Source organism: Cuculus canorus, chromosome 14 (genome assembly GCF_017976375.1).
Source record: "Cuculus canorus isolate bCucCan1 chromosome 14, bCucCan1.pri, whole genome shotgun sequence".
In the NCBI taxonomy this organism is placed as follows: Eukaryota; Metazoa; Chordata; class Aves; order Cuculiformes; family Cuculidae; genus Cuculus; species Cuculus canorus.
This window is the reverse complement of record NC_071414.1, coordinates 17,131,383-17,274,244: the sequence shown is the minus strand read 5'-3', so window position 1 is coordinate 17,274,244 and position 142,862 is coordinate 17,131,383. Positions and strand designations below refer to the sequence as shown.

At 45.7% G+C, this 142,862-nt stretch overlaps 3 protein-coding genes across 14 annotated transcripts; 1 reads left to right on the top strand and 2 right to left on the bottom strand.

Annotated features, from left to right (window-relative positions):
- Positions 1–36,393: 36,393 nt before the first annotated feature.
- On the bottom strand, positions 36,394–38,205 carry NEUROG1 (neurogenin 1). 2 transcript variants are annotated; one of them, XM_054079783.1, is made up of 2 exons: positions 38,093–38,205; positions 36,394–37,476 (listed from the first exon to the last, which is right to left on the bottom strand). In XM_054079783.1, coding segments are annotated over exons 1-2 (492 nt in total). In that variant the 5' UTR covers positions 38,095–38,205; the 3' UTR covers positions 36,394–36,986. The 2 variants fall into 2 exon arrangements, with proteins under 2 accessions (XP_053935758.1, XP_053935759.1); XM_054079784.1 differs by lacking the exon at positions 38,093–38,205 and adding an exon at positions 37,862–38,002.
- An 18,060-nt stretch (positions 38,206–56,265) lies between these two features.
- CXCL14 (C-X-C motif chemokine ligand 14) lies at positions 56,266–64,985 on the bottom strand. The gene is made up of 4 exons (XM_009560722.2): positions 64,726–64,985; positions 63,687–63,792; positions 58,985–59,095; positions 56,266–57,395 (listed from the first exon to the last, which is right to left on the bottom strand). The coding sequence occupies exons 1-4, from the start codon at positions 64,787–64,789 to the stop codon at positions 57,380–57,382; spliced, it is 297 nt and encodes a 98-aa protein (XP_009559017.1). The 5' UTR covers positions 64,790–64,985; the 3' UTR covers positions 56,266–57,379.
- On the top strand, positions 63,804–123,953 carry LOC128853645 (uncharacterized). Of its 11 annotated transcripts, XR_008452282.1 has the most exons (11): positions 63,804–64,790; positions 86,849–87,008; positions 112,489–112,682; positions 112,819–112,998; positions 114,059–114,241; positions 114,884–114,936; positions 115,032–115,111; positions 119,349–119,434; positions 121,240–121,387; positions 121,843–122,283; positions 123,166–123,953. XR_008452282.1 is itself a non-coding variant. In XM_054079862.1 (5 exons), exons 3-5 carry the CDS (start codon positions 121,355–121,357, stop codon positions 123,487–123,489), a joined length of 798 nt encoding a protein of 265 aa, XP_053935837.1. In that variant the 5' UTR covers positions 116,632–117,248; positions 119,349–119,434; positions 121,240–121,354; the 3' UTR covers positions 123,490–123,953. The 11 variants fall into 11 exon arrangements, 2 of the variants coding, with proteins under 2 accessions (XP_053935837.1, XP_053935836.1); XR_008452279.1 differs by lacking the exon at positions 114,884–114,936; XR_008452278.1 differs by having other exon boundaries at positions 114,059–114,936.
- Positions 123,954–142,862: the final 18,909 nt, after the last annotated feature.

The window sequence follows — 142,862 nt, the reverse complement described above, 5'->3', positions numbered from 1 at the left end:
ACATTCAGTCAGAATTTATAGGCAGTGTTAGAAGTATTCATATCCTTGCCTATTGTTCGTGCTGAAAGCCTCTGCCCCAGAAAAAGAATTGCAATTCCTAATGCTCATCCACAGTGCTGTAAATCAGGAGCCAGGATGAGTGCACACACATGCCCCCCCGCACTGACCATGTTCTGGGAGTTTTTTATGTTTTGAGTAAGAGTCACTTCTCTTATATTGATCCCTTGATCACCTGGAGAAAGGTCTGGTTTGGTCCCTAGGTGGAAGGATCTGCAGAGGTGAGCAGATGCCATGGGATGTTTCCAGAGCAGGGAGCATTCCTAGGCAGAAGCAGCAATCCCAAGGCATACTCCCAGCCATGTGGATGGATACGGATGGGTGGCTGCAGTCGCATCGTGGGCCTCCATACAGACAGCCTGCATGTGCCATGTGGTGCTGGGGGCTGGGAAGCAGCTGGGAACTTGCCCTTGGTGGGCATTGCAGCCCTCCTGGTATGGTGTAGGAGCATGGGGAGAAGGTCTCAGCACAGCCCATGGTCTCCTCTGCAGCCTGACCTCGCGCTTGCACTGCCTTTTCTTTATTTCCTACAATACCTCCCATCTCTGGGACGTGCAATGTAGCTGACAAGCTAAACAAAGACAATCACAGCTAATGAAGCAAAGCTCATAACGAGTGAGAAGAAGGAGAAGATCCAGTCTGTAAGGGAAACATCAAAGCTGTGGTTCCCATCATTTTTCATTTTCATTCGCTTGCACTGGGCAGAGAGACGGCAATCCTGCTCTTGGGGAAACTGAAACAGCTCTACTGAAGTCTGTTCATTCCAGATTTACCTTGAAGAGCAGAAACTGGCCCGAAGTATGTATAAAAATTTATTAAAGCTTTGGGACAGATTGTGCTTCGCTTGACTGTGTGCAGGGGGAAGGAGCTGGAATTTCCCTCTTCCTTCCCACAGGAAAGTGCTATAGTCTCTGGCATTAAAAAAATACAGGACTTAGTAAGTTTATTTGCCCAAAATGACATCATTGAGTGGCTCAGGGAAGGTCAGTTTGAGTGGGTTTGAAAAAGGAGAAGGCGGTCTTCAACCTCTGTTCCCCAGTCGCTGCTTCCATGTGTCCCAGCATCCTGAGGAGCTTCTCACCTGGGGCCAAAAGGTGCAGAGCCTTCCCACCTTCCCATGTGCAGGTGTCACATCTCTCCCAGGAAAGCCAACAGGTAGATGCCAAAAATGCATGTCTTGCTTATTTGAACATACTTTAGTATATCCAGGCTGTGATCCTGCCTCAGGCACAAGCACGGTTCTCCCAACTCCAACAAGAGCTACATTGGGTCTTTGGCCTTCTGTGGCCAGGAGGATAATAAAAACTTATGGTTTTATTATGGCCCATACTGGTCGTCCCATGAGGGGTCAGTGGGAGAATGCCACTTTTCCAAATATGTAGAAAGGAACATAATCATAGTACTGAAAAAAATAGAGAGAGAGAGAGAAGAAAATTATGGAGATGACAAATATTTTCCTGACATTGTGGCACCCAGACTTTTGGCCAATCCTTGTTTGCACCAATGCCCCCAGCATTAAAATCACAGCAGCTCTGCTGGCATTCTTGGTTCACTGACCACAGTGGAGGCACCTTAGATTCTGGCTTTCTCCCAACCTGTCCTTTGGGGTGCAGATGAGCCACGAAAGGGAGATCAAGTGGGCATCATGCCGGTCCTCTCCGTGCATACACAGGCTGTGACGGTGTTGTGGGTCCATGGGGAGCACCAGGGCTGTGCAACATCTGACACAGAAACAGGAACACAGTTGCTGGGTCTATCACCTGATGCAGCTGTGATGCTGTATTTAGTGTGTTAGATAATTTACTTCTCTGTATTGTGCTTGGAGGCTCTATCATGGGGAGATGGGGCAGGGGTCGGCCTGCAACAACCACAGGTGCTCAGTAGGGTGCTGCAACGGGATGCACTTGGCTCTGCAGGTGCTTCAGGCAGCAGGATCTCCAGTGCAGTGTGTTTTGAAAGCCCTGAGGACCAGCTGACTTGTAAGACTGCAAGAAAACTTTATCTGTCCACACAGGAAAGCTATCTGCATCCTCCCTGAGGGGCCTCCACACACCACTCGGTGCTGGGGTGTACTGTCTGGCTAAAAACAGCAACTGAGTTCGTTTTGCTAAGAAATTTAACATCTTCTTTACTTTGCTGATTTACTTCCTGAGGAGTAAGTAACATAACACATGCTACTCTCCTATTTCACGGTAATCCTTGCCCTTTGTTGTCAGCATACAAGCCAAAGGTGCACATTTTTCAAGGAATTGTTTGAATTACTTTCCTCATTCTGATGACTTTTCTTCACTTTTTCCTTCATCAACCATCCTTTGGGTATTAACCTTGTATTTATGCTCACATTAACCAGGGTCAGCATCAGAAAATGTTCTTGCTCTTGCTTTTTGCTCAGCCACCTGGAGAAACAGAGAAAGGAGACAGTACCAGACATACACTAATTTCTAACATGTGTTTCCTGCCAGCACCGGCTTCTCAGCTTAACCACATAAGTCATTGCGGGAATAATTGCTATTTGAGTACAGGCTTTGGATGTGCACGAGCCTGAGAAAGCTCTGCCATGGAGTTAAGTGTCCTGTTGAATATCAGCAAGCTGAGAGCGAGAAGGAAGCCAACCTTGGTAGAAACCGGTGGTTGATGACACTGAAAAGATGTGAAGTTTGGCTTCATCTGATCTACTTACATAAATTGGTTGCATAATAAAAAGAAGCAGCTGTAAATTTGGATGAATACTTAGATCTGTGATACCACCCCTTTCTGTTTGAATACTAGAAGAGAAGCTTGGGAATTTGGGCCTCCTGCTGGCCATGTATTTACAAAAACATCCATCAGGAACAGAAATGGTTTGAGTTACTTTGGGGGTTTCCTTTGCATGGAGAGGACACAGCAGGCTGGGCTTCTGGACTTTTGGCTCTTACTGTGCCCTGGGGTGGGCTCTGGTGTGACCCTGGCCCTGGGCAAACACGGCTTTTGGTGTAAATAGACTGGTTCAGCTCAAGTGATGAAGACATCTGACCCTTGGTAGTTGGCAGCCAGCGGTCAGGGGTTTGGTGGCCCGGAAAAGATGCTGTCAAGGAATGAGACAATTCTGCGACTATTTAGTTAGTCTTTGCCTGTGAAAGGACAAATGATACCTCATCTGAGAAAGCCAGAGATGTCTTTTCTGCACGTCTGTAATTTTCATTGCCATCTGCAACAATCCTAACACTTAGATGAAGTGGGATATTTCCAAAGTGTTTTACTTTGGCCCAGCTTTTCCCTCACTGGAGCAGTTGGGAGTTTTACGGTTGACTTCAGTGTGAACAGAGTTTGAGTCTGGAAAACGTAGCAGTCTCCCATGACCCATTAGGTCAGGGCGTGTGGTGGACGCTGGTTTCTGCCTCCTGAGGGAGGGACATATTTAAGGATATGCCCAGTTCAAATTCATTGGAAATCCTGATGACTTCAGGGATGAACCTAGCCAGAAACACTGCTCACAGATGAGACTGTATTCCTCATAATGTTGGACAGGACAATGCTGTGGAAAATTTCATGCCATTCAGAAATGAAGGTAGAGCAGCCCCAAGCCTGATTCTCATGGAAATGAGTTTCCTCTGCTTTCACCCTTCCCCATTTCTGCTCTCTCTCACCTCTCCTGCCCTGCAGTAACCCTTGATTTTATCAAAAATGGGCAACAATAAAAAAGCTCTGGTGTAAATTCTTAAAGGTGTGTGAGAGTAGGAAGCAATGCATGTCTGCACTGATTGAGACACATCACGCACCAGCTTACAGAGAGGATGCGCTGGAATCCTTGTGTGTGACCAGTCCCAGAAAAGACTGTTCCTGCTTGACCTTTAATATCAATCACAAGAAAAGAAGTCTGCAGAGATCCAGGCTTTATTAGTTTTCCTGTTCACAGACGAAATTGCTGTGTTAAAACTCACAAAGAAGTCAATACTCCCACTTCTACCTCCCCTTTTTTTTTTTTCTGTGGGGCAAGATTTTTACCAGTGAGAAGGTGGTTTCTTCTAAGGCTCTGCCAAGTCACTGGGGCTGTAACGCCAGAAACCTTTCTTGTCGCCAATCCACAAAGCCTCTGCCTTCAGATGCATCCTTTGCAGCAACAGCAAACCCCTAGGCAAGGGATGCAGGACCTGGCGAGCGCCCACCTGCCCCAACAGCTCCCCTCACTGATATCTCCTTTTGGAACTTTACTCTGTGGACCAGGAAAACCAAAGGCTCCATAGGGGGAACCAGCCTTGCCCAGTTTTCCGTTACGTTATATGCTACATTTCTCTAATTTCAGTAGAAGTGAAATCTTTTTCTAAAGGTAAAAGGGTACTCTTGGAAATGTGGTATTGGAGGGAAGCCCTTCCCCACTCAGGTCCCCACTCCCTGGGGCGGAGAGGATCACAAGTCACTTCTGATTCTATTTCTCCCATGCAGTAATTCCCAAAGAAGTGACTCTTCTTTAAGCTGCCTTCCTTGCTTTTGGAGTTTCACTCCTCCTTTCTTCACTGCAGGGACTATGAAGCCATTTTATGGTTTTGCTTTCTCCTAATTTAAGTTTTGGGCAGTGCTGCTTCTGTGGTTTTCCCAAGGCAGCTGAGGTTTGGTGTGAATTCTGCTGCAGCTCCATCCCAGCTGCCATAAACACCCCTCTTTTGCTTGTCACTCCCTTTTTCTGGGGTTACGTGTTTGGAGGACTGAAGGAATGAAGGACATGGATTGGGAGGCGACCTCGCCCAATGTATCTGCTCACTTTTTCCACCAGTTTGCTAGGCTTGCCCAGCCAGCGTGGCTTCCAGAACAGCTTTTTTCTTTCCCTGCTGGGAGCTGCAGCTGTTTCCTTCAGTTTCGTCACAACCATTTTAGATGCTGTGTCCCTCTCAGGTGTGTAACAATCCTAAAGGCTGATTCTTGTGCAGGGGTCTTCACCAGCAGATCTCCATGTGCTTTGCAAAAAGGTTTGACTCCTTTGCTCTGGTTCTGGAAAAGGAGGCACGGAGCAGGTCTGTGTGAAGCAGAGTCTGGAATGGGGACAGAAGTAAGGTCTTCTGCATGCTGATACCCTGCGTCTCTTAAGCCACACTGCCACAGTCCCTGCTCCAATGTAGGAACCTCCTCTGTAGGTGGACAGGGAACCGGCAGGGCTGCTATTATCTAAGGCTCGCTCTCTATTAACCTTGTGACCAAGGCTTGCTGCACACCGAAATCCTTGCCCATTTTTTAAATGCTGCCTGTCAGTTATTCTTTATGGGCCATGAAGCAGGGCTTTCCCATGTTGAGTCAGATCTTAATTAGTGAGGTTTAGTCTGACCTGATTTTATCAACCTGAAGGAAGTTTCTGCTTGCAGCAGCAGCAGCAGATGCCCCATCTGCGCCTGCTGCAACAGGACACGCGGGGCTAGCACAGGCAGCGACGCCTGGGGACGGGGAGGAGGCTGGGCCAAGGCAGCCGCATCAAATGCGCTCAAAATCCTTTCTCTTTTCACCTGCACGCCTATTATTATACAGCCTGAGCTAGGGTTGTGCTGGCTCACCGACCTGGGGAAGGGCTGGTAGAGCCAAACAGCTGCACATGCCCAGCATGGGTTTAAGCAGTTGCTGGTCAGGATTTTAAAGCCTTCATTTCAAGGCATATTCAAACCCACAGTTAGTCTTTTACGTCCCAGCATCTGCCCGTGATACAGAAACATCATTTATCACTTCCACAGTGCGCTGATGCTGCCATAAATCCCCAACACCTCAGCCAAGCTCTTCTCTGAAGAGCAGGTTGCCCAGCCTGGGGCAGCGATGGGCTCCGTGGGGCAGCCCCACACCCTGCGGGTCTCCACCTCTCTGAGGCTGTGGTTTTATTTCATTTGCATTCCTCCTATGACTGAACTTTAAAAATCTTCATTCTTACTGAGCAGCGAGTGGGTGAGATGACTGCTTTTCACTCCAGTTCTCTTTTCATTTCCCAGCTCTTTCTCATAATCAAATAAAATGGCGGCTGACATCCTGCTGCCGCGTCTTCTTTGGGAACACCGCCCTCACTTTCCCTGAGCGTGGACATACAGCTTTGTAGTCTTGGGTTTCGCCTCACCTTTTGAGGCTGAGCCCAGTAATAAGAAGTTAATTATTCCCGCTGGCAAAATATAGGGTCAAAAGCTGCGGCTCCTCCCAGGTGTGACGTGGACGTGCCTGTAGCCCCACTGCAGCTGTGCCTTCAGACAGGTCTGTGTAGGAGCTGCTGGTGCTATTTAGTCATTTGTTTCTCCTAAAACTAATATACATACACGTTCCTCAGTGTTTACCCGGGAGCAGGCAGGCTGCCGCTGCTGGGAATTCAGCCCATGGATTCCCAATGCAGCAATTCAGTGCCGGTCACAGAGGAGGTGGGAGAGGAATGCAGTTTGGCTAAAAATACAAGCTCAGGAAAGCCAGCTATCAAGACCCTTTCTGCCTTTCATTTCTAGCTCAAAAGGCACCTCCTCACACCATCGTTTCCCCTCCAGGCTCTGGCAGCTGAGGGCCGCTGCCCTCCCGCCCGCAGCCCTGGACAGGCCTCTGCTTGTGGTGCCATCCCTGTCACCTCCGGTGGTCTCCAACATCGAGCAGGGAGTCACTTCCATTGTGGCTAGTTGCATTTCTTGGGCAAACAGAGGCACGAGAGCGTATGCTTGTGCTTTTCTGCTGTGCTATATGGCTCTGAGACCAGGAGCGCTGAAGTGATGACACAAAACTGGCAGCCGAAACGTCCTCGCTCCAGAGGATCCAGGACCTCTGCACGGGTTTTCTGCACAGCCCAGGGATTTTCGTTTCATTTTTACTGTAACTACCTTCTATGGTCCATAAACTATATTGTTTTCATTTAATTCTGGGAACATAATGAATTTCTGTGGGCTTGTTTCCTGTTCAGTGCAATATCTTTGCTAGATGTGAGGTTTATTTCACAAGCTAGTTATAAATTTACTCAAACTCCCAATTGTTTCATCTTGGGAGCAATCAATAAAGAGAAACATGAGGGAGATTTTAGACCCTTCACATCCACTGAAAGTCAGGGATGTAAATCCGTCGTCTGACTTTTTTTTTTTTCCCTGAGTGCTGAGTAATGTTGGAAAAATGTTAAACCTCACACTAGTGCCTCAGTGTGCCTGTGTTATGGCTAAAAGGTGAATTTCTCCCTTCTTTCCCCCCAAAGAGTGTTCAGCATAAGAAAACACTTTGGGTGTTGTGAAGAGGCAATGAAAAACTGCTGAAGATGGAGGGTGTCTCGGTGTCAGAGTCCGTTCCTTACACAGCGAGGCCCTTGCCTCAGCCCCATCTTCTCTGCTTCCTCACAGCATCAAATGGGTGATATCTATTTTTCCCTCAGTCCCTTGAAAGCTTGATGAAGGCCATAGGATAAAAGTTAACCTTCCTGTAGCTAATCTGTAGCTGGCCCTTCTGTGCCTCCTCACTGAAATACTCAGGTTAAAGCTAACATCTGGCTATCAGCAAATAGATTTAAAGCAGCAGATATATATTAATTTTCCAGATTTATCCCCTTTATTTTTTTGCCAATAGCGAGAACCCTTGGAGCTGCCAAGCGCTCTTTTGAAAAGCTTGCCAAAAAAATGCCTAATTTCTCTTCTCACTTGTGCAGGCCAGTTGGAGATTGCTGGCGGTGTCATTCTGGCATAAATAAAAGGAAAATCAGGCTCAGGCTCCCCAGGTCACCGAGAGCTGTCTGGGAGACTCCCCGGCATCCTGGTGTCTTTACACTCAGCCTGGGGTTGCTGCTTGCACCATCACGTGCTGCTCAAGGGGGAGTAGAAAACATCATTATCCTTCCCAGTTCTCCTTTTACGGCCACGTCTCTTTGGTTTTCTCCTCAGTATTACGTTTCTATAGAAGTTCACAGCCCTTTTATCAGCGCGTGTGTCTGCTCATGTTGCAGTGAGCTGGGCTGATGCGCAGGTACCTGCGTTTGAAGGCAGGGCACACACAGAGGACACGAGCACAGGGCTGGGGTGCAGCAGAAGCCACCCCATAAAGCCTCTGCAGGGTTCCAACAGCCCCTCATTGCCTGCAGGACCCACTGTGGTGCTCAGAGCCAGCTGCTCACTGCACTTCTGTGTCATTTTTCGCATGCTGCATTCGCACAGAGCCTCTAATAAATAAGAATTGTATTGTGCCTGGGCTGAATTTTATTTTGCTTGAAGGCAGACCCTGAAAAGCATGTGTTTTTTTTCTTTTTTTTTTTTTTTTACAGAAGGTTATTTTATTCTGGCTGCTGTCGGCTTTGCTGACTTTGAGCACTTCTTTTTCCCTTATTGCTATGGGCTAAATGCAGAATCACAGGACCTGCTCCTGAGATGCAAGAGGCAAGCACTGGCTTATGAAACAGCAACAAAGGCTTGAAAAGTTCCTATTCCCATTCTATTGATTTGTCATGATGACTGTAAAGTGCTCTTCATCTGTTCCAGCACAAATTGAACTAAACTCACACAAACCATTTTTGAAGCAAACTATTGGGGAGGTGAGGAATTAATTTGCAATTAATTCTGCATCCAGGTGTGTTGCCAGCCCGGTGATGTTTTATTAATAAACCAGGTTTTGCCACTGAATTCAGGGATAATTTAGGACATGGAGTTAAAAGTAGAGAAGGCTTTTATTACATCACTACAAAACAGGTGAACTAATTTGTATTGATTTTGTACAGTTTTGCTGACTACTTCTCAGTTTAAACCTTAATGTTTTGTGATGGAGCAGCAGTTTGCAGCTGCAGGAGCTGGAGGAAATGTGGACATTCAGGGTCTGGTGTCTGTAAAATTTCCTACTGGAGTTGCATCAACAGCCATAGGGGGTTTAGCTGGAATACAAAAAGAAAGGCCAGGGATGTTAAGACGTAACAGTTACAAATGGCTTTTGACCTCTTCAAATGGTGTATCCTACATTCTCCCTCCCTCGGTGAGGTGCTGGCATGGGGGTGAGGCAGGACAAGGCAGAGCGTGACTCCAATGTTGAGCCTGGGGCTGTGAGAGGGTGAGCACCCAGAGCTGTGGGGTGGGCTGGCTGCTGGAGAGAGGATGAAGATGGTGCTTTAATAATGAGATTTAACTATTCTTTTGCCCCCTGCCCTCTGCTCCCATGTCCTGTGCTGCCCTCTGCTTGCTTGGCTTGGGGCTGCCCAGGGAGGGGATGAGGGATGTCAATGATGAAGCTTGTGTGCTTGCGAAGTCCAGCACGTGGATTTCCACACCATCTAAGGAGCTGCGGAGCAGACAGGCCCCTGAAATATAGATCCAGAATAACTGTGGAGTGAGCCTGAGTGGGAGCAGAAACGTGGGAGCATTTCACTCTTATTTTCTCTTTCAAATTTTGTTCGAAGCATTTGTTATCTCAAGGGTGTAGGGGAACCCAACAACAGGCTTGCTCCTTCTTATTTGAGTTGCATTTAGGAGATGTCCCCGAGCACAGGGGCTGTCATGGAAACACGGAGGAGCGTGAAGCAGAGCTGGGCTGCATCCTCAGCATCCTCCCTGTGGGCATGAGCAGCTCTCCCTGGGGGCCTCCCCTGTGATGCTGTGGCAAGAAAGGGGCTGCAGCTCCTCTCATCCCACCCACCCTCATACAGGTGCCCAGCTCTTCCCTCAGCACTGATCCTCCCAGAGAGGGGACAGAATTGTTCATTTGCTTAAAAAACTCCCATTACTCACATACTCTGAGGTGGTGTGAATCCTGCTTGCCAAGTCCAAGCAACCAGAATTTGTTCTGTAATAATTTGTGCTCTAATTAAAACCACCAGATACACAAACTAATTCCTTATGGTGAATCCAAAGAAACCAAAACCTTTAGGAAGAACATTTGGAGGATGATTTAAACCCACCTTTGTGCTCAGCTCTGACCATGCTGTCTCACCCTTGCTCAATCAGACAAAACGGGCTAGAAACACAATGTGGTTCCCAGGGCTTTGTTCTTCCCTGCAGTCGAGGAAACTCCATGGAAAAGCTTTTTACCCAATATTTTTGGTGCTTCTATTTTCAGTCCTGTTCAAGGCACGTGCAGGGAATGTACATGACAAAATGTTTTGTGGAAATTTGGAACTGAATCCTTTTTCCTGCTCCTATGTGAGCTTGTGTTTTGGTTGTTTTCTTCAGCTTTTGCTGACTTTTCTTTTTTTTTTTGGCCTTTTTTAGGGGGGGATTCTTTGTAACCCAAAATTCACACCCCAGCCTGCTGCTCTGCGGAGATGCTTATGCTTTGCATTCCAGGGGAACTGCTGCTCTGCATCATGTCTCCTTCCCAGGGCCACCCACAGGATGCTCCTCCACAACTATTTATAAAGAGCTTGCTCATGGAAAAAGTAATCGTTAAAAGGTCGATTAATGCCCAGAAGTGCAATGATGGACAGCATCCTTTCCTGCACATCAAGGTCACCTCCTGGCCCTACTGACTTCAGTGACAAAATGCTGATACCCTGGATACCCTTCACCCTGCTTTTATTTATTACTATTCCTTATCCAATCCATTACTTTCTTAATCTTTCTTATTCCCACTCAACTGCTTTCTCTCCTGATCCCCACTATGTTCGTTCTATGCATTTATGCTCCTGATTTGATTGCGCAAATACGTCTTCTGTTCATAGCCGGTCCACAGTAAATCAAGCCTCCAGCTGCGAACATGGAAAGCTTTGTGCGGCAGCGGGAAATTTGGGTCTTTTCTCCCTCCCCCAGCCCCTGCCTCATTTATATCTGCAAATCTGTGATCTTGCCTTGAAAGAATCTGTAATGACTCATTGCTTCTCCTGGACCTACTGCCAATAACGCAGTTAGTTACAAGCCGTTAATTAACTGGAAAGTCTAATTACTTAAAATTCAGCCTTTTCCTGGGATTTTGCTGTTGTAGGAGAATGCCAAATAATAACTGTGCTTTTCAATATACCCTCATTTTATTTTTCTTGGGGAGCATACAAAAGTTATGTGTAAATATTTCTTTCTCCAGTGAGCACACTTTATTATCCCTTTTCCTTTAGCTTTCATTAAAAACTGCTCCCACCCCTTCTTTAACTCGAACATATAAATAAATAACGCCTGATTCAAACAACCTCAGCCATAAAAACCTGCTTGAAAAGAATCTCAGGCAACTACCACATCTGGAATAATAGTCAACATATTTTAGAAAGAGACTTCATTTTTCTCACACAGGATACTAAATCATGATGGCTCCATGTGCCAAAAACAACACAGTGGGATATGACTATGGGAGGACGTGAACCTATAATGAGGTTCAATAAAGTACTAATCTTATGGAGTAATGCAATCTGGTTTGCTTTTGCTTAAAAAAAAAAAAAGCCTCTGTGTGTGTGTGCGTGTGTGCATTAAACACACTGGCTTGCTTTTTAAACAGGATTCTGGTATCTTCTTTCAAACTCATTGCTATTTTGCAATGCAAATAAATATTTCAAAGCTCATTAGTTTTGTCCCAAATTAGCCTCATTCCAGGAAGGATGAGGGATTTCACCTGCCCCATCATTTCAACTCAGGAAAATCTAGTGGGACAACCGACTGTTGTGAGAGACGAAGAGCTTTACCATTTACTGAGCATCTCCAGAGATGATCAGTGGCGCAGCGCAATTTTTTCAGGTTTGACATGATCCCTTCTGCTTCAGTTCATCTCCAGGTAGAAAATGAACCCCTAATTACAGAGCTGGGTATTATAATCATTCCTGAATGCTGGGAAATAAAAGATCAGTCCCTTCTTGCTCTTCATCACCATGGAGCTGGAGCGGAGGTGAACGTGACAATGAGAATGAGAAATATGGGACCAAATGAACCAAAGGACAATTCTGAATTACAGAAGACTGGATGTAATGCTGAAAACCCATAGTCTAGAGTTGCAAAACAGAAAGGGAAAGAAGTCTTACTCGTTTAGATATTTTTCTCTCTGTGTTGGAAGAAGACTGGAGGGGGTGGGTTTGTGCCCACTGAGGGGTGACACTTGCCCTCTTTCTTCTGGAAACCCATTTCCCTGGGAATATCCTCCACCACCCTGGATGAGGGTCTAGACATGCAGCAGGCAGGATCTCTGGCCCAAGAGGTCAATGCTGAGGTAGTTGCACACAAGTCTAGGATAGAGGATCCCACCTTCCTCTTCCTCCTCTTCCCTTATAGGTCTCACAGCCTCAACAGGGGAGGGCAGTTTGTTTCCAACTCATGTGAAAACAGCGGAATAGTTGGCGATGGCAGAAACAGGAATGAATCCCAAGTCTCTGGAGCTCCATCTAACGCATTATGGGACATTTGTAGCCTGCAGCATTCATCATTCCCCTCTCTGACTTTATCCCTGAGAGGCTGTTGCAAGCGTTATTCAGCACTTGGGTTTGTTGTGACACAAGAAGACATGACACACGGATCCTTTGGCTTGGAGAATACCGTCCCAGACGGCTTTTGTCAAACATAACTCAGCGTTTCCCCAGACACCTTGATTGCCAATATAGTGCCAACTCTTCTGAGCAGCCTACTACGCTGTAAATAAATCTAGCTTCAACCGATACATTTTTTGCCATGTAATCAGTCTGCTTTCATAAAAATTCACCTCTCTTGGCATTCATTCACATGTGCCTTACAAATGTGCAAGCTGTATTGAATCAGATGTGTGGGAAATATATATTTTTTCCATATGGATCCCAATATACCATAGAAGGTTTTTCCCCTGCCCCCCTTTCCCCTCCTTGCAGTCTCTTGAGGGCGTATATCGTAACAACTGAAATCTGATGAGAAAATGAAAAAATGCTTGGTGCTTATATCTTCCAAGTAGTTTTCCAGAGTCCTGCCACTGAAAGGGCATAAATCATTAGCAGCACTCAAGCAATGCTGTTACCTGAATCTACAAAACAAAACATGCTGAGTTTCTTGCTACTGGAGAGAGGAAAGTATTGCAGCTGCATAAATATCTTGAAACTGTTTGTCATTCAGGTTATATTTGTTGGGTGTGCTAGAGGAGACGATAGACAAAAAAAGGGGTGCAGCCCATTGTATGCATCTACCTGGCATGAGGAAGGAGAGCTGGACAATTTTGATGCTTTTCTACTGTTTGTCATGTTCAAGTTGGTGCTCATCCAACATGGAATAGACCAGTGCTGGATGTGCTTCCAGACATAGAATCATAGAATCATAGAATCATAGAATCATAGAATCATAGAATCATAGAATAGTTTGGGTTGGAAGGGAGTTCAAAGCCCCTCCAGTTCCCACCCCCCTGCCATGGGCAAAGACACCTCCCACTGGCTCAGGCTGCCCAAGGCCCCATCCAGCCTGGCCTTGAACACCTGCAGGGATGGGGCAGCCACAGCTTCCCTGGGCAACCTGCTCCTGTGCCTACTCAATGTGAAGGAATTCCTCCTTATGTCTAGTCTAAATCTGCCCCTCTCCAGTTTATACCCATTGCCCCTGGTCCTATCACTACAAACCTTTGTAAACAGTCCCTCCCCATCTTTCTTGTAACCCCCTTCAGGTACCCTTCAGGTATGCCAGTGCAGCAGCATCCCATGGCGTAAAGCAGGGATGAGACCCTGATAGCAGGTATAAAGGGTTTGTCTGCCTGCTGCTGTTGGACGCTTTCTCTGGCACCAAGGAGAAGGGAACAAAGAAGCCAACAAGAGCTTTCTTCAGCCTAGAAGAGCCTCCAACATCACAGCACAGAAGATTTCCTGCCAGCATCCTCCTAGCAGGTGGCCTGGTCTAACCTTTGACAAAGTAAAACTAGTAAACCCCAAAGAAGTCAAACAGTAAGAAGTCTTTCAGAAAAATGTCACCTTCTTTATTTTTTTTAGGTTATTTTTGTAAGTGAAACACCTAAAAATGATGGACACAAAGACCTCTGGATAGTTCTGCAGACAGTCAAAAAAATAGCTGTTAACTGTCATGAAAATATTCTCCAAATTAACACTTCCTGCCCTAAATTTTGAAGTTATACTATTGATCAAAAACCCTAAGTGCCTTGAACTTATCCATCAGGTTACGGTGTGTGATGAATACATTCCCACAAACGATGCTCTGCTCCAGGGTGTGCCGCAGTCTGAAAAAGAGGTTAAAACTTGGCACTGAAATATAAATAGTGAATGAGAGCAGTGCTCTCTGCTTTCCATCGCAGACAGGTTTAGCATCCCACACTCACGAGTCTGCTCCCTCCAGCAAACACAGGCACCCTGGCTGATTCAGAGACTTATTCTGGTCTGGAGGAAAACAGCAGCAGGACTGGGAATAAAAGCTATGCCTCATGATCCCATCCCGCTAATTAGCACATCCATCGTCTGACACAGTTCAGGGGATTGTGCAGCAGAAAAGAGGAAAACCAGCCTCCTTCCAGGAACCGTGGGGCACACACTGGTACCCCAGGGCATCTCCTCCCCACCTTTGTCACCGTAGGATGGCTCTTGAGAAGTAACAGGATTTATTCATGAGCAGGAGGATAAGGTGGCTCTCTCACGCTGCAGCAACTACTCCCGGCTTTCTGGCTCCATCTTCTGGAAGTGAGACAAAATATAGATTTATTGAAGCCTGAGCTTTTGTAATGAGTTTACGACAACACCTGCTGGTTCTGTGGGCTCTGTACTATGTCTGGAGCAAACGAATCCCTTTCATAACTTGGAATTAATCTCTGTGAAGTGCCTCTACAAGAAAAAAAAATATGTAAAGAAGACATTGCAGCAGTTAAATGGAGCCCAAAGTGTGGGCAAGGAGCAGGAGGTTAAGCATCTCAAAGATAGACCATGCAAGATGGCCATGGGCTTTTTGGATAGATCAGACAACATGCCCAACAAGGAAACAGCATTTTCTACCTCCTTTTTAAGTCACCCCGTATTCAGTGTGGGAGAACAGGTGGATCTGACCCTTTAAAAATATTCTGGCTATTCAGTGGCCTTTCTGTTAGAAAAACGAAGAATAGAAGTAGTTGAGAAAGGGTTTCAGAGCTTGGTTGAGTAGGTTTTAGCAGGATCAGTGTCAGCGATGCTGGGGCAGGACCTGCCCATCACCCACCCTCTCCAAACAAGCCAATTCAGCAGTCTTGGCTTTCACAATGGCTCTGGGCTGCTCAGCCTCAGCGTGCAAAGGATGGGGCATCCCAAGTGCACAATCATCAGCTCAGGCTTTTTGGTGGCGTTTCCCCATCCAGGGTCAAGATGCTGCCATTCTCACTAAGAGCAGGTGGTACTGGGGTGTGCACAACATAAAAGAGAGAGATTCTGGCCCTGAAATGCTGCTGTCAGTGTTGCTATAGGGGTTGGAGAGCAGTGAAGAGGCTTTTTCACCACTTTTAGGGTCCTTTTAGGCTGGTGGATATGGGACATCAGGGGAGCAGGGGGACATGGGGAGTGATAGGGCAGACAAGAGTCCGGCATCCATCCCAGCAGCAGCGCTGCCTGCAGAAAACCATTTAGGCTACAGAAGATTTTCCACTGCTTTATGCTCACTGTTTGCAAAGCAGAATCCCCCTTTGCCACTCATTTTCCCACCAAATTTAGGTTCCCATGCGCTGGGCTCCCTTTGGCCAGGGGTGCTGGTGCGGCTGTGCTGGGCAGATGCTGTCTGGAGGGCAGCCAAGCGTCAACCCCAGGAGCACAGGTTTAGAAGGTTCAGGTCCCTCCTTTGTTCTGGGGGTGCATCTTTCCTGAAAAATCTGAGCCCTTCCGATCCTCTGAGATGTGCTAATTAATTCCATACATCCTCTCTAACCGCACAAAGGCTTCTTTCCCCCTCCCAGGGCTGCAGTGCCATGCACAACCCACCTAGGGGCACTCACCAAAGAAGAGTTTTATTCATCTTCGTGGAGAAAAAACCCTTTCCCCATTTCCCCTCCACTTTAGCTTTATGCCAGAGGGTGGTGCTCAATACCTGCTTTCCAGACCTTCCTGCTGCTGCTGGGTTTGCGGATTCACACCTGGATACAGAGGGAGAGGACGGGGTGTTTGCGCCCCAGGGGGGGCACAAGCAGCTCCTGCCCGCCGAGTTTTCCTTCAGAAGCACCAACAACCGCTTGGGATGGAGCATTTTGGGGGATATTCAACCTGAACTACCTCTGAAGAAGCTGATTTTGAAAGACAACTGTGTGTCTGCAAAGGTAGAAGCCACTTAAAATTAAATCCACGTATAGGAGTCTCTTAATTTCCTTTATGTCACCTGCAATGGGTTATTTACCTTGAATGGAAATTGCTGGGTTTGGCCCATCTTTCTATTGCTTTTACTTACCTTTTTATAGTTTACTTGTCGTAATCATAGAATCATGGAACAATTTGGGTTGGAAGGACCTCAAAGCCCATCCAGTCCCACCCCCTGCCATGGGCAGGGACATCTCCCACTGGATGAGGAGCTCCAAGCCCCATCCAACTTGGCCTGGAACCCCTCCAGGGATGGAACAGCCACCACTGCTCTGGGCACCCTGGGCCAGGGACTCCCCACCCTCACAGTAAAAATTTTCTTCCTAAGAGCTCATGTCAATCTGCCCTCTTTCAGCTTAAAACTGTTCCCCCTCATCCTATCCCTTCACGCCCCGATCAAGAGCCCCTCACCAGCTTTCCTGTAGGCCCTCTTTGAGTACTGGAAGGCTGCTCTGAGTTCTCCTCAGATCTTCTGCCTCACATCAATCAAAAGTAAATTTAAGGATATATTACATGTTAAATATCTTTAGAATCATTATTTCAGGTTTGTAAACTCTTACGTGGCTAAAAACCTAAATATGAGACAAGTCAGGGGATGAGGCTGTTACATATTAGAAAGCTTTCTTGCCCCTCATGTAGGAAGGGCGATGCTGTTCCGTGACATGAACAGGAGCTACCACGAGCAGATGGGCTCCTTGGGGAGAGCAGGATCTTCTGGGTGCAAAGCTGCAGGGTGCGGATCCCCCCTGCATTCCCTGCCTCCTGCCAGCCTAGCAAACTGGAAAGCCTTGAGCAAACCGGAATAACTTCAAATGCAGAAGTACTTTTCCAAACTTCAGCTGAGACAAAGATGGGCAGAGGGTCTGAATTTTGGGGCAAGATGCCATTTATTTCCCTCAGCAGCAGCATTTTGTTGGCTCCAAGGACATCCTCATCACCCTGCAGCAGAGGCAGATGCTGCCACATGGCCATGCATCCTTATTATACCCGTTAGAGTAATTAAGTAGATTGTTAACAGTTCTCCTATTTAAAAAGTGATTCTTACAGTGAAATGACTGACACCTGGAGCAAGCAGCAGTAGAATTCCATGGCTACGCTACTGCTGCATTACCTAAATGTTGGTCCTGAGCCACCAGAAGAGACACGTGAGTGAAGTGAAGCACATGAGCACTGATGCTCACCGGAAAAGCTGCAGAATGAAATGCTGAAATTCCCAGAGATAGCCCAAAAATGTGCACACTGAATTCCCAAATGTTTTAAATGGCTGTGGAAATCTAATCCTGCAGACCCCTTGAGAGTCTCACCTCCTTTCCCCACTTCCTTGCCTCCCTACATATAAATCTTTGTCTCTGGGTTTCTGGTGTGTGACTTATGATTTTTAAATGCTTTTTTTGGCAGTGCGCAGTGGTGGGATGTTTCAGCTTTGCTCGGAGGCTGGGGTAAGATTCTTCCTTGGAGATAGGTTTAAATGTGAGGGACTAGGCCAAGAACTTCCTAGTAGAAATCGCTGTTCTCCAAAGCAAAACTCTTCAGGAAAAAGCCGGGAGGCCAGTTTGGACATCTGTATGGTTTTTGACTGAAATAATTGTAAACCATGGGATGGTAACCTGAGCAAACAGTGAAGCAAACCACAGATGATCTGATTAGTTTTCTGCTGCGGACATTTTATCTGTATGTTCAACACAGAGTGAAAGACCATTCTTAAAAGCCCTAAGTGTCTTTGGGGAAATCTTCTGTCATTAGTCCCCATGGTGATGTCAGTCAAGCCATACTTCTGCTCCTAGAAGAGAAATCCATACCCTATCCCAGCCAGCGTCTTCCAGAGGTGCGGATGAGCAGCCTTCTGCAGGATGCTCGCAGCAGATATGATTGTATTGCTGAGCAAACATCCACTCGCTGCTGGAAGGCACTTTGACAGCCTCTTTCTAGCTCTTTCCTTCCTTAGGGGTGGGAGACCTTCCTTCTTCTTCTTCTAATGACATACCTAGGCAGATTTGGGAGCCTTGTAGACTTGCAGGGAGAGATTACAATGTGAGTGTAATTAAACATTAAAACTGGTCACTGTGAATAATAAAATGAGACAGTGAAGTATGAATCCTGCCTGTCTTTTCCATCCTAAGAAAAAACTGGGCGAGAAATAAATTATAAACTCAAATTTCAGTGCCTTGAGAAGTCACTCGGTTCAAACCCAGCTCTAAACCTTGAGCCCACCTCCTTTGTATGTGAGGGCAGGCTAGAGTTTGGTGTGGCCCCAGGAAGATCCCATTCTGATGAGCGCCATGACAATAAACATGTTAATTAAATTAATTAATTTAAAGGGGCAAAGGTTCAGTGGGCGGGTGGTGCTTTTGTATTTCCAAACCAGTTAACTCAGCTCAAATTCGAACCCGACCAAGACAGATCTGCTTTGACTAGAAAGCCTAGCATACTGCAGAGACTTAGCCACGCTCTTTGTACGCCCCAAGCCTTGGTGGCTGGGATGAGGCATGGCCTTCGGTTAACAGAAACCCAATAAGATATCAAATTAGTTGGGGCTCTCTGTTCTTTTTGAAATCATCGGGAGAATTGTGATGCGCCAGGGCGCAGGGTGCTATTCTTCCTATCTCTTAGCTCCATTGTGTGAGGGTGAACAAAGCCAAGAGGTGTAATTTAAAGGTGCTGTGACCTCCCATGAGCAGCTCTCCCCATTGTGCTGCCCGTTTTGTTTTCTGTATGTGTTTTTTTTTTTCCTCCACTGGGATCTACTGATCATAAATATGCATGAATAAAAGAGCTAGGGGGGAAGAGGGGAGGGGGAGAAGGGGGCTCATAACCAGCTTGGATAAAGTCCTTTTCTGAATTTTCCACTCTCAGCTTCCTGACGTCGAATGAAATAAGGGACCACACTGCCGGATTAGCTCAGCCGGAGTTCCTATTTCCAATTGTAAAAGCAGAACCCTGGCATCATAACAATCATTGTAATTATCACTTACAGAGGGGTCTTATCATATAACACCTTCTTTTTATTCGGGATGCAGGGGGACCAAAGGGGACTGGGGGGAGATAATTCCAACCACAGGGGTTTGCATCTTCATTCATCACTTTCCAAACAAGCCACTGGAAAACTGAAGTCCCTGAGCAATTTAGAGATTACGGCTCTCTCCTGGTACAGGGGCACATGTGCACACACACACATACACGCTGGCTGCAGACATAGCACATAAACCAGGTACGCCTTGGGTGACCATCAGAAAGAAGAGAAAAGAAAAAAAAATCCCCCCCGCTTTGCTTTTCGGGAAGAAACGGACGTAACCTTCCCTTTTAAGCCTAGCAACTCCAGCCCGGCCGCACAGCTCCTCCTGGATTAATCTTTCTTTTTTTTGGCTCAGTGAATTGTGGTCAAGGCCATTGTAACGTGAGTGCTGCCGGGGCACGGATTGGCTGGAGGAGGCTCAGAGAGGCCCCTTTTCACAGGGGACTAATTGCTTTAGACCACCAGTATTTGGGAGCTACAGATGTCTTCCTTAATTTGCCTAGAGAGCACAATCGGCCCCATCTGTTGCATTTTTTTCCCCCCTCTGTCTCTCAAGTCGCCTTCTTCCCCCTGTCTGCAAAGGCCTAAATTGAAAACTCATCAAAAAGTAATACAAGAGCAGTTTGGCTGGGAAGCTGCTGCCGTGGGGCTTTGCTTTTAATAAAGGCCCCCCTGCTACTTTTACACATGGGCTGGGGAGCAGAGAAAGGAGGAGGAGGAAAGCAGAAACAACCTAGAAGAGGTGGGGGGGACCAAACTAAAAACTAACAGCCAGATGGGGTATTTGGAGGCAGGATAATTTGATGTGTCATGGCTGGAGGAGAACAAGGGGCAGCCCCTTGTTTTCTGTGTGTACACACAACAAAATAGATGACTTCTGGAGAGGGGAAAGAAGAGGAGCTGGGGGCCGGCTGGGGGTTGCTGATCTCTCCATCTCGGTGTCGATGGCGAGGGGAGCGGTCGCTGCCCTGCAGTCAATGACTCCCCCTGCGCAAACCTCTGGGCACAGAGGGCAATGGAGAGGAGTCAGAAGAAGGGAACGGAAAGAGAAAGAGAAAGAGGAGATGAGCTTTTGCCTTTCTGCAGGGCTGGGAAGTTGTCTTAGTGCAGAGCTGTCTTGGACCATACGTAGGGCCTGGTCTGGGATGCTGCTCTGCACCTACCCATACCCAAGAAATCAGAAGAGACTGTTGCTCTCTCCTTGCCAGATCAGTGCTTTCACTCCTGGGCTTTCATTCCAAAGCTACATCACCCATGGGCTCTTCTTCCTTCTGTGCTGGCTCCAGGCTGGTGGCGCCACTTCATCCCAAACTCAGCTCTGGGAAGAAAGAGAGGACAAGTCCAAAAAATCACTTAAAAAAATTAATTGGGAATGTTGTGAGGGAAAATGTGCTTCATCTTCATTTAAAATCCCCATCATGGCGAAGCCTCAGCACGCACAGCTGACAAGAGGGTCATTGAAACTCACATGGTTTAAGGCAAGTAGAAATGGTATTTCCTTATGGCAAACTTGGCACTCGTGCTGTGCGGGGACATGGTGAAGGCACCAGCCATCCCTGACCCCATGTGCCTGCTTGGTCTTTGCCACTGCAAAAAGCAGTGAACATGCTAACAGCCCATCTGGGAGAGAAAAAGTGTTCTCTCATCCCATGCAGCCCACAGGTCGCTTGAGCCCACTTTGAAAGCCACGAGTAAGATAAAAACGAAAATCTCCAAGTCCCAGCCCTGTGGTGAAGCCACAGGGATGTCTCTTTCCAACAATGGCCGCCTGGGCTGGGTTAGTGTGAAGAAACAGCTGCTTTCACCCCACCTGTGATTTATTTAACACTGGGTGTTTTTCCTTTACCATCAGTGTTTTGTGCAGAAAGTCGAAGGCAGTGTGGTGGGCTGGTTAGTTGCTCTCCTTTATGCTAAAAGATAAGAAAGCTCAAGTGATCATCCTTCTCCCACTCAGCTGGTGCCTGCATCAGCCACCCTGGCTCCTGCCCATCCAGGGATGGGTGCTACAGTGGCAGGAAACGTTTTGGTGGCCCACTGCAGAGAAAGGCAGGCAGCACGCTGTCTGGCAGCTGTTCAAGCAGCACAAATGAGGGGTGCTTCATTACCAGGCTCAGTCCTGCAACCTGAGCCCAGGTGACAGCACCACAGCACTTGATGGATCGTTCCTATTTCCTGGCTGTCCATCAGGCATCTCTGCCTGAGTCCTTGGAAAGGTTTTGTTTCAATGTTCAGTTACGGAGACAAAAAAAAAAGTCCATTTATCTTGAAGGACCCTCTAAACCAAATGCAAAAGAAACCACAGCAGTGATTTAGTGCTATTACTGCGAGTCTTGTAAGGACCAGTCTGAGAACTTGGGACCTGTGGGACTGAGCCAGCAGCTCCCGTGTCATAGAATCATAGAATCATAGAATCACCAGGTTGGAAAAGACCTCTTGGATCATCGAGTTCAACCATTCCTATCTGCCACTAAACCATGTCCCTGTGTCTGCTGTAGGACAGCTTCCAACCACTGCCACAGCTTGCTTACATTAGTAGCAGCTTCTTTTTAGCCAAAGTTTCCTAAAAAAGAACACAAAACAGTGCTAGGTTTGCACCTGTGCTGGCGTGGGACAAGGTGCTTTCACTGCTGGATAGATAACGGGGTCCACAGGTGCAGCCCACAGCCACGCAGCCCTCCAGGTGGGTAGAGGTGGGAATGGCAAGAGCTGCAAGGGCACTAACAGCTCATTTCCATGTTTCATGTCCTGCCATTCTGCTTGTAAGTGGGGAAATTCTCCTCCTGGGGACTACCAAAAGTTTATAAATCTCAGAGGGGCTAAATGAGGTCCTTGGTCCCCTCTGGTGCTGGGAAGATTTTTGACTAATCCCCACCTCAAACAGCCTTATTGCTGTCTTCGCTCTTTTGCTTATTACTTACTGCTTTGCTTACTAATTTTTACTTTTCCTTGGGTACTCCTGGTTAAAAAACATATAATTACTTCTTCTAGGGGAAAAAAGAGACGGTTTATCAACCTTAGAAGATTTCAAAAGTGTTGATGGGAGAACAAAGGCTGCAGGACCAGATCTTCACGGTCTGGGCTGTGTCCTGGGAGTGCTCTGGTGACCTGCTCAGATGGAAAGCCCACAAGCACGTCTCTGTGCAGGGGCCAGTTGCTTCCCAGAGCAGCCTTCTCCTTGGGGAGAGGATGTGAATGGCTTTCTTGAATAAGTCACTGGATAGCCTTGGCCAGGCGCAGGCAGGCTGCTGCTTCCCGTAGGTCTCTGTCTTGCTACTCAAAAACTGGATACTCTGTTGTGACATTTATTTTTCCTCCAATCGACTTTAGAACTAAACAGCTGTGTGCAGGCCAGCGGTGCCGATGGGGAACGGCGCTGCCTCAGTCCATGGGGTGAGAGGAGAGTGAGTTGGGGTGATGGGTACCCATCTCGGCTGCCCGTGTTTCCTGTAAAGGTTTGTTTAAAGATCAGCAGTTGAAAACTTTTAGAAGAATTTGGCAATCGAAAAAGGGCAGTTCAAGCTTCTGTTGTCGAGGCAGCCCAGAAGCTGTTGAAGAGCTGCTGGAAAAGTCATTGAGCTTTTGTCTAATAACTCCTGTGATAATAATTAGCTCAGCAAAGGCAGATTTTAAAGGGGCTTTAAAATTCTTGTTCAGTGGCTTGAAAGAAGAAAGACAACCAGAGACTCCTCTTATCTGAACATCAATGTGAATCCCACAAAATCCCATTATTCCTCTTTTAGATCAGCAGTTTGATCAGTTCAGCCTTTTCCCTCCCCAAGGCAACAACTTTCCCCCTTTGTGCATGTTTTCCCTTTGAGATCCGAGTGCCTTACCATGCACTCATGTGATGCCACAGAGCCTGATCCCCTTCTACCCTCAACCCTTGCAAGGGGCAGTGAGTTGGTGTCCCCACCATGCCAGCAGGTGTGACAGAAAAGGAACAGGTGGAGGGAGAGAAGAGAAATCTGATTGTAAGAATACTTACATTCACCAGACTTCATTTCTTAACGTAAGAAGAAAGAATCTGTTGCATTTCAAAGCCTGCTGATGCTCTCAGGTTTGCTTTAAAGATGCCAGTGAAGCTTTAGCACCTGAGAGTTAAAGGCAAAACTTGATGGGCTAAGACTCATGTCTTCATCCAGAGCTAGGTCTAGCTACAGCAGAAGGTAAAATTATCCTGAAAATTGGTGATTTTGATGATTTTTTGAGTAAGCTGACCACATAGGAGTGGAAGAAGACATACTGACACCAGCCCAGATCTTGGTCACAGACTTTGCTGTGCTTTGGCTCTGCTGGAGACTTTTCACGGGTTCACTGACATTCAAAGTAGCTCATGGGCAGCTCTAACTCATCCTCCACAGGATTAAGCAGGGAGCTGTGGCCACAGGACCCCTCCACTCTTGTAGTCAGCACATTGGAGAAGCCAGCTCACCAGGACATGTATCTACTGGGAACACCCCAAGTTGGATGCACTTATGAACAAGGACTTACAGGGAGCTGCTGCTCCTTTTGCTATTCCAGGGGATGCTAAGACACCTTTCTCAGGAGAAAAACCATACATCTGCAAAGATCCACAACCACCAAAGTCTCTGCCAGCATGGCCAGGTGCTCTGGTGTAATTCAGCAAGATCTGATGGAAGACAAGGCATGGGAAAAGAGGATGACTCATTTGGGAGAAGGAGACACAACCCTTCGGTAGCTGGTTTTCCTTTTGGCTGACCACCAGCTGAATACACCCTTCCCATACGGATTTTACACCAGAGCCTTATTCTAGTTCAACACAGCTTGGGGCAAGAATTATTGAGGCAAAACAGGTCGTGAAGTGGTTAGAGGAGGGGTGACACTATGCGCTGCTTGACAGCCCTACACGATGTGCCCGGAAAGTCTTTCCAGGCTGGGAACTTGTGCTCCAGATTCCCCAGTGTCTGTAGAGCCCCAGCCAAGCTGCGGTCCTGCTCGCCAAGGAGGCTTCCCGGGTTTAATATCAATGCAATGAACAACAGTTTGGAGCTTAGCAAAGATCCTCCCCCAGCAAGGAATACAAACCTTCCCACAGGCTGGAGCATCTTGCGTTGTAACACTGCAAGAAATGGAGAGTTCAAATACAAACAAACCCCATTTTTCTTTGCAAAATTTTCTCTTTGGAGGGGACTTGAAATGATGTTGAGCTAGAAGCAAGTTTTTCTGGTAAAATATACTAACAAGCTGCTTTGGAGTCTCATAAACTGTGTTGGGTTTTTTAATGGCAAATAATAAAGGAGTCCAATAAACTATTGTTTTTTTAATGGCAATTTTCAAGCGGCTGGAGTAGAGATCAGGAGTTCAGCCTCTTTCCTTGTTCTGTTTGTGGTATATTTGTCTTCATGAAGAGAATGGTAGCAGGGGGATTTATTTTTCTGAATGAATGTCTCTAAGCCCCCCATACCTCCAGGGTTTATAGTAAGGTTGGATCCAATGACAGGAGAGTCAACATTATAAGCCCTTAGAGAGGGCTGAGTGCCTTGTAGATAGTCTCAAGTGGATGCGCTTTCAGCGCGCGGTTACCCTGGCTTACATTAGTGGCTGAAGAGACTTTGTCTGTCCCCGATGCCCTCGGGTGACCCGCGACCCCTGCGACTTCGCTCTGCCGAGATCTGACGCTCGCGTGAGCCCCCGGCCGAGGAAATGGAGAGGCGCATTGTGCCGCGGAGAAAGAGCAACACAAACACGGGGTGTTCTCAAAGGAAACAAAAACCCAGTGGAAAAAAACCTTCCCCAAACTGGCAGTGAGGGACAGCCAGGGAGAAAGCCAGGCACACGTACTGCCAGGCAAAGCCACCCCAAAAAACTCACTGCTGGTGGGGTTTCTGGAGCTCCTTGGCTCCTACTGCTGTGCCGTCTGCTGGCTTTAGGTTTGGCTGAGAGAGCTGTGAGGGGGTGATGGAAAGGAGGCTTCGCTGTGGGCTTTGCATTTCTAACTATAAAAAGAAAAGAGGCTTGTTTCAGGGAGTTCTTAATGTTGTGGTAGCAGTGATCAGTGTGGAGGTTACATGCTGTATGTCCCAAAGGAAAAAAAACAGAGCCAAATCCTACTTGTGCCTCAGGCCAGAAAACGCTGAAACTTCATTTGGCTTTTCAAATGTCAAAAAGGGGCTGGAGCAGCCCAAGTCCCTGCGCCACGGAGGATGCCAAGCCCTGACCTAACCCTCCCCAGGGTGTGCAACCACAAAGGCATGGGTCGGATGGCCAGGCTGGTGCTGTCCCTTCGGCTGGCACTGTCCGGGGGGCTGGAACCCTCTGGGGCAGGGACCGGGAGTAGGGGCAGGTAGGATGGGGCAGGGGTCTACAAGCAAGCTGGGTCACTACCACTGTGGTCATGCACAGCCAGTGCTTCACTTTGAACAGTTCTTAATGCCCAAGAGAGGCCACCCGATCCCGGGGTGGTGGCTTCCTGCGAGGAGGAGCGCTTGTACAAACAGCCACGTCTCCCTGCCCCAGGAGCTTGGGGCTGACCTGGGGTGTTGAGGGTCACCACCCTTGCCCGGCCCTGCCAGTCCTCGAGCCTGTGCCCAGCTGCTGCTTTCCGCCTAACCGAAACAGCGACATCTCCGTACAGCCTGCGGCCGCTGCACAGAGAACCCCAAAGAGGGTGAGATAAATCACAAGCCAGCAGTGATGGCTTTGTGTTCCCACCCCCTCTCTTAAAACCTGGGCTCTCTCCACCTGTGCCCTCCATCCCGACTTGGTTTCAAGCCTTGCTGCTCAGTGTCAGGCTCTGATCTTGCACTTTGCAGCACCTCTGGGATGGCACAAGACACCTCCTCCCTCTTTAAATAGGTGCTACGGTGGGATGTGTGCAGCAGTGGCACTGACCAGGGCAGGGATGGGGAGGAGGTGGTGGCGCAGCGACTTTCCCATCACCTTGGAGAGGTGGGACGTGCCCCATCCCAGCCCACCCAGCGCATCCAAGCCTGGCGCATGCACTGGAACATTTTCCAGATGCCAGGGTGTGTTTAAAGGTTAAAAAGATGAGCGGAAAAGCCCATGTCATGGGTGCCTGAGCTAGCAGGAGAATTCCACCAGCGTGAGGGAGCGCATTGTCCCAAGAGCGGCAGAGTGGATTTGCACGCTTAATTCCCCGCTAAGCATTTTTGGTGGACTCTAATCTGATAAAATCTCCAACGTGCTGATAGCATAACTGTACAGGTAACGATAATGGTGTCTCCCTCATAAAAAGACGGTGGGACTTCCAGCTTCCAGACTGGTGGCCCAAAGGGTTGGGTTGGCCCACCTGGGTTGGTGGCCAGGGCAGAGGGCAGCGCTCGCCATGCGCCACTGGGGCAAGATCAGCCCCTCTGCAGCCCAGGACAGAAGGAGTAGAAGACAACTTTTATCCCACTGTTTTTCCCTGTGATTAATCCATCTAAAGTGCTCCTCTGAGCGTAGCCGAGGGCAATGTAAGAAAGAAGCAGTTTGAGCTTTGTGGTTTTTTTTTTTTTCTCCTGCTTTTTTCCCAACCCCCCCCCCTTCTCCCTTTCCAAGTGTGCTTTACAAACATCCTCTCCACTCGCCCTCTCTATTCGCAAAACCGTCTCCCTCTGCCCACGGCTCCTGATGAAGTCCTTGCAGAGCTCCTCGTCCACCTCCAGCCTTTTCAGCACGTATTCAAATTAACCCTTTTGTCCCATTCACACCCCCTTTTCTTTGGCGGATATTGTGGCTCTGCCAGCCGCGATCCAAGCAGCGCCTATTCTAATGTAATTGCATTCTGGCAGTGCCTTGAGAACCTGATCAAGATCATCCCGCAAATTTAATCCTTCCAAATTACAAAATGTTTACTATCAATCACCTTGATGCAGCTTTATTTCCTGGGCTTTCTTCGAGGAGCTAACGGGACTTGTGCCTTGCCAGAGATGCCCCTCCACGTCTCCAGCTGATCACCTCAATGGGACCAGAGTCAAATGGTCAAGGCCATATGCGTATGAAAGCCCGGGCTGCTCTGCCAGCTATTCTCTCTAGCTCTGCATGGATTTCACACTTTCTATCCTGTTAGACTGCCTACCATTTACTTTTTGAGCTGATTTTTTTCTTTCCTCCCCATTTCTGCATCCCGTGTCATCTGGATTTAATCTAGTTAGCAGATTTTATGCCTAAAATTGCATTGTTAAAGGGAATTGTTTAAATAGGGACCGGCCGAGAACCCTGAAACCCTTGAAACCGGGGTGTCCCCCCGCATACCTCGACTGCTGCAGCCCTGGGAGGGGCGGAGGGAGCCTCGGAGGTGGCTTTTGCTTTCTTGAAAGCATCCATTGCTATTTGGGGCGGAGGGAGGCTCGGAGGTGGCTTTGCTTTCTTGAAAGCATCCCGTGCTGTTTTCAGAAGCACAAACAGATGCAAATGTCTCTGCAAACATTGCACAATGAGATGCAGGGAGAGGACAGCCTTTCAAAATCTCTGAATAGCCCTTCAAAGCAAGTCTAATTAGGGTAAGTAGAGGTAATAGGCCCACTTGCGTTTTTTACACTCGCATTTTTTCCCCCCTCAAAGCCTGCAAGGCTCTTTTTCCCCTATAGCTGTGCTGGGGGGGGGGGGGGGGGGAGGTAGATACCCTCGTTTGTTTGCGCTAACAAATGTAGGGATGGAAAGGAGGGAGCTAAAAGGAGGGGGGGAGAAAAATCAATCATTTGAAAAGTCTTCTCTGCTATTTTTTTTTTGTGTGTGTGGCTTTTCCTGGTGAGATAGATAGCGGCGGGGACAGCAGCATCCCGGCTGGGGCGGGTGCGGGGCTGCAGCAAAGCAGGGGCTGCAGCTCGTGTCATGTGGAACTTCAGTAAGCGAAAAAGAAAAGCAGAAGGTATGGGCTGAATACTTGGGTAAATCAGTAATAGAGCTAAAGGGCATATGCCTGTAGGGAATATGTTGGCATAAAAGAGCTTTAAGAGGGGCCATTCATACTGACAAAGGGAGATTTGAATTGCTGCCTTCACAATAGCATGAAAGGATGGGCTTGGGGTGTTCTGAAACAAAGTGGAAATCATACTGCCCTGAACGGCTCTAATAAGCTTTTAACTATTTTACATTATGGCATTACCTCTTTTTTTTTTTTTTTTTCCCCCCCTTCTTGTGAGCAGAGTGCCAGGCCCACTTAAAAGTGTGATTTATACTTTTTTTTTTGCTTCATGGTAACTTTGGAGGAAAATAGATGGGGACTCAAAGGCAGTAATTCAGCTTTTTCAAGACGAGGAGGGGGAAATGCCATCATTTCTGAAGGTCCCAGAAAGCACACCCGGGCCACCTCGCACAAGCCTGGGCCAGGGATGCTGGCTCATTGCACCTTCCACCCATCCGACAGAACCCCTTTAATTGTGCTCATTAGCAGCCGTGCAATCAAGCAGATATCACTGTTCACTGCCACTTGGGTTACTTCACTGTGCAACTCAGGTGGGCTTCAACCTGTATTCCGAAATAAAATGTAGAAATTGCTTAGCAAAACCCTCACTTTTCACCATTCAGCATCTGCGCCCATGTTTGAGGGTATCTGGGGGGCTGTTGTTCCCACTGAAGCCTGGGAAGGAGGCAGTTGCCTGGCCTGTGTGTTGGGAAACGCACCCTGGCTTTGTGTGTGCTGGGGCTCCCTCCCCGAGCTCCCCCCAGATGGTGCGATCGCACGACTGCACTGTTAAAATAGAGCTCGTATAGACAATTAGCCAATTACTCACTCTGTCATTGCACTTTCTTCTTGTAACTGAGATGCAAACTGGACTATGTCTTCTTTGGTAGCTTCATTCATTGGCAGCATTATTTAATGACACTTTTGTCAGCTTTGGGTCTGCCCAAAGATTTCTGAACGTAGCTTTATGAACCTAGAAAGGGCGCCCCACGGAGTGAAAGCGGACTTTGAACCTACAGACGATGCTAAAGACAATGAATTTCCCAAAGTCAGGGAAAGAAACCCAGAGCATGGCTACTACAGGGCATGTGGCTCAGCCCATCATTGTCAGCAGCGGCGGCTATGGAGAGAATAGGCCGGTAGCCAAAAGGGGTCGAGCATATGGACGCATGGGCCGCTTTCTCTGCTTAAATGTCTCAGAAAAAAAATATTACTACAAGTGCTGCAGGGCCCTTTCTAAGACGGGAGGATTACGTGGTTGGAACAGCCGTCCTGGACCAGTATCTCATCCAAGATCCTTTCTGAGAGTGGCCAAAATGTGTTTCCTGTGCATCAATGGGTGTTTGCCTCAGCCACAGTTCAGCTTCCGTACAGCTGTGCGGAGCTGCAGCCAGCAGGGCTGATGAAGTAGAAACGGGGAGAGAGACAACTACGGTTTTGCTCCTGGCATTTTTCAGGGAAGAACAAAAACTCGCCTACTGCCTAATGAAGGAAACTCCATCCTTCCACATATGTTTCTGTGAAATGGGCTGATGCTTTTATTATCCATAACTTTTGGCACCAAGCATCATTAGCGTCTCTTATTCACCGCTGAAGTTCAGCCCTGTACAGGTGCAAGAACGGCTCCTGAGTTATTGATAAATACACCTTAGAAAGGAAAAGAAGGAGAGGGAGAGAGAGGGAGAGAGGGAGAAAGGAGGGAAGGAAGGAGGGAAGAGGGAAGGAGAGATGGAAGGAGGGAAGGAAGGAGAGAGGGAAGGAAGGAAGGAAGGAAGGAAGGAAGGAAGGAAGGAAGGAAGGAAGGAAGGAAGGAAGGAAGGAAGGAAGGAAGGAAGGAAGGAAGGAATCCAATCTGTCTCTTTCCAGGGGAAGAGTTTCTGTGAGATTTATCTCGTGGCTCCTCCAAACCAGGTTAACACAAAACATGTACTGGACACACGCATCTCAGTCTCGGGTGGGCACAGCTGTCACCACCTTCCCTCAGCTGACTATTCCCTTCCCTGCTTCCCATACAGCTCTGTGCATCTCCCAGCATCCCAACAAGTGCTTCCCGAGAGAGAGGCACAGGTGACAGCCGGGCTGGTGACAACCATAGGTCAGGTAGCCTGGGCCCTCCCTCCCAAGGACCACAGACCTCATTAGCTGCCACTTGATTTATCAAGAGGGCATTATGGCTTTGGAAGCTGACATCTTTTTGGATTGCAAATAGGAGAGGAGGAAACTGTACCCTGTGAAAAGATTGATTAAATACTAATTAACCTCTTTTCTTAGATAATGAAAGCACTTCAGTGAGCTGGATAAACACGATGCGCATCAGTTGCTTTCCTGGCAAAGCAATGGGTAATTGAGAGAGCAATATCCATTACTGATGTTGTGACAGGGAAGGTTTTCCTTTCAGGTTACAAAAGACTTGCTACAGGAGAGATGGTACTCAAATAGGAAGGGAAAAAAAAGCCATATTCTTTTATCTCAGGAATTAAAACCCTTTGGTTTGAATAGTCCTACCAGTGAACTAGAGAAACAATTTGTGCATTTATATCTAGGGAGAGCCAAGTAAAAACATAAAAAACAGATCAGGTTATTTAGGGAAGGGATTGACTCAGCTGCATAAAGTTGCTGCTCTTCAGTGGTGAGGTCTCTAGCTTTACTAGGTTCTGGGCAAAATAATCTATAAATATTGTCTGTTTTCTGTGAATCCCAGACACCAAACTGGAAAATCACATAGACAGAAGAGATGCTTTTCTGGTCCATGTTAAGATTTACGTCCTAAGGCCAAATGCCGTTCTTCCACAAGGAGAGCAGCCTTGCCAAGAAGGACATGCTGTCGCAAAAGGGAATGTTTTCAAAGAGGAGGACTGAAAAAAAAGGAGGAGTGTCTTGCCTAACCTTTACCTGCCACTAGTGATTTTATTCTTTCTGATCCTGCCTTTGAGACTCTCTTCAGTACGTTATCCTGAAGGCCAACAAGGGGAATTCAACATGAATATGACTGCACTGGGAATATTGTCTTCCTCCCTTCAGTTTTTAACATTTGCCTTCTCGGTTTGGCCTCATTCATGTAGATGGAAGTGTCCATAAAGAGCCCCTTAATCTCTTGGTCCCCATGGTAGGGACAGGGACAAACTACTGAGTCCCCTGGGCTATCTGTCCCATTTCCTGCCGCCTTCAAAAGTGGACTAACACCACCTTACCTATGGGATTTTGGGTTTGCATCTTTCATACTTGCAAATGTTGTGCTTCTTCAGGCTTCATCTCAATGGAAACCTGCAAGTTGGAGAATCACCATGATCTGCCAGGTTTGTGCTGAGCTACAGATGCCAAATGCTGCTGTAGACAGTCCTGCTGGAGATACTCCTGGGTATGAGCTTATAAAGATCACTGACATCTGCCATACAGAGAGGAGCAGAACAAGGTATTTGTTTGTAGAACTAAGTCAAATTAACTCCTACAGATGGAACTTAATCCGTTATTTGTGCAACAAACCATTACGGTCCATAATCGCCTTGGATTGCAATTAGACAGCTTTAAATGTTTTCCTAGAAGGCAAGTTTGTGAAATCTTCAGGTTTAAAAAAAGATTATCCTGGAATGTGCAGAATGTAATAATCCAAGAAAGAGACAGTGAAGTCCTGAGGACTCTGCCAAACCCCTGTTTGGGAAATAGAGGCATCGGTCTCCTCACATGTTTCAATTCGCAACTAAGCACATCTCATGGGCATAAAGCAAGAGTGGAAAGGAGGCCGTGCACTGGCACAGGCTGGTCTTTCCCTGAAGCACAACGATCTCCTTGGTGGAAAGCAAAGGATCAGGGGCTGAATAGTACAATTGAATGAATGAGCTTAGAGCAAGGGTGTTAGTGAAACACTCTAAGCAGTTTCTTTTTAGTTACAGCATCCGAAAATCCACTTTCTGAGCTCAGTGTCAATGCTTCCATTGGCACAGTGCACGCAGGACAGTGTATGTGGATCTTTATGCACTCAAAGAATTAAGCTAATGCCTCCTTTAGTAGTCTTGCTACAGCAAGCTGTCACTCTGTGCAGAAGCACGCTGTGCGCCCTGTCCTGCTGACCCTTGCCAAAGTCCTACTGAGAGTGAATGAGTTGTACAGGGAAGGAGCTGAGTGAGAACCATTTCTTGTACCTGCAGAGCTACACACGTGGCACGGAGAAGGGTGGCATCTCTAGCGCAGCATCTCTAGCCCGGCATCTCTAATGTGATAGTTCTCTTTCCTTTTTGAAACATTAGAGATTGTCCAACAGCGAGATGAGTGACACTAACAGATGCTGCTGCAGAGACAGTCAAATAGAGGCAAAAGAGGGAGCCCTGAATAACAACGAGTGCCATGCCATCAGCATTTCCATGCTAACAGAGAAGAGCATTATCCTTTGGGAAGAGTCTATTCGCTCTTGTCTACTGAATCTTAAACTGGACTACTGACAACGGGAAAAAAATCCCCTAATGATAATAGAGGAGCATTTCTCGGCATGCGGAGCCTTGATCTGGCACCAACGATGCCTCACGCGAACTGTTTGCCATCCCTCTTGACAGGACAGAACCCCCAGCAGGGAGGCAAGTAGGGAGGAAAACCCCATTTCCAGGGGGCTCAGCTATTTCACCCCCTCAGCTCAGCCTTACACTTCCCATTGCCCTCGTGATTCATACTGGGTTTGGGTCCCACAGGCCTTTTAAAAAGGATTTGCTACTTCGCGCGGCTCTATGATATCTGTGATATCTTCAGTAGTATCTTTTCATATTGACCATTATTGCCTTTTGGTCCAGGAGAAAGAGAACAAAGGGATTAGTTGATCATAGGCACTATTCCTGGGCTACTGGGCATAAAACTGGTTTTAACAAGTCAGTTAATTTTGAAGTCTATAAAAGTAAAAGTTCAGCAAAAGCATTATTTGGAAGTATTTTACGCAGTATTTTGCCATCTCCGTTCTGTAGCACTCACGTGAAGCATGGTCAGTAAATCTGCTTAGTCATTAACAGCTCTGCTTCTCCAGATGATTTCTTTTTATCGCATATGCCACCAATAAAAAAAAAGCTCCCGAAAATTAGTTCTCACCTGCTTCTGTTCTGGTAATCTCTTCCTACTATACAAATCAGTCTTAATGGAGCATTTGAGCCCCAGAGATCTATAATTATAGTCTTAAATTTCATGTGCTCACAAGTAGTAGAGCAGATTGTATTTTACAGATCATGTACAGAGTAAAATCAAAATTTACAACAGATTGACACCCAATAATGAAAATCCTCAGGATGCTCTTGTTAATAATGAAACCCCAAGCACTGCTTGAGTCTCACCCCAGCAGGGATGACAGCAAGCAGGGCACTGCGTAGCGTTGAAATCACTGAAAATACTTGTTGCCTAAAACCTGTGCAGAATTTTGGATTCACTTTTCAAGCACAGGCAACTCACAGAGACTCTCCAGAGTTTCAAATCAGTTGGGAAAGGCTGGGACAGAGTAGCTCCAGCCCTGTCAGGCTGTGATGGGCCCTGTCCCCAGAGCACATGAGCACCTTGTAGCTGGTAGCTGACTGTTTCCCCGCAGTAAAGCAGAGAGAAAGTAGGATAATCTCAGTTGTGCTTTGAAAAAGTCTGTGCTGGAAGCAGGTTTCGCAGTAAGCAAGGATGCCCTGTCCATGGGGCCATCTCAGACTTTCGCTCCTAACAAAAAAAGGATTTAAATGAGACCTAAGTATTTGCAGAACCTCCTGGCAGAGGGTCCCTAATACTTGCATGCCCCAGAGGTGTTTGTTTGGATCCAGCAAGGATAAAGGCATTCCCAACACCTGTCAGCAGACAAAAAAAATCATAGAATCATAGAGTGCCAGGTTGGAGGGGACCTCAGAGATCATCTGGTCCAACCTTTTAGGTGGTAAAATGCGTATACCTATGTGTAATGTGGTGCCAAAGTTCAAATGCATGTATTTCAGGTATTTCTGAAATTAATGGTCTTGCCACTGGTTTCAACGGGACTGAGATTGGTGCCTGTTTATGGAATTTATGTAGCATGTAACTAACTGATATTTCCAAAGAATTTACCACGGATTTCATCAGCCCTTTTTTTTCTTTCCTCCCCCTGTCCTACTTATGCAAGGAAGTGATTTTAGTGGAATTAGAAAAAGCCACCTGTTTGCAGTCGGGGAAGCCTGTTCCAGCTCCCTGTCACTTCACCAAACTATTCTTTTGATGAAAATAAATACAAACCCACGGTTGTAAATGGGGGTGCAAGTTGGTACTGCAGCCTCTGAATATAGGCATTCCATCTGTCCCGGCGGCAGATTTGTTCAACTATGTCTGAACCTATCACCGCTCGGGGGAAAAACTGTTCTCTGACTCATGTTAATGTATGAATCTAATTGTATCCTCACGCAGTTTGCAGCTTTCATTGCCCATTAGGAACGTTAACATCATACGCTGAGTCCTGGTAGATGTATGGTCTTTATATACTGCATAATGTCCACAGATCTCTGCTCGCAGCTCAGAAAACACAAAAGAATAGAGGATATTTTGAAGTTTTGTGAAGTTTTTTTTTTTTTTCTTTGAGATTGAAGTCCGGTGTCTTGGGACCCAGTGACTTTAGATGACCTTCCGTCTCCATGGACTGTACTAAATTTCAGCCCCTGGAGGCTACTCCATACAAAACCTCCTGGCTTTCAAGGGCAGGTGCAAGCAAAGCTTCACTGCGTCACAGATCAAGACCTGTTACTGCCAGAATTAGATTTCACAAATCTCTTTTATTTAACAGGACATCATTAAGGACCTTGCCTATACTGCTTGCTGGTGCCTTTAATTAATAGAAGTATTATGCTGCTATTAGGATTTCCAAGCAATAATATTTCCTTTTCAGCATTTACCCTTACTGAGAAAGAGCTGGATGTGTATGTGTATAGACAAGTGTATGAAAACTATGTTAGATATACAAAGATTACAGACTCAGGCACTGAAAAGAAGGAAATGCTAACACTGAGGTGTCTGGGTAGTCTTAATTCACCTCCTCTCCTTCTCATTTTTGTGGCAACTGTATGGCCCTATGTAATATTTTTGATCATATATCCACCTGCTTCATTACACAGGAGGGTTACTTTCAGGCACAGATTCTGCCTGTGTGTTGAGCAGCTTCTCAGTATTTTGCCGGATGCTCTCAATGTTTCCGCTCTGCCTTTTTCCCTGCACAGGCTATGGTCACATCCTGAAGACTGAATGCCACCTTGGGCTTTTACAGCAGTCCCGAGCACCTGAGTACTACAAAAGTTCTGCTTAATGAAATAATTAAATTCACTGATGATGCAGGGGGATGGTGGTACCCCAATTTTACAGATGGGAAACTGAGGCATGGGAAAATGGAAGCCAGTTCATTTCACTAACCTCGGGCTGTCCCATTCAAGACGTGTAGGAGCTGACTTATTTAGGTTTGTGCAACACCATGTATCCAAGCATCCTCCTCCTTTCCCCATAAACACTCCGTTAACCTCCCATACAGCTCTGATTCACCAGTGTTTTGGAGACGGCTGGAGAGATATGTCTGAGCTGCCCTGTTCCCTCCATAAAACAGGGCAAAGAGGATAAACCCATTACTTTTAAGCGTCTTTGTACCTAACGTGATATGGGAGTGTTGAGCAGTGCTGAGGACAGGGAGGATGGAGATATGAGGCATAGAAACCCTTCAGCAAGATCAGATTTTGGAGGGGGCAGAGGTCTCCCTCATTGTACACAAAAGCAAGAGGAAAGAAAGTTTGAGGTTTCACAGGAGATTTGGTGGAGGTGAGGGCCCCTCTTGACACCCCCAGTCTCTAGCTGAGAGCCACAGGTGGCCCAGGGCTGGCACCAAGCCTGTGCAATGCACCTCCAGCCACCCTTCCCTTCTCTTTGCATGGGACTAAGCAAGAGCAGCCTTCATCCCACTTTTTGACTTGGGGAAATAGAACAGCCCATGGCAGCCAGGTTGACCCAACACTAAAAGTTTAGGCAAAGAGATCCATACCCTATTCAGGGGTACACGATGCTCTCCTTATCCCAAATCTCCCTACACCTTCCAACTCCCATGGCCCTGAACACCAATGCTGCCGGTTTCGCTGCTCTCTGTCTGCGTATCCTGGATGGATCTCTAATCCCTTCTCTGAGAGCCAGGGGCCAGTCGATGTTTGCCGGTAGCTGCACGTGTCTGTGGCCAGTGTGGTGTGAGAAAACGTGGCTTGGCCTGTGCTTACTGTCTCCTTGGGGCAAAAGCTTCCCTTCCACTGCGGGCTCCTTCCGAGGAGCAAAACACCCTGAGCAGAAGAAACAAATCTCCAGAGCCGCTGCTGAAATTCAGTAAAAACGTTAAAAATTTTATTTACAGGGTAAAGTACAATTTCTTATTAAAAAAAAAAACAACCCCAACAACAACAACCCACTTTGATAAGAGGCATAATAATAGAATAAAGCTCTTTATGTACAAAAATACAATTTTCATATGAATGAACATCTTGAATAAATTAACCCGCTATCTGGCCCCCGTCGCTGAATGCGCCGTGTCTGCTCCTGCTCTAAAGCAAGACCGCCGCGCTGGGGGTCAGCATCTATAATGCATGAGCCCCTCCGCTTGTCCTCGGGGTCCCATCGGGGCGGGTGCTGGGGTCCCCCCCTCCGCCAGGGGCTGAGCAGGAGGGATGCGCTGAGCCCCGCGCTGCGCCCCGCGCCGCATCCGTCCCCCCTTAAGCCTTTTCATGGCATTGTCAGGGCGTTCAAACCAAATTTTCATGCTCGTTTCTCTTCGCTGGAGAGCTACAAATTGTAAAATTGACTTTTCACCTCGTCTGCGGCAGCAAATCTGTCGCTTTTCTTCCCCGTTTTCGGTGGCGGAGGGGAAGAGAGGAGGGGGGATGGGATGAGGGGGGGGGGAAAGTGCAACGGGAGGAGAAATCACCCCCTTTTCCCCTCCGAGGGGGGCGATGCCCTTAGCGGCAAGGAGCGCCGGGGGCCGGCAGCCCGCGGAAGATGCGCAGGGTGTCGGCGGGGGCGTAAGCGCAGTCCTCGGAGGTGGCGGGGCTGCTGGGGCCCGAGGGGGAGGCACAGAGGGAGGGGGCGGCCGGGGATGCGCTGGACAGCCAGGACCCCGCGTCGCTGCCGGGGCTGGGGGGCGGCGGGAGGCTCTGCTCGGCCAGGCGCAGGGTCTCGGACAGAGCCCAGATGTAGTTGTAAGCGAACCGCAGGGTCTCGATCTTGGTGAGCTTGGTGTCGTCGGGGAAGGTGGGCAGGACGCTGCGGAGCTCGTCCAAAGCGGCGTTGAGGTGGTGCATGCGGTTCCGTTCGCGATCGTTGGCTTTCACTCGCCGGCTCCGTTTCAAAGTGTGAAGAAGAGCTTCGGTGCGCGCCCGCGCCCGTCCGCGCCGTCTGCGCCGCTCCCGGGGCTCCGCGGGGCCGCCGCTGCTCGCCTCCCCGGGCATCCTGCGGAGAGAACGGGGACTCCGTCACCGCACAGCCCGGAGGGGGAGAGGGGAGAAGGGAGGGAACGGGGAAGGTGAGAAACGGAGGGGGAGGAACGGGGAGAAAGGGGAGAAAACACAGCTAAAGGAGGGGGGAGGTCCGCGGCATCCTGGGGAGGGAACGGGGACCCCCATCTCTGCACAGCCCGGAGGGGGAAAGGGGAGAGGGGAGGGAAGGGAGAGGGTGAGAAACGGATGGGGAATAACTAGGAGAGAGGGAATAAAACACGACTAAAGGAGGGGTGGAGGTCCGCTCCCATCACTGCGCATCCCGGGTTTGGAAAGGGCAGTGAAGGGGGAAGTTGCGAAACGGATGGGGAATAACGAGGAGAGAGGGAATAAAACACTACTGAAGGAGAGGTGGAGGTCCGCGGGCATCCTGGGGAGGGAACGCGGAGCTCCCATCACTGCGCAGCCCCGGCGGGGAAAGGAGGAGGAGGAGGAGGGAAGGTGCGAAGAAGCTGGGGAATAACGGGGAGGGAGAGGGAGTAAAACAGGAGTAAGGGAGGGGTGGAGGTGTGGGAGAGCTTGGCACGGCGGCACAGCGCCGCGCAGGTGCCGGCATCCCCCGTACTCACATGGAAAGGCACTCCCGGGGATGCAGTTAAGCAATAAACGATATAAAAATAACAGGCAGGAAAAAGCCAAGCTTCCCGCTGCACGGGGGGGAGGAAGGGCTGGCTCCGAGGAGGGATGAGGGGGAAAAAAAAAGGAGAAAAAAAAAAAAAGAAGGGAAAGAAACAAAAAATGAGGGGGTAAAAAAAAAGGAGGGGAAAAAAAAGAGGGGGGAATAAGGAAGGGGAAAAGTAAGGAGGGGAAAAAAAGGAGGGGGAAAAAGGGAGGGGGAAAAAGGGAGAAACAAGAAAAAGGAGGAAAAAATAAAGAGCAGGGGGAAAGGGAGAAAAAATAAAAAGGAGGAAAAATAAAAACGAGGGAAAAAGAGGAAAAAAGAAGAAAAAAGATGAAAAAGGAAGAAAAATGAAAGTAGGAAGAAAAGGAGAAAAAGAAAAAAGGATAAAAAAGGGAGGGAAAAAATGGAGGAAAAAAGGAGGAAAAAAAAGGAGGAAAAGAAAAAAAACGAGGACGGGAGCGTCGGGGAAAGGCGGGGCGGGGGGACACGCGCCCGCTCTTGTCTTTGAAGTGCTGCGGGCTGCGATCCGCTCGTGTGAGCGGCGGCTTTGGCACACGACGGCGCCGCGGCCGCTCTTATAGCGGCGGGCGGACAATGGCCCCGTGGCCGCCCCGCGGGGCCGCGCCGAGGCGGCAGGTCGGCCCCGTGCGCCGGAGCGTGCCCGCAATTACCGCGGGCAGCCGCGCATCTGCCGCGCCCCCGGGGGACGGGGGGGCTGCGGGCCGGCACGGGGGACAAAGCGGGGCGCCGGGCGGGGTGCGGGGGGCACCCGCGGGACCGCATCCCTGCCAGCAGCGGGCTGGAAGAAAGAGGGTATCCCCCACTTCTTTTTAACTTTTTACATCGTTTCTTCAAAGAAAACCTCCAAAACCTCCACTCCTCCTTTAGTTGCGTTTTATTCCCTTTCTCCTCGCTATTCCCCATCCATTTCGCACCTTCCCTTTCACTCCCCTCTCTGCTTTCCCGGGATGCGCAGTGATGGGGTTCCCGTTCTCTCCCCACGGTGCCCTCCTTTAGCTGTATTTTATTCCCTCTCTCCTCGTTATTCCCCATCAAAGTCAACGCAGTCTGAAACGATCAAACTTTAGCTCAAAGCAGGGGTTTCCCCTCCTGGGAAAGGAGGTTTTGCAGGTGCTCAGAAAATTAAACATTCCAAATGACACTTGTTTTGTAAACTTGGGTGGTTGTGAATCGACCTGGAACAACTCCGTCTCTGGATAAAGAATTAGAACGACACTGGTTTGATTGTAAAGTTCTGCTAATCCCCAGAAAGTGCCCAGGTATCACCCTTTAACACTTTGGGAAAGCCTCACTTTTGGAAGAGGCTAAAACATCTGTCATCAGGCTTTTTGCTGCTGCCTCTGTAAGGGAGACCCTTTGTCAGCCCTCAGGTACTCTCTGGAAGGTTTTCAGTTTCACCCCCCCTCAATCAATAGCCATTTTTAGACTTCCGTGCCTAAACTCACATTTATTTATAAGATTTCCCCATATATTAAATGTAGATTAATTCCCACTCTTGAGATTTTCTCCTATGCCTCTGATAAACAGGGAAAATTGACCGCGTAAGTCGTCTTTATCTCTGTACGTAAAGTTCACAGCAACTATTCTTTACTTGAACCTGAGAGAGCAGCTTGCTATCAGAGATATTCCTTCTGGTTTTCTCTCTCGTCGTTTTGAGATGATCCAACAAACTGCCACAACCAACCTTCTTTGTGCCAAAAAAGATCACGCACTGAAGTGAGCAATCCAAAAAGCCCTGGCTGATGAATATTAACGAGTCTCAAACTAGAAGCGGTTTTTCCAGTGGCCAAGCGTGCGGGATCAGCTAGCGTTCTGCTTTCAGTAAAGTCTTTCTATGGCCACAGACCTTCGATGTGCGATATAACCACGTTGGGCCAAGCGACAGGACCTGGCGGGAGGGTCCGAGCTCTCTCCATCACCCGACCTGCAATCAGGCTGATGGTTTTAGGGCCCGTGGATCTCTAAATGACTTTCTGTGCTAAGTAGTTCCACTTCATTGAGTTACTCGTGTCCTTAAGTGATGACACCACTAAAGGCCTCGGTTGGCAGGCAGAGATCGGTGGTATTTTCCAGCAGAAAGCAGGAGAAAGCCAGAAAAGACCGAAATTTAAAGATTAGGGAAGCATATGGCAAAAAAAAGTTAAACTTTAGTCAATGTGCATTTTGTATATAGTGATATAAACTCCGGTGTTGTCTGCAACACTTTTATTGTCTTTTGTTTAGGTGTCTTTGAGCAGTCAATAGTTTATTCATTAAAATGTTTATGATTCCCTAGAGTTTCACAGGCTTTGGCACCACCGATCACTTGTCTGAAAGTTTGCAGTGAAAGTGCATTATTCATTAGTCCTTATCCATCATTTGCAGTTTGTCATTTGTTATTCTCTTGTTTTAAAAGTTTGTGCTCCAATCAAGGAGGGGAGAGAGCACCATGTGTCTCTGTGATCAGTCACAGCCCTGAATAGCCAGAGCTGAAGTGAATGTTTCACAAACAACCCATAGGCTGAAATTTGTTTGCATAATCTATTCACTGCGTACTTATGAATAACGAATGCATTCACAGAACCAGAATTGTTTCAGGAAGCCTTCGCAAACAGAAAGAAGTGCTAAATATCTTGGATAATTTATTCCCGATGAATAATTCAACCAGTTCTATCGCAGGCAGTCTACTAATTTTGCAGATAAATTATTCAGCCGACACAGATAATAGCTCTTACACCTTATGGGCCTGCTCTGATGGAAGTGCCTGCTAAAGTTTTCTGAGGTTTTCTAGGATCGAGAAGGCAGAAAATCTCCAAATGAAACAGGATCTTGAATTTCAAGAAACACAGAGCTTGTTTCCAGCATCTTGCTGATGGTCTTACTCTGATTTTCAGCCTTGGATATTAACTTTTCTACCCTGATGTAAGTGCAGCCAGGCTCTTAGGGACTCGTCAATGTTATTAGTTTCACATTTTGAGGTCTAAGGAAGCTTCCCACAAATATTTTACCATTTGCTTTAAGACATCTTACAGCACTTTAGCAAAAAAAAAAAAGAGGGAAACAAAATTCAAATGGCATTTTTTTTTTATTGCAGAAACCATAAAACCACAGCTGGATTGGGCCCACATTCACTATAATGGATGGCAAATTGGTCATCCGGATTTGGAGCAAACTTATTTCCGTGCAGCACGTTTATCTCTTGGTGGGGCCTTGAGTATGAAGCTTGTTTCTCTGCCTTCGTGTTGAGATGTCGTGTGTTGGGTCCTGCTCACAGCTGGATGACGGAAAAAGTAGGAATTAGTAAATAAAGGCAGAGGAAAGGCTGGCAGTGCTTGCAGCGAAAGGTGTTGGTGCTCAGTACTGCTCTCTGAATGCACCGTTTCCAGCAAGGAAAAGCCCATCCATAAGACACCATTCCCTGGTGTTCATTGTACCTTGTAAAGGCAAATAAAGGTCCATATTAGAAATCAGCCTCGTATTTCAAAACTTACTGGAATTACCATCGTTAGAGCAGTTTTAACATCACTCTTCTCCCCAGGCATGGAAATGAGTGGTTCACAGCAGAACTGCTCCCACAACTGGAAGATGCCTCAGAGGAGTCAGAGGTGCTGCTTTCTTTTTTTTAAGGTTTAAGTTGCACACCAATACAACCCCGTGCTTTGTAGATAGTACATGAGGGCTTAAACTGATGTTGGGATGAGTGTCAGAACAATGCATCAGCCAGGAAAATCACAGAATCATTTAGGTTGGAAAAGACCTTTTAGATCATAGAGTCAAACTGTAAACACTGCCAAATCCACCACCAAACCACGTCTTTTAAGTGCCACATCCACATGTCTTTTAATGACCTCCAGTGATGTTGACTCCACCAGCTCTCTGGGCAGCCTGTTCCATTGCTGACAACCCTTTCAGGGAAGTAGTATCACCTAATATCTAGTTTAAACCTCCCACTACTTTTTCTCCCTCGTTGTTTGAAGGCACGGCTAGAGCAAGAAGGCAGAGCTCTCTGCAGAAGACGCTTTGAACTGAGTGTGGGGAGGAGATGTGGCTGGTGGCTATGCCATTACCCCAGGAGCAAAAACTTGACTCAGTGCCTTGCAGAAGTGAAGGGAGGATCATGCTAGCTCACCCCTGGCGATGCCCAAGCAGGAATATTGGATATCGAAAACCAGAAAAATGAGTCGATGGGGCTGCTTGTCCCCTTGTGCTTGTTGGCTTAGTGCAGAGTGTGGTGGCTGCTTGTCCAGCCCAAGACGGGGCCACAGGTGCGTTGCGGGCAGGTGCCATGGCTGGGCTGCAAGTGTAGGGATGGACATACTGTGCCGTGCCCTTGGGACCAATCCCCCGGGCTGGGGTCAGCTTACAGCTCCCAGCCCGAGGCTACTGGAGGGTTCAGAGGTTCATGCCTTGGCTGTAGACTAATGGACAGCTCTGGAAGTTCAATATTTGAAAGGGATCTCAGCCTGCATGGAGGTAGTGTTAACCCTTTCCGGAGCAAGAGCTAATTCTCCTGTGGGGAAAACACCTTGGGAGCAACTCAAGGGCTTCATCTTTGGATTTAGCCTCATCTCCATCTCCATCTCCATATCTCCATCTCCATCTCCATATCTCCATCTCCATCTCCCTGCTTGTGGCCGGCGCGAGGCCTGAGGCTGCACGCCAGGGACAGTCGGTGGGAGGGGAGCACGGGGGCATCACAGAGAGGGACCCTGAGCACTGCGGGAGTCCTGGCCTGGAGAAGCTGAAACCTCTCAAGGGGCTCAACCCTTCCCAGTCACTGTGCAGAAATAGCAGCAATGTTTTATTTTCAGGTTTTTAATGTGTGATGTAACATTTTCCTTCTTCTTGGAAGGAAGGGGGGCAAATAGGTAAAGGATTGTTCCTTGCAAGCACAAATGTATTTTGTTTGTTGTAATTAAAATGTTTTAATGAGACAACCATAAAATCAACCATTAATTATTTTTTTCCAAACACTTCTGCTTCCTTTTGAGCTAGGTCTATTTAGAAATAGTTTAGAGAGTAGCCTGCAGTTTTATTCTTTCTTCGGTATTATACACAGGAGTAGAGAAGTCATTTATAAATAATTACACAATGTTTTGGGTCTTTGGGTTTGTATAATATATCAAAGCGATTAGTACACGCATTGTTCCATTGTAAATGGGTTTTTTCCCTTCCTTTCAGTTTCACTTGCCTTGTCTTCTATCTAAACCTTTTTCTTGAAATCCTTTGTCTTCCTCATTCTTTTAGCTTGTTACAGTGCAGGGACATTCTTCTTATTCAAACACTCACAGCATGAGCAAAGAAAGCTACTTCTGTCGCATCTTAAGTTTTACCATAACTTTCTGGCATTTTCTTTTCTTCCAGTTTTCCCAGACTACTGATAGGGTAATGAAGAATTATAACATACATCAATTATTGGTGCTCACGGTGTATTATGCTCCTGAATTCAAGGGGAGATAAAGAGAAAAAGAAAAAAAAAAAAAGCGCCACTTTCTGTGGTTTTGAGGCACATGAGAGAGGACTCAGCGCAGATTATTTATAACATCTTTCTGAGCATCAATTATGTTTGACTCCTACAACCACTTCCTTGTCCCACTGGTTTTATGGCCAGAAGGAGTCATTTTTGTGTGTGGTAGCTGTGGCATTTAACTTGTTTCTTTTATGAGGAGCCCAAACAATGCATCTTCGGGCCAAACAATCTATCTCTCCGAATAATGGCCCGAGTGTCAGTCAAGTGCTCAGGGCTGGGAAATATATCATCATGGTAAAGGGCCACGGGAAGAAAGCGTCGACATGGAGGGGTTTGTGCAGGGTCCTTGTGCAGGTTCCCGGTGCAGCGATGCCATCTCCTCTTATTCCAGCACCTGGGAGTTGGGCTGGACCCGGTGCAGGGCACGGGTGCCCAGGGATGTGCCCAGTTGCCAGACAGCTCGACACTCCTAATCGACATTACCCAAAGGAAAGAGCCAAACCCTCTCGGTTTGGTCACGCTACCGGGGCACAGTTCCTGCCTGGCCCTTCCCCAGCCTCCCAACTACCACATTAACTGGGAAAAATGAGATTAGGATGTCACCTCTGAGAAACAAGCCCCTTTTTTTCCCCCGCACTTTATTGTGCAAGAGGTTTTTCTTCTCTTCCCCCCCCACTTCTCCCACCCACAATTCCCCCTCTTTTGTTGATTTCTATTTTATTAATGGAAGCTAAAACACTTATCCTAAAAGAAAGGAACAAAATTCATTTGACCGCTCTGTGGATGAAATCCCCACAGTGCTGTGTAAAGCAGAAAGCTTAACCATACGTTGAGATGCTCAGGTTTTGTTTTACATCTTCATTATCAATAATTCTGCTCAGGAGTGGCTTCTATTCTTCTGTTTTTATTTTCTTTTAACTGCAATAAAGATAACCTGGAAGAATTGAAGCGCCATAATGGTGGGATGAAATTAAGCCTGAGCTCTCAGGGGGGGCTCTCGAGGTCCTCCCCCAGCTCTGGAGTCTTGTGGCTGGGGGAGGATGCTCTGGGACCACCGGCAGCCCGCGGGTCCCCACCGCCCCGCTGCGGGGCCAGGGGGATTTGCTGCTATTTGCATAGCAGGTGTTGGATCCCGGGCCATTCTTCCATAAGGGACTTTTAATACGGGATAAATTACCGGGAATTAGGAGGAGGCAGGCGACAAGAAAAGTGCTCGTGGAGTCTTCTCCCCGGCGCAGCAGGGAAAAGGGAGAGAATGGCTAAAGAAAAGGAGAAAAATCCAAACGCAGCAGTCCCTGCCCCAAAGCGGGGTGTTTGGGGTGTGCAGAGGTTGGGGGGCAGCTCTCAGTGACTTGTCCTGAAATTCAGGTTTGAACTCAGGAACGTGGTAATCCCGGAGACAGTAATACGATTACTGGTTTGAGGATCTTTGAGTCAGTAGGTCTGGTAGGGGAGTTTAAAATGTTAATCCCTGGTATAATCCCTTCCCTGGCATTGTACATACAAGGGTTGCACCTACAAGAGTTTCCTTCCTCGGGCTTTTCTTTCCTTCCTGTTTCCTTCCTCGGGCTTCAGAACAGGAGGGTGAGGCTGGGGAGCAACCGCCACGCTGATGCACACGCGAACACGTGTGTGAACCATCAACCGTGTACCTACACGCCCGTGCGCACTTACGTGTGTGCGCACACATGCAGCCACATGTGATCGCAGACGTATGTGAACAAGTGCGCACACGCAGCTCCTGTGTGAAGCTTAACTGCTGTCCTAGAGATGTCTAATCTGTGTAAGAACTGCAGTGACAGCATCCAGAGAGATTTGGAAATACCCGTAGCTGTCATATTTCAGGTCATATGCTGGGTTGTTCGTAGGGTTTTTTGCAATGCCTGGCTCTGGCCGTAGCTAAGATGAATATAAATTGCTATAAATTATAGAAATTATCAACTTTTAATATATATTTGTATATTTTACATATATATAATGGCTTCAAATTGGAAGGTGGAAGATTTAGATTAGACATCAGGAAGAAATTCTTCACAGTGAGGGTGAGGAGGCTCTGGCCCATGTAATCCAGGGAAGATGTGGCTGCCCCATCCCTGCCCCATCCCATTCCAGGCCAGGTTGGATGGGAATCAGAGCCCCTGATCCAGTGGGAGGTGTCCCTGCCCATGGCAGGGGGTGGAACTGGATGATCTTTAAAGGTTCCTTACAGCCCAAACCATTCTATGGTTTTATGTATCTATGATTCTGTCATATTTATAGGTATATGTACCTCTGCACACAAAATGGAAAAGAAAGGCTGGATCACAGCTGTTCCGAGGTGGTTTTGATGCAAATTTCTTATCACGCTTCAGTCTCTGCTTTGCCCTCTCAGTTGGAGTACACATACATGAACGAAAAGTGAGATGTTTCACATGTTTTTAAGCAGAGAGTAATTTTAATAGAATCAGAATGGTTTGGGATGGAAGGGACCTTAAAGATCATCTATATCGTCATCATCATTTTGAAATGCATCCACCTGCAGGCTTTCGTTGCAGGCAGGAAAGTTTTGCCTGTAGTTCTTGTTTTCACCCTTTGGAAAGGGATATTGGTATGAAACCACCCAGATGCTGTTCATGTGAAAGGAGGCTTGACATTTTATATATAAATAGAGACCATCTATAATAAAAGAGCAGGTTAGTGAGGAAGAAACTGAAGTAGGTGAATTCACCCCAAAAGAGCTGTGAGAGTTGGGCAGGGACCTGCTGGTGCTCGTGGAAGCCTCAGTGCCCAGAAAATCAGGGAAAGGGAAAAAGGTGTCAAGGCAAAGGTCCTGGGTGGTGCTGGGCAGAAGCCCTTCATCCTTCCCCCAGGGCTGCATCCTTTGGGGTGCAGGTCCCCTGGCCATGAGAGGGCCGAGGGTGACACCCCAAGGCGCAGCACTGCAAACTCGGCCAAGGGTTTGCATCTCCCTGGACTCCAGAAATTATCTCTGGCACGGGCTTTATTTAGCAAAGCAAACCTGCTTTAGTGACATAAAATCCTTGCGCTTCCCTTTGGCTTATGCTGCAATTTTATTGGTTTTGTATAAAATAAATAATAAAACTATTATTAAAATAATAATAATAATAATTAAAAATTATTGTTGCAAAATTATTCTATGACCTTGGGTAAAATTGTAAAGATTTTTGAGTGAGGAAAAGTGCTACAAAGTGCTTTTCCTGGCTGAGGATGGTGGTTTGGGGCTGGTTTAGCTGCGGTGGGTGCTGAGATTTGGAGGTGGGCAGGGCTGGCTGGGCAGCGGACAGCTGGGTTCAAATGGACTTGGGATCTCAGAGGCCAGACAGTCAAACTGGGCTTTGTGCAGGGCAGAAAGAAGGACGAAGAGGTTTAGTTCGGCTTATACAGAACATGATTTTTAGAAAATGTCAGAAAGAAGCATCTGGTGGCTGCTGAATTGAGATGCTTCAGTGGAAATCCACCCTGACTCTTTTTAAAGTAACCCTCATTTTTTTCCCTGCACCAACTCAGCTTTTTGAGGGATGCCCTACTGTTTTTCAAACAAATTTCATTAAGCTTAGCTGAAAGCAAATGATAAATAACTTGTAGATCCGCTCTTCTTTCTGGCATTTAAAGGAGTGCTTTGCAGTGACTCAAATGGCCTCTGGCTATCCATTTAACTGGGCTGCTTTGCACTTCATTACCTTAATATTATAGGTGCAATGTTCTCTTTGAAAGTTCCCATTCTTCAAAGACAAAACCACAGGTCTGAACATCATAAATTCTGGCCTGAATCATTCCGCTGTTAGTGTAACTGAAGGTGAGGGACTCAGTCTTGTTCTCCATCACGCTGACAGCCAAGTATCACCTCTTCCAGTATCCCTTTACCATAGTGTCTCTGGGTATAACAAGAAAAATAGAATCATAGAATGGTTTGGGTTGGAAGGGACCTTCAAGATCATCCCGTTCCACCTCCCTGCCATGGGCAGGGACACCTCCCGCTGGAGCAGGTTACTCAAGCTGGTGCTAAAGTACAAGCGGAGCAGCCCTCAGGCTGCAACTGGGTCCAAAGTGCTGGGTTTGCTGGGACCAGTATCTACCAACGCAGCCCAACTGGGCAGAGAGCAAAGGAAATATTCTGCAGGAAGGCAGTGCAGGTGCTGTGTTTTATGCCTGGAGATGGACTGTAGAGGCTTGGGGTGTGCAGGTGAGCCTGACCCACGCTTTGGTGGCAGGAAGACTTTTCAAGTTGTAGATTAGCTGTCGTAATTAGTGAATATTTTTCTACTAAGTGAGCTTGACGTTTTCAGTCTGCTAATACATATTTTAGAACCGCTTAAATGTGTAAAATGCTAAATAAATACAAAGTACTAGTTCTAGCGATCAGGGAATTGGGAAGACAGTGGAGCTGCACGATCAGAGGAAAGTTAATGTTGGCCTACATGGGGTTTTTTTTCCCCTTGGGGCTGTGAGAGCTTCCTCAGGAGCAGCTCCTCTGAAACAAGTACTGGGCGAATGAGGGGAGACAGGTTTGGCTGATGTGTTTCAGCTGAGCCTCTGCTGTGGGGATGCTTTCTTTTCCAATTTAAGCATATATTAAATTGCAATAAATTCATTGTTCACAGATAAATAGTAAAATAAGTGCAACTGCTAATTATTAAGTGAATATACTACTTCTTCAGGCTATAGATGTCCCTTGTTTTTGACCCTGTTGGATAAAACCCAAGGTATTGTTTACTCTTTCCTCTCAGGTTTAATGCACTGCAGGTGTTGAACCTGTTTCCATTTACTCCAGTGGGAATTGGAGACAATTTCACTAGAGTCCACGCAGCTGCACCTCTCCAAAGCTGCTGTCGGAGTTCCACAGGGCTCCGAGCCCTCACCCCACTGTGCAAACAGCAGAGGGGATCCAACGGGGCTGCAAATTTGCAGAGAAACATCATCCACAAAGCTGCTTTTTTATTACTTGCAGCGTGGGCCTGCTGTACATACAGATGGCTCCTACCCCAAAGAATCATTTTATTAATTCATTTATTTATATATCCTAAGAAACAAATAGGTTTTTTTAATAGTTTTCAGTGTTTGGCGTTATTTATCTTCATTAACCTGTTAATGACCTCAGCCCCACACATGACATGCCAGGTGCTGCAGTTCAGCTCTTGATCTCTGAGCTCCACCCACAGCCCTCACTATAAAAAAAAAAAGAAAAAAAAAGAAAAATCCCATTTTCCTGACTTGTAAGTGGTGGAAACAGCCACAAGGTGTCAATCTTTACTAAGCTGCTACTCGGAGCCAGAGCTGCTCTACAGGCACAGGCTGGGATGGAGATCTCTGCGCAGAGGTTCTGCTGGATAACCCTGTTACCTGCTTCAAGTGAGTGGGGAAAAAAATCACCTGAGGCTTTTCAGAGTGTGGAAAATGGATTGGTTTACTGCCGTTCTTTGCTTTATAGCCCTTCTTTAGTTCTGTGGGATTTTCTTTGTTGTTTTCTATTGCAAGCGTGGGCCAAAATCAACATTCTCATCAGTATGTGTGGAAAAGGGAATAGGACTTACTACAAAGACTGTGTTATCCAAAAAAAGAAAGGTAAAAAATGGTGAAGGAAAAGATTATTATCATTTCCATGTTATATTTGTGTGTGTATATATATATATATTATATATAACTATATATATGTGAGAGTAGTGAGTCATGGCAGTGAGTTTCTGTGAATCTTGAGATCTCTGTTCAGTTACTGGAGCTGTTATAGCGTGGTTATAGCATGCTGTACTTGCCCTTAAAACCGAATAACTGGCATTTAATCAACTGTTTGGGTTATCATGACGCAGATGGCACAGAGCTGAAACCCTAGGAAAACAGGAAGGAAGCAGGTTTCCCTGTAGAAAACCCCATCTCTTATTTTGTGTTTCCACTCCAAATTTCAGAGCTTGCTGCTTACCACCTTCCACCCTCGGCTTTTATGCTAAAAGCAATCAAAGCCGCGAGCACTGGCCGTTCATGGCACGTGTGGCCGTGACTCCGTGCTGAGGCAGAGCCAGTGGGACCAGCAAGAGGTTTTGGGCTGGGACCCTGACATGCTTGCTCTGAGGTCTAAACCAAGCACCTGAGATCAGATAAGATGTCTCTGATCAGTATTGCTGCTGACCTTGTGTTTTCCCTTGCGTACGCTGTGCTGGTTTTGCCCTCTTCCAGCCTTTTTTCCTATCCTCCTCCATTTCCCAGGCATGATGAGCCCAAGAAGTTTTTGGTTCGTTGTTGTTTGTTTGTTTTTCTTTTAAAGCTTTAATTAACACTTCCCCTTTGTAGATTGGCATTTCCAGACATCGTTATCCAGTACGTTACTTTGTGCAGTTGAAGTAGTGTGTTTTTACCTTCTGGGCAACACCGCACCTCCTCTGCCCCCTTGCAGGCGCTCCCTCCTGGGATGCAGCGCGTGGTGGTCCCACTCCCAGGCTAAGGTGTGAAACTCCTTTCTTTCTGCAAAAACAGAAAGTGCCTTCAGATTCAAAGCAATCCCAAGGATTTCTTGCATATTTTTTTTTATCCCTTAGCTTCACGGAGCCCGTGCAGTCTGGGCTGAGCATTGTGGCTGTGGGAGCTGGTGGGCTGGTGGCATCGCTTGGAGCCAGGTGTGATGATTTGACACTGATTGCTATAATGAGGAACTGGATTGCCCTGGTTGAATGGTCTTAACTGTTGCACAGAATGGAGAGGGAACACCCTGCCAGTCACTTCCAGTTTGAATTTGAGAGGTAGTACTTGGTAAACTGGTTCTTGCTGGGGAGGAGTCGCACTTCACTGGGAATTAGTGGTCCAAGGAAGGAGCTCTGTGCTGGTTTGTTTTTGCTGATGTGCTTACAGAAGCGATAAGTCCTCTAGACTTAGAGAGGAAGCTGAAGCAAACTCCAAGGAAAAATGTAAATGGTGCAATTATGAAGGTAATGGGGATGGAAAATATTTTTATGCAGCACAATAGAATGGGCAGTAATGAGGCAAAAATGCTGAGGGATAGAGACAAGAGGCATTTCTTCCGGGATTAGAAGTGAGCTCAAAACTGCCAAAGCTTACTGGAAGGGGGGGGGGATAAATAAGGCTGTTGTAGCATTTCTTTTCCCTTAATAAGCTGGTTTTTTTTTTCCCTGGGAGTCCTGAGTGTTCAGATGTAGCACACTTAGTGCCTAGTAACCCAACAAAGCTGTGATTGGTGGCTCTGCAGAAAGATTTTTCTTTTCCTTGCAGGTTTCTAACCATGAAAAGACACAGGGATCAGTTGCTTCAGAATCCTTAATTAAACACAACAAAGAAGGGCAATTAGAGCTGTGTTTTGCTTCTGTCATCCAGCAAATCTTGCAAACCTCAAAAGCCTTTTCTTGCTCCAAGATTTATGATGGGAATCAATCATAATTATTCCTGTAATTATCAGCCTTAAGCGAACACCAGCAGGATTTTTTTCCCCTTTTTCATGAGGGAGGCTCTGAATCCCATCCAAGAGGAATTCACCAACCTCTTTTGTGCAGGAAGAGAAACAAAAACACAGGCGTGGTGATTTTCCCAGGCCTTGGCTGTCTGCCTCCCTGTCACTTCATGTCATGTCATTCCTCCCTCCCAGGTCCCACGTGCCCACTCGCAGCAGAGCAGCTCCTGTTGCGCTGGATGCCCTCCATGTGTGTGTCAGAGCAGTCTCTGCCCAAAGAGCTGATAAGAGACACAGGCAAAAGATAAGAGGAAAATAGGAGAGGATTGGAGTGCTTCATGGGTCGGTGAAAGGACCAGGAGTAAAGCCCGTGGCTCAGTGTTCAGGAAATAAATGCTCATGCATGTTGCATACCTACAAAACATTTTCTCCAGGGATCTTGGCTTTGTTCTAGTGGTTGAATGAAGTTGTGCTCCAACTCAGCACAAGTGAGTCAGGGACTAAGTTTTCTTCTCCAGGCATTGAAGACAACAGCGTGCATGTGTGGTTTTTGCCTTTGTGAAGTTGTCTGAGGATGGGACCTGAACACAACACCTGGGGAACGGCGGCTGCAGGTCCTGTGCTTGCTGAGGAGCTGGTGGAGAGCCACCCACGTGGCTTGGGATGTTGGGCAGGAACTCCTGTAAAGGGTTTTTTGCAGGTTGTTTGGGAATGAATCTTCCCAGGGTTGTGCTGCAATCCAGTTTTTCATGGTGGTGTGGTAGATGTGGCTCCTGTAGACACAGTGGCAGCCAAGTGTCCTCTTTGCCCATAGGGTGCACGTCCCACGTTAATAGTCTAATGTGACTCTTCAAACCTCTGAGCAGGTTTCCCAAAATATGGCTGTATTTTCTTTGCTTTGGGTGTTTCCCATACCTGAGTGAGGAAATGCAACAGTTGAAGCTGTTCTTGCAGAGCTGGGGAAGGGCCTTCCCAGCATGGCAATGCAATGGACAGGCACCCAGCTGGTTTATCATGCAGACAGCTGAAGGCCTCTAGAGGTGTTCTCAGGCTGAGAAGGCTTTTATTTGCCACTAGATGTCCCTTCAGACCTGCTTTCCCCTATCTCATCTGGGCTGATGAGACGTGCTGGCCATGGCCCAAGGGCTGCTGGACACCAAAGTGCTGTGGAGCTGACAGAGCAGGGAATGGGGCTGAACCTTGGCTTGTTGGGGCCTTCCAAGCATCCCTCTGATTTCACTCAGCTATGTCTCATGTAGAGCTAACAGAAATAAGGATGCTTTGGATGCTCAAACCCGAGCTTCTAGATCTGTGCTGGTTGCCATATACTTCACCGTCCCAGGCAGCGAGGAATACTAGAGGTATTAAAACAGATGATGACGACTCTATCTCACTTTCAAGTGAGATATGATGATGAAATTATGGCCCCGTTTTGTGCAGGTTTTCAGCTTTCTATGAAAAGGCACCCAAACCCCTTTGTGGACACAGTCTGTAGAGATGAGTCCATTTTTTCCAGAGTTATGTGGTTTCAGAAAGAATAACTAACGGTTTTGTGGAATTTTCCATGTTGCCTGGATGCCCAGAATTCAACAAACAATGAGGATTCCTTTAAGGTGTGTATCTATAGATACAAGCACCAAAGCTCACTGTAAATATCTGGAGCTTTATGCTTGCAAACACAGCTGCAGCCACTGTTCCTCAGCAATGGCAATCCAAGATGCTGTCGTGGGGTGGGTCATGTCAGGTAAAGGAATTACAGGAGATATGCTTTGCAGTACTTTGCCAGAAACACATGCTGGTTACAAGGATCTTTGGGGGCTTGTGGAGCGCAGCCTTTCAAGGCAATCCGAGCACCTTCCAGGGAGCACTTGGCTCTTTGCAGCATGGGATAAGAGGGAATCGATGAAATGGACACAAAGGGATTTTGATGGAGCAAACAGAGTTGGTGAGAGCCACAAGCAGCGATCCTCTAAAATACCTTTCTTTCTATTTGTGACCACATGCTCTCCAATGCTTTGAAGGGAACAAACTAAGAACAAATCCCAGCAGGAGTGCTATGCATGGCAGATCTACACAGTGCCAAAACCTAAACCCAATCTGGCATGAGATCAGCCTGGCCAGGGCTTTCAAGATGGGCCTCCCACCCTTCTGGTCCAAGCCATGACCTAAGCTAACAGCCAAAACCAGTTTGCCATTTTCCTAAGGTGCTGAGCTACATGGAATAAGTGAGGTCTTTGGATGCTGTGCACATCTGGATTTTGGTGCCTCAGTTTTGGAAGTTGGCTTTGAAAAAAAAAAAAGAAATAAAAATACCCCAAACGTGACTGATGTTTCGTTTGACCCAGTGGGAAACGTGTTTTGGAGGGTGCAAGCTCTGTCTGGGCTTATATAAAGCCTGTTAAGTGATGTCAGGTTGCATGGGAGGCTCTTTGCCCTCAGAGAGGTGCAGCTCCCTGGTTATGGATTTCATCAGGGTGGTGAGTCTTGGGGGACAGTGGATTTTTATTCATATATGTGGGCCCAGGAGAGCCCCAGCTCTGATGTTTAATTAGTTGAGAGAGCGTTTCTGTTGCTGTAATGTCGCCTCCCACTTGCCACCCGGGGCTCTGGGGTGACCGGTGCAAGCTCCCAGGCCCCTCTGACTTTAACATCGAACCCCACGTTTGCTCCCACAACCCTGGTGAAACCTCGTTAGCATAGAGCCAGCTCTCCCATAGCATGGATGTGGTCAGGAAAGGTCCCCTTGTGTGTAACAATCCGGTATGGCCTCATGCCTTGATTTAGGAAGCCTGGGGGGAGCTGGCGGGCAGCTGGACTCGCCGAGAGCACCGCGCGGTCTCATGCAGACCACCAAGCATCTATCACTTCTTAATAAACTTTTTGGCCATCGCTGACGTAGACCATATATGAACAAGTGAAAGGCAAGTGGTGAAAGGATCTGTATAACATTACTAATCCTGTGTAGCACTCTGGCTGAAAAGACAAGGCAGGTCTCCTGGCTATTGTGCCCTTTCACTGCAGCTGCTTGCTTCACCTTTGTGCTTTTATTAAACCCAAACCCGATAGAGCTGTTTCTGACTGGGCGCAGCTCCTGGATGCCCAGTGCCTGGGGCAGGGGTGGGAGTGCTCGTGGAGGTCTTTTCTACAGGGTTTGGTGCCTGAGTAGAGGAACTGGGGGGCAGTGGCATGCCTGCTGCACGGCTGCTTGTGCTGCTCCTGCACCCCAGGATGGAGCAAGGCTCCAGCTCACCCTGCAAATGTTCAAGCTTTTGAGAAGGTAAAGCTGTACCTGGTGAGTAGTCAGGGCTGGCTGGTGCGTGCTCAGACCACACTTCAGCAGCTTCATTTTACAGACCCTAAATTTGTGCTTTGGGATTGAACGTTAGGGACTGAATGGTCTTCCGTGGCTGTGCAGTCTGGTGGGGAAAACAAAAGCAAAGCCAAAGGCTGCTGCCAATCTGGGTGGAGGAGTTGCCTAAATATGTATTTTTTAAAATGTTTTAGCAAAGATGCTCCAGTCTGAAGGAAAGCATTTGATGTTTCGTGTGTAGGAGTTACCTTCTGATATTTCCCTTTACAGCTGCATTATCAGGGATGGCAGGGGATAGTCCTCCTGTTTCTGGGAACTTAAACCTGCCTGGAGCTGCAGTTTAAGAGGCTTGGGAAAACCAGCTTGGAGTCAGTTTTTTCTCTTTGTGGTTTCCATTCCCATTTCCAAGAGTTGTTTTGTTTGAAGCACAGATTTCAGGTTAAAAGGAACATGTGTGTTGAACCCAGTGGTTCTTTTCCTTCCGTCTCCCAGTCTAGCAAGTGGGGGAAATGAATCCTATGGTTAGCTTCCTCTGTGCCCAGTTTTTGCTGGTGGCTTTTGTTCTGGCAGATGACCCCAGAACTAAGAATCATTTGTGCAGGCTGTGCCCTGCGAGGTGTGAGTCACCGAGCACTGCATTTGGGCGATGCACAGCATTCCCAGCGGAGCGTTAACCACCGCTTGTGCAACCGTATCAATAATTTTCCAGTAAATGCATTGCCCAGTAGTTGCTAAATAAGCATAACCTTTTTCTTGAAGTCTTTTGGTGTGTTGAAATAGTCTCCTCAAGGGAAAATTACTGGTTTTGTTGAAATGTAACTCGAAGAAGGGCAGCTTGGCTAGCCCATGGTCTGGGTTTGCTGGGAGGTCAGGTTTAGCAGCTCAGCCTGAAGCAGCGCCTTGTTGTTGACATCCCCAGAAGTTTAATTTCTTAAATACTCTGGGATCTTTCTCAAGCTTTTTATTGATAGGCATCTGAATCTTGTGGCTCAATCCTTGTGCAGAATAGGAAAATACTTTGTAATCTAACAGCTTTTTTTCTCTTTCAGCTCTGCCAGGGTGTTATCACAATAAATAAGTATATAATGTGTAAGTGCATGTGTGCATATGTATTTATTTTCTGTCTGAATTGGAGGAAACCCTTGAGCTGAGGGCAGGCATTGCTTTGATTTATGTAGTTTAAGATCGCTGTTGCAGGAGTCGTGCTGATCTCAGCAGCAGCCCCCTGTGAAGCCACCTCTGCCCCGCTGGGAGCAGCCGGGAAGGGGACCGCTGCTGTTCAGGGAGCACCAAGAGGCTTTAATGCATTTTGGCTCTTCCTAGCTTTACCCTTTCTATCTGTTGCTTTCCTCTTTAGCTGAAGAGTGTGAGAAATTTCGTTCCGTTGTGGATTGAAACCCAGAGTTAACCACGAGGAGCCTTGGGATAACCAGGAGCGGTGTAGGAACTGGATAGGAGACTTGTTGGGTGCAATGTCTCTGCCTTTGGGTGAAGGCAGAAACTGCTCAGGGAGAGCAGGGAGTGGCTCACAGATGTTTGTTGCCCATCCCATCGTTGTACAGTCTCCTCTAATCTAAGAGAGCTTTTCTAAATCATTGTATTTTACTTGTTTTGCATCAGAAGTGGTTGATTTACATTTATTTAGCAGAACACTAGACTGATGGCTATGGGCGCCTGGCATGGCCCTTCTTTATGTAACAAGATTCCTCCATGTTTGGGTAAAATCCAAATCCCAAAATGAGAAAGGGAAGGAAATTGGACTGGAAAAACATTTTCTAATTCCAATGTCATCAAGATGCCGTATCTCTAAATCCGCTTCTCTGATTCAGTCTTTTCCCCCAAAACAATTCATCCACCAAAAAAGTTATTAGAAGCGGCTGGAGCTCCCCGATGGCCTTAAGGAAATTTAAGAGCAGCTGTCAGGGGTTTTTTTTAAATATATTTTTTATTACTTTTTTTCATTTGTCTTAGAAAGAAATATGAAATCTGCATGCAACCTTCTAAATATTTTGAACATTTAAATAGCATATGATAATTTAGCAGTACAGTACATCATACAGAAAGATAATATAGGGAGACTTCCTATAGTATATTTACAAATGAAAAGGTAGATTTTGTTATTTTAAAAAAGAGGAATGCACTGCTTAACATTGAAGTATTACATTCAAAATAATAAGTTGTATTGTGACTAAAACATATATAGGTATTTTTATGTTTGCCCTATCATATTTTTCATAAAAAGGTACCTTTTAAAGGCTTTTTTTCATTGCTACAAATCTAGGAAATCATACACAATAGTCTTGAAGCTTAAAATGTCTCAGTACTGAAGCCACGAACTTTCTGTAAGAACTTCAGGTGGAAAAAAAAAATAAACGTTTTCTTTAGTAATAAAAATGACCTAGAAACGCTTTCTAATGCATGAAACATCACATGGGAGATGTAGTGTGCTTCACCTTGCAGCAAGACCTCAAGTCCATGAAAGAAGGAGGTACACGAGTGATGCTCATACTCATTTGACGATGTGCTGAGGGACCTCACTTCTGCAGTTACAGCCACGACATTCCAGTGGCGTCTTCCCCAGCAAACTTATCTTTGGGCCCCGGTTTGCCTGACTGTGGTGGAGGCTCCAAACCTGCCAACCAACCACAGCATCGGAGCTTTCCCCCTGCGAGAGGGTGAGGGACACAGCTGTATAACGCCTTTACAAATACGTTTGTCTAATGAGCTTATAAAGCTCGATTGCCATCATAGTGAAGTATGAATGAATAACAATAAAAAAAAAAAAAACCTCGACCCCCAAACCCAACCTCTTTAAAATGAAAAGCATGAGTTTTCCCAGTCTTGGTACAGAGCAGATGGGTATGAAATCTGAAGTGCAACAGATGCTTGTGAAATCTGGAAGCCTTTTGTACACGGCTATAAAAAGTAAAAACTGACCCTTGGTAAAAAGTGCTTTATAATAATATAGTATTTGTGTCTTATGTCTGTGAGAGAAATAATCATCTGCAGAGCCCAGTCCTACAGCAGCCCAGGGAGTCTGCTCCATTCCTCATGCTGCTTCCTCTTATTCTTCATAAACCCTAAATGGAAGGAAAGCCAAGAGCAAGATGTTTAAAATCCAAATGAAAAAAAACCACAAACCCTGCCTTCCAAACACCACCAATAAAAATTATTAATGATAAACCCCCCTACAAACAACAAAAAACCAAGAAACCATATTTTTAGCCTTTGCTTAAGTAAATTGGGAGGTAAGTTATTGACTTCAGTGGTCACTGGGTTACCCTGCAAAGCATTTGCAGGGGGGAGTCAGACTGACACTGCAGCATCCTGCAGGCAGTCAGGGAATAATGTGCTCTAATATCATTATCAGGATACATAAAATGAAGAAATACAGGTCTGCTATTACACTCTAACCACTGGAAAATGCCTGTCCCATATACCAATGATGAAATATATCATGAAGCTTATGTAGATAATGAATTCCCAGTGTCTGTTGTGTTTGGAATGATACTACAGGCAGTGTTCTCTTCCTAGTTTCCACCGTGAAGAAAACCACCTGACAAGATTGTTTGCTGAAAACCCCTTGGCTCTTTGGGGAATGTGCCTGGAAGTGGTCTTCTGTGGCATGGGAAAAGTAAGGGCAATGTTGTTTTGGGGAAGAGATTAATGTTTGAACTTTAAATGGAATTTCCATTTAAATTCACTGGCTTTTCCTAGGGAGTAGTTCAGTGGGTTTGGTACAGCTGGTACTGAGGACACTGACAAATTGTTCGTTTATTATGAGGACATAGTTTAAATCAGGCTCTGTAAGTCTGAAATAATCGCTTGCTGATTATTGTTTGCTGCAGCTGGGCTGCCCTGCTTGCCTGGTTAGCAGTGTTGTGGACCTGCTTGGTGCCATGCAGGGGTGGCACACCGCAGTGGGGCGATGGCAGTGCTGGGAGAGGCAAAGCATGGTAAAATGCTGAGGGTTGTGCTGCATCCCTTCTGCACGCCCCATGCTGGCAGACAACGCCACGGGGAAGCTGGGCTTGCCATCCCTCCTCCTGTCCCTGGCAGCAGGGACAGTCCCCAGTCCCTGGCTGGACTGCAGGGAAGCCTCAAGCGGACCCTTCTTTTGGCTCGCAAGACGGCCCCAGTCCTCTTTGCAAAGGAAAAGGTGGCAGAGCTCTTTTCAGCAAGTTGCTGTTTTTCTGGGAATGATACAGTAGTTAAAATTGGCAACGATATGCGTCATCAGCAATTGAAGATTTTGAGGTTGTGTGATCAAAGAGTGTGACAGGGCATTCTCTTCCCAACTCTACTGACTGCTTCTGTGTGACTGTGTGGAAGTAATTTAGCTTTTAATCTTGGCTTTTTACCCGTAAAAGGGAGGTGAGTGTATGTAAATAACTGAGAACATCAGCTGATAAATAGTTTAGCAGAAAATAATTACTATTTATAGTCAGAACAGCCTAATCTAAATAGAAGTGAGGACAGCATGTGGCAGGAAAGGAATAACACCAAGAGCATCCATTTATAACCATAATTTTGGTAATGAAATACGCCCTCTGTGCTAGATAGAGGGTTTGCAGTGTGTGCGTTTTCCTAGGTGCTCTCTGAATGCTGCTGATTGCCCAGCTTGCCACCAAGATTTCTCCCCCTCACCCATAAGTAAACCCATACTCACCTGCCTTTCTCTTTCCATACTCTGTACCACTTCAGCAGCCTCACTGTGTTTTGGCGTTTGGGGTTTAAGCAGTGCTGCTGCTCCCCTCTCACCCGCGTCCACAGAGTCACGCTGCAAGGCAAGCGGGCAGAGGTTATGGGAGTCATGGGAAATGCCCATCCCCTGCTCCAGCTCAGGAGCCAAAGTCAGTCAGGGGGGCTCTTGCCCAGAAAGGGTTTTCCTGCTCTGTGTTTTATGGCAGACATTTGAGTTCATTATAATAAAATGGGAGCAGCTCTTTGGCTGTGATCAATCAATGTGCAATGCTGTCCACAGAGCCCGACCAGGTTGGACCAGATGAAGACTTTACCCACTGGTTTTAATCGGTGGGTTTGCTCTGCCTGTCTGTTAGATATTTTCTTTTGAGCTTAATAGCTGATTTAATTAGGGCTCATTTGGGCAGCCACAAGGTCTTTGCATAAGGAGACAGTTCCCTGACGTTCAGCAATGCTCCAAAAGATCAGACCTAGTTCATTAATGACTTTTTTCCTTTTTATTTTCTTTTAGTCTGCAATGTTTTAAATGCTTGCATGTGTCACAGTGCCTGTGTGCCCAGCAAACTAGCTCTGAACTCAGGCAGGCAGTCCTGGGGGCTCCAGCTTTCTCTGATCACAGGCTGATCCCTCTCTTCTTGCTGGCAGCAGTGGCTTTGTGTCCCATTATTGTTGGGAGAAGACATGCTGGGAGGGACAATATAGCAGAGATCTCCCTGTTGTTTTAGACTTTCACTTGGAGAGCTTAGTGAAGCCATTGCAGCTTGGTCTGCTACAACTGAGGGGACTTGAAAGACCTGAATAAGCTTCCAAAGAGGATGGCTTTTCAGAAACATCAAGACTGCTCTCACTTCTCAGGGCTCAAAATCAAGCAGTTTTCTGTTTTCTGTTTTTTGTTATTAACTTTGTGATTGAAAGAAACCAAACCCAAACTTACAACTTTTATTGAAATTATTCACTTTCTGGGCATACTATCCGTAAAAGGGGAACGTGGTTTTCAGTTTAACTAAAATCCTATTATGAAATTATTTAAGCATTGCTAGAGAGATAAGTAGAATGATGGTAGAAAACCAGAAATATCTCTGCATACTGATAAGCTGCTTTTATGGTTTGGCTCAGAAAGGAGATGTTTCATCTTCTAACACAAGAAAAGCTGCCTTGCAAACTTTCTCAGCTCACCTCCGGGTGCAGAGGGGACATGTCTGACTGGAAGTGAAACAGTTCAGGAACTCAGGCATGGGTCTCGCCACATTTCCCATTTCAGTGTAATGCAAAGTATTCAAATAGTTCTTTCCATTTGATTAACCTTCTTCCTTGCTCCCCTTCTCTCCTCCACCTTTACCATGTGTGAGTTAAAGTCACCAATAGGCAAGGTGTACCTTTTGGGTTGTTTTGGGGGAGGATGTGTCCCTTTCCCCAACATATGGGAAAGTGGTAGAAAGCTTCCAAGAACTTCTGTGGCTGCAAACATCAGAAAGGGAAGGGTCGCTGCTGAAACATATAGATTGTGTCTACTTCAAGGGTTTTCTCAGTCAACCTCGCTGTACTTGAGAAGCAGGTTTTTCCTATAGCTTTTGATGGGAGTGAAATCAAACTATCACTGGAGGCACAAGGCAGGCAAGTTTTAAGGGACTTGAGGTCAGCACAAAGTTTCTCCATCCAGCAGCCACCTTCTTGGCTGTGCCGTTTGCACTGGCTGATGCCAGACCTTGGCTTGGATTTATTTTCTGACAGACCATAGTGGGTACTTCCAGAAAGTGATGTACAAGCTGAATCGCAGGAGGGGTAGAGCTCTGAAAGCAGAAAACCCTAAATTTGCACCATGAGTGAAGAAGGACAATTCTGCAGTAAGTAGAGCCTACAGTCTAAGGAGGAGGAGATGCATGGCTCGCTCCTTAGGTGAAACAACCAGAGCTTTTCTCACATTGAGATGTGTTGCTTTGACACCACACGTAGGTTTATCAGTTAGATGCTGGAGGCTGGTCAGCAGAGGAGACGTTCCCAAGGCAGCCTTGTGGTCCCCTGAAGTTCCTGTGCAGTCCTGGGTGCTGCAGGCAGAGTTGGGTGGTATCATTTTTGGCACCCTGAGCTGACTTGGCCCTGCTCTTGGGGATGCCGGTCTGGTGGATGTGCCTAAGGGGTTGTGTGGGAGCTGGTACCCCGAGCGAGGAGTTGTCTGGACGGACTGCAAGAAGAGGTTGAGAGGGATGGAGAAGGGACCAAAGCACCAGCACTTATGCATCCAGTGAGATCCTTCCAGTGGGATTTGGGGCATGAGCTCACTCCAGGGCTATGTGCTGAGCTGTCTCTTAGCTGCAGAGGGCTTGGCTCAAGTCTTTATCCACAGTGTCTCAGGGTCCCTGTGCCAAACGCCTCCCAGGTATGTCCATGCTTCCAGGGCTGCTGTGAGCACCCGTGGGTCAGTCTGTGACCCCCAGTGCCTCATGCATCTTGTCTGCAGCGATGGGGGTGCACCTCTGCTTACAGACACCCAGTTCCCCAGGCCACATGGGTCCTGGCTCGGGTCCTTTCTGCCATCCACCTCGGCTGTCCCTCGAGGAAGGCTCCCAGTGGTGCCTGTTTCCCATCAGCTGTTCTCACCTGGACACATCCCTCTTTTTTGGGATAGGGCAATACATGGAGGAGGGGTGGATCCTTTCAGGCAGGAAGAGTTTAACCTCCCTCCTGTTTTCTGCTGCTTTTCCTCATTCTGGAAGGCAGATACGCACACAACAGCTGGTAGATGTACCATGAATCTTGATAGGTTTTGACTACACTGAGGACTTCTTTTAGCTGGCTCTTACCCTGTACTGCAGCTCTGCTGGGGGAGTTATGTCCAAAGACAAATTCCTTCCTAAACTGCACCCTCACACCTACTACTTCTCTGTCAAACATTTCATATAGCAGAAACGTGATATAAACAAAGATACGAGAACTTTGGAGGAGGGCAGGAGGAGACCCAGCTTTAACAACTCATTTCAGATGATCACTCCGCAATAAAAACTCATTTGCGTGAATTTAGCACTTTTGTGCCTTGTCCAGAGACTCTCAGTTCAATTGGTTCTTGGAATATTAATTTCAGTTTGCTTTCAATGCTGACTTCAGATGGCATTAGGGTAGCTGGAAAAGCAGGGATAGCAGCGGGTTAGCCCTGCAGGCAGCAGCAGCCGTGGGAGACTGATGGGACAGCTCTGTCCCTGCAGCTGCTGTGAGCCCAGGGCAACCCTCTGGGCATGAATAGCATTGCCCGGCATCTGCGGGGCTATCCAGCTGGGAGAGCAACCTGCTCGTGAATGGCATTCCAGCTTTCCCGACTTCCTGACTGAAAGTGAAATGTTGCATTAATGAGATTGATTTTATACTCTCTGACTGCCAGCTGCTTTCCGGCAAGTGCCTGGAGTGGGATGCAAAGGGTTAGCACTCCTCTACACCATCTTTTTGCTATTGAAAGGTCAAAGCAAACAAAGTAAAGCTGCAAGGAACCGTTTTAGGCAGTGATGCCCTTCAAGCTTTTCTCTCTTCGGGTCACCACTGGCTGATTTGGGCTTCATAGCGGTGGGTTTGATGTTTCTTGATGCTGGTGTAAATGTTTCTCGATGCTGGTATAAATCTGGAAGAAGCCTGAGAAAGCTTCTCCATTCCTTCCAGTCATTTCTGCACGGCGGGATCAGGCTTCCATGGTATCTCCTTGCTTGTGCCAGTCAGATGGGCAGGATTTGGCCCTGTGGGCACTGCAGAGCACCAGAGGTGGTACGTGGCTTGGCAGGAGAGGACTCTGATCCTGCTGTTAAATCACCTTTCCAAGATTAATCAAATTGCAAATGTTCAGTGAGGGAGCACAAATGCTGGAGTAAATCAGACGCTGGCATTCTGGGGGTGTAGCTGCTCTTGGGGCCCCTTTACCCCTCTGAGGTGGCAGAGGGGGTCAGTGTAGTCGTCTTGGCTAATCTGACCTTCTGGTCATTATCCAGCCATACGCAGTAGATGGCTGGAAGAATCTTAAGGTGTCCAAAATGGGACAGAAAAAACCTCTACAAACTACTCGTATTTAAAACCTAAAAATCCCCTCCTTTTGAGCCAGTCATTAGAGGTGTCAAAATTCTCTGTACCTGCCCCAGTTCAGAGAGTTGCTACATCACTTTGTTTCATGGCAGCACTGGTCACGGCTTGCAGTGAGACAGGGAATAAAGTGTTTTCTTATATGCCAGGTAATCCTGTCAAATGCAAGAGGATGGCTCTGGTACCAAGCAGGCAAAAATCTGACTCTGTTTGGGATAAATTTTGCTTGCAGAAACCACCACGGACCAACTCTGCTCGTGTTCTCATTTTGTAAGACCACAACAACTTGAGTAAATAGTTCTGTATTTTACATCAGGCAGCTCGGAGTAGGATTTGTTCCCGTCTTTGCCTGAACTAATGATTATTCTTTTAACACTACCTGTTCTCTAAGTATTTCTTTGAGCAACAAAAAATGGTGTTAAAAAAAAATCATAGCTGGATTTTTGATCAGAATTGCACATTTTATGGCATACGATATAGCAAATTGGCGTTCCCAGAATTTAGAATGTCAGAGCATGGGGAAAACAAAGAACAAAGAAGGAAATTGCAGTAGAAAGTAAAACAGTTCAGCTGATAAGGGAACAGAAAGCAATAAATGAAGGAAAACTTACATAATCATCTCTTCCACGCAAAATGGGTACCTCGGTTTTATTTCCAGCTTCCGTACATTAGAGAATCTTATTTTAGGACCTTTTCTTGAACACTTGCACTTTACGCCTACAAGAGAGAGCATTTTCTCATGTGCCTGCGAAGCCTCCTGCATACCAAGTGTCCCTTCCCCGCCAGCCTGTGTGCGCACACAAACTTTGCTGCAATCTTTCAAGCCTCAGTGGGAAAAGCTGAATTTTGTAATGCTGTTGAAGCTAAAAAGAGTAATATTTTTCTTTGCCATATCCCAGGAAAAGGTAATGACTCTCTGGGAAATATGTTTTAGAGCACCATATACATTCTGAGGCTTAGTAAATATGAGAGCTTTTTAAAGCGCACCTGCTGTGACTAAATGTAATTCTGTTTAACAAAAGGAAATGAAAGAGTCAGAACTCGCTTTAAACTGAGCAAGCAAACACACATCTTGGCTACTTTCTCATTCACTCGCGTCTCGCTTGGTCATTGTAGGACTTTGCTTTCTCCTTGCACGGATGCTGTGGTAAATTCACAGCCAGACAAAAGCTGAGCGCTTCTTAAGCATCACTTTTAGTGCACAGCAGAAACCTCACACTTGCAATTTGTGCTATCACCTCAAACCCAGCTCTGCTCTATTTTCCCTGTGAAAACCACCCTCGGTTTTGAAGGAGATATTTGGGCTGTATTCCGAACGTGACCTTCCCCCACGGTGAGCACTGAGGCTGTTTGCTTTGCAACCAAGACACACAATCACAGAATCACCAGGTTGGAAAGGACCCACTGGATCATCGAGTCCAACCATTCCTAACACTCCTTTAACCAACTTGGAGTGTCTTTTACCTCCGCTTTCACCTTTAAAAACCTCACAACTCCTCAACCCACAGATGTAATACATCACTCCCAACGTGCAAGGGGAAAGCTAAATCCAACTCGGGGCTATCGAGAGGCAAATAAAACCTGCTTGGAAAAGCAGTGCCTTGGAGAGAAAAAAAGGTTTAGATGGGAATAAGAATAAAACCACCTTACCTTCTGCGCTGGCCAAGCACATGGCGAGGAGCAGCAGAAGCAAAGCTGCTGTCAGGAGCTTCATGGTGAGCCGAGTGGGTACCTGGAAGGGCGCGGGGGGCGGCGGCTGCGCTCGGGGCCGGGGCGGAGGGGCGGAGGGCAGGCCCGGCTCCCGGCGGAGGGGCGGAGGGCAGGCCCGGCTCCCGGCGGAGGGGCGGAGGGCAGGCCCGGGCTCCCGGCGGTGCCGCTGCCGCCGCTCTGCGCTCTATCCTCCCCTCGGCCTCTTTTAAAACAGCTCCCGCTGCCCTCGCCGCCGGCTCATTAATATGCAGAGCGACTCCCTGCGCTCCCTCAGCCCCGGCGGGGAGGGAGGGGACCCCCCCACACTGCCCCCCCACTACCCCCCTCGGCATCCCTGCCCCGCGGGGGGGGGTGCTGAGGGGATCTGGGGGCACCTGGGTGGATGGGGGTGCTGGGGGGCAAAAAAACCCCCCATCCTGCCTGCGAGAGCTGAGGGGAGACTACACTTCACCTGAATTCCCTGCACCTTGGAAATAAGATTTGGGGAAAATCTCACCTGGGTGTCGTCTTTAATATTATTTTCCAGCTTTAACAGGATTCTGAATTGCTCAGGGATGTGGTTTAGTGGCAGATAGGAACGGTTGGAATGATTGGTGAGCTCTTTTCCAACCTGGTGATTCTATGATTCTAAATTCACTAATTATTCCTTTAGATTAAATGGGGGGGCTTGGAACGAAGGGATCTTTAAGGTCCCTTCCAACCTAAGCCATTCTATGAGTTATATAAGCCTTAAAAATATTCCTAAGAGCACCCTTAGGTGGGTTTAGCACGAGGAATGATTCAGGAAATAAGATCAAGTTGGGGTTGCTTTAGTGAACACACTAGCGATGCTCTGTTCTGTCAAGAACGGGGTACCAACACGCAGGAACGTCATGGATGTAAATACGTGTTCCTTCTCCCTTGCAAAGTCTCTTTCTGATTTCAGCAGCAGCTAAAGTAGCATCTTTAAAATCCCGATTCCGGATTTTTGTCTGTGTAACTGAAATGAGCGAAGATCGGAGTCGGGTTTCTAATCTGCTTCATAGTAATGTATTCCAAACCTATTGCAGATAAATGCCTCTGCCGATCCCTAGTTCATCCCAGCCCCTCTCCTGCTGCCCACGCTCCCCGCTCGCACACCCATCCGCGTTATTGAAACCAACCGAAACCAGCCATCCTGCCAGTTCAGGCAGCGCTTGGGAAGGACACGCCATGCTCTCCCAGCTCCGCTTGCTTTTTAAGTTTCCCACAGGGTTCCGTTCCGGCTGGCTCCCATTGGCAGCAGCCATCCCCTCCGTGCTCCCAGCCTGGGTGTTGGCAGGCTGCGAGTACAGCCCTACCACACACAGCCTGCACGTTGTGCGCAGGCAGCTGCCTTGTTCCTGGCCCTGGGGTTCATGCAAGACGTGCTGACACGCCGGGAACACTCTGCCTCTGCTTGGGATGGGGGAGCAGGGCTGGGCGGCATCTTGGGAACAAGGCGAGGGGTGGCAGCCAACGTGGCTGGAAGCTTTTGGGGTGAAAGCCCTGTTCGTGGAGAGTTTTGTCTAACAGTGTGGAGAGGATGGTGTGAGAATTTGTTAGGCTTTGGGCATTTGCAGTGCCCGGCTCTACGCCAGCTCCGAAGGCTCTCATTACACCCTGCTGGGGATGTTTTGGGGTGTGAATTATTAAGTACTAACGGGACTAAAGAGAGAGATTCTTCCACAGCCTGGTGAAAAACTGCATGTGAGGGATGGCAGATCTCAGTTCAAACCTTTGAAATTAATTGTCATTATCCAATTCCTTATATGAGGAGGAAAAAAAAAACCTGCAGGAGAGTACAAAAGACTCATTTCAGAGTCACTGTTGGCTGGGGGGTGAGGATGCTCACTGAGCATCGGGGAGAAATGGCTTAAACTGATCCACATCCCATCGAGGGCTGTAATCCTGCGCTGCTGCGGCTCAGGGTAATTCCCTCTGTGCAGCCTCCTTTCCGCTCTGCACAGGAACGGTCTTGAAGGAAACTGTGGGAAGGGAAAACCATTTTCCCTCCCCCTCTGTCAATAAAAATTTGGGTGCAGCTTTAGCTGACAGCAGTTTGAACTAGGAAAGTCGTGCTGGGGAAAAATTGAAGGATATTCTTAAGCTTTCCAAAAGCGAGTCCCCTCTTCTTGCATGACACACATTTGTATTGATAAAGCCAAGCTTATTAGCTATTAAATAAGCAAAGTGCTGCTTTAATTCCAATTTAGATGGACATATTTGGGGTGTGTAAGCAAAACTGCTTACAATGTGCCCGGGTGGTTTGGTGTCTTTATGCCAAGAGCTGTCTTGGATAGTAATTAGAACTCAAAGGTGTCTCTTGCCTGGTGTGACAGATTTTGGTGGCTTTGTATAACTGTCTCTGTCACCTGCCCTATCTCAAAATGATGATCACAGAAGAGGAAGAAGTTTTGGGAAAGGATTTGAGGGAAAGGAAATTCACCAATGTCTGTCTAAACGGAAACCCTCATAATCTAGATGCAGAATGCTAGTTTGGTTTTGAAGGGACCCTTAAAGGTCATCTAGTTTGACCCTTCTGCAGTAAGCCTTCAACTCATCAGGTTGCTCAGAGCCCCATCCAGCCTGGCCTTAAATGTTTCCAGGGATGGGGCATCCATGGCTTCTCTGGGCAATCTGGGCCAGTGTTTCACCACCTTCAGCTTAAAAAATTTCTTCCTTGTATCCTGTCTAAATCTACTTTCAAGTCCTTACTCCCTATCATATTGCGATAGCCCCTGCTAAAAAGTTTGTTCCCATCTTTCCTATAGTCCCCCAGGTAAGTACTGAAAGGCTGCAATAAGGTCTCCCTGGGGCCTTCTCTTCTCCAAGCTGAACAACCCCAGCTGTCTCAGCCTCTTCATAGGAGAGGTGCTCCAGCTCTTGGATAATTTCTGTGGTCCTCCCCTGGACCCACTCCAACAGGTCCATGTCTTTTCTGTGCTGAGGACCATAGGGCTGGACATGGGGCTCCAGGTGGGGTCTCACCAGGGTGGAGCGTAAGGGTAGAATCACCTCCCTCAACCTGCTGGCCATGCTGCTTGTGGTGCAGCCCAGGGCGTGGTTGGCTTTCTGGGCTGTCCCTCTGGAAGGCATTCTATCTCTCAGGCATGTCAACTGACCCACTCAGCTGGGTGTTGTCCACAAACTTGCTAAGGGTTCACTTGACCCTGCTGTCTATGCCATTGATGAAAATACTAAACACTACTGGTCCCAATACAGACTCCTGAGGGACACCACTTATCACTGGTTTCCATTGGGACCTCAAGCCATTGACAACTACCCTCTGCGTGTGAACAACCAACCAATTCCTTGTCCACTGAACAGACCACCCATCAAATCTGTGTCTGTCCAATTCAGAGAGAAGGATGCTTTGGGGGACCATGTCAAGGGCTTTAAAGAAGTTGAGATGTGCAAGCAAATGCCAAGCTGTTCAGCATATGCCGCTGCTTTCTGCACCAGTGGTATCTTTAGTAGATCTGCTAAGCTTCAGCGAATGTGTTTCGGCAAGCAGCCAGTATTTCATGCCACTGGGAAGGGCTGCAGTGGGTGAGCTGCAGATTGAGCACATGAAGCATCCATTTCAGCCCTCACAAAGCTGTCCAAGAACGTAGTAATTAATCAGGGCTTAGGTTTTGCCCCCCACAAAAGGAGCGTTTCAGGTCGGGCGTAGTCATGGAGGTCTAGCTGTTGTCCTCAGCTCTGCGGGTGGGAAGTGCTCACAGAGCCGTGCCTGTTCCCAGGGGAGCAGAACCATACCTGGTCACATAGCGTGTCACCTGCTTTGTCTGGCTAATTAGAGGGGCATTGTCACTGGTGAAAGGTTTGTCATTTCATCTCATTAACTATTCTTTTCAGGTCTCTGCCCCAGCGTAAGGGTCCTTGGCAAACCAAAGCCTGGCTTTGTCTCTGAGGGTTAGACCTGGTGGGAGCAGCGGTGTTTTGACACCCCTAGGAGGGCGGTTTGCAGCACAGAGGGCAGGGATGAGTGGTTGCCTCCTCTTAAAATAAGGAAGAAGAGGTTAGCTATGAGATTACCGTTTGAAGCAAGATCTTCATCAAATTTGTCCACTGCGAAGTAGAGATGTTTCATGCTGAGCACAATCTGTAGCTGAGCTGGAGCAAAACATTTGCACTCTTAAGACATGGAGACAAATCACCGAGACACGCTTGCCATCCTGGAGGCCCTTTGAAGCAGCAGCTATTGGAACAGAGCATCTCACCCCCAAATTAGTAGTGTTATTGTGAAAAAGGGAAGACTCCAGATGTGCTCTGGGGTCTGCCAGGGCACGGGCACTTGTGTCTTTGTGCTGAAACAGGATTTGAATGAGGTCTGTGGCCTGACCAGCCCTTGGGAGAGGATTTCCTCCCACTGAGGGTGCACAAAATGTCCTGATTTACCACACAGAAAGTGCCCCTTAGCTATTTCTTTGCATCCCAGGGAGCAGAAGAAATACTATTATAGCTGTTATCATGATTAGAAATATTTCAGTATTGCTGGTTTTGGTTATACCGAGTATTTTGAATGCAGGATGAACTACAATTTGTGTTCTCTCTCCTTCAAAATGCTGTAGCGTTTCATACAAGGGAGATGAAGATGCCAGTCATCGTGAGAAGTCTTTGTAAAATGGCCATGAAACTGAAGCTCGTTATTGCTGTTGAGGCAAACTGATGAGTACAGCTCATCTGAGTTTAACATATTAGAGTACCCCAATCAGCCTGTAAGGCGTTTGAACTGACGTGACATAATCCTTGCGTATCATGTCAGGAATTTAGGAGAAGAATTAGACATAAATGCTCACTAAAAAATTCAGCATTAAGGTGGGGGTGCACTGATGTGATGTATGTTGTATGCATCTTTAGTTTCTTGGGTGCCACACTTCAGTTTTAGTGCCTTTTTTGGTGGTGTAACCAGACATGGTGTTAGGGGGAGAGATGGTGGGAGCCTCCTGCAGCGCAGAGCCCTCAGCCGTTGCAACAGAACAAATATAAAACTCAATCTCAGGCTTGACATGAGGGGAGAATTGCCTCAGACTTCAGGAGGGTGTCGCAAGCTTCGTCCCGCGGTGTTGTCCTTAGTCAGCAGAGGATGTGCTACAGGCTGGGGTCAAGTCCGTATTTTCACCTTTGGTTTTAAATGGCCTTTTTCTTTCCTCAATAGCCCTGAACGGTAGTTGTGTCATCCTTGCGTGTGTTTGTCTATCACAAGTTTAAAGTCAAAGCTTTGGTCACTGGAAACATGAAACATATTTCAGGGAAAACAGCTGTGTTCTTTTCTGTGGAGTTTCATAATGGATGAATTCTGCAAAATAAGGCTTGTATTGTTGTGGCAGTCACTGCTTTCTTTTGATATTTTCTTTTTATTTTTATTTCCATGATGAGATTAGATTCTAGATGCTGCTCCTCCTCTTGGGAATAGTTTTAAGGCAGCGCTCTTCATAGACCTAAATTATTCACCAAAAAGGATTTTTTGATGAGTAGGTTGGATCCGGGACTGTGGTTGTGGCTTGGAGCTCTTTGAAGCTTTCTGTCATGAATCATTAAAAAGGGCTGCAACAACATGGCAAAAGGGAGAACTGGCTCTTTGTGTAGGTGATCTGAGAATCACCTTCAGAAATGCACAAAAGGATTAATCCTGCCTGTAGCTTTTTACATTGAGAAAGTAGTAAGTTGTGTTTAATTTCCTACTGACTCATTTCCTTGCGTGCTGCAACTTATCATTGGTTTTCATGTGTGAGTACAGTTTACACTTTATACAATTTTCTTAATAGGCATCTAAGATGAGAAGGGTTGTAGGTATTTATTTTGTGCTTAATCATATACAGCAGGTTGGATGGCTTTTTTTGCTGTCCACCCTGACGCTTGCTATAGCCTTGATGGAATAATGTGAAGGAAAGAAAGGCAATTTGTTTGATCTGACTCAGTCACATTCCTGACGGAACCGGCCAAGGCTCTGAGAAGTCTCCGTGGTGTTGAGTGGGGTGAGAGCTGCTTGGGACAGGGGTGGGGATGGCACCGACGCTGTCCTTCTCATTGTGTTCTCCGCTTCCTGATTGTTCTTTAATCCTTGATGTTGGACTAAGAGCACTTGGACATGGATGCTGCATTACTCTCCAGATGTACAGTTGGAACATTACGCTGGCTAAACAACATAGAGGAGGTTGGATGGATAACCTTCCTTATTGTCCCAGAATTGGAAACAAATTGTGCTGTCCTGATTTGCTCATCCCATCTCTTTTTCTGTGGGGGTATTTTTGGGTAATCTGTGGGTGCTATCTTTTCAGATGAAAGGCTTTTGGACTAGAATAGGGTGTTACTGTATGCACTAAACTACAGGCAGCCTCTCTCTCTGCTGTTAATGCCATTTCTCTGAAAAGAAGTGGCTCCACTGCCAACCCATCCACATTCAAAAGCCCAGGGAAATTGAAAAGCGAGCCACAAGGTGTTTTAGTTTTGCAAGAGAATGGGACTAAATGAAATCAGCATCCGAATAAGTTTCTAACCCAGTCTCAGATGAGCTCTTACTGAGCCAGAGGGCTGTGGAAGCAAGAACCACAGGCTTCTGTCTTCTTTGCTGAGGCTTGTGACTTCAAGTTTAAAAACCATCCACCCCAAAACTCTCTGGTTATGTGAAAGCAGCGCTCAATAGAAGGTCTTCTCTGCTGAGTTTGGGAGGTTTCTTTGTAAGCTTGCTCCAGGGTACCTGTGAGCTGTTTGCACTTGCCCAGTAACCACAGCAATGAAACTCCCCAGAACTGAGAATTAAAGCCATGAGATAAAAATGCCCATAATTTAGAGTGATTAAGTATGGAAGTCAATCATCTCACAGCATCTCCTGTCATGGCAGGTAGGCGAAGCATGCAGGAGTGCTCGTGGTGCGATTGCAAGTGGGTGCGTGCGGGCATGGGAGTGTCAGGACCAAGCATGTGGTGGCACCAGGACTGGCTTGGGCACAAAGCCACAGCATCTCTGGGGGCCTGTGTGGCTCTGCAGGGTTTCTCCCACCTCTTTAGTGCTTTCTGTAATGTGCAAAAAGCCCATGCATGCCTAATGAAATCCTATCTGCTGCAGACAGGATGGGTGCTCCCCATCTCTGTTCATTTCCTGCTGAGCTGTGTGTTAGTAACGATGGGATTTTTTTAATAAGCTGATTTTCCCCTCCCTTGGGATAGGAAACACATGTAACATCTTCAAAAGTAAATAAAATGAATGACCTAACAATGCAGACTTTGAATATTTGATGAAAGGTGAGTAAGCAGCAATCAGTCATAAAATGAGTTTGTTCTTTTGAGTAATAAATATGTTAATTATTTTATCTACTCAGATAAAAGCTTAATTACCACAGCGCTTGTGTCTGTAGATTATGGTTGTTATTCCTAGTTTCCCTAAGAAAATCAGTTCATTCTGCAGATAAAACAGGGGACGTTTGTGTGAGTAAATCAAGCAGCGTTCCTGCTGGTGGAGCCCAAGCCTGGCTGTAGTGAAGCTTCTTCTGTCTGTATCTTCCGCTTCCCCCAGTCTGGAGGGCTCTGCAGCCTGCCTCCTCCCAGCGTACCTGGGCTTTGCAGCTCTCCTGGCAGCTGTATGATTGGTAAGGGCTTGGTGGAGAGTGCCTCATTGCTCGGAGCCCTTCTTGGGTTGGATTTACTCACTTTCTGCAGGTTTTCCACCTGGCTGCATACTCAGGTGTGAATTCTCCACGTCATCCCGGTCTTCTTCATGTGTGGTCTGGGTGGACTGCAAAAAACCCAGGCCACGCACTCCACAGCCCAGTTTGCCAGTGAATACTCTGAAGTCCATCACTCCCTAAACGCATGGTGTTTTGGCCAGGATTGTGGATAATCACAGGAGTGAGGATAGGGAGGGAAATGGCAAGTGCCACGGTGTAGTATCCCCTTTCTCTCTGCACCCAGGGTTATCCCCTCCCGATGATGCCTGCAACAAGGATAGACAAAGCACACAAAACTCATGCTTTGCTTTACTGCCTTGTCACATTCTTGAATAGGTAGATGTGAGCTTTTTGGGGTTTTAGATAATAATCAGAAAAAATCATGTGGGAATGGCACATTGCCGTAGAACTGCTATTTTTTCTTGTTGGAATTAAATGAGACAATGGCTGGACAACAAGACAGGGCTGATAAAATCCGTAAACACCAAATACAACAATGTCATGGGGCTGTACGTCAGCTGCGGGACTGAGACCAGGACTGGCAAAGTGGTGGCACAGCAGTTCTGCTCTCTGCAAGCCACCTTAGGTGTCTCCCTCAAATTCAGGGCTTTGCTGCTTTCGCTCTCGGGAATGAAAATATGTCCGGCTTGTGATTCTTTCCAAAGGCCTTTGGCAGCCTCTCCTGGCAGTTGGCTGTTTCTGAAAAGGCAGGCAGTTGTTGCTAAAGTGATTTGGAAGCAGAAGTGGTGCTCTGGAGGCCCAATGCTGTGGGAGAGGGCTGGTGCTTGAGGTTGTCCCTGTTGTGGATGGAGCTGGCTTCGTGCCAGCAACTCACCGTTGAAAGAAGCTGGGAGGCTCGTGGGTATGCAGGACTTTTCCTCCTTCTGTTCATCCCTTGTGTCAGAGCATCACTCTGTCCACAGGACGATTTTGGAGAAACTCGGTGTAATTGGGTACCCCAGGCCTCAGCGGCTTGAAAGAGAAGTGGATTTTATAGAAGTAGATATGGCTTCATGGATGCTCTCTGAGATTAGGATACCTAAGAGTTAATGTGAATTTCAATCAAGAAGGCATTAAGAAGGGCAGAGGGAAAACAGATTAGCTGTCCTCTTGCTTTGCTCTATAAGATGAGACAATGAGAGAATGTGACGAGATCAATGGAAAAATAAAAAGAAACGAGAAATCAAAGGCAATGATTTTTACAGATTATTTCATATGGTGAATTAGGAAATTTTCCCTTCTCTTCAGAAACCAGGCAAAGCTGCGGCATCTGTCAGAGTGCAGCTTCCCGCAGGGTTCGAGGTTCGAGTTATCAGAGCTTAACTGCAGGCACATCATAAGAGCTACTTCAACGGATCCATATCAACATCTTGCAGAGGCTGAGCTGCGCACAATTCCTTTTCCAGGGCTGTTAACAAAGCAGCATTGCAGATACCCCCAGCCAAGATCGAAGAAAAGATCTCCATCCTTCCTTTTCAACGTTTCAGCAGTCACAGTCCTCGTGCCTTTAAAAGGACCTTTTCTGGGACTTCAGGTTTGTTGTGGGCTCTGGCATTTCGTGTCTTAATCGACTTGCCCTTAGAGAAAGCCTCATCATCAGCACTAGCTCTGCTCCCCACATTTCGCTGGAGGCCAGATGTGACTTTGTTCCTTCTCCTTTTAAAGTAGATCTCTGTGTCCGCTCCATAGCTCTGGGGTGTTGCTGTGCTGTGCACATCTCCTACAATCCCATGGCTGCCTCTGCAACCACCAAACCTGTCCCCAGCTGAAAATCAATGTGAAAAGTCTTGCACTGGGGACTCAAAAAATGAATCACCATATTTTTGTGTGAAGCGGTGGTTGCCTTATCCTTTTGACACCAGAAATCAATGGTTGGTGATCGGTTCCAGCCAGCACTGGCCTCCCATGAGTGAAGATTCAAGGTTTTGCAGCCATGTACTGCTGCTGAAGCCACCTCCTCTCTGTGTGAGAGGAGTCTGACTTTGCTCCTTCCCTGATGTACAAGCCCCTGGTCTGAAATCTCAGCCAGCTGCCAGGTAGTGGGAAGTGATGCCAGGGGCCAAGATGAATGATTTACCTTTGTGCTACTGTCATAGTTTCCGAAGACTGAGGCATCTCTGAGCAGCTCCTTCACCTTCACAAACTCTTCACTAAGAATTGTTTCTCTGGTGCTTTGCGTATGTTTGCTGTTGATATCAGCTGGATTAGGCAATGGTTTATCTTCCAGGCATCTTGGTAGGCTTTTCTTTCCTCTTCCCACTGACTTTGGCTGTGCCGTGCAGCACCTCTTAACCCTTGCCATAGTGACCTTTCCATAGATATGGCACTTTGTTGACACAGGAGCCACGGTGTGAGAATACCTCCACTTCAATATCAGGGAGTTAAAACTTCAAAACCAAAACTCCCCACAAATGCAGAGAACAACAGGAAAAAGCTTTAAAACAGCATTGCTCTCGGTGTCTGTGAGCGGTGGGTGCCAGCAGAAAGGAGGCCAGCTCCAAACAGTCCCGGCTTTGCCGCATGCTCAACTTCCAATGTCTGATGATGTTTTGTTTTGATATCTTATACTTGGGATAGTCTGTTCTCTCTAATTGCATTTGCTGCCTGGCTTGGGAAAGGCTGTTCCGCTGTGAATGCGGCTGTGCCCCCGCTCCCCGCACAGCCCACCCCTTCGCTCTGAAGCTGTCAGATGGGAGGACTGCCTTGCAGGGTCTGTTTTTGCCAGGGAGACGCTGAAATTATTGGCTGGTTCTTCAAAGATCTGCAGCGGCTCTTGATGTTCCTCACTGGAGCAGGGCAGCGGAAGAAAGTCGCCTGGGAAACACTCTCCGGAAGTGAAAATTGAATCCTGTAATGCTCCTGAATAGTAAATACAGTTTGTAAGTATGTGAAACGGCCCACGCAGACTTTAGACATATTTGTACCCAAACAAACCCACCTTGTACCCAGTGTGCTAATTTCTTTAGTATGAAAATATCCCCAGATAAGCTATTGGGTAAGGCTGGCTGCAGAAAGGTGAAAAAAAACCAGGATAGGTTTGCCTTTCCCACAACACTTGGCTGATCTTGTATCCACGGCCATGCTAGTTGGTCAGAAGCGTTATACGGAATCATAGAATCATGGAATGGTTTGGGTTGGAATGGACCTCAAAGCCCATCCAGTTCCATTCTCACAGCCACGGGCAGGGACACCTCCCAGTGGATCCTGTTGCTCCAAGCCCCATCCAACCCGGCCTTGAACCCCTCCAGGGATGGGGCAGCCACCACTGCTCTGGGCACCCTGGGCCAGGGCCTCCCCACCCTCACAGTAACAAATTTCTTCCTAAGATCTCATGTAAATCTCCACTCTTTCAGCTTAAAACTATTCCCCCTCATCCTACCGCTACACTCCCTGATAAAGAACCAAGAAGGTATAACAGCCGAGAATGTAATTACCGGTTTGACTTGTATGTCTAGGACAAGATAGCCTTCTATTTTCCTGGAAAAGCTCTTAAATTGGTCTAGTTCAAGCTAAGTGACCATTTCCCCCCTTCCCTTCACCCCCATAATTATATTCAAGGGTATTTCCAGTTATGCTTAGTTTCTCAGAAATTTCTCTTTTATTTCTTTTGTAAACTCTGGACGCAGCAGCAGCAGATATAACACACCAGTGTAACTTCAGAAGCTTCTTATATTAACTTTCACATGCCTCTGGGCTTGCCTCTGTCCACTGAGTATAACTAATGTCAGGGATTTCCATTTCAGCCCTTTACTTCTTCCCTGGCCTCCTGTGTAATTTGGTTTGGTGTTACACTTGGAGTTACAGAGATGGGAATCTGGCTGATGAGACCAGACAGAGAAAAAGGTGCTCTAATTGTTTTCTCAATGTCAACAACCCGTTGTTTTAAGGTATAATTTGTGCATATGTGCACAAATCCACCTGGAGCTAAAGCGTGATAAGACAAGTTGATCTTTACCATTCTTTATCTTCTGTTTTGTGCTGCTGGGAGACAATTTCTAGGGCAGGGCAGCTGAATTTTGCATTCACTCTTTCTCTAGCAAGTGTAGCCATGATGCATATTAGGTCCAAATTTAAAGGATTCCCTGTCATTTTGGGGAAGGAAAGAAGAAACCGGTAGAGGTTTAGCTTAATGCTCTTTGCTTTGTTTTCTTTAGCCTCAAAAGGAAAAGAGGAAATGTTTTCTGCAGTGCAGCCGTGTTTGCTGTGGTTCAAACCTGGATGGTATTTGTAACATTAAAAATAAAAGCAAGTCAGTAGGCGGCTGTAGTTCAAACATTTATAGAGAAAAGTCAAAACGGGAAGAGAAGCAAAGAGATGACCACGGTGCTAATTATAACAATCCTAGTGACTGAGGCAGAAATCAGTTCTGCTTCTGTGTGTGTGCAGTCCCTGGTGGGGAGTCCCTACCTCTTTAATCTCCCAGGGAGCCCAGCTCCTTGCTGCCACTCTGTATTTTAATGTATTTATGCTTCAAAAGCGTCCTCCAGGTGCTCTCGAGGCCAAGCTCTTGCTTTGCAGTGTTCAAGAGCTTTTCTGCTCTTGAATGCTTCAATATCCAAAACACACCACCTGAACTTCCAGCTATATTGGCTTGTGATGGGCATGGAGATCACTCGGTACCAGTCCTGATGAGGACTAAACCAAAAGATGCATTAAAACAAATTCCATTTTTAGATATAAATATCCACCTCTCCAATGTCACCGTGAGCAGTTCTGTTCGCTTGAAACCCAATGGAAACCGGCTAAGCAAAAATAGCAATTTCTCCTCTCATTTCCGTGGCAGATTTTGCTGAATGTGGGATTGACAAGATTGACAGAGTATAGCACATCATGTGTGGAATACCTTGAGCAGTATAAACCATGTATCAGGTGCTCAGGACTTACAAGTCAGCGTAACTCCATCAACTGAAGCTCTGCTACAGAATATTCTTGTTCTTTTCAGTGCATGGTTTTAACAAACTCAGTGGCCAAATCTTGTGTCTTTCCTTAATTTGTTCAAGACGCACGTTATAAATCACCCCTGACTTTGACCCATGAAAGAAAATTACCTTGACAAATCTCTTTCTTTATTTGTTTTTGTCACAACATTATTTATGACAATGGGTAGGTTGCTGATAGCTCTGGCTGTTGTTGCCCAGGACCCTGTGGGTTTGATATACATTCAGCCCGAGTCCGTGCAGATGCCTTTCCTTGTTTTTTTTTTTGTTTCTCATGTTAAGACTTGTGCCTTACAGTGAAGAATTTGATTTATTAAAAACCTCTTTATAATATAGTAAGACAGATGTCAGTGATGTTAAATACCTCCATAAATTTTGCCTTTCTTGAGCAGATTAAATGTGCAATTATGTGTGGCATGATGAAGGCGTGCTGCACCGAGGCAACGTGATCGTAATCTGATAAAGTGAGCAATTGTAGCCGTGTTGTTACAGAAACAAAGTTATGTGAGTACGCTATCTCTCTCTTCTCCCACAATAAATGTTTAAAGCTGATAGCTATTTCCAGCTGAATTTAACAGGGAGCTTACATCATACAGACCATTTCTGATGAGTTGCAAGTGGCAGCGCTGGGCACCTGTGTCTGGCTGATATTTTTTCCATGGCATGAGGGAGACAGGGAAGGTCTGAAATCACTGTTTGACACCACTGCGCTACGCATGCAGGTAGTCACCTTTGCAGGAGTTTGAAATACAGCCTGTGGCCCTGCCTGGAGCCTTCCTTTAGAGAGATGGGGGCTGCAAGGGCTAAAACCCCCCCATGGACTTTTTCTATGTTCATTTATGCTTTCTTGCCCCTACAGAAATATTTTCTCTTTCTATTTCCAGGGTGGTGTCCATGGCATCTTTGTTTGCTCGTCTCCATCCTGTCACTGTCAGGTTCCTGAAGCTCCCGGGGCTGTCTCCAGCCCACAGGATGCTCAAGAGCACAGAGCCCTGGGGCAAACCCAGCTCAGGGCACAGCCTGGGGCACAGCCTCGCATCCCCAGCTCCCGGCTCAGGCTCAGCATGGAAATCACATACCGTCCTCTTGTCTTGCTTTCTCTCGCTGTACATTAGCAGTGCAAATTACCTTCCAGAAAGAGATAGAGTGTTAATGACATTAAACAAAGACTGTAAACATACATATATATATATATATATATAAAATATTCAATTTAATTACTCAGAATTGAACCTTCCTGGTAGTAGAGCAACTAAACGTTTGTTTCACAAGACAGACTCTCAATACTTTAATATTAAACATACATATATGTATAGATGCAGGTGTCACAGCTCCTTTCCAGCCCACGTGCCTGGGTTTCTTTCCCAGTGGGAAAAAAGGTGCACAGGGACAGCGAGGCAAAGGTGACACATCCCCATCCAGGGCTGGGAAGTGTTCCTGGATCCTGTGCCATGGACTTGTGGGGACAAAAATCACATGACTGGTTCTTTTCAATATTCCATTGTGGATTTTTAAGGCTTTGAATAATTTGAGCAGGGTGAAATTTGCATAATTAATGCAATAGCCCCAATAAACATCCTTTTCGTCTCTTGGCATACAGGATTTCCGTGCACTGTGCGACTGCCCCATGAAACACAGCGGCTGCAGCTCTCGTTTGTGGGGCTGTGGGCAGGCATCGGCCCAAGGGAAAACCTACCGAGGGTCAGGGGGGATGTGCTGGTCCTCGGCCCTGGTGGATGCTGACAGGTGTAATTTATTGTCGCTCAGTTGCAAGTTGAGTGAAACTGGCCCCATGCTATTCTATTTTCATCTCTCTAACACAACCTCACCCGGCTTTTGTGTTTTGTCCCACTGCCAAGCGCTGTGTAAAGCATTGCAGAGCCCTCGTGCCATGAATCACCAGAGCCTTCTCCTGGGCTGTGTTGTCCTTCCTTACAAACTATAACCTCCTTATCATTCACACATAATCTTGTTATGGCTTTATACCTACTTGCACGATCCACTTATCAGCCAATAAATCTTAGCAAGGCAAAATAGAGGATAATAATGCAAATTCACTCGTTCCTGGTATTGATTTTTCAGGCACTGTCTTGGGCTGTGTCACTAAGGCAATTTCTGAACAATATATTTTTGCAGCTGTGTTTAAAGCAAACACACCTTGCCTCAGTTCTCCCCTCATGAACCTGATTTATTTTTATTCCCCAGCCATCACTACTTGCTGTTTTCACCTTGAGACGTTTCCTGTACAACCACCCTCCTTTCATAAATTGTTCTGTGGGCAATAAAACACTCTGCCCTCTCCCCAAGCGTCGTGGGCACAGGCAGAGCAGTCAGGACAATCTGAATTCCAGATCTGCACTTCTGAGTCTTCCCACTTTCCCTTGCCTTGATACGTTTACACTGAATTTCAGGACAAAGGTAGGATTTAGGAGAACAGTTGAGTTTTATTCTGTGATTAGGTGGTGCTCTCCATCACCTGGGTCAACGTGCTCATGCTGAGGGTTCAACTCCCCCTGCAAAAAAACCAATCAAGGTAGGAAACTTCAAGAATGACTATTTTCTGTGGGTTGCAGGTGAGCCAGGAGCTAAGATTTAAGTGGCAGATGAAGAAGTTCATTGCAATAGTTTTGAAATATGAACATATAAACCCTAAATATTCTACATGTCCATGCATTGGGATTTGGAGGTGGCTTTGTCTCCCCATTACCTGCTGAAGAAACCTGCAGGGAGACCTCAAACCACACCATGCTGTTGTTGAAAAAGGTTCCTCACAGAGCCAAAGCTCCCGCTGAACAAGAAGAAGTGGTAGATGAGATGTTCGGTGTGTGTAAACGGGTCAGAATCTCAGGGGTTTAGGTCACTTTGTGGAAAAAGAAAACCTGCTCACATTTAGCGACAAAAATATTTTCACAATTGCAATGAATCTGCCAAAGAAAATACATTTAATCTATTAGGGAGGAAACCAGAATGAAAGTTCACTGCTGAGATCAGAATAGCGAAGCGTGGAAACGTAAAGCGATTTGTCTCTCGCACGAGCTGTGCTCAGAATCAGCAGCAGTAAGTCTCCACTTAAGCAAACAGCGAATTTTTCTTGGTTCTTTTTCTGTTTCCATAGTTTTTGAGAGGAAAATGGAGTTTACACATAACCCCGACATTGTTAGTATTCTTCCAGCTGCTTTCTATTTGTGCAAGCGTGTGTGTCATTTTTATCTTGTTCTCTTTAAATAACCACGATTTTATTAGTACCTCCTTACAACCTCTCTAAACATAGTAGTATTTGGGGAGGAACACGAAATTTTGATAAGAAAATATAAAACATGAAAGGAAGGAAAAGCAATGATGATAAGTGGAGCTGAGCAGATTCTTTCTGGATAGAAAAGAAAGAAAATGTCCCTTTTGCAAAAGCAACATTTAGAATGGGAAAATTTCAGTGCTGGGAAGCACTTTTAAATTCTTTTGAGAGAAATTAAATTGATTTCCTAGTCTTACCAGAAAGGCATTTCTCAATTCTTTTTCTGCATACTGGCAGGAGTAAATCCGGATAAAGGTTCTTCTAAGCAAGTATGTAAAAATGGTTAAAAAAGTCACCCTCTGGGCTCCTAAAATTATATGGTTTTGGTCGTGGTTTACTTTAGATCCTAATGTAGGATGAACAAATTTTAAACATTATACATTTTTGTGCGAAAGGAGTTCCATGTTCTTGTGTCAAAACAAACAAATAAAGATGCATACTTATTTCCTGTTTTTAATAATACTTCTTCTATATGGTCACAGGGATGGGCTACACCCTGTCTATCTAAGCATTTAATTATCTGTACAGCTTCCAGCATCTGAATGAACTTAAAACTATTTCTCTGCTTAGAGAATCACAAAATGCTTACGTGGCTAATTTTGGCCCCAGTGCGGTTGTGGTTCAGATCAAAATGACCGACTTGGTGTATGGAAATTGCAGTTTGATTTTTGCCTCCTCCTAATGTTTGTAGGGATAGCAATGGGAGCATTGATGCTATTAATGTAACAGAAAGATTATTTTCCAGTTTGGGACTTCTCAGACTTTTTGTTCTTCGATTTCTGAAAGGTCTTCCAGGAAAACAGATCTACGTTGCTGAAGGTATTGCTGTGATTCATGACTCCTTCATATTTTCCAGTAAAAATGGGCTTAATCCATTTAAGTCCCTTCAAAATTAATTGGCATGTTTAGCAGTTTCCAGTAATAAATATTTTTACATCTGTTCTATTGTTTCCTGCTGAAAAGTTGTTTTGATTTTAATTTGTTTCTGACGATTCCCCCCAGCCTCTGTTTGGGGAAATCATTGCCTTTTAATTCATTTCATTTGGAAACCAGCTCCACCGCTGGCGTTTCCTTGTGCTCAGCTGCAGCTGCCTGCACGGCACCCGCGGGGACGGCAGCAAGCGCGATCGCAGAAAAGTGCACCTTGGTGCCTTAATATGACAGGATACGATGGGCAACAGTTGAGCTGAGAGTTGTCATCAAAAACTGGGGTTCTTGGAGCAGAGAAGTTGTGTTTACACACAGCGGTTTCCTGAACTTTCTTGTATATGGCTCTTTTCATCTCCCTGCATCCGTAATTGCTGGGCTTGTGACGGGAGCGGACACAGCATGGCCAACATCTACTACACTGCTTGCAAAAGGTTTCTTTTCTTTAAATGATAGCCTCAAGGTAGTGCTTGGTGTCTTTCTTGTTGAAGCATGGAGGAAAGTTGTGTGTGCCATCCCTCAGCTGGTGGCTGCGGGGTTTCTGACAGCGTGGAGGCATGTTCATAAATCCAGTAATTGATGGGCACATTTCTTGTGGCGAGGAGCACCACAAATCTCTTCCCAGAGAAAAACAAATCACTGGTTGGATGTCAGCTTTCAGTCCTGATGGCTGAGGTTTGATTACCTGAAGCTATTCTTGATTTATGTTTTTCTCATTCATACGAGTGCGTAGTAAATCACAAGGAGTGACTTTGTAAGCTGCTTCATCCGTATGAAAATGCTGCGGGAAACTTGAGTTATATATTGATTAACTGTTGGTGGTGATTGCTTCTGTATTAGTACTTAACTGCCCAAGGTTTTCCTAAGCTCACTCGTGGTGAATGTGGAACTGGAGTAAAACACACACTTTGTATGGAGGGCTTCCTCCTTTCTTGTGATGTGCTTTAGACATTGTGGGCTGGGAAGGTCCCCTCCACTTTGCTGGTGAGGATCACAGGGGGGTCCAAGAACCAAGATAGGCGAACACGTGTTCCCTGAACCTCAGAGGGATCAAACCTTTTCCCGCTGGCACTGGGCTCCCAGACGTAGCACTGATGATGGATTTTAGGTCAATTCCTGCTGGTGGTGACAAGCGACTTCGGGTGATCTGTGTGCTTAATATAACAAGCAGAATCCATAGGAAATGTTATTCCTCTTGAGTTACAGATTGGTTAGTGACTTCTGTGTCTTACAATGTACAACTGGTACATAGGTTTGAGCAAGACCACATACACAGGTATTGTCAGCAATCTGTTTCTAAGAACTTGGTCATATTATGTTTTTCCTTTACAAAGTGCAATACAGCTGCAATTATTGACACAGCTAAAAATTGAAGCCTCTGTTGAGGCTTTTTAGTTTCTTCTGCGATCCATAGAATAAATTAAAGATAGTTTATGGGAAGTTAAGTGAATTACAGACTTCTGATCACTGGTATGACTGTTCAGTCAAAGCAGAACGTTAAACATGCTGCCAGGGCTGTGCAGAAGATGTTTTGATTTTCATACAGGTTAGGGAACTATGCAGGAGACAGAAATGGGAGAAAAACACAATAGATAGAACTGGGAGCAAAACACTGCAGGTTTTTGTCTATAAAAAAAGGCCTTCCAACGGGCCTAAACACCCTGAAGGCTTGTGCTCCAGTGGGCTCTCTGGTCACAACACGCTGATACCCTCTACAAACTTAAACTCTGCGAGTGCATCTATACGCAGGCAAACCCACCCAAATCAAGTGAGTTATTTCTGCATTTTTGGAAGTAATTTCTGCCCCTGTGTATCTCTACCCCAGGATGAGATGCATCATCCCCACTGCTCTTCAGCTGCTCTGAAGCCTCGTGTGGTCCAGAGCTGAATGCTGTGTTAGAGGTGCATCATTAGCCTTTCTCACTGAACATCTGGTCCTGCTTGCTGCTCCTATTCTCCATCCAAATTTTGCAAATGTCCTTAGGTATTTTGGAGTGCTAGTCGCTGTGCAGAAGGGACAGGCACCTTGATGAATAACATCACATGCAGCGGAGCAGCGGAAATGGCCAGTAGATGAGTCGAGTTTCAGTGGGGAACACAGAAGCAATCTGGATGAGAAACTGGAGGGGTGGAGCCTGGGTAGTCTGTTGCCCATGGATGAACTGGGAGAAGTTTCTAGGACAACTGCTGGGCTTTGGGAGCAGGGAAAGAATGGAGCCAAATCTCAAAGTCAGATGAGGCGAAAATGAGTAACATCTGCTGAGACGTGTGAAAGAGCTGTTTGTGCTCGCTGCAACCCGAAGCGTTTCGAGCAGCCACCGCGAGCGTGGGCCAGGCTCGCTGTCCCCTCACACGTGCTGGCCGGCGGAGGGGGTTGTTAGGGATGATTTATGTGCTTGTTACAGACACAACTCTGGACAGTGCCCTGTGCTTCATCGGTGCACCCCCTAAGGCTTTGGAACCCACACTGGGACTTTGATTCATCTCTCTGTATTTGTAGAGAAAAACCTCTGTCCAGAGAGGCTGTGCAGAGGTGGGGTCCTGCGGGCGCCACTGCTGTACATTTATTTGTTATGTTCATGGGTCATAAATAACAGGTTTATGCCATTCTTTTGCTCCTGCCATCTGACACCCCTGGTGCACGGAGCTGCGTGTCCTCTGCATCTCCCTGGGGCAGCCCTCTCCCCGTGGATGCTAAGAGTGAATTTCCCCTTCACTTTGATGGGGCAAATAACTCCCCCGCTTCTCTTGCTGCCCCCCTTTGCTATTTTAACGAATCAGCTTTTTGTCTGTAATGAGGCTATTTTCTGTGATGCAGAATGTAGTTGGAAGTGTTTGAGTTGGAGGTAGCAAACAGTCCACAAGGATTGCACCTGTGGTAGCTAATCAGCGGCCGCTTCAGAGAGCTGAAATTAGGAAAGCACACAAAAGAGCGAGCAATTTCGAAAATGAGGATGAGCAGCCCTAAATTTCTAAGAGCAATTATGTTTTCACAGCTGTGCTGGTTGCCCCAAATGCATAGAAATCAAGTTAAAACCAAACTCCGTTAGCTCAAAGAAAATTAACCTTCATACTCAAATGCAATGAGAAGTAAACTTACTTTCCCTTCAAATGAATAATGTAGTCTTGAAAAAACTTAGTGGCCAGCCACGTTTTAATTACGTTCTTTGAATTAAAGTTTGCCAGTCCAAACAAAATAAATAGAAAAGCAGACAGGGCTATAGATATATTATACTTGGAATAAAATTTGGCCTTGGTATGTTGTTTTCATGCTGAAGTTATGCCAAAGTTAATCTACTGTAATTGCGTCTATCATCAGCCTCTAGTATAAATAAACGAGACAACCCAAGAAGTGTTAATATAATTCTTTCATTAACATCTTGTTGCCACCATGGAAGGACTTGGCCAGACTTTTTTTCTCATGGATCAGACCAAGAATTACCGAATTACTCAGAAACTGTAAATTTTGCTCTGAGGGCAAATGCCCCCCCGCTCTGTCACTGCTAATAAAGATTTGTGGGGAGGAGGAAGACCAGAGCAGTTCCTTTTTTATCTACAAGTGTGTGGGATGGGCAGTGGGTGCAGATGGGCCACAGCTGGCTGGGGTGGGGGTAAAGGTGCTCGTGCCCAGTGGCAGGGTTTGCTCAGGGGGGTCTGGGGTTATGCTGAGCAGAGGTGTACAGTGGATGCAGTTCTTCTGTAGCAGGGCTCAGCTGCCACTGGGAGCTGGGTTTAATTTGAGCTCTTCCTTGACCCAAACAGCATCCTCTTAGCTAGAAGATACTGAGGATTAAGTATTTGTGATAGAGAAAGCTCTCTACAGAATGATACAAAGGAGAGAGAGAGAGGAAGCTGTTTCTTACTAGGGTGGGATTAAATCCTATGTGCTTAATCTTTAGGCGTGCTTTTAAGAGACTCTCTTTCCATCTGGCTCTGCCTTGCCTGCCCCTTGCAGAAGGGAGGCAGCCCATGGCTTCCTCTCATCCTGCTCAGGACCCTTAGGTGCCTGGTGTGCCAGCATTAGTACCTCTGGGATACTTTCTGCCCCCTCCTTGAAGACAAGCTCTTTTGCTGTCTTTAAGAGGCACCAGATTTTTTTCTCTTTTGCTGCCTTCCTGCAAGTTCCCACTGCCTCTTTCCTTCATACGTGCTGCTCTTTGGATGCTCAAGGGCTTTCTCTGGACGAGGTATTAAATTACAATGGGCCAAACTCCACACCAGCCACTGAGTTAGGAAGGATGAGTGAGTGGTGATGCCTCAGATTTGTGGGATTCTTTTGGCTTGAGGGTCTCAAAAACCTTTTCAGCACATGACCTATTCCCATACCAGGCAGTATACAATGCTGTTTTCGGGGTGTCCCCAAAAAGCTTGCCTTAAGGTCATATAATTTAAAAAGATTCTGGGGAACATGGTGACTGGAGCTCTCTACAACCTCCATGTGTCACTAAGGTAACAGAAGTAGAGAAAGAAATAGTTTGACCCACATTCCTAAAGTTATTAAGCAGCAGAAGTGAAAAAAGATCCTCTCCTACGTTTGATACATTTTCCCCTAAGTGACTATTACTTCTTCGTTCGCATCCAAAATAGGAAATCATCAGGATTATGAAATCCAAAGGAATCAGAGAAACTGAGTAGGTAGGACAGGGTACTGAGGAAAGGTTAAATCCTTTAGCAAACCTTGTCTTCTTACATATAATGTGAAATATTCCAGGTTTGATCATCCACAGGTTATTTTTATGTTCTTTACAGTTCATTGTTTGCTCCATTGGAAAAAGATTTAATTTTTTAGCCTGTCCCTATATGAGATAGATGTTCATCAGTGTTCTCCCCTCTCTTTCCAAGGGGCTGAGTTCGCTTGGCTGTTTCTTGGGAACAGTATTGAGGGGACACCCATTCATGTGAAGGTACTCTGTGGGTATAAATGAAGAGTTAAAAAAAATATTCCCTTCCCCATTAATTTTATATGCATCGGTGTCTAAATTCTTGATTCAGCTCGTTCTCTAGGCTATTGCCCAGGCCACCCTGGCTATGACTGCAGGCACATCCGTGTCCCTCGAGGACTCACTGCTTCCCTCCTTGCCTTAGCATCCACCTATACCGATTACTTGGGGGAGTAAAGCTGGGATCTGCCGAAGTGCCTTGATGTAGGAAAGATCCTAGAGATGAAAAGAGAATCGTTGATGGTGGAGGGAAAAGTTGCCCGTCTGTGTGTTGACCTCTAACCTTCACTCTCCCTAGGTGTTTATTTGGTTGATGATGGATTATATCTGCCCCCAAAGTCTCTTGCACCTTCGGGATCCTGGAAATCAAACCCAAAACAACACAAATTTATGAAGTTCTGTGTCTTGCCATCAGGCTGAGAAACAAGGAGAGAAACCAACAAAGCCCACAGTAATCGGTAAGGATTTATTCGTGATTCTGTGTTGTTGGGCCAGTGCCCATCTCCTGCCATTCCACTGATCAATCTCCAGCTCCTTTCCAAAGCCAGAGTCAGGAGCTGGGTCCTCAGGCTTTTTCCTTGTGTCCTGTGGCAAGGGAGGGGAAAGTGGAGCTGGTACCTTCTCCCAGAATTCCTGGGTCAAGTGCAGGGTCCCTGGCCTGAGGGAGAGCTCATGGCACGAACCAGAGGGAACAGGATCCCAAGGAGCCATGTTCACCCCAGAAGCTTACTCCAGCAGCCAGGCCATGCCACGCACATGGAAAATAGGCAAGCTGGGAAGCGTCTCTTGGCTCCGACTCCCTTTGTGTTCTGAATCATTATTTGTGTCCACATTTAATTTTAATGCATAAGGACCTCATGAAAATATCAAAAGGATATGGTCCTGCCAATGAAGACCTTCTGGTCTGCTCTGAAGCAGTGTGGTGTAAACATAACGTAAAGCCAGTTAATGAGGTTGGGTAAAGCTGGCACTGTACAATCACATTTTGACTTAATACGTGTACAACTGGGAGCCTTTAGTGCATATACATGGCCAAGATTGGGAATGGCCCATAAGCTCCTCTTTGCTGCTAGCAAAGATGTAGAGTCCTTGAACTCAGTTCAGGAGAATCAAACTGTCTGTGTATAGGTAAACCCAGGATTTGTCACTTCAAGCACAGATTTCCAGCTAACAAATACACATTTAAATAATCCTTAATTTGGAGTGCTTTGCTGTGCAGTAAACACAGATTTTGTGCCTTTTTTTTTTCTATATAAATATTTGTAACAAAATTGGTGGCTACTGGTCAAATGCGAATGTTTGTTGTTCTCAGCATTTTTGGACATAATGTACCAAAGATTTACATGTGTTTTTAATACACAGTAATTTTCTGCTGCTGGAAGGTCTTGGATTAGGAACAGCTACAGGAATTGCTATTAGAAGAGTGTTAGAGTTTGACGTGTAGAAGGTTTTATGTTGTTGATCGGAGGCTCTTCGATAAAGAAATAGATTGCACATAGTAGGGACATGGCTGTCATGAGTTCAGATCGACAGGGGACTATTCCCTTAGTGGGTACAAGCGGAGATAAATGTAAGCACATCCAGTTTTCAAAAGATTTTGAGAGGGTTTGTGAGCTGGATGATCTTTGCTTTGGCTTTAAGGACTAAGGGTGTGCAGAGGCCAAAGGAATTATTTTAAAGATGTAAAGAACAGTTACCTGGCCAGCTCTCACCTAAACCGGGACAGATGGGATCCAGTTGGTCAGAAAACAGTACCGTTGTTTGCTCTTGGTGTTTTAAGCTCATTTTGTAATCAGGGAACAGGAACAGAGAGTTCTGTGTGTGATTTCAGTCTTCCTAAAGTAGATACCTAGGAAAGACAGGTAAATTGCTGCCCGACTCCCATTTATACCTCTCAGTGGGTGATCCTGGTGTGTGTAACATGCCCCAGGCATGTGTTGGTGTTGACTGAGGCTGCTGATTTCTTCCATACACACATTACCTGTGCTGTGGGTAAATAATCCCACCTGTAGCTGTCACCCCGCAGCTCCCCCTGCCCTGCACGCCAGAGCTTCACACATCAGCATTTTTCCTTGATGCAAACTGAATGACCATAAATTATAATTAAAATGAATCGAAGTCAGTAGTAACCAGCAGTGCGTGTGGACAGACCTACATGACAAAACACTGGATCCCACATGAGGTGATTTAGTGACTCGCCAGATCGTTCCCCTCAAGCAACGAGGAGAAGGGAAGATGCTGTCTTCCTTCAGGGATATGAGCAACCTCTCCCCATAAAACCAGTTTACTTGAAATGCGAACAATTCTAAATTGACAATCCATGTTGTGCCAGTAAACAAATCTTCTTGCTTTGCTAGTGGCAACATTGGTGGAATTTATTTTAATCTGAAACAGATTCTCCAAATCGTGGGAAGAAGAGAGTGGACTCTTGCAGACAAGCCAGTGGGGGAGTTCAGAGAGGTGATGGCATTGATGGCACGTCAGCAACTTGCTGCTTGCCCGGTGGTGCTGGCAGCCTGGCCAGTCCCCGTGCTGCTGCACGCAGGCAGAGATAAAGCGGGATGAGCCGTTTAAGCCAGGCTCAAGGACCGGCAGCAAACATAAAGTTCAGCTCTTCTTCCCCCCTCCTCCTTTAGTGGGAAAGTTACAGTCTCAGCTTTCTCACAGCATTAACCCTCCATGGGCATTTTGAAGGATGGCAATGTTGAAGAAGTTAGGTTTTAAAATTGTGCTGCCTCACTTGAGGCATTTGATGCCCGGCGGGTTTGGCAAAGCTATCTGGTTATGTCCTTAGCAAAGTCTGGAGAAGGGCAGAATTCTGCAGCATATGGAAGAAGCAGTATTGGTATCACCATCCAAAAAGGGATATAACTCAGTGCAAAATATAGCCTTGATCTCACTGCTGCCACGGAGAAAAATCCTCATGTTCACAGAAAGCAAATTAATGTCTTCTGCATTTGTTCCTCCTTCCCCTCACCCTCACTCAGGACAAGTTGCTTCTTAGAGCTGCAGCTTTAGGACACTCAGTAATGTGTGTGATATCCTACTCATGTGGCAGCTCCTTATTCCTCCTTTTAGGCAGTGTCAGATGTAATCCTGCCACTAGCAGAATGCAACAGGTAATAAATTATGCTGTGTATAAGAGCAGTTCTTGCAGTTTCCAGAACTTGTTTGGGCTTGTTATGATTGTCCACAGCCTCTCCACTACATTGGCATAATTGCAAAATACCTATTGCTTTTTAAAAACAGTCTCCAGAGTTGACAAACGAGCAGCATGGAGATGAGAATTAATACATCACGTGTGACCTGGCCTTTTTTGCTTTCTTTGTTTTGCTGTTTGTTAATGGACCAAAGAGGTACCCTTGACAACAGATGGAAAATTAGTCCCAGCATTGACCAGGGGCTCTAGTGAAGATCATGGCCCATTGCACAGGAAGGATGCGTTCACTCTCCAGAAGATCTTACAGTCTAATTTAAGCCAGGAAACAGAAGGGAGGTAGATGAGAAAGGAGAGTAGGGGGGAGAAGAGATGTAGCCTCCAGGAAAGTCATTAAGGAACACATGCCTTCCTGACTTCATGTCTTTTAAAATTATATTTTATCTCTCTCTGTTGGGCTTTGAACCTTTTGGAGTTTATTTAAGCTATTGCAAACTTGCTGACTTAGGGAGCAAATAAGCCTTTGGGATCAAAGCAGCTGGTATTGTCAGAGGTATTGAGGGTGAAAAAACACATTAGCAGAAGGGCAGCTGAGAATAAAAGTGGAAAGAAAATCCAACTTGATATTTTGTTCTCTTTTGCTTTTAACCTCCTTCCCAGCTTGATCCTTTTCATTTGAACACGTATTAATTTTCTTTGCATGTATCCCAACAGTATAAATATTTAATGGTTTGAGATTACAGAGTTGAAATATGAGATTAGTTCCAACGTTAAAGATTTGTGCAGGATCTCTTCCTCACATGTAGATGACTCGCACATTGCAGGGAGCTCTATTTTGAGTTCGTTTTCTTTTTCTGGTCTTGTTTGAGGCTCAGAAGACAGAAACACTTCACCTACTTCGAGTTTTTCTGTTGCTATTTTCTAGTGACATGCTATGACGAACTGAATGATAGCTGCAGGCTACTGGGGGGACTGGGGCATGCAGGTTTGTGAGCCTGAATGCTGTTTCCCGCATGTAGGAAGAAGGTTCGTGGCTTGAGAACTGTGCAGAGCCTTTGGCTTGGAAAAGTCCATGCAAATATGGTAAATATGGGTAAGGTGTGCAACCTGGCACGGTCCATGCAGATATGGGAAAGGCAATTGCACCAGTTTTTGTTACGCAAGCAGACAGAAGTTTTCCTTCTCTTTTGCTCTCACTCTTAAATAAGACAAGGGAGAAATACAGAGCAGAGGAACATCACCCACTGATTTTTTTCAGAGTTAATGTGGAACGTAATGGAGATTTCAGTACTCAGATCCTCTGAAAATCAGGCCAAGCCTTTACATGTCTATATATAAATTTAGATGCCTACTTTCAAGCCCACAACGTGGAAAAAAAGGTCCACTTAATTATGATGATGTAAAATGGTGTAACAGTTGGTAAAAGTCTGGGAAGTGAAGCCAAAGCCCATGGGATATCAAATGCAATTTCCCTTTTGGGGACAGTGGAGGTTTACCAAGGCAATTGGCAGTGCTGTGGGACAGACCATCTCCAACGTCCAGGTACAGCTCTCCTTCCTCTTGGTGTATCAATGGATTGAAGGAATAATGGAAACCAGTCAGAATTCGGATATCCAGATACCCTCATCCACTGCTCATGCACAGAGCAACACAGCTCAGCCATATCCAGCAACAAAAGAGCTCTACCTGATGGGAAGCTAACAGCACATAAGGTGATTAATGAAATAAATACATCAAGAAAGCACTACAGACAAAATGAAAAGTAGAGGGATGATCTGAAGAAGCGACTTGACTTAACTCCTAAGCTCCAACCCACGGGAACAGCAGGTTGTGCAGGACTTTGGCACTCGTGTAATTAGATGGTTTTGCGAAGCGTGACGGCTCAAGTGACATCAGACCTCACCAGGATCCTCAACTTGTCTTTTAAATCCATCTCTGCTCTGGGAATGAGTGCTGCGAATGTCAAAGGAGCTTAAAATATTCATTACCAAAACTCATCATTCCAGCCCTGAAATGTTCACGGTGATTTTCTCAGTTGGTTTCACTAGGGTTTGGAGAGTCGCCAGCCACGTTATGTCACAGCAAGACAGTATTGACCGAAGACTCAGTAATAAAAGTGTAAAGGACTGTCCGTTTTCCTCATCTTTCAGCCAAAAGCAAGTTTACAAGACTTATGCGCTCTGTTCTAAAATCCCTTTACCCAAGTGACATTGAAAATCTGCTGCTCACAAGTGTGACTTCACAGCATTAATATGACACTGCCAACAGCATGTAAAAGTGCACGTGACATTCCAGCGCGTGTATTTATAGCGAAAATGGGACAGATTCACAGCTTGTGTAAACCTCCGAGTTCTTTTTTATGGCCTTTGATTAAGGTAAATTTGGAGGTCTCCTCTTCAGCCCCTTTTTAAAATTAATGATATCAAAGTACATTCTCTGGTGAGAATCAGAGCAAAGCTATAGCAGATTTTCCAGTGAACTGAAAGATCTTAAACATTGCTGAAGAAATTGTTTCCAGGTATTTCAAATGATAAGGTCTTTTTTTTTTTTTTCAGTTTTGAACACTTTCAGAAAGAAAAAAGAAGTATTTTTGTCTCTTTAAAACTTAAGCTGTTTCAGCTGGAAAATGCTGAAGCAAAGTAAATAGGCAATTTTGGAATTACTTTTAATTCTTTTCAGAAATATTGGTAAATGAGCATGAATATTCATTCAATACAAACATATTCATCTATTTCCAAAAAACCTTTTTAGAAGAGTCTAAAACCTTCCCCTGCTGCTATGAGAAGGTATTTACTGACTGTTTCAGATTGCTTTGGGTTGTATTCTGCTCATGTTTGTGATTTGGATTTACTCAGTGTTTTAATTAATTCAGCTAGCCTGAAACAGACTTAAATTACAATTTTCAGCAAATTAATTTTATTGTGTCTGAACAGAGGGCATTAATTGCTTTTGTAATTAAAAAAAAAGGTGTATGGGGAACAAATATGCCTTCTGCTCTTTTCGATGCTTTAAAATACCTTCTTTTAAGAGGCGCTGGCAAAGCTCAGACCTGTTAGGAACACGGTTGAGATATGGTGCTGCTGCACTGCCCTGTGCAGACGGCGTCACTGTGGATGCGGCCTCAGCGCGTGGGAATTGCAATTGGTATTTAAAAAACCCAGGCATTTATGTCGATATTAAGAAATCCTTTGGGGGCAATATAGCCTGGATCCTGCTGGATCGATTTAGCCACGTGAGCATGGTTTGGAGATAAGTATTGGCCTTGGTCTGTAAATGAAAGCAGTAGGAACCGGTCATCCACAAGTTTCTTCTCTCTTGTCCTCTTAGCAAAAAAAACCCATAAATATTCAAAATCAAGGAGTCATGCACTCACTGTCATTAAGAACTATAACAATGAAAGGAGAGAGTGGTCGTCTTTTGATTTTGAGCCATCAGGCTAATGAAGTCTAGACTTCCACTGCTCAACTGAAATAGTTTGAGAACGCAAATCTCATTGCTCCAGATTGAGAAATTAAAGACAACTCTAATCGGTTGTAATAGGAGCAGGGTCCAGGGAAGCAACACGGCTTCCTGTGAGCAAGGAGCATCCACTGGGGCTGCGCAGAGTCCTCGTTGCTGGACTTCTTTCCTTCTGGGAGGGAGCTCACCTAAAGGGGCACTTATGAGAAACAAACAGATGTCACGAGTTTTCATTTCTGTAATTTAAGATAAAAACATTACAGCCACTTGCCGTGGCTTTGGTTGCAGCTTAAAACACTGTGTTCCTGAGAGGACATGCCTTCTAGGAGCTATCAGCAGAGGGGTGATGGACCAAAGAAGAGCTTGAACCTCTGCACTTAGACTGGACACCTTTCTAGACAAATGCATTTTGAGTAGAAATTTGACTTTCAATCAGTCTCATCCAAAGGGACTCTCTGTCCCGTGAAAGAAAAGGAATCTACCTAGCTCCCGGGTCCTTCCTGCCCCCAAGCACGGTCTGGGCTTGAAGAGAGGAGCTATAAGCAATTTTTATTCAGGTCATTTACTCCTTCTTGCAGAATCTGACTCTGCAGTACAGATGTTAAGACACAGCTGTATACCATTTTTTTTTCTGGTCAGTCATATGAATTGTCCCCTGGTAGGTTTATTTTTTTCTTTAAGTCTAACGTATACTGGCAAAATCTCTGATTTTTTTTTTTTTTTTAATTTGTGTAATTAGTCACAGTGCCTGAGAAATGACATGCAATGCTCCAGCAAAAAGATATATATGTCAGATGTGGATTCCTCTCTGTCACCTTCACAGCAAGGAGGTGTCTCAGCAGCTGTGCTAGAAATGTGGGCTTCTTGGCTGTGTGGTCCTGCTGCTGTGTCCCACATCCCAACTTGGATCTGCATGCGCATTTTTAGCAGAGCTCACTTCAAACAAAGCCCCCAGCCTGATTCCTCCCCTGGGCTCATCTTGGTCCTGGAAAGAGGTACTGGAGCTCAGCATCCCATGCTAACCAAGCTGAAGCCAGCGAGCTCTGTTGAACCATGCGAGGTGGGAGTGGGAGCTTCTCCAGGCATTTGAGACCATGTGGGAATCATCATTTTCCAAGAAATATGTTTCAAGTGCAGCTTTTCTGCTAATATGCCTCCTCCAACGGTCTGGGCTGCTGGCTCTCCAAAGTCATGAGGAGAACCTAGTAGCCTATAGATGGGACAAAGAAGCTGTTTTGTGGGTTATGTCCCAAACCATTAAACCTTGGTCATTTATGACACATTGTAGTCCTGGCAGGGACTCATGCTTGGGCTCCACTCATTTCTCAGATCCCTTTGATCTGGGCAGATTGCAGCGTTCTCCCTTCCCTCAGCTTTCCTTGCCTGCTTTTGGGATGTATTTCCTAGAAATGGAGCAACAGGAACAACGAGCAGCGCTGCCTCCACCAGCACCAGCATGTCTCCCACTGCTCACACCCTGCAGCCTCCTCCGTGTGAGTTAACTCTTTGGGTACAAAATAAATCAGCCACGGGTTTGACGAGGCTTCCAAACCACCCTGTACATCAGACAGCATCGGCTTACAGAGACTGAACTAGCTGGGAAGGAAACATGAAACAGGGGGCAGATGCCTCCAGCACATCAGGGCTCCCCCGGCACCGTCTGCTCCCATTTTCCCAGGGGATCTCACCCCTGCCTGGCTGCTGGGGGCACCGCGCTCCCCCGGGGCAGTTTCCTTTTTCTCAGTAAGCCTCTAACTGTAAAGTAGCAAAGGGCTTTGAAACAGGTTCTCTAAATTTTTGAAAAGCCAGGGTCCTCCAGGAAGCACCAAACCTTATGGATTCAAGCAACTCATGTTGGGCACCGTTCGGAGTTTTTTTCAGCCTTAGCTGTACCCATCCAGGCTCCCTGCAGCTCTTCAATAGCTGAACTATTTTGGTTGCTCCATAGGAATATTATACTCCAAACAGCATTGGTTTGGAATATTTCAAGTTGTTAAGAAAACATCAAATATTTCCACCTGACATTGTCTGTTCGGCCTCTTTTTGGCAGTGACTAATCGAGTTCCTGGCAATGATTAAAACTGCAGCAGCTCAACTAGAAAAGATTGTGATTATTGCCTCTTAAGCACTGTTCCTCACTCACAGGACACTGGGGTTAGGGTTTTCTTCTTCAACGTCAGGTCACAGACTAGTTAAGTGCAGGCAGCCTCTTCCCTCCAGGTCTGGGAATAAAGTCCATGAATGTAGGGAATTTCTCTTTCTCCTATAATTTAGTTGCATAAAATTAAATTGACAGCAGCTTGACAGAGAGTAGGAATTTCACTGCTGGGCTACATATAATCCACATGTGAGGGGTTTTTTTGTGTAGGCTGATGCCATTTTAGGTAACCCTGTAATATTAGAAGCATGCCTGAAGAGAGAGAGGTTTTGAAAGGCTTTTTCTGGGTCCTCTGCCAGTTTTCACTTTACGGGTGTAAGAGAAGAACATCCCTAAAATGAAACCTGGCAGATAAACTGAGACATATCATCTTTGCCAACTCTTCCTGAAGCCAGGAGTGGGTCTGGGCGGGGAAGATTATCTCCAGATCCACAACTGCTCTGACGACTTGCAGGGATGCTGGCCGTGGGAGCTGCTTCCGCGGCTGTGCAGAGAGCGGCTGACTTCAAAGCAGGGGTGGGAATTTGTTCCCATGCACTATAAATAAATCTCTGCCTTCGTGGTGTGGCTGTGTGCAAGCACAGGATGGCTGCACGCGTGAGGATTCCATACCGGGACACGGCAAGGCTTCGCTGATATGGATAAAAGGAGCCTAAGAACAAATTTCTGGATGATACTGGGACATGTGTTCACAATTCCTCATTTTCTACTGTTTTAGCAGGTTCTCATACATTTACTCATCCTTTATAGAGTGTTAATCTCCTGTTGCCCCTTTTCCAAGGGTTCGTAACTGCAATCTGTAAATGGCTGCTCTTAAGCAATAGTAGGCTTAGCCAAAATAACTGCTTAAAAAGAATTTCTTGATTAAAAAAATATTGCATCAGACAGATGATAAACAGTTGGTAACTGGAGGAAGTCTAGTTTGCAAATAACTAATACAATCATTCCAGCAATACAATGAAATCCTATTACAAAGGTGGAGTTGACCAGGGCACCAAGATAAGGTTAAAGATCCTTGATTTTTCTCTGTATCTGTGTTGAGCATCTCACAAACTAAACGGGAATGTCCTTTCTGTGCCAGGAGACAGGAGGGCAGGTTTCAGACAGAGTTGTCTTTACGGCAGCACTTAGGTTGGGCAGAGGTGTCTGAAATAGCCACAGCACTTTTGTGCAACTTTATTTCCAGAAGCTCTTGTGAACTACTTATTTATGAAAAGCACATAGATACAGCCTTTTATGTTGCTCACTTCTTGATTAAAAAAGGTACTTTTGTGCATCTTGAAATACATCCCTGAATAGAGAGGAGCTTACAGTAAAACATCTGTATGCGTGTGCTGTGCTTTGAGGTAGTAGAGCTGTGGTCCGTGCAATTAAAAAGAAGGTACCATTTGCTAAGGTGTTTGCTTCTGCTGAGCACAATGAAGACTCTGTGCTGTAATTAGAGTTGCAAAAGTAGCCATTAATATTATTCTGGTCCCACTACAAGAGTAAAAATCAACCCAGGTCTGTGTCATTAATCCAATAACTATGTCATCAGGATCAGTTTTTTTCCTATTCTACATGAATCTCTGAGTTTAATATTCAGGTACATTAGACTGTAAATTTCTATTGATTTTTAAGCTGGGAAGATGAAGAGATGTAATTTTAAGATGTGTTATCAGTTGATTAAATTAATTGCACCCCTTCGCTTACAGTAGTCACATAATATCCTTAATTTTACAGTAACATGCATATGTTATCCCTGTTTTTGAACTCTGGTTGCCTTCCTGGCGTGTCCTCATCCTTTCCCTCTCAGAAGTGTCTGGCAGTTGTTTTGTAGGAGGTGGTGGAGATGGGGGTGTCAGCTCTGGTTTAGGCTGTGAGGATTAAATGTTTACTCTCTGCAGAGGAATTAAGTGGCAAAATGAAATCCTGACACCAAAACAGGTCCTGTTCGTTTATAAGAACATCTTTCCATAAAATTTGTGTAGCCAGCTGGGTTCTGCCTCCAGTACTGCTGGTTTTACTGGCAGACCTGACTTATCGAGTAACTTGGTGCCCAGAGGACAGTGCTTTCCTGACCTGAGAAGATGCTGCTCCGCATCTCAGGGACATCTTCAGGAAAACAAAAAAGGCTAAATTCCCAGTTGGTGGCTCTTGCTGACAGTCCCAGGTGCAGCTCTTCCACTTCTCTCTCCACCCCTCCATGAGGATTTCTTAAGGCATTTGTTAATGTCAAATATCCTGAATATCAGGATTACTATAATGTGCTGAGAAGCCTGATGGAGTAACACTTATCCTATCTCTAATTAGCTCGTTTGGTTGTTTGGCTGAAAAATCATAGAGCGCTTTCTGTCTTCTGCAAATACATTAAAGTATTTTTCTGCAAAAGCAATCATGTAATTTTTTTTTAAAGTGCCTATTAAAAAGTAAGAGTAATAAAAGTAATAGAAAATATTTTTTATTGGAAACAGCTAGTGCTGCATAACTTAGCCTGAGCATTTTCATCTGTGCATTTTAAATGCTTTGAAAAAAAAATGAAAGAATATTATTATCCCTGTTTTATATGTAGGGGAAGACAATGAAATGAGTTGTTGAGTTGTTCTCAGGGCACTGATAGCACATGAGAGATTCTAAACACCATGAGGCTTTGTCCAAGTTCTTATTGACTGTTCCTGTCTGTAGTCCCATATTATATTGGAGACCTTTTGGAGACCTCTTTCACCGACAACACAGTATTTTGGTCATGTGTGAGCCTTCATCTCTTTATTTAACTCCATTAATAATATAGTTTCTCCCTTTAGTTCCTCCAGTGATTCTCTGTGCTGACAAGAGAGAGTCTGAGTTACCTCTGCTTATGAACCGCTTTGGTATATGGGCTCGCACTGAGCTCTTTGGAGTGAAATTCCCCTGGAAATTCCAGCTGTGGGGGCTGGCAGCACCCGCGCAGCCCCAGCCTCTGCAGACAACCATCCCGTGTCATCTGAAATGTAACGGAACCTCAGAAAGAAAAGTTTGGCCCCACTGATCAGGATCCAGATGGATAAACTCAAGCTGGGCCCCGGTTTTGACCCAGGTCTGATTTAAACGCAAAGTATTGTAAAGCATTTAAAGCCATTCCTGCATGTGTTTAAGCTTACCCATTGGAGCAGTCTCGTTGAAGTCAATTATGAACAATGGCATTTCTTTCTTCTTTATTCACTGCTCATTTCTGGTACAGGCTGTAAATGACTCTTTTACTGCCTTTGACACCGAAGTCCCTTAGCCAGCCACTAAAAAGGCATCGTACTAATTGATAAATGCTGCTTGACTGACGGTCTTTTCATTTTATAGTCTATTAAAAAGGACAGATATGTCAAATATTTGCGTCCAGTGGACAGAACATATTATACTGCTCTAAGGTTTCCAGTTTAATTTTTTTTTAGTAAGCAACTGGGCAGAACCACTGATGTAAGACAAACAGATGCTCTTCAGCTGTACTTTTCCACAAATGATTTTGTTCTGTTTTTTGTTCCCCTACCAGGCATATCAAGTTCAAAAGAATATGCTGCCTCTCACTAATGAGAAGATTAATCGCATTCACATATGCAGCAGACTTTGTCAATTCTGTTGAAAGTTTGATGACCTTTAAGAGACAAAGTTATACTGTGCCCAAAATAAATAATTCATCCTTCACAGATCTGCCCTCTGTATCCATCTGCTTAAATCTGAAGCATGCTGATTAAAGCGTCTGAGTGCAATTATCTCCATACCTCATTGAGACAAAAATCTCTGTTTTCCTATTGCACTTCAAAGCACAGTTGCTCTTTTAAAGATATCAGTGATCTGATATACATGAGGTCCATTTTTGCTCTGACTTATGTCCAGCTCGCCATAGCATTCTTCAAAATCTCACAAAACCCTCCACATTTCTGTCTTCCACACGAGTTCCTTTTCCAGCACTGAAAGCTGAAATGTGAAACTAATCCTCTCGCGAGGTCTCCAAAATTGTCATCTCCAAACGCAGCCAGAAAATTCATCTCTGTTCTCATGTACAGGGAGAAAAATGTCATCTAGGCAAGTGGCACGGCGTGATTTACATTGATTACTGCAATTAATTGACATTGCCAGGCTCCTTCCATCTAGGAAGGCTGCAGGCAGTCAACTGCCAAGAAACCCATTGCCCCCTTCTCTCCCCATTGCAATGTCCGCTTTGCCGAGTTCTTGCCCCACTTGTTGCCCTTTGGGGTGTCGGCCCAGCTCTTGCAAATAATAATGTGCACAAATAACATCATCTATGAGCTGATGGGACTACTCATGGGTTGGAAGATGCATGGGGGCAGATGCTGGTCCTCATCCCGAAAGAACATGCAGACATCGCAGCTTCCCTCCAGCCATTGGCTTCAGGGGACAAGTTTGAAGCCTCCTGCAGTGACCACATGCAGATAAATAAGCTGATTATAAAATAGCCAAGCAGATGGTCTCTTTGGTTGCTACCTGTGAAAATACAGTCCTCTTATTTCCCTGGGAGGAAGGAAACAACTCAGCAGACATCACGCAGCTCTTAGTTCATTTAGGACCCTTTCTACAAGAAATGCTGAATGAATATTGCAACCATTTAAATGAATCTTTCCTGGCCTCACGTGAAATTAGACTGAATTGGCACCGCGTTACTTTTTTACTAGAGAGAACAAATATTCCCTCTAGCAAAAATCAGTCTTCAGGCTTGAAAAAATGTTTGGGTTTTTTCATGCAGAAATTGAAATTGGTCTTAAATGCTCTCTGGACTTAAAATTGCTTGTTATAGATGAAACAATGAAAATGAAAGAGGAAATAATAAAGGATTGCTGGGTTTTTAAAGGTGATTTACCGATGAAAGGAAATCCTAGATATTAGGAAGTTGCTTAAATACTGGCAACAGTCAAATATGGAAAAATTCCAAAATCAGAGATTAGAAAAAAACAAAGATATGAACTGCAAAGAACAAAGCCATGACAGAAAGGAAGGGATAGTCAGAAAGAAAAACGTATCCAGGCAAAATAAAACAAAAAGCCTCTCACACCAGAAACAAGACACCTGCTTTTCTGGCAGTTACGAGCAGCGAGGAAGACTTCCACCTGCCAAACCCAATTTTTAACATCAGTAAATCACCATGTGGGTAAAATAACAGGATGTTGGAGAGGAAACAATTTTCACTAATTAGTGTATCAGATACCACTCTCACACACTCAGTGCTCGCAGTATTGAGCGAGAGCCCAGGGTTTGCTCTGACTTGGTAAGGATAACTTTTTTCCCCATCCAAATGGTGCACATGCCTTTGCCTGGAGGTTGCAAGGCAGGATCGGCTCCCACGGGGACGGAGTGCGATGCAGTTGCCCATGAACCAGTGTAATTCTCTGGGACCCCAAGTGCCAGCTGAGGAACCGGTGCTCAGCACTGTGTCACTGATGGGACAGGGAAAACTGGGTAGGAAAAAAGATCTTGAGATGCTGAAGGCAGGCTCTCCTTGCTGATGGAAGGGATTATTTAAATATTGGAGAAGGACTAATCAAATCTGTTGATAAAAGGTAGAGCAGTTTGGTTATGCAAAGATCACTTTATTAGCACGTTGTATATACTCGTGCTCTAAAATACTTAACAGCTCAGCCCAGAGCGCACGTGAAACAGAAACCCAGCAGCACATGAATGGAGTTACGGGATGCGGGAATATGTCATAAAATAAATCATCTAAATTGAAAGCTGAATTTTGAGCCTCTGGATCATCTTAAAGTTTGTGATGTACGTGGAGAGTCAATCTCATGGCTTTTGTTAAATTTAATTGGAGTTTTGTAGCTGAAATCACTTACATTGCCTTGGAAAAGTGCCGAATGGCATCAAGATTGCTCTTTGTGGAAACTGTCTATGGCCAGTGATTTTGGCTTTTTAACTTTATAAAAATACAAAAATGAACACTTTTTGCCTGTGATGTTTGCTTGACATAATGTGACTGATGTGGAGAAATAGCCCAGAGCCTGTGACAGTCCTAGGATTTCAGAAGGAGGGTAGGAGACCACGCAGTTTTGCAGTATTTGAGTATCTCAATTGTTTGCCAGCATTGAGCTCAAGTTTATTTGTGAAAAGCATGACTAGATGAGATAACATCCTAATCCCAGTCCAAATGTTATGTGGAGGCAAATTTGGTGAAGGTCCTTAAGGAGAATCATAACTGAAAATCTATGGTTAGGTTATCCTCCAAATAACTGTGTAAAAAATGAAGTAGAACTCGAAGGTAAGGGAATGTATACCATCAAAGTTCTTGTAAAGACCGTTATGAAAGCTACAGCCTGGTTAATACATATTAAATAGTGTGTCTTTAATCTATGGAAAACCATGAAGAGTTTCCTAAGACATGTAAACAAATTAAAGAGCATTTCCAGCTTTGACGTCTTAATAGAGTATGATGAATAGTCTGGCATCGTGACAATATCTCTGTCCAGACAGGGAGCACTGGGATGTAATTGCTCTTTGATAAGTAATTTAGTAGCTTTCCTGTTTGAGGCTGTATTATAAGGTTTATGGAGGGCAGTGGAAAATCTTGTTCGGTAAATTTATCTGACGTGGCTCTTGGGGCTTTATTCTGTCACCAAGATTATTACCATTGATACCTTTCATGTGAATCAGCTCTGTTCCTTTATTTTCATACAAACCCAATGTCTGACTCATATCCCACAAATAACATTAGGACAGCAGTAGAAGGGCTGAGATGTGTGTTGGAGGAAAGACCTATTGGACTCTTTTCTAAGGATTTTCTCTACTAACAATCTAACAAAATGTAGCTACCTAAAAAAGACCAAGACAGTTGTAATTGCCTACTATTCACCAATAATTTATTAGAATGAGTGTCAAGAATAAATCCTTGAAAATGGGACTTCACGTATGTATGGGATTACTCCTATGCCTGTTTGCAGACTGCAACTGATTCATCACAAATGAAGTTTGAATTAATTAGAGAATTCCTGGTCTGTGATGGCCACCCTGTTTTCTCTCAACATTCAGTGGTTTTGGAAAGATAATGGCTGTTGGCACATACAATGGTGCAATAGACCCATAACCAGTTTTTTCCACTTTTTCTAGCAATGAGCACTGTGTTGCAACACCACAGAGTGTCGTAATAAGGAGAAGCCCCAGGAATGTGGATGGGATGTTTTTCATAATGCAGTTTCCATCCTGCCATCTTTCAGTTATTAATTGCAATTTTCAGTGTAAACAGAGATGTATCTGGACCAAGGCTTTGGCACAGCTTGGCTGTTTACATCTTGCATCAGAGCAAACGAAAAAACATCAACCACAGTAATTTTGGTGGGTCCGCAGAGGGGGTTCGGTGTCCTTGCAGAGTCACCATATATGTGCCCATAGGGATGCTCAGGATCACCCCTAAGCACAGGCAGGTCAGTGGCCTTAATCAAACATGATCAGAGCTCAGAGCCTGTCCATACCTTGCTCCTCCACGTAACATCAAGCAGATACAACCTGTTCTGGGTAACAGAAAGCAGCAAGCAAGAAATAGTTGTGCAGCTCAGTCTTTAGGTCCCATTCTCCTGTGCACCCATAATAATCCTTGAAGATGCTGTCTTGGTAATAATCTAGCAATTAAAAGAAAATGCTGGTATTTAATTAAACTTGTCAATCAACCAGAAATGAGTTTTCCTTATCAAGAGGAGCTGGATTTGATTTTGCCACTTGGAAACAGAGGTTAAAGACTCTTGCAGAGTAAAACTTTAATTAAGAAAGAAGATTTGGATTAACATGTGAGGCAGGGAGAGAATGAAATGTCCCCAAAAATCATCTGAGTATGATTCACAGGAGGAGAGGAACCTAAATATGGGAACAGATTTATTTTTTTTTAAAAGGAAGAGAAAAGCTATACGGTGCAAAAGCTCATGGGTAGAAAAGTCACAGAAGGGATTTTTATGACGCTAGGATGTCTCTATTCAATCCACTCTCCTGCTCTTGATATGTGGTCTTTTCAGATATTCTAAGTCTGGTTGGAAAATGCATATGCTGAGGGGCATTAGCAAATCCTAGGGATTTGAGTTCTTGGCTCTCATAAATTCAGATGGCAGAGGAACAAATGGCTTTCTTGGAAGCTTTGGAAAATCCACTTTTTGTCACTTTGTGGCTGTGCTGGTGACACAGAGGATGCTGCCCACCTGCATCTCCTGCCCAAGCCTGCAGAACCCTTGTCCTGCCCCGTCACATCTGTGCCAGGATCTGCCCCAGGTCCCGAAGGTCCCCAGATATCAGCAGCTCTTGGGCAGATCCTATTCTACAGGCCCCTACCTGCTGCCTTCAGCTTGATTGAAGAATTCATCCCCTTCCTGCTCCCCAGTCACTGATTACATTTCTAGGTGAGAGACTGGAGAGGAAGCAGGTTCTGCTGGGAATAATCAGTTCATTTTAATCCTAAATGAAGTTTGAGAACAGTTATTTTTGTGCAGTTTTTAACTGCAGGTTTTTGTGCAGTTATAACCCCCACTGAGGAATTTTTGATGTTTCCCCTTAAAAAGACTGATTAATATGTGTAAGTTACTAAAGTCGAGTTAAGTGAAGACTTTACTCTCCACCAAACCCCACCTGTAGCTGCTCAAGTACTTTGGTATTTCATTACCTGTCTGTATAAACGCTGGGGAACGGAGGGAAAGGGAGGATGAAATTATTTTACTATGATACATCATTTCTGACAGCTGTAATCCAATTAAATGTAGACACCCGGGTTCCTCACTGGGCTCAGCCTTCGAGGAGAGAGTTTTATTTGACAAGGGATGGATGCCTGAGCAAGTGTCAGGAGCAAGGTGTTTGGATGAATGATGGGTGGCACTTAAAATCTTTCTGTGATAAATAAAGATAATTGCTTTCTCTTTAAGTCACTGCCAAAGTGGCTCTGGGGAATGTGGTGAATTAGGCACTGGAGGTCTAATGCTACCCAGGGCATGTTGGAGGAGCACGGGGTGCACTCGGTTGAAGAGGGAAATGTTTCCAAATGCTGGACAGCTGGGAATAGTCCACCTCTGATGCTGCTTCAGCCAACAGCCTTCTAACGACACCATTTGTTTGAGGAGAAATAGGAAAGTGTTGAAAATACACTAGAAGAAACACAAATTTTGTGGCAATTTGAGTTTGGCTCCTGGGCCATCATCTGTTCTGTGTGCATCAGACCTGATGCACGGAAATGTGGATTATACCTGGGCTACTTTGCAGCTCCTGTGTTTGATGGTGTATCAGGAAAAGGCTGACTGAGGGCAGTGTCTGCTGTAGGACAGTTATTCAGCTCGCGGTGTAGATTGGAAAACAGATCTGCTGCTGCTCCAAAATTCTTCCAACTGAGAGATGTTGAAATCTATGTTCTGAATTCCTGGGTATTTCTAAAGCCTGCCCCCAAAATACAGTTTTCCATGGAGAAAACTGGTAAATATGACAAGGCAAACTGAAATTTCAGAAAAACATACTGAATGGCCAACGTCGATGGAAAAGTACTTTATGTGTTGCCAGAGATATTTTGAGGCAGAAATAAAGAAAAAGAAGAAGAAGAAAAGTTCCCACCCTTCCAACCAAAACATTTCCTATCCACTTATAGTTCTTTAGTGCTTTTCTCTGAAAAACTACAGGAATCAAAACCAACAGATATAATTAAACCCATATTAGTAATAAAGGAGAGTGCTGCCAGAGCACACAGCTGTAGGTGTGCCACCCAGCGCGCTGAACAGCATGAAGCCAGGCTGGAAGGTTCCTGTCAGATTATGGCCTTTTTTACACTTTCTTTCTCCATTGAGTGACCTGTTAAAAGAATAATCAAGTCTTCTCCTCATCTCTCTGCTTGGACATGTTTGTGGATACTGCTCTCACCTGCAATCGGTACAAAATTGGCTTGTCGAAAAGCTACATGACACATTCAGGTTTGTAGCTGAGAAAAATGCTCATCATTTGTCATAATCTAACCTGGAAGAAAGAATTTTTCCCTGCAGAAGTTGCACCTTAAAGTCTCTCAAAATATTTTGATGATGTTTGTGAAAGCCTTAGCCCAGGGCTGTCCTCAACACGCTCAGTAGGAGAAATGGGCTGCTCTTTAATTCCCTCTAGACAAGACAGCTTTGGTTTGAGGAGCAGAGGCTTGATGGTTTTTCTTTTCTCCTTTTTGGTTGTGGTCCTCACAATTCATCTGTCTGCTGGGAATTTTTACAATGCACCGAGATAGAGGAGGGTTCTGGGGTTGCCTGTCCAAAGCCTGAGATTCACCAGGCAATGAAGCAGGGATGTGGGAAGCTCTCCCCAGCTAGAGAGGAGAGCAGCTCCTCTGTCTTCAGCAGCAGAAACACTCAACACTGCCTTCACGGCCACGCTTATGTTCAGCTCCTGTTCCTCTTGCTAGATGTTGCTTCTTCATACGCAAAGTCTGAAAGTTAATCCTAGTTGATCCTAGACCAGAGAGCCATTAGTCTACAGGCACATATAGGCTTTCATTCTCGAGTCACATGTTGTTTTTCTTTGATAGTTGTTTTAGATGCATCTGTGTTTGCTTTAGGACCCAGACCAGAGCTATGTACTCTTCAGCAGACACTGGGGCTTATCCTGAGGTCTACCATGTGTTGTTTTCATTAGCATCCTGGTTGTATCCTGGAGAAAAAAAAATATCCAGTGTTGGAAATACCATGTGGCCAACAGGACCATACATTTCTATTATACAACCCAGCAGCGGGGTTCCGCTTTTCTGGGAATTCTTTGTTCTGAAGAAGTAGCGCCAAGGCAGTGAGATTGATTTATGTCACCAATAGAAACCAAACACGCATCACAACATTTCACAAACCGAGAACGGCTCCAAAGGTCTTGGTACGGTGGTGATGGATGCTGCCGTTCCTGAGCCCTGCAGCTCCCTCCCTCTGCCACCAGACACAGGGAACAAAGTCTGGATGTGCTGTGCTGCTGTGCACGGTGTAAGTTACCAGCTCAGGCTGGTTATCCCACCCATGACTCTCCCTTTGAAGCACACTGGTGCATGAAGTCACCCCAAATTATTTTAGGCAGCAGAGGGGTGAAACAGAGCAAAAGGGGTGCTGCTTTTCAATAAAATGAAACAAAACCCCTGCCTGTAATCTGGGAAAATAACCAGGGATGCATACACTTGCCTTGCTCCTGCAGTCTGGTCCCTGTGGTCCTTAGATGTGGAGTGCTGGCTCCAGCTGACCATGGGCTCCTGGGATAGTTAAACCTTCGATCCGGTCCGCTGTAGCCTTTTCTACAGTTTTACATTAATCCATTTGTCTTACTGCCAGGATAAGATACATTTTCCCCATCCTGATTTTCCTTACCCTGGCTGTTCAGTCTTCAGAATCTTACTGCATTTATTTCCCTGTTAGTCTCTATTTTCTTTACCTACATGATGGGGCTCATGTAAGACTCCTGCTATCACCTCCTGCCATCTATTCCAAACCACACGTCTAAACCCCCTTACTTAGCAGGTCCAGTGTGTTTGGACACATTTTGCAGCAAACGGCTCTGCACCGTGAGAGAGGGTCATATCAAAGCTCACATCCCAGTCCAGGAGGCTCCATCCCAACTTGTTGCTTGGGAATTAACGGTCCATGTATAGACGCTGAGCCTTACCTAATATGATCAAGATATGGTGTCTGCATCATGAATCTCTGAGAACACCACCTGTGTTCTTTTTATTTACTATAATCCCCTCTTAGCTTATAATATGAGGGATCAAAATATTCTAGGTGATCATGAAGCAGTAAGAAGAAGCTGTTTACTCATGGGTTTCCGTTCCCTCTGCTGAGTGGTGACTGTTGTGCAGCCAGGTCTGATATTCGTTCTCAGAGCCTCGGCTCTGCAGATGAAAGGGGTGGGTGGGCAGGGCTGTCTGCAGCCCGGTATGGACCACATCAAAGCCCCGTGCACATCTGCTGGGGGGTCAGCACAGCCCTCCTCCATCAGGCAACAGGGCTGCCTGTGCTCAGCCAAGGCTCGAGCTCCGTCTGCCGCAGCGGAAGGCAACCAGCCACATGTTTCAGGCATCAGGAAGATATTCTTGAGATGAAAAACATAAGGATTAATTGAAAGGTGTTCACTGGGGAAGCATTATACAAGCGAAACCGCAGAACACAAAGAAGAACCTTTCTTCTGTCAGTACTTACATTTCAACTTGTCTTTTAAGATCTGAAATTCATGCAAAAGTTTCTACTTGGAACACAATGGTAGGAGAACAGCACCTAAACAGTCGTTTTTCTTTGCTGTCCTCATGCTGACATAGAAGTCGAGGAAGTGTCATAAGGTGATCCAACTCACTGGATGATGGGACTTCCACAGCTCTAATAAGTATCATATAATGCCAGAAGTGGATGTAAGTTATTGACAATGTTGAGGTTGGAAATGCAGGATCATGAGCTAAGTGACTGTAGCAAACCTTTCATTTGAAGTTCAGATGTTACATGGAAGAACCCCGAGCCTTGAAATGAGATCCGGACCATCTGATAACGCCAGTTTGCTGGTTCTGCTGCTGGAACCACACTGATTTGCACCAACAGGGAAATTGGCATTTTCAGATGTGGTTGCAGGAAAGGAAAATAGCTGTTGCAAGAGATGCATAATCAGCATTTCTGGTTGGAACATTGTGAAAAGAACAGATTTCTTCTCACACGCCAGCCTGAAAAGAATTAAGTGGCTTTTGCAGAATGCTCACCAAGAAGCCTGTAAAGAGAAATCCAGCTCAAGAGAAAACTGACAGAGGGAAACCATGACTCAGTACAGGTGAACAGTAAAAGGAAGGTCTGCTTGAGCACCACTCACTTCTAATGGGAGTGGCAGTGTTGCACACTCATATGCCAGAAGCCCTTCTTCACTTCTGAAGCAGCGAAAGGAGGTTTAGCATTCTCTGACACTAATAGAAAATGCATTAGTGGCTGAAAGCAACATTAGCTCTCGGTCTTGAGAAATTTCCCCTGCCACAAACATAATTGTAATAAAAACTGAAACACTGAAATAAATGTTAGAACATTTAAAAATCATAAAGCCTTCCCTATTTCTCCAATAAATTAAAAGCATGACAAATTTCACCCGAAGACACAAACATTAAGAAATCATTTGGCAAATGAATTCTTTTCAAGGCTGGCATTTCTAGCCTGGAGGAAGCGTTGAAAAGGTCACAGGAATTTGTCCCGTGAACAGCCTCCCTTCAAGCCCAAGGGGTAAATCTGTGGATCTGGGGCACCATGATATTAGCCTGAGGAGGACAAGATGCCAACTTGCAGGGAATTTGCCTGTTCTTTGCCAAGTGAGTGGTGCCACCTTCTCGCTATCACCGTGTGCATAGGTATCTTTGCTCGAGGAGGAAACTGAGCATGTGTTTCAGTCTCATTTTAAAGGAGTGTAAGTCCTTTCCTAGAGATGCTTTCCTGAACGGCAACCAGAAGCGGTGACATAAGTTGTTACACTGACTTGGGTAGAGACATGAGCACACCATGAGCTCCAGGAAGCCTGATGCTGCCAGCAAGTCTGGACCCTCAGGCTCTTGTGCTTTAAAGATGGACAGACTCTGCCCAGCAGGTCAGAAGGAGGTAGCAGGTTTTTCGCACTGCCTGCTTGGCGTACAACCCAGAGATCACAGCATCAGCCTTGGCAAGTTCCCCTTCAGGAGGAGAAATTGCGACATGCAGAACAGACAAGAACCAAAATGTTCCAACTCCACATTTGGCATGCTTTGTGGACATTTGCAGGACCTCACCCTTCTCACCAGCTGCTCAACTCTTTGAAAGGGTGAAAGAATGAGGGTGAAATATCTCCTCCCCGCATCTTTTGAAGCAGGGTCAGGAAGACAACGTTGATGCGTCTGGTGGCCTCTGACTCTGTATCCACGTCTCCTCTCAGCAGCAGACGTTTTAGATTCCTAGATGTCTATCTAGAAAATACATCTTCGTTAAAACTTCTAGAGTGTCCAGCAGTCAGCAGGGAAGATCTCTAGTTCCTAATGCCAGAGCGTAGGGAAATATGGGAACATGTCATCCCAAGCCACAAAATGTTTTAAGATCCCCTCAGAGACTGCAAAAAAGTAAAGCAGGAGAAGCGTGCGTCCCTGACCCTGCTGTGCTGGGAGCACTGGGGCTGTGGGGAAAGGATGATCCATGGTCCTTCCATAGAGGGATTACAGAGCACAGGGAAGGAAGTGATGTAACATCCCCAAAATCCCATCTACCCTGCTTAAACCCCTGCTTTTCACATACTTTTCTGAACATTTGCACCCCTTCATCTATTCATTATTTTTAGCAGCTAATGTTTTCTGAACACGAATGTCATCTCAGCTCTGTGCCCATAGTTCTTTCATTCTGGTCCCATAACCATTCTTTTATGGTTACGGCATATATTTTGATTTAGCTAAATTAGATTTCACTCTGTTGCCATCGACTGTCAGTCATGATGCTTTTGACTTTCCGTTGCAAAATGTGTGCAGGTTCGAGAGGCAGCAGAGTGAGATGATATCTGAAGCATGAATTAGACTTTTAATAGACAACAAAAATGCTGAGAAGATGGGGCAAATAAATTACTTCAGACATGTGGCCATAATTATTACATGCATTTAATTTCTATGTACATATACAGGGATTTTTAGGAGGCTGGTTGCTATGGTAACTTCTTTACTGCACGGTCCATATGTTGCTTCTGAAATTCTCCCTTAATGGAAAATTACACTCATGGACCCGGATGGCATTTGTAAATCTCCTGAAAAAGCAGCAATTTTCCTTTTCTTCCTAAATGTCATCAGCTGTGCAGTGGAAGGCTTTGAAGTTTGATTCTCCCCATTGTCAGTTCACCAAGGAAGAGACGTGAACTGCATCCAAAACTTCCCTTCTCTGCCTCGCCTTGCTGGAAGCCTGCCTCATAGCAAATGCCCTGACTTTTTCATGGGATGAGGTCAGAAAAAGTCATGTTAAAAAAAACCTCTCTCTCCAGGTGACAGCTGAAAGTTTAGGAAGTTAACAGAAGAGAAGATGTTGGGACTTCCAAGTCAATGTGAACTCAGTTCTCCGGATGTGAATGCATTTAGATTGAATCAAACCAGATGACTAAATGTGGGGTTTTTTTCCCTCTTCCTAGGGGGAAAAAAAAAAAAAAAAAAAGTTGTATTTTGCAGGTTGCAAAAGGTCTTTCATGAACACACATCAACACTGCAACTCTAGCACGGAAAGGCTGATGGTTTCAACAGTGCTTTCAGCAGGAGGTTTCATACCTCCCCTTTGGGACCAGGATGGAGAAGATGTGTTGAGTTCCTGACTGTGAAGCATACCTGGACCATGTCCACCCCCCAGTTTGCCAAAGCAAGTGACCTGCATTGCTCGCTCAGTTGTGCACATACCGTGATGTTGGAGCTCCTTGGAGCAGGCAGGTTGGCTGCAGCTCTCTGGCGTGGTGGTTCCATCCATTGATTTAGGAGGCCCCGCTTTCCCACGTTCTGCCTAAATAAGGGTGAAAGAAAAGCAGTAGTTCTGAATGCAGAATGCAAAGTGGTTCTAAAAATTGCTGTGGAGCAGAATTACTATCTTCCATGTAGCTTCATATGACACTGTTGTACAGAAATGAATGAAAGCTGGAAAGGAGAATAAGCTCAGGTCCAGGTGCATGCACAGCTGGAACAGTGTTCTTTCAGCTGCTGCACTGTGTTCTGCTCTTGGAGTGGACAGGGCAGCAAATTAAAGCCATCCATAGGCATAGTGGTACTTTCTGGTGTGGTTTTCATTGGTTTTTGAACGTTCAAACAGTTCTTTTAAGGTAGTGGCATCTACTCATCTACTGGGGTTGGGAAAAAAAAACAGGCAAACCCAACTACCGATACTGTTGCAATCAGTTGCGTTGCCTGGACTCTATTTGGATTGTAAGACAAGGGAAAAGAAATCCACAAAGAAAAACTTCAGCACTGGGGCTGATGAAGAAATTCCCTGAGCCAAAAGCCAGGCTGGACTGTCTGGTGTGTCTACTCATACTGTCCCTCGGTATTTCCTTGTTGCCATCATCATATGTGCACGTCCGTAAGATATGGATTTCTCTGAGGCGAGATTAAGGATGGATTTAACTCTGTGTATCTGAAGCTTACCAAAAACCCAAAGTCATTTAAATGTATCTTTTTAACCTTATTTTTCCCAGCAATTCTTATCAAAGGCTGTGGCTTGGAAGCAACTGCTTTTATAACTAAAGAGTCTGTGAATGCTGGCTTTTCAGAAACCTTTCTCTGCGTCTTACACAGCTGCACTTCTGTTTTACATTTGAAAGGTTTGACACCTTAGCGGTATAAAGTTATAGGTTTTATCCCTAAAACTTCCCGAATGCAGTTTCCATTATTAACACAATTGTGACAGCTATCGTTTGTTTATATTGCTTCACCTGGGGCACATAAACTTAAAGGACTGAAAATACCTCTATGCAATAAAAGAATTTTATATAATTGCTACCTCTTGCTGTAAGGGACAGCTGGCCTTTGAAAGTTGGGAACTCATTTACGTCATTGAAGTAAAATGTAAGCCTGGGGTTTAAATGACTGTAATTTATGTTTCTGAAGCTCAAAACACAAATACGGCTATCCAAAGGGCAAATACCTTTCCAAACAAACTCATACTCATAATTCAACTCCGAGAGGATGTATGGCCCCTTCCAGGAGGCCGTCCAACATTGCTGGTTTCTTTTGATACTTATTCTCTTGTCATCTCTGGTTTGTTATTCCCAATGTTAAATTTTCTATGGACAGCTGCCTAATTCAGTTTTAAATGTTTTTTTAATCTTCTGTGCTGTGCCATATCCATGTGCAGTCGTCGGGGATCCATCCCGAAGTGGCCACCTATTGTCACTGAGGGCTCTGACCGGTATAGGTATAATAGATGCAGCAGTGGCTCTGTGTCATCGAGGTCTCTCATCACAGAGAATGATTGCTTTCTTGTGGATGGACAAAAATCACCATCCTGAGAGCAGAGTAGCTAGAAATAACCCTGCAGTTCTTGCACTGAGCATTTTCTTCTCACTGTCTCTAAGCATTTGTCTGAACACCATTTATATACTTTGGGTTTAAGGCCCAGTTCCAAACAGCTGTGGCTTGTTTAGCTTTTTAAAATTTTTGTTGTTGCTGTTGGTTTTAATTTATATCATTGAAAATCTCTCTGGAATGGGCTGACACCAAAAATGTTTCTTCTAGCCCCTGGATGAAAACACCCACCCATGTCCATGCTTTTATGATTTGCAAATTTACCAACACTTATTATGGCATTGCAAAACAACAGTGACAAAAAGAAACTCAACCACAGCTCCCTCGGAGCAAATTCTGGGCTCAGAACTCTGCTGCAATCTTGCGAGCCCATCGTCACAGTGGAGCCTCCATCAATTCAGAAGGTATAGTTCGAAATCTCCATTCTGCTCTGATCACGCTCTGCCTTGGCTCCCTCCAACATTTGTCATTTGTTTTTAAAGTATATTCAGATGTATCTGTGACTTAAAAATAATTAATCTCATTTCCATATTCTTCAAGCATTCGGTTGTGCTGCCCAGGATAGCTCAGTGGAGAAGAGCAAATGGCAGATTTCCTTTCCTTAAAGCACCTCTTGGGCAAAAATGAACACAACTTTGAACACAGCTAAAAGGAAGGTGGATATTCAGGTCCTGCTGTACCTGCCCTCCTTGCAAGGATGACCACACGTGTGCCAAGAAGGTGAGGACACAGCCCAGTGGGTGTCCTGCTGATCCGCATCATGTGCTTTCCATCTCCTGGGGTCCAGGAGGGTGGTGAGGCTGCAGATGGGTACATCCTCCGTGCATATTATTGGAGTGTTGTTTAACGTCTTAGCCTGGTGTGTGGGAACGCGGCTCGCTGGGACCTGTGTTAGGTGCTGTGGGATAAAATATCCCTTTTCCATAGAGGTTTCCCCTCAACATGGGGAAACACGAGCGCGTACACGAGGAGGAGGTGAGGCAGGAGGGGATCCTGGCTGTGCCGTGAGCTCTCAGCAGTCTATAGGCTCACCCTTGCTTACAGCTTATTTTTCCCTGAGAATCTTAGAGTGGAAGTATTGTATAGGGAATTAAGGAAAAACACAGAAGTGGCTTTAGAAAATGTGTTTGGAGTACTGCTCCCGAGCGAGAAGAGGAACCTGAAAGCAAGCCCAGTCCTTCCTTCCCAGCACAAGTGCAGCCCCCCGGCCTCCGGGATGTGCTGTCATGTGCCGGGAATGTGCTTCCTGGACACGCTGCATCCACCTTGTCCACTTGCCCATCCTGCTGGGACTGCTTCCCTCGCTCCTCTGACCGAGCCCGCTCTGCAGGGAGGCACAGCCTCTCCTTGGGGACTGCGGAAGGCACAGAAGGACCAATCCCAAAGGATTACTCAGTTTTTGGAGGAGCACAGCTGTTTGCAGCTGCTGCTGCAGTAAATAGTGAGCATGGATGGGACACCGGTGTTAAAAACCCACAGCATGAGACAATCTCAGACTGCACTGAGGGCAGTTGTGGACCGGTTTTCCAGCTGTACTGACGAAAGTTTGCCAGAGGCAAATGAGCTGAAGCCTGAGTAAATGCAAAGCTGGAAGACTGCCGCACCCATGAATCACTCCCTGATAGGAAACAGTCAGAGACACCAAAATAAGAATATATTCCCTAAAATAAACTGCATGGTCAATCAGATGAGGGTATGAACCGTTTGCTGCCCTGTGTGCTTGGAGGTGGCGGTGGGAATGGCAACTAAACAGTGGTTTGTTTTCTTCCTTCTTTTTCAGCGCTGGACGTCACAGGAGGCAGTGGGAATTCACAATGTTTATAAGAGGACACTGTAATAAGAAGGTTTGCTGTCAAGCAGGGGCTCACCCGTTCCTGCGGACTAACTGATGGAGATGACTGCCGTGTTCAGAACTGCTCTCAGGGTCCAGGCAACTCTTTCCAGCCCTACCTCTGTGTCACAGGTACCTTTTCTTCTCCTCTACCTACTCAGAAACAGCTGCAGATACTGAGATTTTAAAGCCTAGTCCTCAAGATCTGTCATGGCTGAAATGTCTATAAACACCTTGAGTCTCTTTAGAGATCGCTGTGCTTGCCAAACTCTGCAGCTTTCTAGTATGTCTCATTATACGTGGTGCTTTCCTCCCTCCTGCAGACTGTGATTATGTGAGAACTGCAGGAAAAGTAAGTTTAAAGACTTCAGTACATCCTCAATGCCTACATTGAAAGAGTAGATGAAGAAACTCTAATTAAAAAGCTGAAATAGTATTTAAGATAGCCTCAAGATGTGGAGCCTGTCTGCAGCTTTTTTTTTTTCCAGCACTGGCAGTTATCAATACTTAAATATTATCAGAAAAGGGGTATTTTTCCTTATTTTTAATATTACTAACAGATTACAGATCACTAAGTTGGAATCTGCTATTACTTACCATAGTCTGTTTTATGGCTGAAATAAATCTGACTTAGAAAACAGAAAAAAAAATCAGAAAAACTAGTGGCATGGTTTGCCAAAGCCTTGTTGGCTGAAATAGTTTGCTTATAGAAGTCAAATTTTGTTTTCAAATATCGCACAGCTGACTGAAGTGTGTCTGTGTCCACTAAAATAGATCCAGGCTATCGATCAGCAGATATCTTCTGTGTGTTTTAACAGGATGACAAGGTATGTGATCTTGAAGAGCTCCGAGGATATACAGGACACAAAGCTTTCCTGGATGCTGACTATAACAGACATTGTGTTTTCTCTTCCTTTTCCAGGCTGGGTCTCACACAGCGTGGTTTGGGGTTGCAGAGCTGCATAGCGTCATCCCTCACAGGAACGTTCTCCTAACCGATAGGTACTACATCCAGGTGTATCTACGTAAGGGTTGCCATTAGGATTAGGAATTTTGAAGCAATATTCCAGTCATCTCCACTGAGAGCAGTTCAGATTGCAGCACCTGAACTGGATGGCTTTTGGAGAACACAAGACCCGATGATGTGCTCCAGCTCACCTACATGCATGGGCCAGTGATGATCACAAAGTACCAGGACCGATCTCCCCTAGAAACACCTAGTGTGGACATCCAGTTCTCCGATCTGCTTGCTGAAGCTAATGCAGATGTAGTCACCCTCTGCCCACAAATACGCTCATACAGCCGTAGCCGTGGTGATCCAGTTCACCTTTCTAGAGTGAGGTTATTACAGTCAATACCAAACAAGAAGAGGCACTTATCATTTTAGGGACTTTCCACCATTTCTCTTCCCATGTCCTCTCTCCTCCCCACAGGTGTATACTTGAGAGAGTCACTTTTCTCCAGGGAAAGAACCCGATCGCATGGCAGACAGGAATGCTGACCCACTTGCCTTCTGCTGCGAGCATCCATCAAACCCTGCCTTTGCGTCCCCTGGAGTCTTAATTTTCCTCTTGACAGCAAAGACAAATGACTCCCCCAGGGCTGTTTGCTCATGTCTACTCAAGGTTTCAGTGATGTTTCTTGAAGATGACCCATTTTTTAAACACACAATGCGTTCTCTTTCTGCTGCCACGTACCAGTGTGAAGGCAGAGATGCGTTTGTTTCAAGAAAACCTTATGGTGCCAATCCCCCACACATCCTCCCTCTCTGCTTTAGGTTTCATCTGTTTCCTCGATGTTTCAAGCTGTACTTTTACCCCCATCTGGGCTTGCCTGACACAGATATGGTGATACCTCATTTGAGATGGAATAACAAAACCCAAATATATTTTCCAGTATTTTTCCAATCAACCACAAGTTTTTTTCCAATTCACTGTGAAATCTGTTTTATTTTTTTTTCTGTAAGGCTTCCCCAACACCATGCCACCAAATTCCAAATGGTGAGATTATTTCCCACAGGAAGAAATTCCCATTTCTCTAGGATTATTCTACTCTCTTTCACCACTGCTGAGACTTTGGGAGTCCACAATTTAAGAGGATTGGAGCCTCTTAAATGCTGATGTTTGAATCATCAGCCTGAAAGAAAGGAGTAGGTCTTGTGTTATTTAGGACAATGGTTTCACAAGTTCATCTCTCTCAAATTAATTGGTTTTATTTTTTTAATAGATTTTAAGATCTCTTTGTTTGTTTGTTTCCTTATTTCTAAGATATTTATGGGAACCACAGCCACATTTATGTGTCTTGAAGACACTTTCTTTCCCAGCAACGTCACCCAGGAGCAGAGTGAAGCAATGGGCACCCACTGGCCACACACTCAGCTGCTCGCGGGTCTGTCCTCTGTGAAACAGTGCCTTGAAAACAGTTCTTCTCTCCAGCCACATCAAATGAACCTGAACTCTGAGTGCCACAAGCTCACTGCAGACCTGGGAAGGCAGGCTGACAACAGAAGGAAGCAGGAAACAAGGACAAAGCAACTTCAGTTCCCCAGCTTTCTAATTTTGGAGAGCCTGCCTTTGCAATACAGATTTTTATATCCTTGGCAAAAATGTCCTTCCTTTTATTTCCCCCCTCTTAGAAAACACAAACGCACCCTGCAGTACCGTACACAGGGCAGCCTGGTCTTGCACTGGGAAACACCAGACACCCTTATTTGCAAGGAAGGCTGCCAGCCCTGGCTACGATTAAACGCCCAGAAAAATGAAGGGACTCTCTAACCAGATTCATCTGGGTGTTGAAAGAGATAAGAGGGTGATTGCCAATTTCCAGTTTCCCTTGGCACGAGGATTTTCCAATCAGCCAGGACACTCTGAGGATGGGAAACGGCACTGGACCACCTGCGTGCTGGCTGTGCTCGGGGATCGGCGAGTTCCTCCAAGCACCAGCATTTCCAAACAGAGCAGAGCAGCTCTGAGGTTACACAAAGTCTTTTTGATCTCGCCTCGGTGACCCCAGAGCTACAAATGCTGCTGTGGGACCTTCTTCTGCACTGGAATGAGTTCCTTGTTCACAGGAAAACCAGGCATGCTACAACACAAACCCTCTTTGGCTATTGAATGCAATAATCACATACTGGATAGCTGTGAGTTACTGTGCGAAGGGAAAAGGTCTTTCTTAAACCCACCGCTTTGTCCTTTTACCATTTGTAGATGTGGCTGCTTAATATATATAATGAATAATTTAAACAATCTGCATGCCATAACATGCCCTCAAATATTTAGTTGAGTGTCCCCAAATTTGTTTTGCGTGTTTATCCTTCCACTCGTTAGAAACGTAAATGTTCTTTGGCTTCACCCTGTGCCTTTCAGCATTATTTTATGGAAATTCCAATTTCCTGTCTTGAAAGAAACGCTGATGATAATGAGAGGCTTGGAGCTTTTCAAACAAGAAAAGCAGTTCGAGTCAATTCTGCATTTTGTTCTTAATCAAAACTAGTTGTGTGCATTTGCATTAACAATGAGCTCAGCTCACAATGCTCCATATGGGCTTGGCTGCTGGCATTCACCGAAGGGCAGGAGCCTCTGAAAAAGCTCCCTGGTTTTCAAAGATTTAGGGATGACCTTGCAAAAGTGTCATTTGTCACTGCCTTGTCCAGAATTGCTAGAAAAATCCCTGGAAACACGCAATGGAATTGCAGAGCCCAGTTCTTGCATTGCCGAAGAGGTACAACACCAATTACCTACAGAGAGACAGTGGGGAATAACAAAACGGAAGCTTTTTATGAAGCCTCAAGTGATTTTTTTTCAAGATGCTCTATCTGGCCATTGGTCTTCCATTTCAGATGTTACTCATTTTTCAGGCACACTATTTCAACTCGCTTTATACCAAGTCTAGCATAAATATGAATGCAAACAAGCTACGGTCCATTAATCTGGACACCTATTTGCAATTCTAAAGCGTTTAAAACACTTGGAAACAGGCCACAAACTTTTGCTGTTCTGCAGTTCAGACCTGATCTCACAGAACTCGCTTCATGCTAATTCCAGTCGAGTTACACCCAGGAGGGGGTATCCATAGGCATGGAGTTTTAGGACCAGGTGCCCATTTTTGAGCCCATTAATAGCACCCAGAAGGGCTGCGGTGCACAGACTTTGCAGGTCTGTTCTGCAGAGCACGAACAATTAGGAGAAATAGGGACGGCGAGTTGCACAGGCATCCCTTGACACACTGTCTTGAGTGGCTGGACAAGTTCTGCTCTGAAAGGATTTATTTCCACTCATTTTGGTCTTGTGGCTGTGAGAGGCTTGCAAAACCTTTCACCTTCTTTCCCCGGAGTCATATATATTTTATGAGAAATCTAAGAATTACCTCTTATTAAAATGGGGATAGTGTAATTACCAATAAAAAGCAGATGTTATGGCGTGACTAATGCTTGAAAAAGCGTACGTAGCAGCTCGACATACCGGCATATCCAAGCTTTTCAGTAAGATAATAAAAGTTGTCTTTGTTGAAACTAACTGGCCGGGTTGCTGAGGTCTGAAGTTGCAGGGAAATCATTACAGAAAATGCTGAAAGGCTCCATGAAAGGGCAGCTTTGCTCCCACCAGTCTCGGCAGCAAAATGCAACTCCAGAAGGCTGAAATGAAAAACCCACAGCCCCGTTCACCTTGACACATTCTGAGGTGCCTGGAAAGGTGTCCTGCTCGTCGTGCTGAGAGCATCCTTCCCCTACAACCCGTAATGAGCCATAATTAGTGAACTCCCTGACACCTCCGGCACCTCCCAGGGGGTCCATAACCCACCTGCAATAGTCAAGATCATTCCCTTGGATCAGCCCCAAGTATTTTGGCAAGGCGTATCTGGAGCAATCCGCGTAGGCTGACTTTTGAAACAGGAATGTGCAAACTTCATGTAAATGGAGTTGTTCAGATCTGCTCAAGCAGTCCCGGGGTTCAGAAACTTCGACTACGCTCACAAATTCCTCTCCTTTCCTTCCCGGCAAATTGCATTTATTGCTTTTTGCCACGAAAGCATCTTTAAAGTAAGACTCGGTTCACAAAAGAGCATTTGCAACTTGGAAAGAGGGTCTGGTCTTCTTGGTGTGGGTATGAATTGGGGGGCGTAGGGAGGATCTGCAGCTTGCCCGGGGGAGGCTGTGGGGGCAGCAGGAGCTGGGGGTCCAGGACATCGCAGCAGCCAAGGGCTGGTGCTCACTCCTGCCTTCTCCTACCTTAAATACCAGGTCTTTCACTCCTCCTCTGACCCAATCCCCGTGGCTCACCCAAAGCCCGGTGCACTGGAGCCAGCAGAGACCTCCCCATCTTTTCGGTAAGACTCTCCCACACTCTATCATTATTTCCTCTGCACATAAATGCCATATCTCAATTAAACAACAAAAAAAAAAGTATCCAAATCCTCAGCCTCTTCTTGGCCCTGCAGGAGTGTCAGCTCACTGAAGAAGCGTCCTGCAACGTGCTAGCGTTCGCTGCAGGCTGGAGTGTTTTATTTTGTACCAGCGTTAGCTCTGTTGTTTTGTGAAATGAAACTAAGACATATGCATAAGCAGCCTTGACAGCAATTAGTTCTGGCAGAATCTTTGTGGTAATGAATTCCAATGAAGCCGGGGTTTTGGGTGCCTGAACACTTCATTAGCCGCTGGTACATCGTACTGATGCAGTTGAGAAATCACAGTATAATAAACCACTTTTTACTGCGGGCAGCAACCAGGATAATAAATGGGATGAATAATAATATAGTCCATTCAAAATCCTGTGCTTTAGAGCTCCAGAATTTCAGTAAATAGATCAAATACTATGCAGGAATGAATCTCATTCTGAATTTCTCCTGGATATTTATGAGCATTTTTAATGTACTGTCAGAGGAGCTGCTCCACTCTATTATACTTGCACGGGTACATACGTGTGGATGCACTCATAAGAAAAATTATTCATCATTTAGGAAAAAATATGTTAAACCTGAATGGAGAAAAATAGATAACTACTTCAATGTGAAAGAAGTCTCTGTTTCTGTATATTTACCAGCTATATTATTTTTAATGTATGCAAATACATTGTTTTGAAAACACTTTAAAAGGCACAACTGAGGCATTCCCATGTGTTTTTCTGTGTTTGTAAACCAGAGAGAGACACATTAGTCTGTCACAGTAAAGCAGAATTTCTACTTATCGCTCCCCTTGCATCATTGTTATGAAAATGAATGCGGATTCTATTTCTGATTAAATGTATCCTTTTGAATGTCACTTGGGTTGCTGGTTGCTTGGTTGGGAGTCCATCAGACTCTCCTGTGCCAGTAAAGAACAAGGAGGAAGGGGGGGGGGGGCTGGTTTATTGGGACTTAGTAGTTCGTTACCTCACTGACAGGGATAAAAGCAACTGATGCTTCTTTAAAATGAAGCCAGGCCACCCGTGAGCATCCAGTAAATCCAGAATCGCCACAAGATGACTGGGGAGGAGGAAGGGGGTGGCTCTGCCCAGCAGGGACCTGGGGGTGGGGTGTCCCCCCATTGTGATGCTGCCCTGGGACCCCATCACCAAGGCAATGGGGCAGATGCAGGAGGACACTCTCCCCGCTGACTTTCCCTTCTCAGATGCTTCTTGGGTACCTGATAACTAAAAAATATCCTTTTTCTCACCCTGGGGAACAGATGGGTGGCAGTGACGTTACCTGATGTGTCGATTCAGGCCCATTCGAATGAGATATTTGTGAGATATGCTAAAAATGCAAAAAACCTTCGAGGCAGCTCTTTTGATAAAAGCAGAGGAAAGTCACTGTGGATGGGGAAATAACAGCACCAGAGCAGGAAACAGCTGAGGGGCAGAAAATTCTTCTTGTAGCAAAATATTTGTGCATATTTATCTGTACGAGCAAGATGGCCTTTTCTAATGGAATAGTGTCTTCTAGTAGTGGTGATCTGATAAATTAACTTTTCAAACAAAGACAGAGAGAAACCTGGAGCTGACGTGAAACATCAAATCTTTTAAAGACTTGAACTGCACACAGCAATTTTGTGTGAGGGAAAACTCCAAAAGAAAATATCTGGAGGAGAAGAGGGTTATATAGAATTTTTTTTTTTTTCAGACTCTACCCAAATTCTAATGCTCTTCCATTTCCAGAATGCTCACAAACACCGCTGATCTACCAAGAGTTTCAGGAGGCCGTAAATCTCCCTGAATAGCCCAAGCCTGTGGGAGTCCCATTCCTTTGGCCTGGAATCCACCAAGTGAGCTCATGAAATCAGATGCAAGTTTAACCTCAAATCAGGTACAAATACTGTCTCTGCAGGCCATGCTTTCATACAGTGCCAAACAGTAGTCAGTAAAAAAAACCCCAAATAACAGTGCATGGAGGCTGGGTTTTTATTTCTGAAGGTTAGTTATTGCTGCTTTTCGTCAACACAGGGAAAACACGAAATATATTTTTCCTGTTTGAACTCCTGAAGACTGCTTGAAAGTATAGGAACTAACTTAGTATTTAAATTTAATTGAAAACCCTACATGGAAAACTGTTTCAAGACTCAAAAAGAGAGACATGAAAGATAATGTCAATCCCTTGCAATCCTGTCTTCTAATTGGCCTCATTATCTCTTTGCGGCAGCCGAAGTGCTGTGCTCTGGTGGATAGCAGAACTGATTAATATCAGTGATCGATTTTGGTAGTGGCTCTTGCCCATCAATAGCGTAATTTTATCATAATTGATCAAATACTATTTTTTTTCAGGAACTTCCAAGAGATCTGGAGACAAAGGATGAAAACACTCCCCCATCATCCAGCTCAGGAGTCTTGGAGCATATCCTGCTGACCAGGAATAAGGCTGAAGACTTGAAAACCAAACTCCTGCTTTGCAATGACCAGTCCTTCACAGATTGCCTGGAGTTTGGTCTTGGGCACCTGCCCTGCTACAGAACATCTCATGTCTTTACCAGCCCATCTGCCCTTGCTGCATTGCACACCAGCACAGAAACAGAAGAAAGCTTCAGCGAAGGCAAGGTTAACGCTAAGCAGGATGAGAAACTGAGACGTTCAGCCATCTCCACAGGATATTTTCCATGTTATAGAACACATGAAAAGCTTCTTGGCCAGCCACTCTCAAATGGATTAAATACGGAGAGAAAAAAGCCTGATAGTAGTGAGAAAGATGAAAGCGAAGATGTTGAGATGGTAAGTTGCAAGGGCAATTGCTAAATTGCTCTCCAAGATCACAGAGTCAGGAAATGCTCCTTTCTCCGTGAGTGGGAGCATGAACCCCACCAGCCTCAGCACCTCCTGCTTGCGCTGGGGCTTTGCTGGCCTTTCTCGTGGCACCAGTGTTGTAGCTGAACCAGATGGGAAAACGTTCTTTCCCCAAGTGTTGCTATCACACTTCCCTTTAGTTCAGATCATGCACTAAAAATGCTGAATTTGTGCAGGCAGTGCCTTTGCTTGAACATATACTTTCAGAGCAGAGACACAACCAGGAAAAAAACCCAAAATAAGCCAAAGGCAAGAGTGGGAGCCCTTGCGGCTGCCTTCAGGTGTGTGGTGGGACGTCCCCCATCTGAGTGAGGCGTCTCACCTCTCTCTATCATGTAGGCTGTCTCTTTGGAGTGCTTGTCACCCTGCACAGACTGGTTCAAAGTCTACATGGTTAAATTGGGTTAAATATCTGAAAATTAGGCGAGGTGAGACTTGCTTTTAATGTTTCTGAGAGGGGCAGGAAGGGAGGAAGAGAGGTGGGCACAGCTCACTCTATACTATTCCCCCAAACCAGGCCCTGAAGAACAAAGTGATGGATTGTGCTGTGAAAATATAACGCAGGAGCAGAGCTGTCTGCAGGGAGGAGATACCTGAGGCAGAGCTGGCAAAGCCCCCATCCCTTGAAAAAACGCTGTAGACCCCAGGCGACTCCTGCTGTGATGGGACACTGTTGGCTCTGGATGAGAAGTCTCCCACCACTGGGGGAAACTGCAGTGTCCCCAAAGGCAGTGCAGTTTCAAATGAGTCATTGCTGCTTTTTCATGCATTTGAGACCTTAGCTCTTGGTCCTGCTCTTTTTTTTTTCAGACCGCCCCATCATGTTTGGAGTTCGACAATACTGCAGTTTGTTCTACCACTGATAAAGAGCCACCAGCCCACCAGCTCCCACGAGACAGCACCTCTGGAGACCGCCTGTCCATGATCTCCTCCCCCAGTGCGCCACCAGTTCTGAATCAGCCCTTTCCCTCCAGCGAGGACTTCTCTCGCTCCAGGACAGAGGGAGAGCTCTGCATTGGACCAACTCTAGAGAACAAGTTCTTCACTGGGATAGAATGTTTAGAGAACAAAGAAGAAGGACAAAGGGGACAAACAGGTATTTGGAGTCTCCTTGACTGCTGCTTGATGTGTTGAGAACAAAGCAGGGGGGATGAGTAAATGCACATATGAACAAGAAGCCCTTGAAATCTACAACAACACAGAAATCTGCATGAGTATGGAGTAATAGTCATCTCCTCAAACACAACAAGAAGTGATAACCTGGACTGTGTAATGACAGCAGAAAGCAAAATGACTGATTTGGGGGAATTCAGATAAACTCGCTCTGGAAACCATCCTGAAGGAGGAGGGTGGGGAAGAGAACTGTTTTTCTGTGGCTAATCCCAAAGGCTAGATGCTCACTTGAGGGATGTGCAGCTATGGGGAAAAAAAAGAGAATTATTTCAATCTAAGCTGCTTGGAGGAATTAAGCAGAGACCTAATTTCCAGTAGGGATTGGGAAACACATTTCCTTTCCCCTCTGCTACAATCCTTCCATTGTATTAATGGCATCTGTTAGACCTGGTTTCTGTGCACAACAGTCATACACAGGAGGAAAAAAAAACACATTTCTATTTAAATTCTTTGTCAATAAAATTTTTTGAACACATTTCCATTATGTCTGTCTTCATTTCACTTGCACAGTCAGTAATGAAAATAGTCCTGATTACTTTAATATGTGCAGCTCTAAGCTTCTATAAAATATCAGTTTTGACTCTGGAAAACTGGGCAACAGCATCCAGGAACAACTTGGCTGTGGTGAATCTTGACCGATTTACACCAGACAAGCATCTGACCGAGAAAGGTCAGCTCGGTGCTTTCTTTGCTGTTGTGAAATCTTGCAACACACTCTCCTCGCTGCCAACTATGTCACCTCTTTGAGACACCACACAAGTCGATGAAACACGGCTCCTTCCCGTTCCTGCTATGTGCGTAGACACTTTCTGTTCAAAACAGATGTGTTCACTGAAGTCATTTAGTTTATCTCCGAGTGCTTCTGTAATGGTTACACATTGGTATCAATAGCTGCCAATAATTGTCTTCAGAGAGCACCCAGCAACTAAATGTACCAATGTTACCTATTTTCTCTTAATGATCAAAGAGGCAAATGACACGATATTTAGCTATTCCACATCTCCATTGTTAGACGAGTTTTCCCGGTGTGTAAATGTGACAGTGAGACCGGGAAGGCCACAGCCGTGTGAGGTATATGATTTGGGTAATAATTTCTGCCCGTGCTGCACTTAAGTGTTTCTGACAGGTAGGGAAGGGTTTCGAGCTGGATGCTGGGACCCACCCGGGGACAGGAGCTTTGATGCTGGTCTTTCTGCTAGGGACTGCTCGGGAGGAGGTGATGCACACCCTGAAGCAGTAGCTGCCTATGTCCTACGTTGATTGAGAGCTTGGTGGTGTTTCAGGAAACCTGGGGTCAGCCAAACTGCTGAAAACTCATCCCAATATCCATGTACAGCTGCCCTGGCTGGAACTGGGAATGTGGAACTAGAGCAGCCGGCATCCCTTCTGCATCCCCATATCCCTGTGGGCCCCTCAATATCATTCTGTGACCTTCTCACTGAGAAACAAAATGAATCAGACTCTGGATGGACCAAGGCAGGCTGTATGAAATAGCTTCTGGTTTTAAAGATGAAGAAGGCCTCCTCCATCTTGCGTACATTGAAAGCAAGCCGTGCAAAATATAGCGGGATTATCTAAACTCAAGGTATCAGGCAGAAGAGGGAGGGAATTCTGCCTGAAAATCAGGCGTGATTTGTTCTGAGAATACTAAATTCAGCATTTCCATAAATTTAACATATTAAAATAGTTTAAACTACGTAATAGCAAATCCACAAATCTGCCTGACTTCCACTAGATAGAAATTAGCTGCTTTCTATTGGCTGTACTTGAGAATTTATGGAAACAATGAACATCAGAAATCAAGGATTTGTGAGCTGAGAATATTACAAGCTTAACCCTTCTGGATCAGAAAAGCCTAATTCTGATGAAAACCCAACAAGTACCATATCGTATGTTGCCATCTGGAAATTGGAGCTGAATAAACCTCATGATTTTAATATATTTTCCATACAGTCTCACTCAGAAGTAAAAAGGAAAGGATGGAGGGCAGTATTGGAAGATTCTGTGTTTCTCTCCAAGGCTTACAGTGCTTTATTAGTTTTCCACATAGTTAACATCCTGTATGCAGACAGCAAATGATTTTTCTCAAGCTACTCCGTGGATCAGATTTCTACCTTAAAGAGGACATCATGTACTTTTACCCCAAGAGAGGTCCCACTCAGCTGGAAATAACAAACAGTCCGGTTCAGCCTTGCCTTGTATTCTGATAATCTATTTCCTTTCATCTCTGTACTTGAAAAATTCATAGTTTTTGCTCTAAACGCTCAGTACTCCAATACTAGTGATGCTCTGGAGTTTGAAAAACAATCCGCAATTACTTTGATGCATGCTGTGTAGTCTTCATTGATCCCATTTAAGCTTTTAATCTCATGAATTCACAAATTTAATTCATAAACCAAACCAAACAAACCACGGCTAAATATGCCCTTTAATAACAAAAGTGGTGATGACCACAACCGCCTTTGGGGATTTGTTCTAAGGCAGGTTCTTCTTTCTCAAGAGCTGATGTTAGATTTCATTTGGAAAGGGGGAAAGGACTTAGTCGCTCTATTTGTTAATCTGCGTACCCTTAGGGAAAAACCTCCTTCCAGGTCGATAAAAATTATCACGCAGGCTTCGCAGGGCATGGAATGTGTCTCTGAAACTGAGTATGAGAGGCCTTCTTCAGCGAAGTGCTCCAGGCCTTAAGATCTACACCCAAAGCATCCTAAAATCAGTAAGAAAACTCCCTCAGCCTCAGCAAAGCGAGGCTCGGGCCTTCAGTCTCCCCATCTGGAGCAGAGCAGCAGGCTGAAGTGTTCCCTTCATAAACCCCACAAAATGCTGGTTTAGGGAGAAAATTAGCTGCCTAATGTTCAACTGTATGGGTGTGCATCTCTCCACAAGGACCGTGATGAGCTAAGCTTGCCTTCCTCTCCCAAATCCTGATTATGACTACGTATGTGATTTAATAACTTCACTTTGAACTCCGTTAGAAATGACGCTTTTGGCAAGCGGTAGCACTTATCATAGAGGAGCAGAACCCAGCATTAAACAAAGATGCTTAAACAGGTCTCTTCCCAAGAACATGATAGGGAGGAATGGAAGCAATTCATTAATGTCAAACAAGCTGGCTTCCATTCAGAACCATATCTGCGGTGAGGGATGAGAGAATAACTCCAATATCTACCTCCCATTCAAGCACCAGCACGTGCGCATCACTGGGTAAGTCCTCTGACCGGGGAACCGTGGAGCCCTCCTGCTCGCACCAGGCTTCTTTGTCCTGCCTGTGCAATTTAGGAACCATATCAGACAGCAGGAACTATGTTTTGCTGAACAGGAATAGGTTAAAAGTAGTGCCTGAGGGCTGTGCTGCTAATCATCAGCAGGAAGAAATGGAAATACAAAGGAATGAAGAAGTAAAGTATGCAAGTTCCAGTGACCTGCACGGGAGCTGGTGCATCAGAAGGGGAAGCAGATGTGTTCCCTGTCACACCTGGACTCCCAAACTGATCCGATGAGCCTATCCTGACACACAGATGTCTATCTCTGTCTATCTAGATTCATATCTTAGTTCTCCCTACAATGAATGTGTGTGTAATCCACATGAGTTTTCTGCCCAGAGCAACTGTTACCCAAAACACGAAGAGAAAAGTCAGGCTGGGATGAAGGCACAGGTCGGACGTGTCTGTAATCCTTTCTTGGTTAATGATACAGGTGGGAAGGAATGGCAAAAGAGCAAATAGCCCACTGACCTATGTAATCCCCCATAAATCTACCTGTCCCTACTCAGTGCTACCAGTTCTCATTAACTCCCTGCGGGCTTCCAGGCTGCTGGAGGCACTTTAGCCTTTCCCGGGATGCAAGCTGATGGGATTTGCAGGTGTGGGTAAGGCTAGGACCTGATCCAAGTTACGTAGTCTTTATTTTGACTTCTGCAGCAATCATTAGCCCCACATGTGGGAAAGTGCATGTGCTCTGTATTTTAGTTAGCAGTCTTTTATCAAGGCTGGTGTCCTTGGGCAAGTTCCTGCTACTGGGGAGTAGAAACAGAGAAAGAAATTCCCCAGGAAGCCTTACAGCGGGATCACCTGAGCTGTGGAACTCCTCCAAGCTGATGTTTGGAATACATACAGCATGCGGGGGAATGACTGCGTTTCTGCTTTTCTGAGCATCTACCTCTTGGTGTTCTCATGCAGCCACTATTGCACGGGGCACAGCAGCTTTCACAGCAATTGCCTGGGACCTGGGGGGAAACCTGGGCACCTTCTCGTGTCATTAGCTAAGGTAAAAACAAGGTCAAGGATGAGAGGTGGCACAAAACTGCTCCTGTTGCAACTGCACCATCACCCTCTGCGGCGGTTAGTACCGAGCAAAATTATCAGATGCAAGCACCTAAATGGAAATTCTTGCTGCAACAAACTTTGAAGGCAATGATATGTTCAGTGCAAAGGGAGAACAGTGGAGAGTGAGGAGTTAAGCTTGCCTGGCCAAAGAGAAGGCTGTGAAAATAGAGCCAACCTGGCTGGGAAGTGAGGATCAGCACGGAGGATGCTGTGGCCTCTCTTTCCCACTCGAAAGCTCTGCGATGGCTGAGACATCAAAAACCCCAACACAATATAACCGTGAACAATAGGGGTCTGACAGCTGCAGTGTTTTTGAACAATGCATCAGATGGGGAAGTTTGTGAAATTTTCTATATCCCAGCAGAGCATGGGAGGCACAGCTCTTCCTGGTTTCTCGAACTGAATTTTCCCTAGACAGCAGCGTTACCGTCAGCGTGTGGGGTGAGCAGGGGTCCCGTCCCGGTTGCAGAGGGAATCACCTCGACAAGGCAGGGGCAGCGGCTGCAGCGCTGCTTGCTTAAACCAGAAGTTGTGCCCCAGGTCGTCCCCTGTGCCACCACACGCTCTGGGGATCCACTGCACACCCACGGCCACCGAGCTCTGGATTTCCTCCCTAAATACGTCTCATTTTGCAGCAGTGTCCTTATTGCTTCCTTTGAAGAGCTCATTTTCTTATTGCATCCTCACAAATATGTGCATTAGGTCAAAGTGACGGCGTCTCACTCCAAGCAGCTGCCCTGTTAGCACCTGATGCTGGATAATAATAATGATTAATGAATCTTAATCTTTCTGTCACAATTCCCTTTCATTAATATTTATATCTGGCAGATGTACCCCCAAGGGGGAACTTGTATTGTTAAGTATTAGTCTGCTATGTACAGCTGGTATTTTCCGCTGCAACTTTGAGGACCTTCTTCTAAACAGCATATTAAGTGCAATTTTATTTTCAACTTATTGTTAATGCTGTCATGTGTCAGCAGAGAGAAGAATGTTCATTTCAGGCCCCTCATCTGATGAACCAAAAAGCGTTTTCAGGAAAAAGGATCTGATGTAAAGGAATGATTGCACACTTAAACAACTGAGGTCAAGCTCAGCTATGGCTGAGCCTCCGAATTACATCAGGGTGTAATTTAAGGCATCTTCAACAGCCAGTGATTTTAAATGTGTGCCATTTTCCAGTTACATCTATGTGTTCAGCTGCTAAACACAAGTCTCATGCAGCACTTTCGGAAGAATAAACATTCAATTAAATTATCTGAGTCCTCATAATACGGCTGCAGTCTGTTTATAACTAATTCATAATACAGCATCATTAGCCAAATGATTAATTGGTAATTACTCTATGAAAACAAACTAATCACTGTGCTTCATGAACCACAATCCTCTCTCTACGCACTGGAGAAAACCCTTTGGCTCTTGTCTATGCTTGTCTTGATTTATCAAAGTCCTGGCTATAAAATTTGGAGGAATCTCCTCCGGGATCTCAGCAATGCAGCAACAGGCAACATGAAAAACACTTTCCACCCTTTTTTTATATTTTATTACCTTCCCCAGACATGCCTGAACCCCGGGTGGATAGATATAATTTCTTTGATTGTGCTCTTATTTGAAATTTGGAACATCAATCTTGCAATTATGTTTACATAAAAACCTAAGAAAATCAGCAGATGAGGATGTAAAATATAGCCAGTTTTGGTGCTTGAAACTTTCCTAGGTGTGAAAAGACTTCAACCTTAGAGTCAGACTCTCCAAAATAAGTTCTTAAACTATGTGGGCACAGAGAAAGTATGAACAGGTTGCATGCAAGAGAAATAGCTGTGTGCACAGTTGTGAGTTATCTCTTCAGGGATTGATGGAAACGCTTGGAAATGCCCTAGCGTCTGGGAAAATGTGCCTAACCCAGGCAAAACAGTGAGATGGATACCTGAGATCACCTACCAGGAGGGCCTGCAGCAGCCAGCAACAAGTCTGGTGGAGATAGCAATGGGCATAGAAATAGCTTCACAGTCAAAACAGATCATAAATGGGAAAATAAACCTTTAAACACCTTCATCTCTGCTTGTTCCCAGAAAGAGAAAGAATGTCAGAACTGCTTTAAGAGAAAACAGGATGGCAGAAAGGGGAGAAAGGACTCTTGGGTATAGCACTGGTCATCTGGAGGAGAACAGGACCGTGGGGCATCAACAGGTAGCACAAAAACCCTGATGCCCCCCAAAACTGAGGGTCACTAGAAAAGATTGCAAAGAGCATGCTTGAATGACCACAGCAGGCAGACAGGGTTTAGAGACACCCATGAGAGGTGGTCAGTTCAAGAGGATTTCAGGACCCAAATCCAATGGAAATGTATCCCAGCAGTCCCACAACGAGCTTGCAGACAGTGAAGAGCACTGTCCTGACTTCAGATATAAGGCTGAGGTTAACCACAAAGCACAGCCGGCAAATCGCTGCTGTCTGATGGGTAATTTGCCAAATAGCCCTCAATTTACCAAAATCAGATCTACCTGAAGTTTCTTGACAACACATCAATTTCTTCCAGCTTTGAGAAAACATCAAGCAAAGCTGATTGCTGTAGCAGCCAGAAAGGGGGTACAAAGCCCCTGTCTCTGGGTGGTGACGCTACAATAGTGCTGCACTGGGTGATCTTTGCTAAAAAAGGAAGCTGAAATAAAATGTGACACAGAAGACATCGGCTTCTTCCTGCTCTAGGTGTGATTCATAGCAGCTTTAGTATTTTAACAGAGTAAGTAGCTTCAGTGAAGTGCTAGAAATAAGGGTCGAGCCTGTTTTCCAGCTTGGATACCCCCGGGACCCTGTGCCGATTGCCAGATTGCTTCCTGGATGAGAGCGTGACTCGGACATCAAACATTTTTTTTACCTTTATATTCAGCTTTATGTACCCAAAGCTGCTCCTAATGGGGTGCAGCTGTTTCTCAGACTGAGCTACCACAGAAAATGGACAGGAGAAGGAACTCCTGAAAACTCTGGAGGAGCTGAAGGGAAACCACGGTACTCTTGAATCAGCAGTAAGGAAATAGTTGGGTGGAAGAACACAAATGGCCTTTCTTTTTTTCAGCGATCGCCGCTGCTGTCTCACAGGGGAAAGAAGCGACAGAGATGGGGATGATGCTTCTGGGCCATTAAAGAACTCTGAAGTTTAATAAAACATAAAAACACAAAAGGAAAAGGGAAGGAGACAGCGCAGGGGGGAAGCCTAGCTGCAGGTTGGAGCTGGAGGTGAGCTGCCACGGGGCAGCAGCTGCTTGGGTGGCTCAATTCTGCTCCCAGCATGTGTGTATGCTAACGACACTCATGCTGCTAATTGCACTAATTGTATAAACTGTGCTAAAAGTGGCCCCGAGCCACTCTGGGGCTCACAGTAAGCAGCTGCACCACTACCTGCTGCAGCTATTTCCCTCCTGGCTCCCTGGGACCTTTGCTGCTGGAGCAGCTCTGCTGGTGGAACTGGGATACCTGAGGAGTGAGGCAGATGAAGTCAAAGCTCATCCGGATGTGGTGCCTACAGGAGCAGCTTTGAGGGTTGAATCTCTCAGAAGAAGGAAATCAGCAAAGAGGTACGGAGTAATACAGTAAGCTGAAAGTTTCTATTTGCTTTCATGCACAGCAGTTCTGAACTGTTTTTTAACACTATTTTTCACTGTTTTCACTGAGCAGCAGCAGTGGATAGAGTGGGATGATCTCGGGATAATTTGGGAACTAGTGTTCTGATGTTTCTTATAAATCCTGTAAATTCCTTTCTTCTCTTCCTTTTTACAACTGAAATACCCATGGTTTCAGAGGCAGGGCTGCCCGTGCTGGGAACCACATACCCTGCCTGAGGGGTGCTGAGGCTGGAAACGGGAGTTTTCTGCTTCCACCTCACACAGCCTCAGCCTCCCTTGGGAGGATCCTCACTCTCCGAAGTCTATTCCCCCCCTGTCCTCATACAGCAGTAGTAACAAAAATTTAGTCAGCTTTGGACTGACTCTGGCGTTACCCTTCCTGACAGGGATAGGCAGAAAGCCAGAGAGAGGAAAAAACAACACCAAAAAAAGCAACCAAACAAAGCCCCACTAAAATAAAACAGAGAATCTGAGAAGGTAAACAGTATTCCATATGTAAAAATGTCACAGGCGCAACTTGAAAGGGCACTCGCCACCCTTGGCCCGTTCAGACCAGTCTGTCGGCTGCATCTGCTCGCTGGCACCTGCAGGTACTCACTGAATGGAAAATAATTGCATAGGTGGTGAGCCAAATGCTGAAAATCATGGTGCTTGAGGTGGTCTGTGTCAGAGCAGAGGCACGGGAGAGCTGCAGCCGCCTTCGCTAGAGTGGCAGGATTAGAGGGAACCCAAGAACAACCAGGAGCAAAACTATGGCAGGGTTTTAAAGGGAAAAACCCCCAGCTTTTTAAGCCATTGCATACTTGACGATGAGCAAGGCATATGCATTTAATGCTGAAATGGAACGGATTTAAAAGCCATTATGAAAAAATGATCTCAGCTGCTGAGTCCTATGAAAGCTCCTCAGGACATTCGGTGGCCGGAGAGGGCTCACGTCGCCTGCATCTGTGTCCTCATCCTTGCCCCATCATTCTGCTCTTTGCAAGCACCCCAGTGAACCCTGCAGCTTGCTCTCAGCCTGGCGGTGGTTTCCTCCGAATTAGAGGAAATCAAAGGAAAATCAGAGAAGGCAATATTTATTGGTAGTGGGAGATCAGCCTGGTTTTATCATTAGTTAAGGCAAGAAGCTGCCTTTGAAAACGGAAAGTGAAGGTTTCAATTATACCAAAGAGGTGAAATACTGCTGCCTGCTGAGGTCTGAAGCTGTAGGAAAACTCTGGCTCTCACCCCTGGGACCAGAACTGATGCAGCCCAACTATTCCTGGCCCATTCCCCAAGAAAAACAGGGGATTTACAGATTGGTAAAATAAATAACAACTTCATTGGCATTAGTAGTGAAATTCAAATGATGGAAATAGACAAGGATCCTTACAATAGTGATAAAATACTTCTTTTATACTGCAGCAGTGCAGGGAGGCCAAGTCATGGTTTATTGATCAGGTTAAAAAGAAATAGAGATGTACACGGTCCAACACAAAAAAACCTGTGAGACTGTGCCTGTAACTCTTTTTATTTAACAAATTGAGAAAATCAGCTTCAACCACCCTCAAAATAGTCCCCTCCTGAGCTGACACACTGCTGCATTCGATGCCGCTGGCAAGCAGAGCAACGCCATGCATCATTTTCTGAAAGGCTGAGGATCTCCATCATTTTTGCTTTCGCATCTTCTGACAAAAAATGGGTTCCTTTGAGAACCAACTGGATCTTGGGATCTCTTCCCCATACACCTCAGTCAATAAGTGAAAAGTCTTTGTCGTGCATTTCTTCAGCTTCTCAAGAAACTCGATGTTAATTCTCTGTTCACTCTTGCATCTTGCACACCAACATTTTCCAACCAAGGGTGAGAAAACATCTCTATTTGAACACGCATCCACTCAAACTGAGTGAAGAGATCAAGTTGAGCTCTGTCTCACCGTGACAGGCTGGAACGTGTTCTGTAACCATCTCTTTGACTCTCCCCTCCCACTCTTGGTTCCCAAGCTACAGGGTTAGTTTTGGGGGGTTTTTTTGTGTTGGACCTTGTGCATCCTTCCCCACCAGCAGAGAAAACACAACCTTTGCAAACTCATTGATGCTTTCTGCTCTGCTCCAAGCAATTAGCCGGGTCTTACCAAACCCGGTCTGGAGACACAGAGGACAATGCTGAGATCCAACTGGGAGCTGCAAGATCTAACCCTAACACCAAAGCAGCAGACAAAGTTTACTGCAAGGCACAAACTCAGTGCAGCTGGCAGGGATGTGCCAACAGGATCTGTCCTTTCTCTGTTACGTGCAATGGAAGTCTGCAGGTGGGGTTGTAGCAGACAGGTCCGTGCAGAGCCTGAATTGACAGAGATGTCCTTTAACACCTTCCTGACTGCCAGACGGGGTCTGTTTGGCTCCGCTCGAGCGCTGTGTGCGCAGGATAACAGCACCCCCTGCAGCCATCCCGGGAGAGAAGCCTCGGAGGAGCTTTTCCATCTTCCCTAGACATGGACACCGCTATTCTGTCTCCTCGTTCGCTTAAAAGAAACTTATATCAGCTTGATGTAAAGCACATCAGTCCTGATCTGGCAGATCCAAGCATCAGCTGGGTCTCATCTGCAACGACACCGGGATGCTCCGGTGGCCGTGGCTGGAGTCAGGTCATGGACCAGGATCAGGCTCAGCCTCCGAGCTGCATCCCGGAAGGAAACCAGCTCCAGCAATGGGTCCTTCAAAGATCCAGGCAAACCCTGATATGTTTAATTTCATTTGAAAAAGCCTTCCCGTTCATCACAAGCAAATACGGAGCTGTTTTGCAGGATATAGGGGAATAAGTTATCTAAAAGCCACCGAAGAATAAGATTTCTCCATGTGTTACAGTTTAGAATTCAAGCAATTTTATAAGATTGTGCTGTCCAGGGCTGGAAAATTATTTAGCTGCTGGGCTAAAAAGAGATTCTCCCTTAGCTGAACCGCTTAAGCACTAACTTCTCAGCTCTGGGGATTTAAGAGGGCTGTGTGCGTTTCTGGTAGAGATGGATGCACGGAAGCACTGTCTGAGGATCCGATGTGGGACCAAAGCTGAGGCCCATGGAGGGTTGGAAGGTAGTCATGGCAACTGCTCAAAAAAATACCAGCAAAAGGCATTTTTAGGCTGGGTAGTTTATGATGTTTCCTTTTGGTGGCACTGTCTGCCCAAATATTATCAAATCTTCAGCTGCTGTTTCTGGTGGAAAACCCTCCTCAGGGGTCTGGCTTCCTCCAGGTACCAAAATGCTTCTCTTGCTGCTGGGGGAAATACAGTGCAGCAAATTATTTCTGTTGCCTCCATAGGTTTTAGAGGAAAGGCGTTGATCCATGTAATTAGGTAACTAGTCAGCATCGCAACAGTGATAAATCATATATATGATTTATCTACTGGTCCAGGATATCCACTGGTCCAGGCTGGACCTGAAGTTGTTGTGTATAACTTCCTTTTGACAGAGATGGTGCCCATGGGGGTTCTGGAATGACAGCAAAGATGCACTGTAATGAGCTATTTGCAAAAGTAATACATTTGGAAGAATAAGCATTTCCTTAAGTTTGGGACAGATCCTGCAAAAGCACCACTTGAACCACATCTAGTCTCTGAACCAGATGTTTCTAGAGGGAAAAGCATCCATACAAAGACCCAGCCCCTGCTGTATTGTCTATCAGCCTGACGTGTGAAATCCAGCACGGGGACACGAGTGCTGAGACAGCCCCACGTCCCAGGGCAGCACCAAAATGCTGTCATGCAGGGAGGTGACCCTTCACAGACCCAAGCTGCTGAGACCCATCTGCCTGGATGCAAACTTGACCATAAGCAATTGGCTTTGCCAGTGTTACCTTGAGGTTTTTTGGGTTTTTTTTTTTTCCTCTTTGGGTACAGCTTCACGCAAAGCCTCGCTCTTTGCTTTCTGTGTTTATCCAGGCAGCTGGAGATGAGCAGCTCTTCTGTAACCACACAGCCTTTCACTGAGCACCGGGGCAGGTCCCACACAAGTCCCAGGGAATAAGGGGTCACATGCAAGCATATGTTTGAGGTGTTTCTCTTCTTTAATAGCTCGTGGAGCCAGCATGGACAAGGATGCATCCAGCCGCAGCTAAAAGTGCAGCATTTTTCCCTGTCTTCCTGGCCTTCAAGGAGCCTCCAGAGGGACCTTCTAGGATTCCTGATTTATAAGGTAGGTAGTTGTCATGAAGACATTCACAAAGGGTGAATTCCTGGCTCAGGCATAACCACCACGATTTCTTTAGCAGACCCAAGGCTCCCCCCCTCCTTTTCCAGTTTTCACTCTGATGATTCCTCAGATCGGAGCCCTTCTCAGCTGCTGTCTTGATTTTTCTTTCCCCAGTAGTGATGCTGCGAGTCCTTGCAGCAGGGATGAACACAAATTCTTCCTATAGGCTCCACAGTGAATTAATGGAGCTTAAACAGGACATTGTGAAAGTGGAATCAGTGGGACTGAACACGAACAAAGGATGCTTCTCCATTAACACAAATGAGAAACTGTCTCACTGTGCTTGTTTAATCAAATCGTTGCCCCAACGATGCCTTCTCTCATGCAAATGTTCCTGCAGTTCTCAAGCACTCTGATTAGTGAAGATCTCAGTTTAACTGTCTTATTCACCCTTTTTCTTCCTGATGTTATTGATTGCAGAGATGTTTCCATGCAAATAGGACTTCACCTTGTAATATTAGACTGCTTGTCCTTCCCCATGGAGGAGCTCCTACCCTAACCCAGCTGGGTTTGACAACCTGACAAAACCCCTTGCTTACAAGAGAATAACAGAAAGAAATGTGGAAGGAAGGGGTAAACATGGAAGAAACTACTTAGCTGAAGACAACCATACATGGACACACAACCCCCCATTTAAACTAAATTTTAGGACCCAATACTTTAATTCTTCACACTTACTGAGATTTTTCAAGGCAACTTACAAAAGTAAAGTTTCAAACTGACGTTTCTTTTTCTAGAGAGTTAGATATCCAGCTGAAAAGAATAGTTAATTCTAATTTTCAGTTGCCAGGGGGGTTTGTGTGATGAACTGTGCATTCACATACTGCTTTCACAGATGTGATAATTAATGTATGCATATAAGCAGGTGAGGTTTGATCACGTGAAGCTGGAGATCAAACAGAGCTCATCTCACTGAGTGAACCTCTGTCTGGTGTCCTGAAAGACAAATGTGGGAATTACCTAACTGTGGATTTCTGTAGCGGAAAGGTAAACATCTCACCTTAGGTTCCCACTGGATCACCTTAGTTAGCCCCAGTTCATCTTAGATGCCTAACGCTACTGAGATGACCAGACCAGGCAGAGAACTGCAGACGGGGAAATGTAAAGTTCAAAGGGACAAATCCTGTCCCAGATGTTGAGAAGATAACTCTCCACCACCATCCCTTTCTCCGGAACCTTTTCATGTCTCAGCCCTGCAGACCTGTGCCTGCCTCCTGCCTCCACCTCCTCTTCTGCCCCTTTTTCCTTCTTCTTCTGCTCACCCACAGAGGCCCTACTTGGCTCCAGTCCTCTCAGCTCCCCTCCACTGTCAGAGAAGGCAGGACAACCATCACAGCCCCTTAGGGCTAGACACTTCTTTCAAAGCTTTTCTGTGTTTGTACTGTTGTTTTCTAGTAAAAATTGGCTAAGGCTCAAATTTTTCTTGTTCACGTTACAGTAAAACTACTTGGTTTTCTGCTTGAAACATTAACCAGTGTCCAAGAAATGAAAACTTAGAAAGGCTGGTGAACTTCCCAAGGGCATTTTACAAGGACTTTTGTCCATAAGAAAGTTATTATCAGGGGTGTAAGACACAATGATCATATTTTGGGGTTTAGAAAGGGAGTTGGGGTGGCCTGGGCAGGGCTTTGCCTCTCAACCACAGGCAAGCTGGAGGGTAACAAATGCACAATCTCTCTTGGAGCTATTTGCAGTCTTGGTATGTTGGGGTGGCCGTTGCAAATGCTTGGCTGATGGACCGTGAATCTCCCTGAGCTTGCAACTTGCTTGTAGCCTCCAGAGACATTCCTATCACTAACTTTGCAGAAAATCTCCTCCTGGCTCAACGACTCTTTCCACAAGCTCCAGTTCTCTTGGTGAGAGTCTGGAGGGTCTAATGTGTAGGACAGCAGGTCATGGGAGTCAGCATTTCCTAGAGCTATCTGGGAAATTATTTTCCCCGTGACTGCCACATTGCTACTGCACACAGCACAGCCTGCACTTAAATTCTGCTCTGGTTGAACACCAACCCATCCCTTGATGTCTTCCTTGGCAGCTCTCTCTATTCTTTGTCTATAGTAAACGAAATGTAACAGCAGTGCTGGTGAAAGTGTCCTTTTGACCATGAAGTGTGGTGGCTGTGAGCTGAGCACTGGTAGCAGCCGTCCGTTGATGATCCAGTCAAAGCTTGGAAACTTGTCCATGCCTTTGAGCAAAGTGCTCCACTTAAGCTCATTAGCAGTATAACTACACGTTGCCCTCCCAGCCGCCTCGGCCAGGGAAACTTCCTGCTCTTTCAAGGTCTTATCAATAGCTGCTGTGTCGAAAATGAACCTGGGGGATGGGAGTCAGGAGTGTGAGTCACACCTGGCTGTCTCCTCCTGACAGGACAGAGAAAAATACCTTTTCTTCCATACTGTATCTGCCCGCTGCAGCATTGCTCCGCTCTCAGCTTCAAGCACGTCTTTACTGAGCCAGTTCACTTCTGCCAAAACCTCCTCAGCTTGTGGGAGGGTCAGCCTTGCCTGGGTGGAAGCATGACTACAGTTTACCAAGCTCCAGGTGCTGCTGCTTCTCCTGCTGTACAGAAACTGTGGTAGAAGATGACCTCGGTACATAACAGAGGGCTGCTCATGGTCCTCAAGTGAAGCTGTTGGATGGTGCTAGGGGACTGCTCGTGGGACGCTTGTGCTGATTGCTGGCAGGTCCTCAGCCAGGCTGTGATCTGGGAGGATACGTTTGATGTAACTGGGAAATCTTGTGGTCCCTCTAGGCGGAGGGCAGCCTGCCCCAGGAGGTCTGCTTCAGTGTTATGCAATTGCATCAGCTGAGTCTTGCCTGTAGGTCTGGAGACAGTTTCTCATGGAACACCAGCTGCTTCAGGCATTGCATAAACAAAAGGATGATGAAAAGACCAGAGGATTCCCTTCACTGCCTAATCCTTCCTTGGACGTTATTCCTCCAGTAAGACCTACCCAAGTCCTGGGCAAGGAAGGTCAGAGAAGAGCTTTGTAGCCATTCATAGTAGAGCCTTCCATATCTGCTTCTGGTGTCTTTGTAGTCCCTAACCCATCCTAAACACACATGCCTGCAGAGAAAGCACTCGTTTTGCTGCCCACAGACACAAGCTTGTTTGGTAGCTCCTGGAGGAGATAACTATTTCTGCTATGTGGCCCCTGGCATGTCTTCGCACTGCCTGGATTTGTCTGATTGCTGAAGCTGGTGGAATTGTCCTGCTCACACATTGCTTCAGGGTGTGTGCACACATAATTTTTAATTTACCAGCCTTTGCTTATGGAACCCAGTCCCTCAAAGAGACACCAAGTGTCAACCTTGATGATCAGTGACTCCGGATGGAGCAGCGAGGTTTAATATTGTTTTACCTTGTATCTTGCCCAGCAGTTTAAGCCACTATATGTTATTAATAGTTTAATAATTAAAGGGATTTTTTTCCCTGAATAAGCAGTATTTCCAGTGAAATGCATCCTGAGAAATACTTCACAGCTAGACAAATGTGTAATCCTTTTTCAACTCTAATATACTCTGTCTCCGCTGAGTCATTTCTTTAATTCCCAGAGCAGTTAAGTGTGAATTTACCCCAAGTTTCTGAGTTTACCCACTCCCTGCACTGCTGTGCTTGGGCAGAGAAAATACGTAGCTCCTCATATGATGGTGGGAAACTTCATCCCTTTTATCAGTAGCTTCAAAACCTGTTGTGGAAAGAATATAAGCTGGTCGAAAAAATGTAGTACGGTGAAAAAGAAGAGGGTTATGTTTGAGGAGGAGGGCAGAATCAGCAGTGTTCAGGATGATACAGTCTCCTTGTTCCCAGTCTTGGCAGGAGGAAGAGGATTCCTCATCCGTAATCGAAACCATGCTCATCTCCCTCTGACCAGCACTTGTTGTGAGCAGCTACAAGCTGTAGTGGATGGAAATATTTTACACAATTATGATTTAGTAGTAGTTTAGAATTTATTGATAATTTGAGGTAGATGAAACCACAGAATCATAGAATGGTTTGGATTGGAAGGGACCTTAAAGCCCATCCAGTTCCACCCCTGCCTTGGGCAGGGACACCTCCCACTGGATCCGGTTGCTCCAAGCCCCATCCAACTTGGCCTTGAACCCCTCCAGGGATGGGGCAGCCACAGCTTCCCTGGGCAACCTGTGCCAGAGCCCCCCAACTCTCACGACAGAATAAATTGGATCTATAACAGTACTTAATCATAAACTAATTTAATATTTGGCAAGGTGATTATATGGAATCTATTATAACAAAACCAGCAGCTTAGTTACAGGTTTAAAAATGACAGGAGTCCCTCCTATGTGCTACATGGTATGACAAGTACAGAGATATAGAGAAATATTAATAATTAAGTGTAAAAAGAATATGAATATGGTTATGAAGTTATATACATATATTTAACCACACAGATAGGCAAAGAGACAAGTAGAGAAGCGAGCCTGAAACTTTCCTTCTTGAGACTGGTAAGAACACTCACGCACAATGCATCAGCATTCCTCAGAGGTGATGGTCAGCTCTTAAGGTATCAGCTCCGCTTTGGTCTTTTCATTCACTTTGTTAGCAAATGATATAGTGTGCTACACCTGAGCCATGTCCCAGCGCCGGGGGAGATGCTGGTCCTAGTCTGCTGTGATCCAGGAGAGCTGCATATGATCACTTTCCTACAGAACCTGAGATAATTGATTTTGTCATACATTTGAATATTCATTTAGATGCTTTAATATTAATTTTGGCATCAACTTGGAAGACATACTTCTGGGAACTTTTACCAGTTACATAAGGCCACCTCACCTGGGCCACAATCCAGGTTTCAGGCGCATTCAGCTGTCAGGGAGTGGCTGGTCAATCTCTTTCTGAAGTGGTGAGAGAGCTTTTTCCCAAGCACACAGGAGTCTAAGAGAACGGAGAGGATGCCCAAGCGCACTGGATCATTGCGTCTCCACAATGGGTGCTCTCTTCCCAGGGGGCCCAATCAGGATGGCCAATTATCAGTCCCCTTCTTCAGGCAATAAGGGACTCTTTTTCCCAAACACAGCAGCTTTGGATAGGCCAAGGGAGTGCCTCGGCATCTCGAGTGACTGCCTCTGTACAATGGGAATTCTTCTTCCCAGCAAGCCTGGGTCAACGCAAGCCTGGTTTCTACTGGATCAGAGAGGGGAGGGGGAAGGTGGTGTTCCAAGCGAGTCAGAAGTTGTGCTAAGCAGCCTAAAATGGCCTGTGCTGCCTAGCAGGGAAAGAGGAATTGCACCACCACACAAGCCCAGCATGGGTTTCAGGGCAACAGAAAGGATGGATCCCTTCCCAACTCTCCACAGGGCACTCCCGCCTGTTATCAGTAGAAGGAGATCCTCCGTCAGCTGGGAGAGAGAGGTGGATGCTCAGGTCTCAGCAAACAACAGTGTATCTGACACCTTCCGGCTGATGATAAAAGCTAGGAGCTTCTCAGCCCATGTGGAAAGTACTTTTGAGCGCAAAGATATCTCTGTTCATGCCATTGCCTAAAGTAGGGGAGTTCTGCTTTGCTTTTATGTGTCCCAGTTCACTCCAGTGTAACAGCAGTTTGCAAAATGCAGATGGACCAGCAGTAGCACAGGATTACTGGTCCGAAACCACTGAGAGGTGCATGGAAACGGCTCATCTGCTCACAATCCGTAGCTGACAGTTACAACAAACTCTCTTATTGTGTTGCAGCCGCTTCACGTCATGGGCAAACACACCCTCACAAACCACAGAGAAACAGGACACCGAGTGACCAAACGAATAATAACCACTCTGAGCTTGTGCACAGGTCTCTGCCCGCTCTGGGGCTGATTCCTGTGTTTGTGGGTGTTGATAACAGCAATTGAGGGCAAGAGCTGGAAGAGTCCTGCATGCTGCTGGGGTGAGTGTGTCCAGAGCTACAGCTGCAAAAGCATCTCAGTTGACCTTCTGTGTCCATCCTAGCTTCTCTACTTTCTCTCCAGGAGTTGTTTACAATAAGGTCTCTGTAACATTTGGTTTCGACTCTAGGTTCAATATTGCACAAACCATTTCCAGTATTCTCCCTGATTTAGCAGATGTTCTGAATTTGGCATGGAAATGTGTTACTCAGTTAAATAGAATTTATATGATTAATGATTAATGCTGCTATCTGAATAATTATCTCACTCAGGCGGCTTTTCTTCTCACTTTGCAAGAAAATGAGGACGGCATTAACTTTCTGTATTACTGTATATACGGAATCACATTTCCTCTAAAAGAAGAAAATACGTTTATTTGAGAAAACAAATATCTGACAAGTTTCCACAGTACTAGTGCACGTTGTCTCCCATATTCATCCAGGACCACAGTCCCACCGAGACCTGCACTGTGCTGCTAGAGACCTGGTGCTTGAGGAAAACTCTCCTCATGGAGAACCTGCATTGTTATATACATTGGATCATCTCAAGTTTCAGGTGTAGATTACCTGAGCTGATAACCATACACCTAATATCAAATTTCTATAAGTGATTTCTAGACAAAAGCTCCCTTCAGGCAACTCAGTGATGAAGTTTCTTGTGTCTACCTGTATGCATATAAGGTGACACTGTTTTAAGGTCAGCTTGAATAATGATGTTTCCTTTCATGGAAAAGAATAATTTATCAATGGAAATTAAAACACTAAATATTTAAGCAAAAATTTTACATATTTATATTTTCAGCCAGTATTTTGGCATTCAGGATTTCTTGTTTCTGAAATATCAGCATTTTCCATAGTTATGAGAATACGTAGACAAAACACACTGCAACTAAAAGCCAATCTGGTATTCCAAGAAGGCAACGTAGCAAACGTGATCCAAATCTTTTTAGAAAGCCTCCAAAACTGATCTAAGCAACTGTTATCAGCTGAAATCTGACCTCTACAGAAGAAAATTCGCTTTGAGCTGTAGCAAACCATGGCCAGATGAGATAGATGGATGCGCTCGGTGGTGAAGAGCCAAGACATCTTTTGCAGGGAACAGTTGTGTCCCTGAAGTCCAAAAGAGGTTTTCTGATGGAATCGGCGAAGACAATGATATCTGTAATCTGGTTAAAGATCAGAAGGATGTCCTAGTGTTGAGTGGCTGCGTGCTATTCAGGCACAAGACATTAGATTCACTAATTGAAAGTATTAACAAGAGGCACTAAGCCAGGACAGCCT

What these genes read in the sequence shown, in the direction of transcription:
- CXCL14 (XM_009560722.2), bottom strand. Translation starts at nt 64,789, where the DNA reads ATGAAGCTCCTGACAGCAGCTTTGCTTCTGCTGCTCCTCGCCATGTGC. An exon ending in GTGCTTGGCCAGCGCAGAAG is followed by an intron (nt 63,793 to 64,725) that starts GTAAGGTGGTTT and finishes TCTCTCTTGTAG; the next exon opens with GCGTAAAGTGCAAGTGTTCA. An exon ending in TGCGTGGAAGAGATGATTAT is followed by an intron (nt 59,096 to 63,686) that starts GTAAGTTTTCCT and finishes CTTGCCTTGCAG; the next exon opens with CGTGACTCTGTGGACGCGGG.
- LOC128853645 (XM_054079862.1), top strand. Translation starts at nt 121,355, where the DNA reads ATGAAATCAGATGCAAGTTTAACCTCAAATCAG. An exon ending in CAAGTTTAACCTCAAATCAG is followed by an intron (nt 121,388 to 121,842) that starts GTACAAATACTG and finishes ATTTTTTTTCAG; the next exon opens with GAACTTCCAAGAGATCTGGA. An exon ending in AAAGCGAAGATGTTGAGATG is followed by an intron (nt 122,284 to 123,165) that starts GTAAGTTGCAAG and finishes TTTTTTTTTCAG; the next exon opens with ACCGCCCCATCATGTTTGGA.